This window comes from Pleuronectes platessa, chromosome 7 (assembly GCF_947347685.1).
Source record: "Pleuronectes platessa chromosome 7, fPlePla1.1, whole genome shotgun sequence".
Classification (NCBI taxonomy): domain Eukaryota; kingdom Metazoa; phylum Chordata; class Actinopteri; order Pleuronectiformes; family Pleuronectidae; genus Pleuronectes; species Pleuronectes platessa.
Window position 1 is genome coordinate 7,714,170 of NC_070632.1, and position 118,612 is coordinate 7,832,781.

Below are 118,612 nucleotides of genomic sequence, written 5' to 3' on the forward strand. Positions count from 1 at the left end.
TTGATGAACTGAAGCGATGAGGTCATAGAGAGAGAGGGAGAGAGAGGGAGGGAGGGAGAGAGAGAGAGAGAGGGGTTGACGTCACCTTCAGCCAATCAGCGCACACGGCTCAGGGGCTTGATGACGTCAGCGCTCTGATCCTGCAGATTAAAGGGACAGTTTTTTTTTTAAAGGAGACGCACTCGGAATTGAAAATGGCCCAGATAACTCTTCTGATGTAATATTATATATTGTTATTATACAACCTATCTATCTATCTATCTATCTATCTATCTATCGATCTATCTATCTATCTATCTACCTATCTATCTATCTATAGATCTATCTATCTGCTTTGGATTTTACCCGTTTCACAAAGATTGCTTCAAAGATATCAGAAGTCATATTTTCTCACCAATATTGCAACAAAGCCTTTGCAGTCCAGCAACTTGGTGATTTAAATCAAATGAAATGTTCAGTGTGTAAGATTTAGTGACATCTAGTGGTGATATTTTACGTTGCAGCTGAATATCCCCTCACTTCGGTTCATTCTAGAGTAAAGAACACAATATCTTACAATTTAGATGATCACAAACTAGTGAAAACATTTAGGATTATTTTATATTTAATCTCTGCCAGTAGATCTCTTTCGCCTAAATCTTACACAATGAACTTTTAGGTTATGCGTCTTTTATTTGAATGACATTTATTTATTATTTAAATTTTCAGTATGTTATATATGAAAATCTATTATGTTTTGTACCCAAAATCACCATATGGCTAAATAAAAATCATACTTGTCAAAAGTAGCAACATTCCATATTGTGATTGCAGCTGCTGCACAGTTTAAATACAAAAGGTAAGAAAGAAATAATAAATAAAATCAATAATATCAAAACGAGACCCACTGATTGTTTCAGACTGTGAATTTGCAAGCTGGGGCAGACATGCTGAAATGATTGATATTTGTGATAATTATTATTATTAATTAGAGGCTCTGCATGCCCACACAGTATTTTCAGTTAGCCTGGCTAATTTTGGATAAAATTGGGGAAAGCCGTGACCGAAGAAGAAAGACAAATACATATAATTTCAAACAACAGAACCAGCAGGGGGGAAAGAAAGATGCGAGTCAAGCCTCGACTGTGCAGCTCACACAGTCCTGAGAAGAAAACATAAGTGAAAACACCGTGTGAGGCTGGACTACAGAGGTTTCAAAAGAAATAGATGTTTCAAGACATACAATGGAAAACATTGATTCATCACTATCCCATTCTTACTACCCACTGGATAATAAAAGCTGTAGTAAGTTGGTGTTTGACTTCAGTGTCATCAGTTGTCTTTTGTTTGATTGGAAGCCTTTGTTCTGCTGCTGTGCATCAGTGTGAAAGTGTGTGTGGGGAGATGAATGCAGGGTGATGGAGCTGTGTGTGATAAGGTCGTATATACTGACATCTAGTGGGACAGGTGTTGAACTGCACTCTGTTCTGCAATTGGGATTTGTTTTTAGAGCAGAGTGACTGTGGGGTAGATGTCATTCATACTAATCATGTGTGGGTGTTCATAGATGGCTAATGGCTGTATTTGGACACTTTAACCGTATTATTCACCACTCTAAGTGCTTTATTGTACGAGTCATATTCACCCATTCACACTCCCATTGGTGCTACTCCACACCATTCACTCTGCTGGCAATTTGGGGTTCAGTATCTTGCCAGAAGGCAGGGAATCGAACCACTGACCCACAGGATAATGGGTGAACAGCCTCCTCAGAGTAAGTTGAGACAACAACACAGATTTCATGAAAATCTACCTTTATTTGGATGCAAAAACTCACAACGTAAAGCAATACTGTAGCAGAGGAGAGGAATACTGATTGCTGGTTGGTTGTATGTCTGCCTGTTTGTCGTGTGTCGTCGCCCCTAGTTCGAGTGTGCGAGATGGACCAGGTAAGCACTGAGAACAAGCACTCAAAGTAAAAGCTTCACAGTCAAAGTACACTGGACATTATCAGAGGATTGCGTCAAATATCTGACAATAGTTTTCAGCTTTTCGTCTTGATCTCAGTCCTGGAGAAGGTCATTTTGGCAGTTTAATTTGCTTGTGGATTTGATGTTTGTAAATTGGTCCGAGCCAACACAGTCAATTCCATCCTCTGATAATGTCCACAACTGTTGTATCTGATGCATTTTAAAGTCCAAGATAGAAGTTGTTCGATTTGTGTTACATAGAAAACCGTTTTCACTGTTTTAGCTGCCTTACACATAGCAATTATTTCTTGTGTCGTCAACTGAGAGTGGCCTACAGTCACAGGTGGACTCGAGTTGGGACCGCGTAGGAACTCAGTCTGAGGTAAAATTCTCCAAGAAAAACGATAAAAACATACACAGAAAGCAAAGCATATTAAAGCAAAGCCTGACGGCGAAAAATAAATAATACTGAGGACTGAACGTAACCTACTTATTCTCCGTACTGTAAGGTAACTTAGGTAGTCGTCACATTTTGTTCTGTCAAATGTTGCAATAGAAACCAATGGTTTGATCCACAGTATGAGCTACATTCCATCATGGTGTAAACGGAAATATACACAAGGCATCTACTCGAAAGGATTGTATCAAAATGTTCTAAAAATATCTCTGGTTGGTTTCACAAAAGCAAACTGTATCAAAAGCATTGGCCGAGAGCAAGCAATAATAATAATATTAGGCAATTAAACCCTTTTACACGACGAAAAGCAGGACAACCAATCACGTCGCTTTGATTGTGGATCTATGGAGTCCCATACAGCACATGCATTTCCATTAAAACTCAACACAACCGAAAACACGACACAGGTAAAAATAACTTTTACAGCTGAACATCAGAGAGACAACCTTAGTTGGTCTATTGTGCTTCATCCAGAGGAGGCCTGGCCCGTCTATACAACAATCATGGGCTTCGTACGTCACGGATGGGTTCAAGCTACTGTTGGAAGCAGAGGGGTCACAGAGCGTGGTTACTTAGAGGATGGGAAGCGTCTTGATAGTCATGGAAAATCTACAAGAAAGTTAAATTGTACAGGAAAATCCATTTGTTGTGCCTATTTCTAATGCACCGTTTCGCTGTTTGTGTGGGTGTGTGCATGTGTGAGAGTCTCCAGAGGTCGGCATTGATTTTTCTGATGGCCTGATTCTATTCCTGGCCTCTGCCCCCCCCCCCCCCCCTCGATGTCGCCGGCTCTGTGACGCCTCTGGATGTACATCTATGTGGCCGTAATGCAGGAGTTGACGACTGTAAACATCATGGGCCGTGAGGACTGCACAGGCAGAATGGGAAAAAAACTGTAATATCTTAGATTGCACAGATATCCTGATGAGTTAATCAATAACCTAATTGTTATACATTCCTATGTTCCATTACATTGCACATGCCTTTAATGAACACTTAGCACCATGCAACCTTAAGATGAGGCGGCTCCTGAATGCATCAAAAGTTCAAACGGGCCTTGTGTAATGATTTTTTTACATTAAAATTCAATGAGTTGTGAAGAGAAAGCCGGATGTCACATAACCTATCTAAAATTAACTTTTGAATCTATATAGAGATAAATATAGGGCTGGCATTTGATAATTTCCCTATATTTAGTTTATGCTGGCACTCGTACAGTGAAGGGCCCTTTTCACCGACATAACTTCGGGTGACTGAAACTTGATTTTACGCCGCTGCAGGTGATCTTCAGCTCCAGTTGAACCAGTTGATGTCTGTACACACAGTGTGTGAGGGGCTAAATCACACAAAGTACTAAACAAGGCCTTGATGTCTGAGACTCATGTACAGTGATATGATAAAAAAAAACTCAGCAGTACAGATGAAATGATGTCATGAGCGCAGGCTTGGATTATGGGCCTGACTGCTGTGACTCTCCAGGACTGCGTGGATCAATAACACTGAAGTGTGTGATTAGAAATGTTTGGAGGGCCGTCTGAAATCCCACCTTCCTAATGTCCGTCCTGATCAAAGAAACACAACAAGATTTCCTGTCAGCCTTTCAGTCCTGCGTGGGGGTGAAGAGATTACCATGGTTTGGACCTGTTAAAGGGTGAGATTGAGATGACGCTATAGGTACAGTGGTGCATACCACCAGAGGCGGTACAGTGTACAGTGGTGTGTCTCGGTCTGGCTGTAGCGCTCACTCCTCTACTCCTCAGCAGTGTGAGGCAGCTGCTTCTCGTACAGGCTGAGGACATGATGCACAAACTGGTACTGCTCACACGTCTGGATCATCCCGCCCCTGTGACAGAAAGACAAATTCAATCATTGAGATAGAAAGAGAGTCCACCAATTTAGTCCAGGCTGTACCAATACATTTTGCAAAGACATTCATGTCCCCCCCCCAAGAAAGAATTAACCTTTATGATCCTCTGACTTTTCCTTTAAAGTGATCCTGGGGCTGATGTGGAAACATTTGGATGGATTTCAAATTAAAGGTCAATTAAGGTCGCAGATCCTGGATTTATTTATCATTATTTTAACCTTCACAATCCGCATTTCTTTTTGTGCAATTTGGTGCATCTTTAAGGAAGGTACTGAGCCATTGTCTTTGTAACAAGCTGCCTATACAATTTGAGTTTAAACTGCACTAATGCATCATGCACTGAATGTGCTCTAAAAATATTTTGTACCTACATAGAAATAAAACGGGGTCACCAGCTGCAGAGAAGAATAAAATGTTTATCACATGTTCTCAAACAGGTCATGCAACACAATAGATGTTGTGACTCAGCAAACACGCGCGTTACGAACATTGGTAATGGCCGCTCTCCACGCAGAAGTGCACATGTCAGGGGAAAGTTACTGTGCATGATGACCCAGTGGAGTAACATCCTGACATTATGCTATTGAGGTGAACCTCTGCCTTTTTTAATTTGGAAGAAAATAATCTCAAATATCGTCACTTGGGCTGTAGACGTCAGAATGGAAACGGGCTGTCAATATCTCACCTGTCCAGACGGAGCTGGCAGGTGGTTCTCAGGATGTCGACCACACCCTCGGTCCTCAGCTGCTTGCACAGGATGGAGGTGGCGATGAAGCAGCCAGTTCGACCAATTCCAGCACTGTTGTGGGGGGAGGGGGGGGGGGGGGTGTGTGGAGGGGTGACGGGATGGAGGAGGGCGGAGTAAAGAAGAAGAAAATGGATGGATCAGTGTATTGATTAGCACCAATAGCACCAATCAGATTGGTGCCAAATCCTCCCTGGGGAAATCAGACAGCGGAGGATTGGAAGTGAGCAAATGCTTTGCTTGCAGAAAGAATGCCAAGTGAATTTCTCTCGTGAAAAAAGCAGCAATTTCCCCTTATGCACTCAGATTATCAACAAAGGTTTATTAGAGTCCTTTTGACTCAAGCCACATATTAAATGTATTTAACAAGAACTATTGCACCTTATATCACATTATGAGCCATTTTCATACCTGCAGTGGACAATTATAGGGCCGCTGGAGGGCGGGGCTTCCTCTCTGGCCCTTTCCACCTCTTGTACCAGCTCCAGCAGCGGTGGAGCCTTGTCCGGGGTCTTCTGATCAGGCCACGACGTGTACCAGTACTGCTGCAGGCTGCGCTCCTCCCCGTCACACTGGTGCAAACACACAGGCAGGCGTGAGACACAGACGACATCATGTTGTGCACACATGACACAAACAGACAGAGGGTGCGTTTTGATCATCAGCCCGTTGCTCTGCGTTTACATCTAAATCTAAATCCATCATCTGCCTCCGTTCCCCGAGAGTCCCTCTGACAATAATCATTAATGCCACCGATAAACAACATAAACCAGTGGAGTTGAATAAACAACAAGCTTTTAACTCACAGTAATGTAATGATCCCCTGGTGCTTAGTAATCAGTCGCAGGCTGCATTTACTGAATTATCATGTTTGGCTCGCTGAGTGCCAATGTCTCCATGACCCCGAATTAAATATGAAGCAGCCATCATGAACACATGAATGGAACTGGAAAGTGGAGCCGGATAAGAACATTGAGTCAACATCACGGTGAGTCTGTCAATGCGCCTCGACAGCCTGATGAAAAAGTCTCGTAAAAAACATTTACTTTGGCGATAAAAACCCAGTTGTGTTTACTTTGTATCTTGAGAACCTAAGATCACAATCTTGTGTGATGGCAGACAAATCTTCCCGTCATGTTTTCTTTATTTGGTTTCATATTTGTGTGGAGCTCAGTTGTGTGGACGATGTTGTGAACAGATAGACTGCAGATGACAGCATCTGATCCAATGTGTGTTAAAGGTTTGGTTCACACACGTTCTGGAGAGGTGTGAAGGGTTTTCACATATTTCATTGTCAAAGTTTTGAGATATCTGGTTCCTTTGATCGACACTTTCAACCAAATACAATGGAAGTTGATTGACTTTAATTTCCCTGGCCTCCAGCATTAAAAATTGAAGAAATATTTAGATAGGACTATTGCATAAACTATATTTATATATAAAATGACTGTTTATCTCATGTCTTTCTCTCCATCACCAACTGTAGGTTCATGTTTGTGGTTTTGAGAAAAATGTCTGAACACTTATTGAGTGGATTCACATGAACTTTGGTGACACATGCCACTTCCTGTCAGAACTTTTCATCGAGCGCCATCACCAGGTCACATTTATATATTTATTTGTGCAGTGCTTTGACTTATGACCAAAACAACTGACAGTTCTTTGAACAAATGTCCTTTCTGTTTAGGGCAGTATGATAAAATACACCTGTAAATCTCAACAAGATAAATATTAAACCTGCTAGATATCAAAATATTGCCAAATGTTGATTTTGTCTTTAACTTATTGATTTGAGCAATAAATAAACAATCATTGTGTGACACACTAACTGATTTCATGTTTTACCTTCAGCGTGAACACCCTCAGACTGTAGTCATCCTCCTGGGTAACCGTGAGGACAGTGATCTCGATGCCCTCATGGCTCACGGTGTCCTCGGGCCAGTACTCAGCACATTTCTGCAAGACAATGGACACACAAGTCGATGTTTATACTCAAACCATTATCTTTATTAATATGTACATTTATTCAATAATGCATCATCATCATCATCATCATCTCATCTTAACTGATTTTCAACACACTGACCTCATTCTTCTCCTCCAGGTTGGTGATCATCACAATGATCGGGGTTCTCTCTTGCCACACCATCCGCCAGAAATCCCCAACTGTGTTCACGGTGGGACCCTGGGTGGCGATGTATGCACGCTCCTCACCCCCATATCCCTGCACACACACACACACACACACACACACACACACACACACACACACACACACACACACACAACCACCCATGAGCTTATGATATACAGTTATGCAGGAGAAACTGCGAACATGAGAATCAGAATCAGAATTCTTTTATTTGCCATGTATATTTGCACATACAGGAAATTGCCTTGGTGTGGTTGGTGCACTGTACATAAAACAACAATATAAAAACAACAATATAGAACAACAATATATACAGTAAGAGTGTTATTGGCACGTGCGGTTCTAAGGTGCAGAGATTGGTGATAGTGCCAATAATATATAGTTATAAATTATGTGTGAGAGGTCAGAGCCATTGAGAACAAAGAGAGTGATAGCAGCTGCAGAGCTGGGGCAAGATACACATGGTTTCACTTACGTTGAGATAATTAGCATTTATGTAGGTTGTGAGGAAATCCTCTTCATCCAGTGAATTCAGTTTCACTCTGCTGTGTGTATCTGCAGATGGAGAGTACGAGATTACCATGAGAAATGGAGATGGATTGTAATTTTATAAGGATAATGGAATAATTATTATTGTATCACAGCTTCGTTTTATAACAAAGTTGATTTGTGTACTTTTGCGTGAATGTCAATAATCTGGTGTACACACACCGACCATTCCCAAACACATCTGGGATAAATAGAAGATGAGTGTGTGAAATTATTAAATAGTAGCAGCCTTAACAATCATCATCGTGATCTCTTTTTAGTGGTTGGTGGTGGCGGTGCTGCAGCTTTACTCACTGGGTAAGATGGTTTTGTAGCGATTCTTTCTCACCAGCCCTGGGTAGTTGTACTCCTTTGGGTCCACAAAGTTCATGGGAGTTTCCTGCCGATGGACACAGAACAATGGGTGCAACAACAATAAGTCCTTGCAGAAATGGAGGGGAACTCCTCGCCAAGGCAAGGGGACATTATGAAATTATATCCAAAGACATGAAGTCACTGCTGCCCTTCACTCTAAACAGCAGACAGTGGTATTCTCTGTAGGTTTATGTATGCATATACGCCTGCACCTTTCCTTCCTTCGCCCACTGACATGCAGGCTTAAAGGATTGTGCAGAGTTCTACTGGGTGTTTTGTGTGCCTGTGCAGTTGTGGCCGTGTCTATGTGTGTCAGAGTTTATCTTCTCTGGTGAGTGGGCGTGAAGTAACGTTTGTTGCTGCGCTCACATAAAACTCCGCCTGCAGGTTCTCGTCATCCATGGCCCGTGTGTGTAGCATGGCGGGGGTCAGGCTGTGCGTTCCCTGTCGCAGATACTCCTTGGCCGTTTGGTCTCTCGGGGACAGCTGGGCTCCGTAGCCGTAGGGCTCGGTGCAGCCCGGCGTACACATGTCCAAGGTCAGGGAGACGTTGGAGCCCCTCCTGTGTGATACATGCAGAATCAGACAAGATGGAAATATGGATTTAAAATGGATGAATATGGAAAAACCTGGAGATACGGAAGTAAAATGTGAATGTTAAGATGTTCTCTTTTCTTACCTCTCTTGAAGCCCGACAGGTGTGACAGTGAGGGTAGCGGCATCCCCCTCCATCCTGGTGTCAGTGCCGAATTCAAAGACCGGCGTCTGGGGGCTAAGGTCGAGGTCCAGCAGATCCTCCTGAGCGTCCGTCCACTCAGAAAGGGTGAAGGAGGGCTGGCGGCTCACCGACTGGCGTCGATCACCAATGTCCCTCGATACCGTACTCGATGACCACAAGCCGGTGCCATAACGCCACTTACACACCATGTGGATGACCTGAGGAGATGAGCAGACATCAAATCAAGTAAATAAACAAGCAAGTAGCCAATCTGCAAGTTAAGATTTGAATGATCCAGACTGAGAGACTTCAATCCGACTTTAACATAAGAAAGAGGTTTACCATGATAACACAGATGGCCACACCGACGGCGCTAGTGCCCTGGATGATCCAGTTGTTCTGTTGGGTGTTCACCACCTCACTCACCAGCACCATGGACTGGCCACAGGGAGAGAGGAAAAGGTAAATAGACGGAGACAACACCAGATGCATTACATCTTCAGTGTTCTTTTCTTTGGGGTCATCCTTTGAAAACTAACTTAAACGTCTCCAGTAGTGACACTTACATCCATCCCAAAGATCGGGTGAAAGGGCAAGATGAAGCCAAGGTAGAAGTCAATGACCTGCAGGGCTTTGAAGATGGAGGAGAACGGCCCGTTTCCCTCAAGCACAAAAAACACCAAGTACCCCTGGGAGGAGAGAGGAAGGCAGATTGTCACAGACGGTCAACCGGTCATTTCTGCAATGGTAATCAGGCGGCGCTGCGGCTGCTCTCAGGTGAAAAGCAAACAGGAGACGAAGAAAGAAAAAGATGGCCTACTGCGCTCGCATAGAAAGATATGTAAATTGGCCAAACGCAGTCTGTTGTCATAATCATGGCTGCATTTACGGCGCTGTATTATCTTTTACATATGGTAATACTGCACCTGTTCCTTTTCTCTAGAATGAATCATACATGTAGTCAACAGAGACTGCGAAGAAAAGAGCTTCTGAATTCTAATGATGTGCACATTAAAAAAGATTAGCTATGTAAGAATAATGGAGATGGTGGCCTAAAAATCTAAAACTGTCTTTTGAATGGCTAATGTTGCACTGTGTATTTTTTGTTATAGTCATCATGCTGAGACAAAGCAGGTGCAAGGCAAAAAAAACAAAAAAAACAAACATAGTCTCATTTAAAGGTTCAGTGTGAAGAATTCAAGGACTTCTAGTGGTGAAGTTGCACATTGCAGCTGAACACCCCTCACCTCACCCTCCCCTTCCAAACATGAAAGAGAACCTGTGGTACCCTCAGTTGTCATAAAAACTCAAAAGGTGTTTAGTTTGTCCAGTTTGGGCTACTGTAAAAAAAACAAGGTGGCCTCCGTATAGAGGACTGGTTCCATATGTAAATATTAAGTAGTTAAATATTAAGGGCTCATTCTAGGGTAGAGAAAACAACTGTTCGTACAATTTAAATTAAACACACAAATGAAAACAGATCCCCTTTCACCAAAATCTAATACACTGAACCTTTAAAGCAAATTTCCACAAATGAGATAAGAGTTTTCACTTCACACTTTAGTTTACGTCCATTCACATACCGTGACTTGGGAGACCGCAAACAGTGCAGCCCAGCAGTGGATCTCGATCAAGAGTGCGTACACCTTGTGCATGAACACCTCCTGTCCCTGTGGGCTTTGGCCCCCCGCAGGTCCATCCCTGCGCCCTGGGAGTCTGTCTCTTTTTGGAGCGCGGTCGCCTATTTTCTCAGTCTTGGTGGGCTCATCCAGCCATACCGGGTCCTCGTCGGGCCTCAGGAAGATGGAGTCCTCGGTGTGGGAACGGGTGGAGCTGCTCAGCCGGCGGGTCATGATCCCCTGTTAAACAAGACTCCTTTTTAACAAAGGTAATTCACATGTCGTCTCTTTGTCATCACAAGGTTTTCACAGCTATTTCTGATCCTGCTTTGACATAATTGTACATTTGCCATTAGGGATAGTTTGAGGTGGTCTTGCTCAAGGACACTTTACCGTGTGGAATGGAGGAGCCGGGATAGAACCAGCAACCTTCTGGGCTAGGGGACAAACCGCTCGGTCTTCTGAGCCACAGCCGCCCTCACGACCATATTGATCGACAGTTCATGATGTGCTAGTTGTGTTTGACAGAGGGTTATGTTTATTCCTGAAGGTCTGTTCAGATGTATAGCTGAGCGGCTTGAAGTGGCCCTCATCTCCGGATACTCAGATTGGAGTCTGTTGTGTGAATGCATGCGTGTGTGTGTGTGTTTGAAAGAGTGCAAGAGAGAGAGAGAGAGAGAGAGAGAGAGAGAGAGAGAGAGAGACAGAGAGGCTCTATTGTGAGGAGATGAGTCAGGGGTAGCTTGTTTACAGCCCTGTCCGTCGCCTTGGCAACAGAGTGGCTCTCATCCCTCTCATCCGTCCTGAGCATTATCATCTAACAACACACACACACACACACACACACACACTCACACACGCACACCCTCTCTGTATCAGTCAGCAGTGTATTCAAAGCCCTTTTCCTCCCCGCTCTTTTGTCCTTCAACCATTAATAAAGGTGTTTTGTACATTGGCTGATTAGGGCCACATGGTTTGTGCGGATGTGTGAATGCGGGGGTCTTATGTGTGTGGTGCTGTGCTGTTTGTGCACATATCTCGTTTTGTCTGAATGTGTTTTGACGATTGCAAAAATTGTGGCAGGTGACTTTGGCTTGAGTTTTCCTCAATGACTTCCAACCAATACGGCACAAGGGAGTGATTTCCCAGTTGGCTTACTGGTATGTCAAAAAGGACCATACATCGGATCACATGACTCACCTATGATAGATGGCAGGGAGCTGTGGGACACAGTCAGATCACATGATCAAGTTAAATCCTACATCGTGTGGCAACCAGCCGTTTTCAGCCATTGTGCCGCAGAGTTCGAATCTGAAGGACAAGAAACAAACACATCTTGTTTGTTCAGGAGTAAAACCAGGAGCTGCAGGTAATTCAAACACCAAGTCGGTCCCCAAATGCTCCATCAGTGACACCTTGTGACCAAAATTCAACTGGTCACGCTAGACAACGTTAGTAAACCAGCGTCATCTAATGATGGATCAGAGTAGCACCCTAGTCAGCTCCCAGCTGTGCTCACATGAGAGGAGGATGGTGATTTGAGGTGAAATAGTAAACTGTCAATATTTTCTCCCCCCTCTCTCTCCGTCCCTCGGAGGCAGAGGATGATTCGAGCCAGACTAAGCAGACACCCTCAGAAATACATTCAGATTGCCTCAGTCGAATCAGTATGCATGAAGTCAAGCGTTAGCTGCTCTCTTCTCCCTCGCGTCTCCTCTCGTCTCCTCTCCTCCTCTTCCAGTGGACCCTGTTGAACGAGTGGGCTGAGCTCTGAGGAATATGAGACCACACCAGTAGCCTGTGTGTGTGTGTTTGTGTGTGTGTGTGTGTGTGTGTGTGTGTGTGTGTGTGTGTGTGTGTGTGTGTGTGTGTGTGTGTGTGTGAGTGCAGGTGTCGAACAGAGGGGAGCTGCTTTGACTCCTTTTCTATCTGTCTTTGCTCGCTGCGAAGGTGGTTTTGAAGTGATGACGCCAGTTAGCCTGGCCCATAGCCATGGCAACGTGCATACATACAATGTACACACACATAGACACACACACACACACACACACACACACACACACACACACACACACACACACACACACTGTTGTATAAGACAAAACAGAGAAAGTTCAACGTACTTCCTCTTTTTCAGTGTTGGATGGACATGCAGGTAGAGGAGTGGATGGAGGGATGAATGGGAGGAAAAGCAACTATTTTTTATGTGAAGGTCTGAAGCAATGACGCAGTAAGGTCGGCGTTTTGGTTACTGTGGCAACGACATACTGTAGTGTGCGCAGACACACAAACACATACACACACACACACACACAAACAGCAGGCAAAAGGAAAAACACAAATATACATCTGCACTGGGAGAGCAGTGACAATATTCACCTTTGTCTAAAAAAAATCTGCCCCTCTTTGCTTTTATTCTTTGAAGCAAATAAGTTTGTTTGTGAGTCGCTTCCCTCTGCAGCTTAGTGCTTGTTGGGAAACTCTGTCACATTTACCCAGGGCTAAAGCTCAGGTTAAAAAAAATATTAAGGTCATGTGTCCTGACAGATTCAGGAAATACTGACCATACACAAGAAATACAGATTTTTCCAACTGTAAATCCTTCAGTTTTCAGTCGAACTCCCACAAATTCTAGTGGGGGAATATGCTAAATAATTTTAGATTTATTAATAATATTTGTCAGGCCTAAAGGTCGCACAGGTTATAAATAAGGGATAAAAGATAACACTTAAATCAGAATATAAAATACAACATACCCATTGACATCCAAAATGGGCAGAAAAATATTGAGGACATGACCTTGGTGTCCTTAGTTGTGACGGCAGTTTTCCCCTTTGATGACTGAGATTGTTAACATTTTATTATGTAACCCCTTCACTGTGTTACAGATTCATATTTATTCAGTCTGAGCTCCTCATTAAAGCTTTATGATGTTAACGTTGTCAAAAATTAAACCACCACTTTCCTTTTCGTGGACATGCAGTTCCATTTAATTAAATATCTTTGTCTGTTTAGCGCATTATTATAAAAAATCTCCCATAACATTTGTATGAAAGCTGAATGCTAATGGTTGGAATGATGGAATACATAGGAAGTGGTGAAAAGCTGCCCATACACAATGCACAATTAGAATGATTGACAAGAACGTAAGAAAATCAATGATCAATAGCGGTTCTGATTTGAACACGGTGTTTTCAGAAGCAGGTCTGATGGTGAATCAGTCCAACCTGACAGCTGATTCAGCCAGATTCCACACTGAAGGTCTATTGTACTGTCTTTGGTCCTATACAGCACCGCCCCCTCAGTCTTCAAATGGAGTACGTGTGTATCGTTTACATTGATCTGCGTCCATTCAAAGCATCCGACGTCCAGCTGAGTTCAAACAGCCGACAAACCTGTGGCCTCCGTCCCAGGACCAGGAGCAGCTGTTATCACTGATAGTTGTGGAAAAGCTCTCAGTTATAGGGACTAGGGCGAATTAACGTGTTTAGTTCTTTTTTGGACCAGCTGGCTCACGAGTTAATGGATATTCCTAATGTCTCCACTATCCAGTCTGGAGAGATAATGTGTCCAAATCTGCTTTTCCATACTCGGACTCTACATTCTCGGCATTTGCTTTTGCATTTCCTGTTTCCAGGTGGACAGAAGTGCACGAGGAGTGAGGTATCGAGCGTGCTGCCACTGCAAGGGCTCATGTGGCAGGGAGACGAGGAAAGAGGAAGCTCTTACTGAAAGTGATGATGGGACGGTAACGTGAGATAAAGTCACGGGGGCCGGGACCTGCCTCATCAGCCCTTCCTCTCCAACACACACACACAGATGAGATAAAACCTTGACATTAATACACACACAGACTCAAAATGACCTTAAAATCAAACACCCAGCGAGCCTGCAGCTTCCTCCAGTATATCACACAGACGGATAATCAATCAGCTCCATTGTTTACATACACTCCTACAATCTCTAGCAGCAGCTCCAGGGCCATTTCAGAGAGAAAATCTCATTAACACACGTATAAACCTACAATTCAGCCTAAGTTGTGCTGTGTAAATAATTGAGATATGCTGCAGAGCGAATTGATTTACAGGCTGCTGGAGATAAATCTGGATTCCCCGTGACAAAGGCTTGTGTTACACGATTGCACTGCATCAAAAACACCAGTGCAGGAATGGCACTCTCTGGCAGTCATTCATGCTATAAGACAAAACACCATTCATATCACGTACATGGCTACGGTGAGCTAGAGGGACCACACAGCGCAGAGCTGGATGGATTAGTAATGAATCACCCGGGGAGGTGGACTGTTGCATCTCTCTCTGGTGACTCCCACACTGTCACACAGGCATGATTACAACGCTGAGGAAATCAGGCTTGGAATAATAATAGATGAAAGTGTTATTACCAGCATCAAAGAACCAACCTGTTGGAAAATGATCTGTTTTCATATTCTGAGGGAAAAACCGAACACACACACATACACACATATACACATATACACACATACAGAGCCTACATCACACATCCCTACCTTTTTACAGCCAGAGAAGCGCAGCAGCCATATGAACCGTGGGTGCTTTGCTGAGGAATTGGTATTCACCTCATGTCGCACAGCCGAGGAGGGGAGAGACGAGGGAGAGACATGAGGGAGGAGAGGGAGGCTGGAACAGTCACTCGCCCATGAGCCTTAAGTCTGGTTAGGATAAGTCCTCTTACCTGGCTGAGCCCGTCTTCACGCCGCCATCTGCCGCTCTGCACCCTCGGAGCCAAAAACCCAGGAGCCAAGAGCCAAGCACCACGCCAATCCCTTTACTGCTCCGGTGTCTGGGAGCGTGTGTGCATGGGCGAACGAGGCAGACTGACAGTGAGGGACAACGACGAGCAAAAGGATGGTGCGAGGTTTGGAAAGGCAGGATCTACAAATGTGTGTGTGTGTGTTTTAAAATGTGTGTGTGTTTGGAAGAGAGGTAAAGGCATACAAGTCTGATGTTTTTTTTTCTTTTGTTAGTATCCTGGAGGAGAGAGAGAGCGAGATCCACAGGCGGCAGCTTCGTCTATATATGCAGCAAGAGGCTGTGCGGTAGCCTTGGCAACAGAGCCAGGATGAGGGAGAGCGAGCAAGGGACCTGGAGAGAGAGAGAGGGAGAGAGAGAGAGAGCGAGAGAGAGAGAGAGAGAGAGAGAGAGAGAGAGAGAGAGAGAGAGAGAGAGAGAGAGAGAATCTGCGTGTGTATTAATCACATTGTGGAGACTCAGCTCCAAAAGATGCTTTTCACAATGTAAAACATTATGTTTTAAGGATTTAAGGCTAAAGATGGTGATATTCTATTTTGTAATAATTGACAAGAAACTAAAATGCGAAAAAACAGCAACAAATGTATCACTGAACAATTACTGTGCCGCCAATAGGTTAATATAGCAAATTCAAAGATGTGCCCAAAAGCTAATAAAAACACCAATGAATCACATTGAATTCCTTATCACAGTCAAAACAGGCACTTTGTTTTCAGTCAATCCCTCAGATAGGCTCCTGTCCTGCAGCCATGAACACTCATCACTGTGTATTCATCCAAACATACAACTACACAATTTACTCCTGTGTGTGACACATTTGCTTGAAGGTGTTTTTTCAAAATCAAAACACTGTTTTTAAAAGATTGATTTGTGCACCATAAACCAATGTGTGTTGGCCCAAGGTCTCGGTAGAGATATCGAAAAGTACGGATGTATTATGAAAAAATACAGAATAGAACATTTCCAACTTTGTGAGTCTCCAAGTAAGAAATACGAGTCAAAGCAGTGTCCTCCTAAGTGACACAAATATGTGTGTGTGTGTGTGTGTGTGTGTGTGTGTGTGTGTTTGTGGAGTTCGGATCATAACACATCACTGAGCAGTCACCTCCTCTGCCTCTCAGCCCTCATTCTCAATCGCCCCCCCCCCCCCCCCCCCCCCCCCCCCTCGACCGCCCTCGTAACTCATCATCCCCCAGGTCTACACTCCTGTTTCCGTTCTGGATTGTTTTTGTCATCCCCATGTTCTCACTGGTCCAGATTATTCTCACGCGTTTCTCCCTCTCACGTCTACGTTCTCTTACCTCCCACTCTCTCTCTCTCTCTCTCTCTCTCTCTCTCTCTCTCTCTCTCTTACAACCACCCCCTCATTTCTTGTCTCTCTCCCCTTTAGTGTGTCCCGCTCTCTCTCTCTCTCCCTCCTTCCTGTCTTGCCATATGGTAGCCTTTCCCTGTCAGCTCTCTGAACTGACCAGCAGAACACAGCCCAATCTGATCAACACAAATACTGGGAGGCGGGTGTTGGGAATGTCAAATTCATATTTTCATGGTAATGCAGCATTGCTGAAGCAGATTGCGCAAGCTTCATAATGGAGCTTCACTATAATAGTTCTGATGGTAAAAAAAAGGGGGAAATGAATGGAATGCACAGTACTACACAAAACCCGTTGTTAGCCACTTGGGGGCAGCAGAAACAACCCGCAAACACCACAAACACACGTCATGACTTTTTATGTTAAACTGCCTGGTTGTTTAGCCACAATTTACTTATTTACACCTCCTGCAGACACAAAGCAAACTAATCAATCATCGGAGGAATATTTTTGTGTCCACCTGAAGAGAGTCAGCCACATATTCTGCCTCCTTTTACCTCTGGGTTTGGCCCCACCAACAGCTGATGGAAATATCAGACTCAGCAGCTGAACGTTAGAGGTCCAAGAAGCAAGATGTTTCTATCATCCAGTCTTTGTGCTCAGTTGTGCTTGAGTCTGTGCTAGCTTCCTATTTAACACCAATTTTCAAGAGATCACACCAGTCGATACCACGTGTTGATGCTCACATTCATGAGTACTCACTAGTCATTACTATATTATTAGCTCTCAATAGTCATTATTACATGATTACTCTGTAGTCATTCCTACATTATTACATGAGTACTCAGTAGTTATTACTACTTTATTAAAATACCACTTTGTCGTTATCGGTTTACACATCCATCTTTTAATCTCCGCTACATCTGTGACATGTTTTGACTTCATCCTGCACATTTTAAGCCATCATGGTGATAAAGTTTGTCCAGACACAGAAACATAAGCTCCGGTAAACCTACATGTAAAACTGTACATGCCCACACCTATCTGAATATAACTGGAAAAAAAATACTCGCTGAGCACGTCGCTGGGTTTAGTACATTTCCATAAAAGAAAATGGACAAACTACGCCTTGTCTAACTGTTCACTCGTTTTCTCTCTCCCTCTCTCTCCCATCTTTCTTCACTATTTACGACCCACTTCAGAGTCCGATCCTCTCTGCTTATTTATCTCTCCCACACATCCTCGCCTTCCCCACCGCACTCCAATCAACTAAATGAACTCCCCTGTACTTCCTTATCTTCTCCTCCTCGTCCCTTTTAAAAATGATCTCACCTCTGTGCGCGCACACACACACACACTCACACACACAAGGTCATTGTCACTCAGTATAAACGGTGAGAGTGAAAGCATCATGTAACCAAATTAATGATACAAGCCAGTGGCCTTGAGCTGTCTGTTTCTCTGACAGCTACACTGGGAACCGACTGTTACATCACTTCCTCATACTCTGCGAGACTCACTCACAGCCCAATTTTCCCCAAAACATTTCGCTCTGATGTGATATTGGAATTTGAATGTTCATTAAGTATGGGCCTGTAAAATTAATAGAAGTGTAATAGCAAGTTCTTTTCTTTTCCAACAGAACCAACATTCCTCTGGTAACAAATGGAGGCCTCTAGTGGTACTGGTAGCTCACTGCGGGTCAACATTATGAATGATTATCTCACGATTGAGTCTGTCTCATTGATGCACACTTATGGATGCACACCCGTGAAGTGATATTTAGAGCAGTGACCTCTAACGCGAAGCCTTCCTGTCCGATGCCGATCTCAGATTTGACTGTGACTCACCTCGTCACATCCAGATGCCGGCGGCAGCTTCGTTCCATGCCCGGCTATCAGGATCCATGACACACAGTCTAACACAGATAGGCAGCTGATCCTGCTGAGCACCGGGGCGGGGGGGGGCAGTCAGCTGATTTCCATGTGATGCTATATAGCATTAGGTCTGAAGAGGGAGACTATCTCCTGGAATGATAAATGAAACAAGCGTTCAGGTGACAGGAATCAAAATGAAAAGGAGAATGATAACATGGCCCTGACACCATGGTAACCTGTTATGTGTAAGCAACTTAGGAATTAGAGTTAAAGAGGAACTCTACAACTGATTAACACATAACACACAGAGGGAACTTAACGTGTGTTTCTGTCAGGGAGCGAGTGCAGAGGGAAGGTCTGGATTTTTAAAGATTGATCCGCGCTATAGGGACTAATTTACATAATGTCTAGTATAAATCTATCTTGTGTGACCCCCTCTGACCTCATGTTGGCGATATGCTGAATTGCTGGAGTAGGCTTCTCTTAATGAATAGCTGACAAGCCCTTCTTGAATACCTAATGATGCATCTCATTCAAAGGAGTGGCTGCTGTTTAGTTTGGTTGAATAATAACCTCCACTTTACTCGAGCAGACAGAAAACATCAAGTAATATGTGATATGATCCTGATTATTATGAATTGATTATAAGCCGTGTTAAAGTGACAGTTTCATTTGTACATTATCAAGACATCAGCTGTTAAACTCATCACTATCTAAAAGTCGACTGTATGCAGGAATTGATTCAGTTATTTAGTAACTCTGGTGCTTGTTGGGTATTCATTACCTTCTGATTAACTGTCTCTAGCCACTCAGACGTCTGTGTCCCTGATGTTAAAATCTTATCAATAAAACCAGATTAGATGTCGCATGTGAACCAGACATGTGGCTGTGGTGGGAAACAGTCATTTATTAACCTGCTGTATTATGTGATTTGTGGGGACCTCAGGGATGAAACAAAGCTGCTCTCTTTACTGTACACAAGTGTTTTTTGTGTAGCCTACTTTTATGGGTACTTCTAAAAAAAAAAACTCTATACAGAGTAAAAGCAAAAGTCACACATTGAAGTAAAATCGCAACAAATGAAAAGAGGAAAGTGTGCAGCTACAGAAGAGAAGATGCTGCAGGTGGATTGCTTTTATTTTGCATATTTTAATTAAATGACATTAACTAGCAGGTCTGTGTAGAAAGATGGATGACATGAAAGCTCCCCTAAAGTGAATCCAAAATGTCTTGATTGCCCCCTGGTGGCTGCCGTGTAGTACAGGTCATAAGCCATGCCTTCCCATGCTAGTGGATGGGACACGAGCCAAAACAAAAGGTCAAAACATGTGAAATCAATTCTTCTCATAGATGGTTTCTGTCATTTAGGGTTAGGTTTGTTCAAGTTTCTATAAGTTTGGTTTGAATTATTTCTTCATGCGTAAAAAAAAAGAGATTGGTCAAGAGTGTGTATCAGCAGGACCTCAATACCACGACTCCATCTACTGATGGCCGCATTAGTATCCAGGATATTTTTGGCTCGATTTCTGCACAGCGGGAGGAAGTGGAGACTTAGCATCAATCTTTATATTCAGACTATGGTTTAAACTGTTTAAACTGTGGAGTGAATGTACGCTTGTGTGAGACAGCTCGGCCAGACCAATGACACTACGTGGGCCAGATTTAGACTCTGTCACAATCTGATCTGTTAGGCATAAAATTCTGGGGAATCAGATGTTTTATAAAAGAGTTTGTGAAGGAGTGTGCAAAGATAACGTCTCTCCATTGCATTTCCGCCCCTCGCTGCAGGGCTCTGTCACAGCGACCTCGCCACGCCAGCGCTGTTACTAACCTCTTCTCAGCCTTGTACAATCCCCGCGAGGGACTTCGGACTGGACAGTTTCAAATGCTAGATTAGAAATCCCTGTTTACTCCAGTGTCCAACTCTAAACAAGAAGCTCTGACAGTGAAGATGTATCAACATGTTCATGGGTCACAGCGGCGATTATGGCCATTTACCCAGAATAAACAACGAAATGAGAGTCACGACGATGAAGAGATGAGAGCAGAGTTACAGAGGGAGGATCCTGATCTGATAAGTGGCTGTGACCATCATTTGTTGTTTTTTTGGCTCAAACGTTATCAGAAACTTTCTGTTCGGACCAAACGTACACAGACATGTAAAGGGGGACATCCCAGTTCACACAGACAAACTGAGAGTGTGGTTCGTGCTCCTGTGATGTGTAAAGGCTCTGCATGTTCTCCAGAGTTAATAGTCGGAGTGAGCGTGTTTCGCTTGTGGAAGCAACGGGAAGGAGAGAGAATTAAAGCGTGAGAGAGGATGATGGTGGAGGGGGAAGTGCAAAAGGAGGCCTACAGCTGTAAGAGGCGGGGGGTCACTGGTGGGGCAATATGGACAGGTCTCTACATCAGCTCTTACCAAGCTTTTCTTTTTTAAAGAGCAATATAATGTTTATATTCAAGCCCCAACGAAGAGATTTTACCTGGTTTTGAAACAGTCTGATTTTAATATTGCTCCCTCATTATGACCTACAGCAGCAGGTCAGAGGAAAGATTTACTGCAGTCTTTTTTCTTCTAAGGGAATTCTTATAAAAACAGCCTTTTTGGAAGTATTCCCCACAAGCTGAGGCTCAGGCGCAATTGAAAATCTGCATGACGTCAACAAACGGCTGACGATAATCATGGCAGGGGAATTTAATCATGCAGATCTCAAATGGTGGAAACATGCTTTTGTCCACAGTGGCGCCAAAATCAACCAAAATGAAAAGTTCCTTGTAGGAGCTTTAAATTGATCTAATGTTTAAGTAAACTTCCCCCAACCAGTTAGCTAGCTATCGGAACTTTAAATATTTATCTTTGGCATTATTCTCATATTGTATCTATTAATTTGAACAAGTGTATACAAGTGATTTATTATTTTTCATCACTCGTAGTTGATTGATTCCCATCAGTTATTTATTACTTTTCACTGCTCAGATGACATGATTAATTGTGTTAATAAAACAGGTGTTTCCTGCACAAAGGGAATAACACAAAGCTTTTTATTTGGAGCATTCTGCACCCAGCGACTGAATCTCCATGGAAGCTCCATCACAGCTCTCCATAAACTCCCAGCGTGAATCCCGTCAGACTGTCGCTCATGATTCGTGATAAATTTATAATCAGAGTGACGCTCCCTCCTCCCACACTGGGTGCTGCTTAGAGCCAGTCGGGGCTGAGAGGTGGTTGAATATACGCGTATATGTCATGGTCAACCACAGCCTAGAGCAGAAAAAGAACAATACAGATTAACATACATGCATTTTACATACTAAACATAACCCTGTTCACTAGGGGTCTCTCATTCAAAACAACAGCAAAACACAGTTTGTATGTAAAGCAGTGTGGAATCATTGGAGCCGTTGTCTTCACCATCATTGAACATCATGCAAATCTACCTGACGTGACTCTGTCACATATCATGCTCATGGATGAAGTATTGTGTTGAAGTTTTACTCCCATTGTGCAGAACTGAATCATTGTTATCCATTACGAGTGAGTAATACAAACTGAAAATGGACCATATGCAGTTTGCCCCAGAAGGTTACAGCTGAGACGGTTAAAATGAATATGACGCAATTAAAAGTTGAAAGATCCTCCAATTAGGTTTATTAAATTAATTATTTGACACTTCCATCAACTGAAATCTCAGACAAACACCTACAGTTTGTGGCTGCTGGCCAATATTAATAAATTTTATCCTGATTATAGGAAACTTCTCCATTGTCTTCACGATTCGGTCTGGAACTTGCTTCTAACTTCTTTCAGGCAGAACAAACACAGAGAGGAACATCTTTTCAGATTGATGTTTGAACTTGAACCGGGTCTATTTGTGTCTGCTTGCTCTCGTCTTTGAAGCCGGGTCCAGCTACACAGAGAAGATATGTAATCACATAACACAGTCAATCATCACAGGGACAGGACACCGTTTTATTTCCCTTTTCTCTTTCCATTCCCTCTGTTTGTTCTTCAAATATAACATATTCTAATGTGGCAAATCTTCAGATGGGGAAAAAACCGACACTGTTCACCATAACGTGACTGGCTGTGACTTTATGTCTCCTGCACTTTACCATTAAACCGGGTATTAGTCTCTTTGTAGAATCGAATGCCTCTGTGACTGATTTCCATCGTAACTTGCTTGACAGGTGAAAAAGTTTGCATTCAGGCCTCCATCAGACTCAGGCACGGGAAAAACGATTAAATCAGTCGTTTGCATTTGATTTGAATTGCCTGAGAGTAAACAACATTCCTTCTATGTTCGTGTTAGCACCGCTAATATGAGGGCTTTAGGCAAATGAAATACATCCCTTACATCCATGACACAAGCTTTCAAATCATCCTTATAAAACCTTTATATCTTTACGATGAACGATTAAATGACACTTCAGCATGGTAAGAAAAATATACAGATTTTCTTGCTTTGGTGAAGTGGAGCTAGGCTAACGGCTACATCTGTTCTTTGGCCAAAATGCCACAGTTCACAGGTTGATTTACGACACTTTATAGAACAATATAATATAAACCAGCTGCGTGTGAGTGGCACATGTATTACAGCACCTTTAACTTGACTTTAGTCAGGCTTCGAGGTTTAGGTCTCATGTTGAAATGATGTGTAGATGTTTATGACTTCATGCAGATAAGATAAAATCCCCTCTGCCTGCACACTATCAGCCTCATCTCCATTCACTCTTGAGCCGGACTGCACCCGACAAACATTAGCGGTAGATATACTTGTCTAAATAGATATAAACTGTGTACAGCAACAAAAGCACTAATGTACAGAGCAGGCCTTGGGGGAAAAAAAGGGACAAACACGCTGCACATTCCCAGAGAGGATTATGTAACATTTCCTGGGGAATGGTTAGTCATAGTGACCAGTTCAAATCATCTCTATCTCCATTAGCCATCATCAGCAGGCCTCTGTTAACAGCCATTATGAAACTGTCCGTCACAAAGCCGTGGCAGCTTCGGCGTCCTGTGCTCTATTTAAAGGTCGAGGAATCAGCCGCTGAACACAGCACATCTTCAGCAAAGCAACACGAGTGTTCAGAGGTGTTGGTGCTGCGTGAGCACACCGGCACCATTCACAGATGAGAATCCATGTTGTACTGAAGAACTGGTTTGTGAAAAACCAAAAGAACATGGGTGGAATTCTCCCTTTGAGACCAGAAAGGAGATTGTTTGTGTTAACTGATGTATAACGGAGGCTTAACTCAGCATAAGTGAGAAAAACTTACTACAGCGAATCCAATTCTCTTATTTGTTAATCTTAGCATTTTGAGTTTTTACAATCATCAGTACGAACACGAGGAAGCCCAACCTGTTACCACATATGGATTTGGGCTGATTGTTTTAAGACAGGATTGAACTCATCCTTTAAGATCTATATATTTCATTCAGAGACAAAGACTGTATGTAAAGACAGATGACTGCTCCCCCAAAATGAAACATTGAGGGCTCAATCGCCCCCTGGTGGCTGGCTGCAATACAAGTCATAAACCCTGCCTCCTCCAGATTAGTGGATGCGACATAGGCCCGAAATAAAAAGTCAAAATAATTGTCTTTAAAAGATGATTTATCTCATTTGAGGTTATTCTTATCACACGGATGTAAGTTGTGATATGGACACATTTAAAGCTTCAACATGGATTCATACAGTGTTTTAAACAAATAAACAAATAAACAAAAAACCTGAAGGTATCAAGGCAAACAGGAATAAAACATGGGAGATAAAGGGAAGGAGAGAAATTTGGTGCCTCAGTTTAGAAATATCTGCACATATTTATTATTATTTTAAGACATCATACCACGATTCCCTGTTTTCACAGCCATCCATCCACATTGCTGCTTCCTGAACAGCGCTCTGTGACAAAACTGATAAGTTTGTTTCTATATATACACTTTAAATGACTAGCAGTTGTCATGCACTCTCCCATATTGTAGTGTTTTTCCTGATTCAGCCATTTAACGACACTGAAATGTCCTTTGATATGTTTTGTGGACTCGATCATTAGTCCCTCTTGACATGTTTGTCAACAGACTCTACTGTGTCCTTGACCTTATACCTTTATTTGGATTTGCATACCACAAACATGGGTCTTTTTATATCACTTTTATTTGAATATGTTGGCCTGGGGGGGGAAACATGTGACGACCATTTTGCCATTGAAGCAACTAGTGGAGTGCTCGTTCTAATCCTGCCTGTTTGGAATGGGTTTGTTTGTCCTGTGGTGATGCGGACAGACAGACAGACAGACAGACAGATAGAAATACATATGGACAGAAGGACAACAGACAGACAGACAGAGAGACACACACAAACACACGCACACACACACACGCACACACACACACACACACACACGCACACACACACACACACACACGGTCGGACAGACATACAAATGGACAGACAGATAGACACACAAATTTCTGGAATAGAGACAAACCTATAAATGGAAGAAGTGATCATGAATCACTAAATGATGAAAATACTCATCAGCCAAACTCAGCCACTGAACTTTACGGAAGTTTCCTAAAACACATGACAACTTATTAGCTGCTCGTCTTTGCGGGGAGTTGCTTCACATACAGATGAATTCCTTCACCCTGATTGGCCAAGTTATGTCAAGAATGTGGGATGACTCCTTTCTCTTTTTTAATTTCTGCTTGACCGGACAGCCCTCTCCTCCTCCTCATAGTCTCCCCCCTGATCGGACTGGGTCCCTCGGGCTGAAGCTGGGACTCCTCGGGTGGTGATAACTGCAACAGGGCTGCTGGGCTGAGGAGGAGGAGGAGGAGTGGCACACTTCACCAAAACTTCCCCGAACTTGCCGCCGCTCCTCCCCGTTACCCGCGCGTAAAACTCAACGTTCTCAACTTTCTCCCCCCACTGAGTTCTCGCGAAGTAGCGACAGTTTACCACAGAAGTGAGACTTTTCGCATTTCGTTTAAAGCAGGAACTAAGTTTGGACAATGACAGGACTCAGCGGATAGAACACAACGCGCTTCCAGTCGTGTCCCTGACCGCGCGTCATGATGCAGCCACTGCGGCGCTCCGGCGTCTCTCTGTGGACTCTGCTGCTCCTCTGCGCGCTCCCCGAGGTGAGAACGACCTCCATTCACACGCACTGTGATCAGACTTTAAACCAGGTGTTGCTGAGGCTTCTTTCGGGGCGAACAAGCCGCTTTGCTTGGATGGTGATGGTCCGTGTGGGACTGCACCTGTTGCGCAGGTTGCTGCAGCTGAAGCCTGCAAAGTGAACAACCTCTGTGAAGTCTGGGAGATAGAGGTGGCCTTTGCTTCTTATACAATTAATACAATTAAATGTTTGTCAGCAACAATTTGAAACAATAATTTCCTTTTTCTTTACAATCGTGGCCTATTTAGAGGAAGATGTTGGAATTAAAATGTACCTACTGTTGCACATTGTCCTACCAAAAGGAAATAGTCAGTGGAGATTCTTAACATTTCAAATTGGTTTATTGGTTATTTATTATATCTGGATTGTACGGCTCAGTGTCAAGTGTGTGAAGAGAGTGCGCTGCTCATCCATCAGAGCAACAGGTAACATACAGTCACAGAAACTCTGAGCCACCTGACCTTGTCCCACTGGTCTTTCTCGTCTGTCTTAAGAGAGAGGGATAGATAGATAGATAGATAGATAGATTGATAGAGAGAGAGAGAGAGAGAGAGAGAGAGAGAGAGAGAGAGAGAGAGAGAGAGAGAGAGAGAGAGGCTGAGGGAGGTTGAGAATGGCATGTGAGGATGTGTGTGGCCAACACAAAGGGGTCAGGAATGGAATGAGGTGCAGCCCAGTGTCCCTGTCCGTCCTGCAGCCACAAGGGACGACCTCAAACACAGGGACTTGGTTGTACCTTAGAGGGGTTAGTTTGTCATGTGCAGGTTCTTTGGTCCAGATAGATTGACTGGTGGTACGGAACTTTAGGACACAACCTTCACCACTCAACAGATACAAATTCAATGGGCCTCTTGCTCTCTAAAGCAAAGGCAGAGGTGCTTTGACGTTTTTGTACCTTGAAGTCTGTAAATTGCACGTCTCGGTGGATATTAGTAGTATTTATTAAATGAAATGAGGACACATTCATTCTACATTAGGGAACATGTTCGAATATCTTTCTTAATGATTCATGTACAGGCTGCTCACTTCTAACCTGGTACCTACAACCTTTCAGATATCAGATTATAATCCACTTAAAATGCCATAAAGTTGTTATAACTCAAATTAAATCATCTGCATCGCTAATACTCAGATATTGAGTACATTTTGTAGATGGGAGTGGATTTTAATTTACTTTAATTTACAAATTGGTACAGATGATCAAAAGCACGTTCTCTTCTGATGATCCTATGTTGGTTTGTCCTGTCGAAATGAAACGGTGAATGCTGATAACTGTGACGCTCTTATTTATCAAGTAGGGAAGTTCATGCTTGACCTTGAAGAGTAGGATAAACAGTGGAGTGCTCCGTGAAGTGAGCTGAGAGTCGGCATTTAACTGATCAACATGTGCAAATGTGAGTCGGCCAACATCTTCCCTGGTTTCAATACCGTGGAGGGCGGCATGTTCACAGACTGACGAGAACTCACATCACAAACTGCCTATTATTGAATGACTTGTTCTCGAAGATTAAAATTGTGTTGAACACATTTTTGAGGCAAAAATGAAAGATCTAATTTTCCTTTAAATTTGAGATGATTGGATTTAGACTTTTGATTAGAAGAGAAGTCAGACGAGACAGTCAGATACAGATCTCAGGACTTTCTTGTTCCAAACCTGCTGCCCGATCAAGCGTCTTGTGATGGAGTGAGAGATTAGACATGTAATTGATGAATCATGTTTAAGGGAACTTTTTTTAATGAAGTGGTAGAAAACAAGTGCATGTATTCACACCTTTGAAACGGTTTATTTTAACACGTGTGTGAGCTGTAACAGGACAACAGAATACACCCTGAATAAGAGGAACGAAACAGAGTTGTGATTTTTCTTTATTTCTTCTTTCTTTCTTCTTCTTTTTTTCTTTTCCTCTCCTTTCGAGCAGAGTCATTGACGTTGTTTGAGGCCACATCAGATATTACTAGTTTTCATCTGAAACTGAAATGATCTCTATCCATACTAACACACCTGAAAACATATATCATCTGACCACACACATACACTGGACATGTTTTCAGGTGTGTGAGTATGGACAGAGATTCTTTTAGTTTCAGGTGAAAAATAGCTTGTCTCAAACATGTTTTTCACTGGTAGCCGAAGCTACCGCCCGTTGTTTTCTTCTGGAAAGGGGCCGATAGGAGCCTGAGGAATCAGTGAAGGCCCAAAAAGAGACCCAATCAGCAAGCAGTTGTGCCTACGTCTTCCAACCATCCCTGTCTCTGTTAGTCCAGACTGAAACACTATCCCTAAACTAAAGTAGAATCACCTTCAACCTTAAACTCCGGAGAAGAGTGGACGCCATGTGTATCCGGAGGAGGGTTGATGTGTTTTGAAAATGAAACATAGTAGTACGGATGTAGCGTTACTGTATGAACCATTTCTCTTTCTCATCACTCTCCCTTTTCCTCGCAGCTGTCATTTTACACGCGTCAATGAGTCTGGGCGTCTTTCGCACATTAACAGGAAGCTGATGAGGCCCAGGCGTCACACCTTTATTCTCCTCTCTACTGATGGAAACAAGTCAGAGAGTTGCATATTAAAAATGTGTCAATAAATTACAGAAATTTAGGATCTTTCTTTTCCTTCAGGACCAGTACTTAGATCAGGGTCGTCATATGGATTTGAGTCTTCAGGGTACATCAGATATAAATGCTTTACTTCCAACGTTGAGATTTTCAAAGAAAAAACACGGTTCGACTGAAATCACAAAGGAAGTTAAAGTAGATAAGGGGAAATACTTCACTTCCCTGAAAGGAACCTTTTTCACAGGTACTATTTCTCATGTTTTCCCTTAATTAGACACCAGGGTCAGGGTGTTAACTGCTGGTCTCTATAGTGCTTATATCTAGTAAAGGCGCTCTGTTTTATTCTATTCAAATTTCAGTTCCTCTTTAAAAGGGCTGTGGCTGATCAGGCCGACTGCACAATGGAGAACAGTGAGAAACAGAACCGCTTACATAACCACACTGATGCTTTCCACATGATCAGGATCGATGCACCTCTGATCAGGTTGTATCGAGTGGATCAGTGAGGGAATAACGTGACGTCATCAAACCCAATAAACCACCAGGAACTCTGAAAAGGTCTCGGACAAACTATTTTAATCACCAGTAAGTTATAGTAAGTTAAGTTAAGTAATTTAGATGTGCCCTGCAGCACATCAGAGAACCAGAGTTATTAATTAGATTGAATGGACTTCCTGTTTCAGTTAAATTGTCTGGAACCAGTTTGATTACATAGAAATTATCGTTCCATATATATATATATATCGACTACCTGTGGGGACCATTAAAGTCTGATATGAAAGTTTTTTTTGTCTTAATAAACATATAACACAAATTAAACATAGCTGTCTTAACTATAGATCCATTCAGTGGTTTTTAATTTGATTAATAGTTGTTTTAGTGTGTATTTTGTTACAAAATGTTGCAAATAACTTGGGATTGCAATGAGTAGCAAGTTCAGAAGGAGTGCATGCAAAGTTACGGCAGCACTGTCCTTTATTAATGAACAAGGAACCGTACAACACTTTGCATGTGTTTATCATTCTATGCAGTCTTTCTCTCTCTCCATTCATCCGTACATTTCTCTGTCTGTGTGTGTGAAATGAGAGCGTGGTGACGTGGCTATCAGTGGGAAACATCTCGGAACAAGGAAATGTGACGTTTTATAAGAAATGGCTCGTCTGTGGCTGCGGAACAGTAACTTTTCGACTAGCTGCCGTTTTTTAATGCCCGACGCTGGTTTAAAATGTGGATGACGTGCGATACTCGTCAGAACACAAGTGCCTCTCTCAAAAATGTATTCGTCTCACACTGTATTCACATTTGAAAGCATAAGACTCCTTGTTTTGCATCCCATTATTGGGGCAAAAGCCGCAAATCAAGTCCTCCTTTGTGGAAGACTGCACCTTCCACCCACTAGCAATCCCCCCCCATTCAACCATATCAAGACAGTCCACTTTCAAATTAACATCCCCAAACACGCTGCCCTCAGCCAGGGCTGCAGCTGGAAGTTCGGCGTGTACAAGCTGAATCACAAAGAGTCACAGTTCCCCAGTCCATGTAAATGAGACACAGGCTCCTCTCTCAGCCTCAAAGGCCTTATTGTCAGCAGACAGCTATCGTTTTATCAGTGGCCTCTGAGCAAATCATGGCCAGGCAAGGCTTTAGAGGGGATGAGAGTTCTTAATTTTTCTCTTACTTGTCTCTCTATCGCTCGCTCTTACAGCCTTTCCTAATGGAGTGCTGGAATTTTTCTTTTAAATAGCCCATCGGTACAAAATGACCATAATATACAGACGGGTATTAGTGGTGGTTTCACAGGGTTGTTGTTGGTCAGTGAGCTGCTGAAAGCCAGGTGCTGAGGTATTTGGTTTGAAAAAAACTCACCGGCCCAGATGTACTCGGTTTTTAGCCACTCGTTCGATGAGGCGTATCTGAAAATTCCTCAGATCCGGCCCTGTCATCTTTTATTTAATGTCATTTGGAGACAGAGTTAACACAATTGTGATCATGGAGTGGAGAGGCAGTATCAAGGTCACTTTGATACATGCACTTGACCAGTCACGAGTCAATGTCAGCGCTCAATCATGGCTAAAACCAAATTTATCTGAAATCTGACGTACAAACAGATGGATGACGAAAACCTTTGAGAAAAAAGTACTTAAATGGTACTTTGACTTCTTAGTTTGACCCATGTCCAATCTACTAACATGGATGTGAGGTGCATATTGCAGTCAACCTCCAGGTAATTTGGCTTCACTTTTAACAGCAGTCAAGTCTATGGACACAACACGTAATGCTGGTCCAGGCTGAAATAATAATTCAATGTGATATTGAGACCTAACGTGTTTAAAACATAATTACTAATAAATAGGTTTCATGCTTGATGTTGTTGATTTATAGAGTGATGATTTAATATCTCGTTAAGGACTAAATCTATGCCGACAATACATCCGTTTATATGTTTGCATTGTAAATATGAGAGAGGCACAGATTATGAACCGCTGCAGGCGAGGACACACAAATATAACCTTACAAATAAAAGGTAGGGATTGTTAAAAGGCCTACAATATATTTACTGTCAGATTTCGCAGACGAGCACACGTCACAGCCCACGCTCCACTTCGACACACATATCAAGAGGAAGCTCTAATGGCAAGTGTGATGCGTATCAGCAGCAGTGGATACTGCGTCACTCATTTCCATAGCCTCAGATGTGGCCCACGATAGCAGCAGCAGGACTGTGGTGTGGGAGGCTGATACCTGGAGACAAACCGCTGAAGCCGTCATCCGCAGCTTTTGGAGCCAGTGGATATTTTTAGATGTGGCTTTTGGCATTGATTTATGATTCATGTTCCATATAGCGTTCAACAGAAGGACTCTCGTGGAGAGATGTGCCATTTGTATTCCCACATGCTATGGCCTTCAAAAGCTGTATAACTCCTGTATGGAATATAAATATATAAACACAATAAATAACACTAATATTTAGTGTATTTATTGACTTGAAATCATGTAGTAAATCTATAGTTATATATTGAGTAGTAATCACTTAATAGAGTTATATAAAAACTGTGTAGGCTCATTAGGGTATCATTTAATAGTGCAAGAAATTAATAACGTCACAATAAAAATCTGGTCACAGAGAAGTATTTTATTTAAGTACTTTAGTATCATTTTCTCAAGTAATGTGATCAGACACTTTACGATAAATCCTGCATACACTGCGGCCTCTCTTAAAGGGATAGTTCACCGGAAAATAAATGAATCACTCATGATCTATTCACTAATAAGTGGATGGAGGTGGTGGGTGAAGTGTTTGAGTCCACAAAACAAAACAAAAAAATGTGAGCGTTCCTTGGCAGAATCCCTCTCTCACATATCATAAGATACAGTTAGAAACAAACTTCAATACATCACCAGTTGTAGTTTGGTTTGGTGAAGTTCACATCACATATGCACGGCTCCAAATATCAACAAGAAAAGATAGAGGAACAGAAGAACCTGGTGGCCTAAGGTAGAGTAACGTCCATAGACGAAGGCAGAGAAGAGGACTGCTTTGTGTTTTTAATGGCTATTAGCTGCTAGCTGCTGAGCTAGTGCTACGTCGCTGGTTTAGAAGTCATGCACGAGGATTGACGAGGACCTCTCATTCACACTGGTGTTAAACACGGTCACAATGCTTCCCCCGACATCGGTCCCTGACCAGCTCCAGGGGGTGGCTCGGCCGGTTACATCACAATCCAAAGTACAGGTGTAAATACATCATCTACACCTTTAGGTTTATGTGTTCAAATGGCTTCCTATAACAATCTGATCCCCTGAGAGTCTAAGGTTAAATGGGGAACAAGTGTACCTGAGCCTGGCCCTGTCGTGCGGCTCCTGCTTCCTGAGTGAAGTTTAACAAATGAGCCGCAGCGAGTGAACTTAAAAGTCCTTTATGTTTTTCTGACGTGTTATCAGGGGTCTGTGGGTGGGCTCAGCAAGAGCCAGGAAGTTATGTTAGAGCAGAAACAATGAGCAGGTCGCCCATGAGAAACCCCTGAAGTAATGACCTTTAAATAAAGAACATGCTGTTGATTTATCAGAGGCTTCGAGGAGACAGTGAGAGTTACAACCCTGACAAATCTCATCACACAGAACATCCATGTTATAATGTTCTTTTGTGAAAGAGTAATTAAACATGATTGATCACACACGATTGTCACACACAGACACACACCGCACACACTCATTGGGGATAGATATTATTGGGCAACTAAATAGGCTAATAGGAAAAATACAATTTTATTAAAGTATTATCCCATTGCTCAGTATTAGGACCTTGTTTTGTCATTTGTTTTCATACACACATTTTAAAGTCTTTGTTTTTATTAAGAAGGGTTTTCTCAGCCACAGCACGGTAACAAAATGGACTACAAACCTGTAACCACCAGCGATAAGATAATAATATTATTAAAATCATATTAAAATGAACATACCAAGATATCACTGTCACTAATATCAATGTCATATTCTAGCTCACTGATATTTGTAGGCAACGGGTGTAAAAAAAAAGTTTTTTTACGCCGTTAGGACCAGGAGATGTTAACACACAAAATGATAACAAGTAGGAAAAAGTAAATACATGAAGAATAAAGAAAAGAGAGTCATCAGTACTGAAAAACTTGATGACTGGAAGAAAGCTGCAAAAAAAGAAGTGCAGGAAAAATCAATAAATGAAAGGTGACAACTGGCAACAGTAACACACACACACACACACACACACACACACAAACACACTGGTTTGAGTCAGATAACTCAGTTTTTGCAGACTTTACAGCTGCAGAGGAATCCACTTTCTCCACTCAGCAAAGTCAACGCGGTCACCAGCACAAGCCCCTCAACCCTTGTGCGGCTTTGCGTAATTCAAGGAGCAGAAATGCTTTATTGTGCAACTTTCTTCCTCCTGTTTTTGTTCCAAGTTTATCAGATTTTCAGACGCTGGGAGGTTAAGTACTCTGATCCATGGGCGAGCGGCTTTTAAGGTGATTTTTTTTTTTTTTGATTGTCTTTGGGTTGGAGTGTTATTATTGAGGAAGGAACTGGGTGCGTTATCAGGTGATGAGGGAATGAGGTGGAATCATTGAGTGGCAGGCGGCCGGCCTTTAGAGTTGATGTAATGTTTATGTAGCGGTCAGAACACCCATTTCCTCCTCCGCCTGCAGACAGGCTCAGTCGAAGGGCACAGATACAGTTCACAGGGCATGAAGGTCATCGGCTGAATCACAGCTCCTAGTATATTAAAGAAAACGTAACTAGTGCTGCTCCTGCTGAAAGTATAATGGCTGTATTTTCAGATTTTTTGCTGAAAACAGCAACAAAAATTGTTTATCTTTTTCTTTCAGTGGCTTATTATAATAATATATAATGTCCCTGCTGAGATATATTAAGCCCCAACCCAAAAGCAGATCTAAGACAAGAGATCCACAGCCAGAGTAGAGCCAGTGGAGCACCCGGCGGAGCCGGACTGCTGGAGAGAGTTCGGATATCGGCTCAGAACGAGGCGATGAGACTGGAATACAGCCGGGATTGACAAACCTGTGGCTCTGTGAATAGGAATAGGAAGCGCAATAAGCTGGAGTAGGAATTTAGGGATGAAAGCAGGGAGGAAGGACGTTAAGATGGATTGAGCAGATTAATCAGCAAAAAATCCTGTCTTTTATTTGTATTTCTGGAGCAGTATTTCCCAGATGGGACTTTGGGACTTTGGGTTGCTGCTGCTCTCTGAGGCCGTGCCAAAGCATAATGGCTCGAGATGTTGTTTTGTTTATTTAGTCAAGAAGAAATAAGGGATTCTTAGGACGATGGCCAACGGAAATAAAACATTTGGGAGTCATGGCTCAGAGAAGTCGTATCCCCAGAGGTCAGTTCAACATTTTTGTCAATTTGTATGAAAACATGAGGTTTGTCATAGTCAAGAGGCGGCTTTCACATACTGGTATTTGACCTTTAGCATATTTTTTTCTTTGAGCTGGGAAATATTGATTGATTATGAATCTATCCGGACACAGGCAGTTTAGTTTTATGAAAGATTCTAAATTAAGAACATCTTCTTTTGTGGTTCAAAGATCATTGTTGTGCTTTGTAACACCAGTTGAGAAACAGTCTCACCACAGGGTCCATTTAGTATCTGACATGAACTTCATCAGCATCATGCATCTTTTCAGATTTCAAATTTTCTTTCCTTGAAAATTAAGGACTTATTCTCGTCTGTGTTGCCACCCGGGTTCAAAGGTGAAGGTGTCTGTGGTTGTGTAGTGACAAAAGAAAAACTTCTCTGCTGTTTTAACTAAATCCAGTTAATCTCACCCACTGAATCAGTATTTCAGGACACCCTCATGTGAACCATTCACTTTAATGAATAGTGAAAAATAGTAACTGTTTAGAATACTAAAAAAAACAATAAAAAAAGTGCCTTTTTAGCATTGCACATTTACAAAGCATTGACTTTAAACCCCTTTAAACTAACTTAAAAATTACTTTCAACAAGTGACAAAAGTTACAGATGTACATTTATTTTCTGGAACTAATTCTTAATAAAGCTTTTGATTCGGATCGATTTGTTGTACTAGTATTTTGACTAGTAATAACTTATTAAAGTGACCAGACCCTGAGAGCGTAGATCATTACCACTGCTCTGTCATCGCCTAAAAAACATTTACTATTTGGGGAAAAGTGTCTGAATAAATTACAGATATAGTGAGAAAGTCTCAAGCAGCAATTCACACTGGCTCTGTTAGGGTGTTAGTGTGAATCGAGCTTTGCCAACGTGTTGCACAACCGGCAGAAGACTAGTCATCCAGATGTACACTTCCTCACACGAGCTGTTCCTCCTGTTAAGGTCAGAAAATGAAATCCACCTACGACAGGAGAGGAGGTCTGTTTCTACCAGTGACAATTCATAAGAGATAATGTACAAGCCTTTAAGAAATGTAAAAGATACATATATTCAATTATTTTTCACAATATGACTCTTAAAAATGCTTTTTAACGGAGATATATAATGCTTTATCAGTTTTCCCCTTTCCTCCAGAGTGTTAAAGGTTTTTTGTGTAAGTAACACTGACGGGCAACATTACTCCTCCTCACAAGTAAAGCCAAAGCCACTTGATCACACCCTGGTGGCCATCTGCAGTGTAGGTCACAAACCCTGACTCCTCCTTTTAGGTATAGTTCTAATCACACTCATGTTATTTTGCTTGTTGTTTTTTTTTTCTGGTAACTTTGGTTTTAATTCGATGCTCCGATCAAATCAGAGTGGGCTGCAGCAATGGACAGTCTGAGGAATGTGACCTGTTTTCTGAAAATTAGAGCACGTAAACCTTTTCAAGTTTTAACACAAAGTAAAATTATGAACCAGAAAATGAGCAGAAATGTCCCATTTAACACACAGTATATACTGTACCGACATTTCATACACTTTGTATACATTGTCCAAAGGAAGAAACCTTTTTTGCCTCAGAAAGAAGAAAGGACCCTCAGAGGATTTGGAGGAAGGGCAGGGTCCCTGCTCTGAATAGAAAAGATAAAATTATCTTTTCTATTCTCCAGGGATAAGTGGGTGTGTGGGGCAGCGTAATATACAGAATGGACGAACCCTGGTCTCACGATTTCTTAGTTGTGAGGTCTGTGTCTTTTCTGCTCTATTTCATATCAAATTACAAACTAAAACAATATTACTATTGACACAAATAAGTACAGTTTTGCAAAAGCATGTTGGACAATCCCTGAGATTTTAAGAATTAGAGCAGAATATCTATTGCGCAATAATCAATGACTGTGAAGTCTGGTTTGTCTTTGTTGGGACTTAATGGCTGGCCGTGTGTGTGATCTTTGTGTGAGAGGGAACATTTTGCAGGTTTAAGCAATGATGTCATGTATTTAATGTTTAGCTTGTGTGGTAAGCAGAGTGAAAGCCGACATGTCAGCCAGGGGCTCTGGGCTGTTTAAGTTTGGGCTAATAAGTAATGTGGAGCTGTGTGTTTAGTCCTGAAACCAGAACACCAGTAAACCTCAGGAGTACGTCGATTTAGTTTGAGTCAAAGGGACGTGAGGTTGTGTGTTAAGTGCATGCGTGTGTGATATGGTTGTTTTGCTTTGATCAGGATTTTTTGATAAGTGAGATATTCAGGATGCAGTTATATTCCCAACATCCCAGTTTAGGTCACACAATGATTACCCACAGGAGGGAATTACCAGTTTCTACTTCCTACTCTGTAACTGTCACACAAAAAAGGTCTTTTCTTCAGGTGAATTAGGATTTTTATTGAGCTTTTGTATTTGTATTTGCACAATTGACAAAGATTTGTTTTAATGAAAGACAAAAAAACTTTCTCAGAAAAGTTTTCCTCTCTGAAGTTGTGGGTTTAGAAACATGGTGTTTTTTTCTATTAGAAGTGTTAAGCAGACTTCAACTGTCGGTTGAGATGCTTCAAACTCAACAATGGACCAATAAAAAAGGTTTGGATATCTGTGCCTATAAGAACTGAAAAATACACTAAACTATTCAGTACATCGATGTTAAACTAAATGTAATCAAGGATTTTAAACTCAGTTTACAACAGGTTAGTTTTGTTAATATTCGAACAGTGACAGAATAAATTAAAACTTCTGACCAAAGTCTTTTTCAAATCTAGCTTAATGATCCTGCATTATTACAACAGATCTTAATACATTGACGTTCAGTGACAGTAAACCTGTATCGGATACTTTAGTGCTGTTCACAACTTACTGCTGACCTCTGCTGGTGAAAAAATTATATATTTTGCTTTTCTCTGTCTTCCTCTCCTCAGAACTCGAGTACAGGATGTGATGGTGAGTATGGACTTACTGTGTCTTTAACGTTCTCACATGATCCTAATTTAATTTAATATAAACCGATGTAATTGTACAAAGTTAGCTAAAAGGCTAATGTTCATTCGTGTTGATGTTGTTAGGCATCCAGTAATGATAACAGTAATGCAATGTGTACTATAGCCAAAACACACTGTTGTGATAAAACTATGGCATGCAGTAGTCTGGTAATATACAGCTGTACAGTGGATATAAAGATGTACCACTTTTGACATTGTTGTGACTCAATAAGCAGTTTCTTATAAAAAATAAAGTAGCTTTTTAATTGTCACATTTGTCTGTTAACATATTTATTCGAAATAGTAACACAAGTAACATAATAAATCGGTTTTCTTCCCATCAATTTAGATTTTTTTTAAATCTATTTGAGCTCATGTTTGTTCTTTTATTTTGTTGTTCTTGTTATTCTGTGTCTTAGAGCCAGCATGTGTTGATAATGGAATAGGAACATTTACAATATCAACAACAACAGTCAGCCTTGTATCGAGACCAAACTGTACTTTATCCACTGTGGATAATATCCATGGAAACGGTTCACTGACTGGTCTGACTTCTGGAGTTGTCTATCCGATCCTCATCAATTGTTCCAACTGCTGTAAAAACATCACAACAAGTAAGTCTGTTAACTTGGTTGAATCTGAATTTTTACTTTTATTCTGCACATGAACAGCTTTGCTGTAGATGATCGGTTGTTTGACGGTTTGACGGTTGTTTTCATGACTGTGGATAAGTGTGCTTGGTATTAATACACCACAGATACAGTATCTAACACAAAGACACATTGTGTTATACTGATGACGACTAACAATAGTCTAAATCCTGAATTCTTCCCCTCTGCTCATTCACTAACAGAGCCTGAAGTAATCAGAAACCTCACAGTCATGAACGTCACCACGTCCACGGTGTCTCTGAGCTGGATTGAACCAGTGGGAAACAGCTCCCTCTACAGAGTACACTGGACTGATGGACGTTTAAGTGGGACTTTAAATGTGACTGAAACATATGTTCACATTACTAACCTGACTGCTGGAGTCAAGAATGAAATAAGTGTCACTGCAGTGGCAGATGACGGCCACACTGGTGGACAGAGCTTCACCGTTGTCCGATACACAAGTAAGTAGCGTTTATGAGCTGTTTGCTAAGGACACCTGGTGGAGAAGACTTTGCAGTGATCACAAGCAGGATTAAAGGGATAGTTAACCCGAAAATGAAAATTCACTCATTATCCAATCCCCAATATGCAGACGGAGGGCTGGTTGAAGTATTTGAGTGCATAAAACTTTTTGGGAGTTTCAGGGGTAGACATTCTTGCAGACAAATCAAATACAATTGAAGTAAATGGTGACCACTTCTTCAAATGGAAAAAAACAGAGAAAAGCACAACACATATCCATACTGTTCCTGTGGTGTCATCCAAGTGTCCTTAAGCCCAGACATTTAAATTTGACTGAATTCGGGTTTTTGCTGCAACGCTGTTTACCTCTGAGACTCCAAAACTGGTTTGTGGACTCAAACTCTTCACCCTGCCCTCCATCTGCATCGTGGTGAGTGGATAATGAATGAGATTTTGTTTTTCTGTGAACTTTGCCTTTAAATTCAAACGCTGATATGTTTACTTTGTTGAATCTGTATTTTTACTTTTATTCTGCACTTGAACGGAACATCTACAGCAATGACTTTAGACAGCATAACACCTACAGCTTTGCTAGAGATCCAGCATGTCTCACGGTTGTTTTTATGACTCTGGATGAGTGTGCTTGGTATTAATACACCGCAGATACAGTATCTAACACAAAGTCACATTGTGTTATACTGATGACGACTTACAATAGTCTAAATCCTGAATTCTTCCCCTCTGCTCATTCACTAACAGAGCCTGAAGTAATCAGAAACCTCACTGCCATGAACGTCACCACGTCCACGGTGTCTCTGACCTGGATTGAACCAGTGGGAAACAGCTCCCTCTACAGAGTACACTGGACAGATGGACGTTTAAGTGGGACTTTAAATGTGACTGAAACATATGTTCACATTACTAACCTGACTGCTGGAGTCAAGAATGAAATAAGTGTCACTGCAGTGGCAGATGACGGCCATACTGGTGGACAGAGCTTCACCTTTGTCCGATACACAAGTAAGTAGCGTTTATGAGCTGTTTGCTAAGGACACCTGGTGGAGAAGACTTTGCAGTGATCACAAGCAGGATTAAAGGGATAGTTAACCCGAAAATGAAAATTCACTCATTATCCAATCCCCACTATGCAGACGGAGGGCTGGTTGAAGTATTTGAGTGCATAAAACTTTTTGGGAGTTTCAGGGGTAGACATTCTTGCAGACAAATCAAATACAATTGAAGTAAATGGTGACCACTTCTTCAAATGGAAAAAAACAGAGAAAAGCACAACACATATCCATACTGTTCCTGTGGTGTCATCCAAGTGTCCTTAAGCCCAGACATTTAAATTTGACTGAATTCGGGTTTTTGCTGCAACGCTGTTTACCTCTGAGACTCCAAAACTGGTTTGTGGACTCAAACTCTTCACCCTGCCCTCCATCTGCATAGTGGTGAGTGGATAATGAATGAGATTTTGTTTTTCTGTGAACTTTGCCTTTAAATTCAAACGCTGATATGTTTACTTTGTTGAATCTGTATTTTTACTTTTATTCTGCACTTGAACGGAACATCTACAGCAATGACTTTAGACAGCATAACACCTACAGCTTTGCTAGAGATCCAGCATGTCTCACGGTTGTTTTTATGACTCTGGATGAGTTTGCTTGGTATTAATACACCGCAGATACAGTATCTAACACAAAGTCACATTGTGTTATACTGATGACGAGTAACGATAGTCTTAATCCTGAATTCTTCCCCCTAACACTGCTCATTCACTAACAGAGCCTGAAGTAATCAGAAACCTCACAGTCATGAACGTCACCACGTCCACGGTGTCTCTGACCTGGATTGAACCAGTGGGAAACAGCTCCCTCTACAGAGTACACTGGACTGATGGACGTTTAAGTGGGACTTTAAATGTGACTGAAACATATGTTCACATTACTAACCTGACTGCTGGAGTCAAGAATGAAATAAGTGTCACTGCAGTGGCAGATGACGGCCACACTGGTGGACAGAGCTTCACTGTTGTCCGATACACAAGTAAGTAGCGTTTATGAGCCATTGGCTGAGGACACGTGGTGGAGAAGACTTTGCAGGGATCACAAGCAGGATTAAAGGGATAGTTCACACAAAAATAAAAATTCACTCATTCTCAAATCCCCACTCTGCAGACGGAGGGCTGGTTGAACTATTTGAGTCCATAAAACCCCTATGGAGTTTCAGGGGTAGTCAGTTTTGCAGACAAATCAAATACAATTGGGGTAAATGGTGACCACGTCTTCAAATGGAAAAAAACTGAGAAAAGCACAACACATATCCATACTGTTCCTGTGGTGTCATTCAAGTGTCCTTAAGCCCCGACCTTTAAATTTGACTGAATTCGGTTTTTGCTGCAACGCTGTTTACCTCTGAGACTCCAAAAGTTTTTTATGGACTCAAACTCTTCACCCTGCCCTCCATCTGCATAGTGGTGAGTGGATAATGAATGTCATTTTGTATTTCTGTGAACTTTTCTTTTAAATTCAGAGGGTGATATGTTCACCTGGTTGAATCTGAATTTTTACTTTTATTCTGCACTTGAACGGAACATCTACAGCAATGACTTTAGACGGCATAACACCTACAGCTTTGCTAGAGATCCAGCATGTCTGACAGTGGTTTTTATGACTCTGGATGAGTATGCTTGGTATTAATACACCACAGATACAGTATCTAACACAAAGTCACATTGTGTTATACTGATGACGAGTAACGATAGTCTAAATCCTGAATTCTTCCCCCTAACACTGCTCATTCACTAACAGAGAGTGAAGTAATCAGAAACCTCACAGTCATGAACGTCACCACGTCCACGGTGTCTCTGACCTGGATTGAACCAGTGGGAAACAGCTCCCTCTACAGAGTACACTGGACAGATGGACGTTTAAGTGGGACTTTAAATGTGACTGAAACATATGTTCACATTACTAACCTGACTGCTGGAGTCAAGAATGAAATAAGTGTCACTGCAGTGGCAGATGACAGCCACACTGGTGGACAGAGCTTCACTGTTGTCCGATACACAAGTAAGTAGCGTTTATGAGCTGAGGACACCTGGTGGAGAAGACTTTGCAGTGATGACAAGCAGGATTAAAGGGATAGTTCACATAAAAATAAAAATTCACTCATTATCCTCTCACCACTATGTCGATGGAGGGGTGGGTGATGAGTTTGAGTCCAAAAACTTCTTTTAGAGTTTCAGGTGAAAACAGCTTTGCAGCCTAATCCAATACAATTGAAGTTAATGGTGACCACAACTTCAAATGGAGATAAACAGAAAGAAAATCACAATGTGCCTCCATACTGCTCCTATGGTGTCATCCAAGTGTCCGTAAGTTCCGAAATTCAAATTGGACTGAAACATCGTCATTTACACAGAATTATGATCCTAAAACTCCTCCGGTATCCTCCATTGCAACCTTGTTCACGTTCACACGCACACACTGGAAACACACATGCCCAAGGGCAAGCAAGGGGTGCACATTAGCATCGCTACATCAGCTAGCATTGCAACTTCCGCTAGCGGACTTTTAGGCTTAAAACACGGTGTAAGTGACTTCTTTAAAGTCGGGGCTGTCAGACACTTGGGATGTTAGGATTATTCCTACGTCCTGGAACTCTCACCTTCACAAATGCTGATCAGTATGGAGGCAGGTTATGTTTTTTTATTTTTTTTATTACTTCTGAAGAAGGGTTCACCAGCTGCTTTAATTAATTTGGTTCTGGCTGCTACGCTGTTTACCTCTGAGACTCCAAAACTGGTTTGTGGATTCAAACACTTCACCCTGCCCTCCATCTGAATAGTGGTGAGTAGATAAATAATGACATTTTGTTTTTCTCTGAATTTTGCCTTTAAATTCAAGCTGATATGTTTACTTGGTTGAATATGAATTTGTACTTTTATTCTGCACTTGAACGGAACATCTACAGCAATGACTTTAGACGGCATAACACCTACAGCTTTGCTAGAGATCCAGCATGTCTCACGGTTGTTTTCATGACTGTGGATAAGTGTGCTTGGTATTAATACACCGCAGATACAGCATCTAACACAAAGTCACATTGTGTTATACTGATGACGAGTAACGATAGTCTAAATCCTGAATTCTTCCCCCTAACACTGCTCATTCACTAACAGAGCCTGAAGTAATCAGAAACCTCACAGTCATGAACGTCACCACGTCCACGGTGTCTCTGACCTGGATTGAACCAGTGGGAAACAGCTCCCTCTACAGAGTACACTGGACTGATGGACGTTTAAGTGGGACTTTAAATGTGACTGAAACATATGTTCACATTACTAACCTGACTGCTGGAGTCAAGAATGAAATAAGTGTCACTGCAGTGGCAGGTGACGGCCACACTGGTGGACAGAGCTTCACCTTTGTCCGATACACAAGTAAGTAGCGTTTATGAGCTGTTTGCTAAGGACACCTGGTGGAGAAGACTTTGCAGTGATCACAAGCAGGATTAAAGGGATAGTTAACCCGAAAATGAAAATTAACTCATTCTCAAATCCCCACTCTGCAGACGGAGGGCTGGTTGAAGTATTTGAGTCCATAAAACCCCTATGGAGTTTCAGGGGTAGTCAGTTTTGCAGACAAATCAAATACAATTGGGGTAAATGGTGACCACTTCTTCAAATGGAAAAAAACTGAGAAAAGCACAACACATATCCATACTGTTCCTGTGGTGTCATTCAAGTGTCCTTAAGCCCCGACCTTTAAATTTGACTGAATTCGTTTTTTGCTGCAACGCTGTTTACCTCTGAGACTCCAAAAGTGTTTTATGGACTCAAACTCTTCACCCTGCCCTCCATCTGCATCGTGGTGAGTGGATAATGAATGAGATTTTGTTTTTCTGTGAACTTTGCCTTTAAATTCAAACACTGATATGTTTACTTTGTTGAATCTGTATTTTTACTTTTATTCTGCACTTGAACGGAACATCTACAGCAATGACTTTAGACGGCATAACACCTACAGCTTTGGTAGAGATCCAGCATGTCTCACGGTTGTTTTTATGACTCTGGATGAGTGTGCTTGGTATTAATACACCGCAGATACAGTATCTAACACAAAGTCACATTGTGTTATACTGATGACGACTTACAATAGTCTAAATCCTGAATTCTTCCCCTCTGCTCATTCACTAACAGAGCCTGAAGTAATCAGAAACCTCACAGTCATGAACGTCACCACGTCCACGGTGTCTCTGACCTGGATTGAACCAGTGGGAAACAGCTCCCTCTACAGAGTACACTGGACAGATGGACGTTTAAGTGGGACTTTAAATGTGACTGAAACATATGTTCACATTACTAACCTGACTGCTGGAGTCAAGAATGAAATAAGTGTCACTGCAGTGGCAGATGACGGCCACACTGGTGGACAGAGCTTCACTGTTGTCCGATACACAAGTAAGTAGCGTTTATGAGCCATTGGCTGAGGACACGTGGTGGAGAAGACTTTGCAGGGATCACAAGCAGGATTAAAGGGATAGTTCACACAAAAATAAAAATTCACTCATTCTCAAATCCCCACTCTGCAGACGGAGGGCTGGTTGAAGTATTTGAGTCCATAAAACCCCTATGGAGTTTCAGGGGTAGTCAGTTTTGCAGACAAATCAAATACAATTGGGGTAAATGGTGACCACTTCTTCAAATGGAAAAAAAATGAGAAAAGCACAACACATATCCATACTGTTCCTGTGGTGTCATTCAAGTGTCCTTAAGCCCAGACATTTAAATTTGACTGAATTCGGTTTTTGCTGCAACGCTGTTTACCTCTGAGACTCCAAAAGTTTTTTATGGACTCAAACTCTTCACCCTGCCCTCCATCTGCATAGTGGTGAGTGGATAATGAATGTCATTTTGTATTTCTGTGAACTTTTCTTTTAAATTCAGAGGCTGATATGTTCACCTGGTTGAATCTGAATTTTTACTTTTATTCTGCACTTGAACGGAACATCTACAGCAATGACTTTAGACGGCATAACACCTACAGCTTTGCTAGAGATCCAGCATGTCTGACAGTGGTTTTTATGACTCTGGATGAGTATGCTTGGTATTAATACACCACAGATACAGTATCTAACACAAAGTCACATTGTGTTATACTGATGACGAGTAACGATAGTCTAAATCCTGAATTCTTCCCCTCTGCTCATTCACTAAAAGAGCCTGAAGTAATCAGAAACTTCACAGTCATGAACGTCACCACGTCCACGGTGTCTCTGACCTGGATTGAACCAGTGGGAAACAGCTCCCTCTACAGAGTACACTGGACAGATGGACGTTTAAGTGGGACTTTAAATGTGACTGAAACATATGTTCACATTACTAACCTGACTGCTGGAGTCAAGAATGAAATAAGTGTCACTGCAGTGGCAGATGACGGCCACACTGGTGGACAGAGCTTCACTGTTGTCCGATACACAAGTAAGTAGCGTTTATGAGCTGAGGACACCTGGTGGAGAAGACTTTGCAGTGATGACAAGCAGGATTAAAGGGATAGTTCACATAAAAATAAAAATTCACTCATTATCCTCTCACCACTATGTCGATGGAGGGGTGGGTGATGAGTTTGAGTCCAAAAACTTCTTTTAGAGTTTCAGGTGAAAATAGCTTTGCAGCCTAATCCAATACAATTGAAGTTAATGGTGACCACAACTTCAAATGGAGATAAACAGAAAGAAAATCACAATGTGCCTCCATACTGCTCCTATGGTGTCATCCAAGTGTCCGTAAGTTCCGAAATTCAAATTGGACTGAAACATCGTCATTTACACAGAATTATGATCCTAAAACTCCTCCGGTATCCTCCATTGCAACCTTGTTCACGTTCACATGCACACACTGGAAACACACATGCCCAAGGGCAAGCAAGGGGTGCACGTTAGCATCGCTACATCAGCTAGCATTGCAACTTCCGCTAGCGGACTTTTAGGCTTAAAACACGGTGTAAGCGACATCTTTCAAGTCGGGGCTGTCAGACACTTGGGATGTTAGGATTATTCCTACGTCCTGGAACTCTCACCTTCACAAATGCTGATCAGTATGGAGGCAGGTTATGTTTTTTTCTGTTGTTTTATTACTTCTGAAGAAGGGTTCACCAGCTACTTTAATTAATTTGGTTCTGGCTGCTACGCTGTTTACCTCTGAGACTCCAAAACTGGTTTGTGGATTCAAACACTTCACCCTGCCCTCCATCTGAATAGTGGTGAGTAGATAAATAATGACATTTTGTTTTTCTGTGAACTTTGCCTTTAAATTCAAGCTGATATGTTCCCTTGGTTGAATATGAATTTGTACTTTTATTCTGCACTTGAACGGAACATCTACAGCAATGACTTAAGACGGCATAACACCTACAGCTTTGCTAGAGATCCAGCATGTCTCACGGTTGTTTTTATTACTGAGGAAAAGGGTGCTTGATATTAATACACCACAGATACACTATCTAACACAAAGTCACATTGTGTTACACTGATGACGACTAACGATAGTCTAAATCCTGAATTCTTCCCCCTAACACTGCTCATTCACTAACAGAGCCTGAAGTAATCAGAAACCTCACAGTCATGAACGTCACCACGTCCACGGTGTCTCTGACCTGGATTGAACCAGTGGGAAACAGCTCCCTCTACAGAGTACACTGGACTGATGGACGTTTAAGTGGGACTTTAAATGTGACTGAAACATATGTTCACATTACTAACCTGACTGCTGGAGTCAAGAATGAAATAAGTGTCACTGCAGTGGCAGATGACGGCCACACTGGTGGACAGAGCTTCACTGTTGTCCGATTCACAAGTAAGTAGCGTTTATGAGCCATTGGCTGAGGACACGTGGTGGAGAAGACTTTGTAGTGATCACAAGCAGGATTGAAGGGATAGTTCACACAAAAATAAAAATTGACTCATTATCCTCTCACCACTATGTCGATGGAGGGGTGGGTGAAGAGTTTGAGTCCAAAAACCAAGTCTGAAGTTTCAGCGTAAACAGCTTTGCAGCCAAATCAAATACAATTGAAGTAAATGGTGACCACTTCTACAAATGGAGAAAAACAAGAAAAACCACAACATGTTTCTCCATACTGCTCCTGTGGTGTCATCCAAGTGTCCTTATGCCCCGACATCCAAATTTGACCAAAATTTCACAATTTAAATGTTTTAATACTCGTCCGATATTCTCCAATGTAACCGTGTTCACGTTCACTCACACAAATTGAACACACACAAGGGCACGCCCAATGGCTTGCAATGGGGTGCGTGTTAGCATCGCTACATCAGCTAGCTTCGCTACATCCGCTAGCATTGCAACATCAGCTAGTATCACCGATTGCGATAGAGGACTTTTAGGCTACAATACGCGTAAATAACATTGTTTCAAGTCGGGGCTGTCAGGAACTTGGGATGTTAGGATTATTCCTACGTCTTGTATATCTCACCTCTCACAAATACTGATCAGTATGGAGGTATGTTATGTTTTTTTCTGTTGTTTTATTACGTCTGTAGAAGTGGTCACCAGCTACTTTAATTAATTTGGTTCTGGCTGCAACGCTGTTTACCTCTGAGACTCCAAAACTGGTTTGTGGACTCAAACTCTTCACCCTGCCCTCCATCTGCATAGTGGTGAGTGGATAAAGAATGTCATTTTGTTTTTCTGTGAACTTTTCCTTTAAATTCAGAGGCTGATATGTTCACCTGGTTGAATCTGAATTTTTACTTTTATTCTGCACTTGAACGGAACATCTACAGCAAAGACTTTAGACGGCATAACACCTACAGCTTTGCTAGAGATCCAGCATGTCTGACGGTTGTTTTTATGACTCTGGATGAGTGTGCTTGGTATTAATACACGCAGATACAGTATCTAACACAAAGTCACATTGTGTTATACTGATGACGACTAACAATAGTCTAAATCCTGAATTCTTCCCCCTAACACTGCTCATTCACTAACAGAGCCTGAAGTAATCAGAAACCTCACAGTCATGAACGTCACCACGTCCACGGTGTCTCTGACCTGGATTGAACCAGTGGGAAACAGCTCCCTCTACAGAGTACACTGGACAGATGGACGTTTAAGTGGGACTTTAAATGTGACTGAAACATATGTTCACATTACTAACCTGACTGCTGGAGTCAAGAATGAAATAAGTGTCACTGCAGTGGCAGATGACGGCCACACTGGTGGACAGAGCTTCACTGTTGTCCGATACACAAGTAAGTAGCGTTTATGAGCCATTGGCTGAGGACAAGTGGTGGAGAAGACTTTGCAGTGATCACAAGCAGGATTAAAGGGCTGGTTCACCCAAAAATGAAAATTCACTCATAATCTGCTCACCCTTAAGCGGAAGGGGGGGCGAAGAGTTTCAAGTCCACATAACACTATTAAAGTTTTCGGGGTCATTTACACCCAATTTATATCCTAAAATTCCTCTGATATCCTCCACTGCTGCCGTTTTCAAGCTTGCATGCACACACAGGAAACACACACACACAAATGCACGCCCAATGGCAAGCAAGGGGTGCGCATTAGCATCACTACATCCGCTAATATTGCTACATCCGCTAGCGTCACGACCTCTGCTGGCGGACTTTGTAAATGTGTAAATGACATTGTTTCGAGTCGGGTTTACTGACAATAGGGATGTAGATATTTTTCCACGTCCTGGATATTTCACCTCTAACAAATGCAGGGGGTCAGCATTTCCAACAAAAATTGCACAAGGAAAGCAGTTTGACGTTAAAATTGATTGCAACATATGTCTTGTTTGCACTGCTCCTATCATTTCATTTTACACAGGTTCAGTGTGTACAATTTCGCTGAAAGGGATCTGTTGGCTGAAATTGAATACAACATAATCCTAGTTATTTTTTCACTAATGTGTGATCATCTAAACTGAAAACGATCACAGGTTCTCTTTCAACTTCAACTTCACTTCTTGATGTGGTTGAATTCTACACACTTGAACCTTTAATAGATTTTTAATCTATCTATCTTCAATTTAAAATTGTTTCCTGCCTCTCCTCTACTCTCCTTGCCTCTCCTCAACTAGAGCCAGGTATAATCGGGCCGCCTACTGTGTCCTCAAACACCTCCTCCATCTCTCTAAGGTGGCCTGCGCCTCCTGGTCAGGTGTTCTTGTACAGGTTGGAGTTGCACGATGGTAGAAGGCTGTTGACGACCAATGTCACAAACACCTTTGCTGTGTTGTCAGAGCTGACCTCTGGTACTAACCACAACATAACCGTCGTTGCTGTAGCTGGAGACAATAAGACCCAAGGAGACCCTTACACTTTCACTTCATTCACAAGTAAGCTCCATTTCCTGTCGTCAACATCTGCCGATTAAACATACACAGTTGCGGTTTCCTGATTCATTTTGATAAAACTCGTGTTTGTAACAGTTAAAGTTATTCCAGCAAAAAAAAAAGTGAATCATTGTCAACATCTAAAACTAAAAAGATGCTGAATCTATCAGCAGTACATGTAAATATAGTTTTTAACGCACCTAAATGTAAGAATGAAGACATTTTTAAGAGGTTATGAATGTAAAGTACTTTTCTGGTATTTTAATGTTAGTTAATTTATCTTTATTTTCAATTAATTATCCGTGTATAGAGACCACTCTCCAGTTATTGTTGCCCTGTTTAATACTAATTCATATCAATAAACCTCTAAATGTCCTTACAATATATATAAACCTTTTGTTAATTGTTTATGCAATTGTTTATGCATCTGACCATTACTACTGTCAAACATTAGTCACCATATTATCTGCCCTACCTGAGGATAGTGAAGTACAATAAAAAAATCCTCAGGTCCCTCGAAACAGGGCGCCACAAAAGGATAGACGTCTCTTTCTCTTGATGTGATTTACTTGATTTTGTACTGTAATAGTATTTTTCATAACGTATTACTTATGCTAAGCACCGACAAAAACTGCATATCATACTGTGGCATTTCTTTTATTACATAACCCTTTGCTGTATTTGCCGCAGTGCCCAAAGCAGTGACTAACCTCACGGTGAGCGATGTGAACACAACCGCGATCCGACTTACGTGGCTCAGACAAAGTGATTATAAGCCTTCCTACTCCTACGTGGTCATGGCGCTCCAGAATGCCACAGAGGTTCAGAAGAATCGAACAGGGACGGAGTCTTACACCTTCTCCGATCTGAGGCCTGGAAATCTGTACACCTTTTATGTGTTTACATATGTGGAAGAGGTGAAGTCTTCAGGGGAAAACACATCAAATTATACAAGTATGTCTTCAAAGTTTCTGATATGTGTATACATACAGTATGTGAATGCATTTGCTCTTCCATAGTGTTATGAAAAAAGCTAAAAATCCAAAGGCAGCCGATGGATTTGAATCTCCAAAAACATAGGATCCTACAATTTTCTACAAAGATGGATGAGGCCTTTCTATTTCCAACTGCTATACAAATATTAAGCCTAAATATCCTTATCATATATGTCTTATCATATCAAATCAAAGTTATGAAGTACAAAGTCACATTTTGAGCACAAAACAAATATTGACAGCATATTGACACCCTGTGTTCTTATTTGTTTTCCCCTTATGTGTGGAAGGTGTCATTCAGACAATTTCACATGAAAACAGACTTATTTTGCATATCGTCAGTGTCTCATCTGGTTTATTTTCTCAGGACCGGACTCTGTGACCAGGCTGAGACAGGCAGGAATCACCACAAATGCAGTGACCTTGGTGTGGGAGCAGCCGAACAGCAAAACTGGCCAATCATATGTGGTGCTTGTGACCCAAAACTCCTCCTCTTTTCCTGAAGTTCAAGTTTTCAACACAACATTCACAAGCACCGGACTTTCATCAGGGAGCAACACCAGCTTCACTGTCACGACTCAGACAACTGATGGCACTCCAGCAGCTCCTGTGACAGTTTACTACTTCACACGTGTGTACTGGGTATTAGTACTCTCTCACAGATACTGTCTATGACTGTAAATGTACATAAATCTGCCTAGGAAGGAAAATAAGAAAATTTCAATAAATTTAAACTTATTTAGATTAACATTATTCCTTTCCTTTAGCGGGCACAAAAATGAGCACAGCTAATTTCAGAGTCTTAGAGGTGATATAAGTTACTGTTTTCAAATGCTTTCTTTCTATTTTTAGGGCCTTATAGCATTACTGGGTTGAAGGTTGGAACCTTAAACACGACCACTGGACGTCTGGTTTGGAGTGAACCTCAGAATTACAAGAGTGAATATAAGTATCGTGTTGAGACGACAGGCTGCAGATCCCAAAACCAAACCGTTCCAGAAGAAGCTGCTGTGATCTCAGAGCTCACACCTGGGACAAACTGCACCTTCTGTGTTTTCGTCATTGCAGCGGATGGCACTGAAGGAGAGGAAAACTGCACCTCACAGTACACTGGTAAGAATCCCACCTGTCACTTCTCGTTCTTTATTTCACATTGACAAAGTGTTTGGTTATCTTTAATCTCTCCTTCTCTATATATGAACAGAACCTGAGACAGTACAAGTCAGTCTCTCCAGTCAAGGCTCCAATAGTTCAGTCCTGGTGTCGTGGACCAAACCTCCTGGGAAGGTGGAACATTTTAAGGTTCATCTAAACAGCACGTCTTCAACTTTCAAAGAAGAAGTGCTGAACTCTACCAGCAACTCCTCTCTGTTTGAGGGCCTGCATGCAGGGACACTTTACAGTGCCAGAGTCTTCACATGTAGTGGACCCTTCAATGCATCATCTGAATACATCCATAATGCAACTTGTGAGTATGATATATATATATATATATATGTATATTTAAGATTTGACCATGCAAAGCGCTTTTTTGTACAGGTTTGCCTTCACCCATTCACACTTTAGTATTAGGAATGGGGGACACACTGGGTTCGAACAACGGTCCCACTGTTAAGTGGACAAGCCTCTATCTCCTGAGCCACAGCTGCCTCATTTACTTCACAGTAGGAATGACAGAGACATATTCTTGGACTTTTGTTATTCGTCACTTTTACATGTGTGATATAAACGTGTCATCTCGTAGCAACACATGATGACACAAGTATTGATGGTGCTTTTAAGGACATGATGCACAATGACATGTGTCTCTTCTCTAGCATAACACAGGCTCTACCGCGTGACAGTACTTGTGTTTGGAAGGACAATAATATTAAATATGTTTCAGTTTGGTGAATGAGAACATGACTCTCCGTGTTGAAGTTAACATGCTTCACCTCCACCCCCACAGTCCCAAACCCCCCCGGGTCAGTCGAGGTCCTGACAAGAACAACCAGCTCCCTTGAAGTCAGGTGGGGGGAAGCTCCTCTGATGAAAGCTCCATCGTTCTTCTACAAACTGACTCACACTCCATCTCACGGAGGAGGATACAACACCTCCAACACCTCCAACACCAGCCACACTCTTGACTTCCTTCTTTCTGGGACGTCCTACAACATCTCCATCGCCACCGTGGGACCCATGGATTTTGAGAGTGAGAAGGTTCACATCTACATGGTTACTACAAGTAAGGATTTTATTTCTTTACCCAAGCACTGTCAACTTTCACCTTTACTATCGGGAGTAAAGTTTACATCTCTCCAGTTCTTTCAAACAATCAGGACCCAGAACTAAAACCCAATATGTAAAACAACCAAAAACCTTTTACATAAGGCAGCACAGCTAATTTGACAGGATATGAAATAGAAGTTGCTATAATGTTTTTTAATGAACTCTCCATTTTTATGTTTTTAGGGCCTCACAGCATTACTGGGTTGAAGGTTGAAACCTTAAACACGACCACTAGACGTCTGGTTTGGAGTGGACCTCAGAATTACAAGAGTGAATATAAGTATCGTGTTCAGACGACAGGCTGCAGCTCCCAAAACCAAACCGTTCAAGAAAAAGCTGCTGTGATCTCAGAGCTCACACCTGGGACAAACTGCACCTTCTGTGTTTTCGTCATTGCAGCGGATGGCACTGAAGGAGAGGAAAACTGCACCTCACAGTACACTGGTAAGAATCCCACCTGTCACTTCTCGTTCTTTATTTCACATTGTCAAAGTGTTTGGTTATCTTTAATCTCTCCTTCTCTGTTTATGATCAGAACCTGAGACAGTACAAGTCAGTCTCTCCAGTCAAGGCTCCAATCGTTCAGTCCTGGTGACGTGGACCAAACCTCCTGGGAAGGTGGAACATTTTAAGGTTCATCTCAATAGCACGTCTTCAACTTTAGAGGAAAAAGAGCTGAACTCTACCAGCAACTCCTCTCTGTTTGAGGGCCTGCATGCAGGGACACTTTACAGTGCCAGAGTCTTCACATGTAGTGGACCCTTCAATGCATCATCTGAATACATCCATAATGCAACTTGTGAGTATGATATATATATATATATATATATGTATATTTAAGATTTGACCATGCAAAGCGCTTTTTTGTACAGGTTTACCTTCACCCATTCACACTTTAGTATTAGGAATGGGGGACACACTGGGTTCGAACAACGGTCCCACTGTTAAGTGGACAAGCCTCTATCTCCTGAGCCACAGCTGCCTCATTTACTTCACAGTAGGAATGACAGAGACATATTCTTGGACTTTTGTTATTCGTCACTTTTACATGTGTGATATAAACGTGTCATCTCGTAGCAACACATGATGACACAAGTATTGATGGTGCTTTTAAGGACATGATGCACAATGACATGTGTCTCTTCTCTAGCATAACACAGGCTCTACCGCATGACAGTACTTGTGTTTGGAAGGACAATAATATTAAATATGTTTCAGTTTGGTGAATGAGAACATGACTCTCCGTGTTGAAGTTAACATGCTTCACCTCCACCCCCACAGTCCCAAACCCCCCCGGGTCAGTCGAGATCCTGAGAAGAACAACCAGCTCCATTGAAGTCAGGTGGGGGGAAGCTCCTCTGATGACAGCTCCATCGTTCTTCTACAAACTGACTCACACTCCATCTCACGGAGGAGGATACAACACCTCCAACACCTCCAACACCAGCCACACTCTTGACTCCCTTCTTTCTGGGACGTCCTACAACATCTCCATCGCCACCGTGGGACCCATGGATTTTGAGAGTGAGAAGGTTCACATCTACATGGTTACTACAAGTAAGGATTTTATTTCTATACCCAAGCACTGTCAACTTTCACCTTTACTATCGGGAGTCAAGTTTACATCTCTCCAGTTCTTTCAAACAATCAGGACCCAGAACTAAAACCCAATATGTAAAACAACCAAAAACCTTTTACATAAGGCAGCACAGCTAATTTGACAGGATATGAAATAAAAGTTGCTCTAATGTTTTTTAATGAACTCTCCATTTTTATGTTTTTAGGGCCTCACACCATTACTGGGTTGAAGGTTGAAACCTTAAACACGACCACTGTAGGTCTGGTTTGGAGTGAACCTCAGAATTACAAGAGTGAATATAAGTATCGTGTTCAGACGACAGGCTGCAGCTCCCAAAACCAAACCGTTCAAGAAAAAGCTGCTGTGATCTCAGAGCTCACACCTGGGACAAACTGCACCTTCTGTGTTTTCGTCATTGCAGCGAATGGCACTGAAGGAGAGGAAAACTGCACCTCACAGTACACTGGTAAGAATCCCACCTGTAACTTCTCGTTCTTTATTTCACATTGTCAAAGTGTTTGGTTATCTTTAATCTCTCCTTCTCTGTTTATGATCAGAACCTGAGACAGTACAAGTCAGTCTCTCCAGTCAAGGCTCCAATCGTTCAGTCCTGGTGACGTGGACCAAACCTCCTGGGAAGGTGGAACATTTTAAGGTTCATCTCAACAGCACGTCTTCAACTTTCAAAGAAGAAGTGCTGAACTCTACCAGCAACTCCTCTCTGTTTGAGGGCCTGTCTGCAGGGACACTTTACAGTGCCAGAGTCTTCACATGTAGTGGACCCTTCAATGCATCATCTGAATACATCCATAATGCAACTTGTGAGTATGATATATATATATATATATATGTATATTTAAGATTTGACCATGCAAAGCGCTTTTTTGTACAGGTTTACCTTCACCCATTCACACTTTAGTATTAGGAATGGGGGACACACTGGGTTCGAACAACGGTCCCACTGTTAAGTGGACAAGCCTCTATCTCCTGAGCCACAGCTGCCTCATTTACTTCACAGTAGGAATGACAGAGACATATTCTTGGACTTTTGTTATTCGTCACTTTTACATGTGTGATATAAACGTGTGATCTCGTAGCAACACATGATGACACAAGTATTGATGGTGCTTTTAAGGACATGATGCACAATGACATGTGTCTCTTCTCTAGCATAACACAGGCTCTACCGCATGACAGTACTTGTGTTTGGAAGGACAATAATATTAAATATGTTTCAGTTTGGTGAATGAGAACATGACTCTCCGTGTTGAAGTTAACATGCTTCACCTCCACCCCCACAGTCCCAAACCCCCCCGGGTTAGTCGTGGTCCTGAGAAGAACAACCAGCTCCATTGAAGTCAGGTGGGGGGAAGCTCCTCTGATGAAAGCTCCATCGTTCTTCTACAAACTGACTCACACTCCATCTCACGGAGGAGGATACAACACCTCCAACACCTCCAACACCAGCCACACTCTTGACTTCCTTCTTTCTGGGACGTCCTACAACATCTCCATCGCCACCGTGGGACCCATGGATTTTGAGAGTGAGAAGGTTCACATCTACATGGTTACTACAAGTAAGGATTTTATTTCTATACCCAAGCACTGTCAACTTTCACCTTTACTATCGGGAGTAAAGTTTACATCTCTCCAGTTCTTTCAAACAATCAGGACCCAGAACTAAAACCCAATATTCAAAACAACCAAAAACCTTTTACATAAGGCAGCACAGCTAATTTGACAGGATATGAAATAAAAGTTGCTCTAAAGTTGCTGTTTTTCTCTCCATTTTTCTGTTTTTAGGGCCTCACAGCATTACTGGGTTGAAGGTTGAAACCTTAAACACGACCACTCGACGTCTGGTTTGGAGTGAACCTCTGAAGTACAAGAGTGAATATAAGTATCGTGTTCAGACGACAGGCTGCAGATCCCAAAACCAAACCGTTCAAGAAAAAGCTGCTGTGATCTCAGAGCTCACACCTGGGACAAACTGCACCTTCTGTGTTTTCGTCATTGCAGCGGATGGCACTGAAGGAGAGGAAAACTGCACCTCACAGTACACTGGTAAGAATCCCACCTGTAACTTCTCGTTCTTTATTTCACATTGTCAAAGTGTTTGGTTATCTTTAATCTCTCCTTCTCTGTTTATGATCAGAACCTGAGACAGTACAAGTCAGTCTCTCCAGTCAAGGCTCCAATCGTTCAGTCCTGGTGACGTGGACCAAACCTCCTGGGAAGGTGGAACATTTTAAGGTTCATCTCAACAGCACGTCTTCAACTTTCAAAGAAGAAGAGCTGAACTCTACCAGCAACTCCTTTCTGTTTGAGGGCCTGTCTGCAGGGACACTTTACAGTGCCAGAGTCTTCACATGTAGTGGACCCTTCAATGCATCATCTGAATACATCCATAATGCAACTTGTGAGTATGATATATACATATATTTAAGATTTTACCTTGTAAAGCGCTTTATTGTACAGGTTTGCTTTGTCCCATTCACACTTTAGTATTAGGAATGGGGGAAACTGGGTTCGAACCTCGGTCCCACTGTTAAGTGGACAAGCCTCTATCTCCTGAGCCACAGCTGCCTCATTTACTTCACAGTAGGAACGACAGAGACATATTCTTGGACTTTTGTTATTCGTCACTTTTACATGTGTGATATAAACGTGTCATCTTGCAGCAACACATGATGACACAAGTATTGATGGTGCATTTAAGGACATGATGCACAATGACATGTGTCACTTCTCAAGCATAACAGATTCTACCGCGTGACAGCACTTGTGTTTGGAAGGACAATAATATTAGACATGTTTCAGTTTGGTGAATGCGAACATGACTCTCCGTGTTGAAGTTAACATGCTTCACCTCCACCCCCACAGTCCCAAACCCCCCCGGGTTAGTCGTGGTCCTGAGAAGAACAACCAGCTCCATTGAAGTCAGGTGGGGGGAAGCTCCTCTGATGACAGCTCCATCGTTCTTCTACAAACTGACTCACACTCCATCTCACGGAGGAGGATACAACACCTCCAACACCTCCAACACCAGCCACACTCTTGACTTCCTTCTTTCTGGGACGTCCTACAACATCTCCATCGCCACCGTGGGACCCATGGATTTTGAGAGTGAGAAGGTTCACATCTACATGGTTACTACAAGTAAGGATTTTATTTCTTTACCCAAGCACTGTCAACTTTCACCTTTACTATCGGGAGTAAAGTTTACATCTCTCACATATTTTTCAAACAATCAGGACCCCAAACTAAAAGTCAATATGCAAACAACCAACACCTTTGACGTAAGAGAGGCACATCTAATTTGACAGGATATGAAATAAAAGTTGCTCTAATGTTTTTTAATGAACTCTCCATTTTTCTGTTTTTAGGGCCTCACAGCATTACTGGGTTGAAGGTTGAAACCTTAAACACGACCACTGTAGGTCTGGTTTGGAGTGAACCTCAGAATTACAAGAGTGAATATAAGTATCGTGTTCAGACGACAGGCTGCAGCTGCCAAAACCAAACCGTTCAAGAAAAAGCTGCTGTGATCTCAGAGCTCACACCTGGGACAAACTGCACCTTCTGTGTTTTCGTCATTGCAGCGGATGGCACTGAAGGAGAGGAAAACTGCACCTCACAGTACACTGGTAAGAATCCCACCTGTAACTTCTCGTTCTTTATTTCACATTGTCAAAGTGTTTGGTTATCTTTAATCTCTCCTTCTCTGTTTATGATCAGAACCTGAGACAGTACAAGTCAGTCTCTCCAGTCAAGGCTCCAATCGTTCAGTCCTGGTGTCGTGGACCAAACCTCCTGGGAAGGTGGAACATTTTAAGGTTCATCTCAACAGCACGTCTTCAACTTTAGAGGAAAAAGAGCTGAACTCTACCAGCAACTCCTTTCTGTTTGAGAGCCTGTCTGCAGGGACACTTTACAGTGCCAGAGTCTTCACATGTAGTGGACCCTTCAATGCATCATCTGAATACATCCATAATGCAACTTGTGAGTATGATATTTAGATGCACTATTTGTCGACAGTAATGTGATGCCTCCAAGGAAGGTTTTGTGTTATTCCCCTATCAATTGAATTTACACAAATCATGTTAATGTTGATGTTTTTGAAAAAATGCTGTTTTAGTTTTCAGCTTTTTGTTAGTTTAAATATACTAGCTCAAAATCTTGATGGTGCATTTATGGACAGGATGCACAATGGCTTGATGATGTGCACAAGTACTCATGTGGAGAGGCAATATAAAACATGTTTCAGTTTGATGAATTAGAACATGATTCATCGAACACCTCCACCTCCACAGTCCCAAACCCCCCCGGGTCAGTCGAGGTCCTGAGAAGAACAACCAGCTCCATTGAAGTCAGGTGGGGGGAAGCTCCTCTGATGACAGCTCCATCGTTCTTCTACAAACTGACTCACACTCCATCTCACGGAGGAGGATACAACACCTCCAACACCACCAGCCACACATTTGACTCCCTGCTTCCTGGGACGTCCTACAACATCTCCATCACCACCGTCGGAGTCATGGGTTTTGAGAGCAAGAAGATTCACATCTACATGGTTACTACAAGTAAGTGTTATTTCTGTACCCAAATACTGTCACCTTTCACCTTTACTGTCTGGAGTACATCTAACAAATATCTTTTACACCATCAGCCGAGTTGCGTGTGGAGTCTGTCGTGGCTTGTATGACTCAAGAGGACCACATCACAGTTGCATGGGATCCTGTTAAATACACAGGAAGCTTTTATTATCGTTTCAAGTGGACAAACCGCCATGGGCTCCAAAATATCACAACGCAGAATACCACGTATACGATATACGACCTGGATCCTGGCAGCCGACATAACTTTAGTGTCACCCCGGAGATCTCTGACGGGAATCCGGGCATCACAACAATGAATTCCAGCTGCACAAGTACGGTCATAACTGCTTTTTTAAATTAACGTTTTTTTAAAGTTTTAAATAATTGTGTATTTCATCAGTGCATGTATGAAAAACTGAGTGTTGTCGGTTTGTTTTAGGTGTGATGATGGTTAGAAAGTGTTTCATTCTATTTTGAAGCTTACGTTGCTGACAGTGATCTCATCAGAATAATATATTTTAATGTAATTGTCTGTTTAACTAAGGCATTATTGGTGCTACACTAAAATACACACATTTCTGTTTGACGCTGCAGATGCAAGCCGGGTGAACAACTTAAAATGTGAAGGTCCAAACGAACCCGAGGCAAAAATCATCCTTTCCTGGAACAAACCCAGGGGCCAGCACTCCGGCTTACGGGTCACTACCAATGACAGCAACTTCGTAATCTTGACAAACACCTCATATAATTATACTGTGCTCTACCTTCATCACAATACTAAATGCAGGCAGACTGTGGAGACACTGAGCTGTGGACTGCCCAGCCCTCCTGTGTCTTGTGAGAGCTTAACAGGCATTACAGGTAGGACGTTATGCATTATGAGAGCACAGCTTTAGAATACAAATGCTAATGCAAGGTTTTTTAAGAATTTGTGACACATACAACAAATGTTTTTAAAGCCCTGCGCCTCTGTGACAGCCATTGTTAACACGTTGGCTCAAGAACTCCAAGGGCGAATTTCTTCAAATTTGGTACAAACATTCAGTCTGGCTCAAAGATGAACTGATTAGATTTCAGTATCCAAAGGTCAAGTTCACTTTAACCTCACAGTGCACATGGTTTGCCTTGTGAATGCAACATCTCAGAAACACCCCAGGGGAAATCTCACACATTTTGTTCAAACATTCACATTGATCTCACACATGAGCTTGACCTGATTTTGGCGGTCAAAGGTCAAGGTCACTGTGACCTTGTGAGCGCAAGTTTTTAGCAATATTCCAAGTGAATTTCTTCAGATTTGTTAAAAAACGTTCACTTGAACTCGAACATGAACTGATTTGATTCGAGGTGATAGAACCCAATTTCTTCCTTGTGAACGCGTTATCTTAAGAACGCCTCAAATGTTCACTTAGACTCACAGATCAACTGATAAGCTTTATGTGGTGAAAGTTGCCTTCCACATTAGCCTAACAGAACATGCGTTGGGCCTCTCGAACGTGATGTCTCAAGTCTGTCTTCAGGGAATCTCTTAAAACTATGACCAGTTGTCAATGGTCTCAAATTTCGCTCAGTAGATTTCAGAGGTTAAAGGTCAAAGATCACAGTGACCTCATATGAGTCTGGACAAAATGTAGGTAGACTGACAATAAAATGATATGGTTAGCGTATCATTTGTTTTTTATTTGCTGTATTCTCTTTGCAGCTTTTCTTTAATATTTTTATGTGATATTTTCTCTTTTGTAATTTTCAAAAGATCCTCCAATCCCACCCAACTATGAGGAACTGTTGGAGTTGACTGGGAAGACACACAACCAGTTCTCCCTTCAGATCAACAGAGAACTGCTGGATAACACCAAAGGGCCAGTCACACATGTTGGCGTGCTGGTGACAAATCACCCTGCTGGTGGGTTTCTCTTTTTTTTCTTTAATGTCAGGATATCAAATTTGAATGGCTTCTGATTTGTATCCTGGAGATCAATTTGTTAGGTCCTAAGTGTTTCTCACTGTTATCTTTATTCTTTTCACATATTTAAGACAAAAACTTTCAAAAGCCAGTTAGTGTATTTGCTCATTTCATAATTTCTGTCCTTTCAGATGTTGACACTTCAAATTTGAATAAGTACATGGGGAACACTTATGATCAGTGGAGGGATGGGGACACTCCAATGTACCTGGCAACAGTCAAAGAGACCAACCCTCAGTCCCGCAGTGGAGGGAACACACTGGATATAGAAGTAGGAGATCAAACTAAATGGAATGGCTACACTAATGGTGCTCTGGAAGCCACTGGACAATACCAGTAAGGACTAAATATGACACTGTGTACATTACCTTAACTTCTTAATTATTGCTGTGAGACTTTTTCATCAAAATGTAAAATTGTAAAATGACAAAGGGCTGAATGAGCAACACATAGATCTATTATTATTATATATTATTATGCATCTGGTGTCTGTGGTGAAACTCCTGCACCGACAAACCAGAAGCAGTGAGTTACCTGAGCTGTAGAGGGAGCAACTGTGTATCGAGATGAAGAACACCACAGCAAGTCGGACCATGGTGAAAAGAATAACTTAGGAAGTGTCAGAGGAAAGTTTGTGATGTTCCAGTCTAAAGCAGCATGGCACTCAGCAGAGCATATACCTCAACCAAGGCCCCTACTTCACAATGCTTCAGAAAGTGACAATACAAATTCCTAGAACTGTCCCTTTGCCCGGCTTGCCAAAAATCATTATCGCGCTTCCCCTGTTAACCATATTTCTGTCCATTACATCAGAAATAGTTTGGAATGCACACACTCATAGATCAGTCACCTAAATAGGTCCGATTTTTGTTCATGAAGATCAGTGTAGTGCCTGCTCAACCAGATGTGCTAGCAAGCAATCCATATAGGGAGTCCAGAGGCCTCCTGCAGTGTGCAGATTCTGTTCCGACATGGCCTGTAGCTTCATTTCCCCCACTCTCTCCTCATGTCCTGGTTAAGCTGTCCTTTCAATAAAGGCAAAAAGAAAAGGCCAATGTAGATTCGGCCTTTTAGAGTCAAAGTGTCAAATCACAGAGTGATAAGATAAATGTTAAAGTTGGATTTTAAATCTCTTATCCTGCAGATATGCCATCGTGTTGTTCACCAATGTGACTCTGACTCAGGGTGAGCTTGTGAACCCTGAAGAGTCTCTGGCCTCAGTAACAAAGCTCTTCACTGTTGTTATACTCCCACAAAACCCAGGTAAAATCATACAACCTTGTTTTCTGTCTTAGTTTTTTATTCTCCATGAAACTGTCTTTTTCTGAAATTTCCGTTGTCTCTCTGATGAACCTTTGATTCCAGCTGTCATTGGCGTTGCTGTCGGAGCAACACTTGGAATTTTTTGCGTTCTTTTCATCATCCTCATCGGCTTCATAATCTACTGGAAAAGGTTGGCAGCTGCCATCCTTGATATAAATGATGTATTATATCAACATTATGTCCGTTTGATTAAAAATCTATTCTAAACTCACCGTTTATGTTTTGTAGGTTTAACAGAAAAGAGCCGTCAGACATCCAGATTCAATCCATGAGGTAAGGGGTTTCATCGTTGCCAGTTTACTTCAAGTTTAAAGTAAATTGACAAGAGTAGTGGTTGTCAGTCAATGTTTCTTTTTCCTCTTTCCTTTTCCAGAGCCAAAGTGTAAGTAAAAAATCCTATAAATAAGAAAAAGTGGTCATATCTATCAAGTGTCACACACAATTCAGAACAGTGTGAACTGTACTGAAGTGGTTCTCAGAACATTTCTCACTTTATCTCTGGTGTCCGTGTGAGCAGGAGTGTGGCTGTGAGGATCGAGGACTACGAGCGGTACTACAAGAAGCAGAGGGCAGACTCCAACTGTGGCTTCGCTGAAGAGTTTGAGGTGAAATATAAATGCAGTCAGCCAGGGCTCCTGATATATGCAGCTATTCAAAGCACACAAACAAATATTTAGTCAGTTAGTAATTCTCTTTTTTTTTTTTTTAACCTCTGTTAATTGATTTTGAACAGTTTTATAGCCTAGCGCCAAAAAAAGCATACACAACAGATACACAATACGGCATCCATCCATCCAATCATTAACCATTCATTTCTCCCGTCCTTTCTTAAGGACCTGAAGGCCGTTGGTACCGGTCAGTCGAGGACGAGCGCTCTGACCATAGAGAACAAGTCCAAGAACCGCTACAACAACGTGCTTCCATGTGAGTCACCTTGACAGCTCCACCTCGGCGGCTCTCAACAGTAACACTGCTTAAATCATCGCCCGACATTGGTGTACCTGCTTCTATAACCCTATTTTTGTTTGGACATTTAATAACTGTTATCATGCATCTTGTAGTTCAGAGTTTATAGGGAAATACGCTGAAATCATTTCTATTGATTTCCATTCATTAACCTCTTTTGTCGCCTCCTAGACGACTTTTCTCGGGTGAAACTCTCTATCATCCATGGAAGTCCATTCGATGACTACATCAATGCTAACTACATGCCGGTGCGTACTGACACTCTCTGCGTCATCGCTTCAGAATTTAACAACATAACTGCTCATTCTTTTGCTTCATGCAGTGATGTTCAAACTATTCCACCTTCGTCCACATTGAATCCAAGAGAAAGCTGAACGGGACGAATGTGTCGTGTTCTGTGATGATGTTTTTTTGTTCGGCAGGGTTACAACTCCAGGAAGGAGTTTATTGCAGCTCAGGGTCCTTTGCCCATCACAATCAGCGATTTCTGGAGGATGATATGGGAGAAGAATGTACTGACCCTGGTGATGCTGACACGCTGCAACGAACAGGGACGAGTGAGTACAGACAAAAACGTATACACCTGTGCAGAGGCCCAACAGTTCCCTTGAATTCAATCACCAAATTGCGAACCCTCATAGATATCAGCTATCAGATCCCTCAATATGCCTGAAAATGCACTATCTCACGATACTAAATAGGCTTAAGAAAAAATCCTAGGTCCGCATCTTTGTCCAGATTCATCCTAAAACTAAAAATGTTGTTTCAAACCGACTAGAATGAGCTCATACCGCCACCAGGGCCGTGGCCAAAGCCCAACAGTCCCCTTACATTAAATGCAGGCACATGAGGGACTGTTTTCTCCTTACAGGTCAAATGTGAGCAGTACTGGGGTTTTGACACCAAGAACTGTGACAACATCACTGTGACAACAACCTCTGACATACCACTGGACGACTGGACCATCAGAGACTTTGACATAAAAAATGTAAGTGGCGACATGTTATACTGTACATATGCAAAGAAAAGCACCTTTTTATCCATCACCTGCCAGTGGTTATTTGGAATCTGTTTTGAGTTGTTGTTGCTCCTCAGGTGAAAACCGCAGAGACACGCTCTGTGCGTCAGTTCCACTTCACGGCCTGGCCGGATCACGGGGTGCCAGAAACCACTGAGCTCCTCATCGACTTCAGACATCTGGTCAGAGAACATATGGACCAGTACTCCAGACACTCTCCTACAGTGGTCCACTGCAGGTCTGACTGAACACACACACTCACACACACACACACACACACACACACACACACACACACACACACACACACACACACACACAAACACACACAAGCATCTGCCTTCAATCCTGTGTAATTTTCTCAGAAACATGAATCTGATGCTCTCCTTCTCTCTCCTGTGTTGTCTACCTTGTCTCCTCTCAGTGCTGGTGTTGGTCGTACAGGGACCTTCATAGCCATTGACCGTCTGATCTTCCAGATTGAAAGGGACGATAGCGTGGACGTTTATGGCATCGTCCATGATCAGCGCATGCACCGGACCCTTATGGTGCAGACCGAGGTAGGACACGCTCTTGTTCACTGTGGTTTGGATTGCATGTGTCTTCTTTTACATGTTTGGAATGATCCGTGCGCCGCAGCTAAGAAAACATTTTGTATTTGTCGCTCCTGCAGGATCAGTATGTATTCCTAAACCAGTGCGCCATGGACATCATCAGGTCAAGAACTGGAACCAATGTCGATCTAATCTACCAAAACGTCGCTGCGCTTTCTGAATACGAGAACATAAAACCCCAAAAAAGATTGTCCTAAAGACGGATACAGGAATGCATAGGCCAGAGAAGCTGCTCAGGTCAGTCTTTATTCTCTTAGCAATGAGCTGAGCAGACATTGGTAAAAGGGAAGGCTTTAAATAGATTGTGCTGTATTTATTTTTATACCCGTGTCGTTCTCGTTGAGGAACTTGTAGCTTTTCTGGATTTAAATGTGTTTCTTCTGATATTTATTTTCTCAAAAATGTGGCGAAGAATGGTCGTTGAGATTTGAGGGTGGAAATAGTCACATAATCCCCACATTTTTTCAGACTGTGTGTAAAACATCTGTCTTGGATTAGTTTGTATAAGTGATTTATTATTTTCTGCTTGCTTACTACTGTATATGACTTACTGTTGATTGCATTTTTAGCTCAGGTTATTTGTTGGATGCTTGTCAAGGCATTTTACATTCATGTTTGAAAAATTCTGAATGAGAAAAAGTTGGACTGTTCATAGGAAACAATGTTTTCTGCATCATATCTGTTGGAAGATTGTCTGATGCTTTTTGCACCTCTTTTACCAATTTAAACAATGTCTTCGAATAAAGTTGTGTTGTTGTTTGTTGTAGAATACGTTGTATTTGTATGTCCTGTAGTAAATGCACTGGATGCATTCGATTTTCTATACTTTCCACATTTTTACGATTGTACGACTTTTTGGTTGTCAGAGTCTTTGATTATATTTATGCCTGTGCTTTGTGAAACTTTTTAGAACATTTTGCTGTTCATCCTGCATCTGACTGAAGCAGATTCATTTTTAAGATTATGGGTGACATCATTAAACAAAAACTCAGGAACTCAAACAATGAAAAAGGACGTTTTATTGGTTAATGTGCTGTTTAGAAAACCCCTACTGCAACAGTGTGTGTTTTGCATTGTTTTGTCCGTCTTTTCTAAATTGTTAATTCCTAATAGAAACAACAGGGTTACATCACTTCCTGCTGCATATCTGCTCTCTGAGGGGAAACTTCCTGTGATGTTGAAACCACCAAAAGAGCAGAAGCTTAATTTTTTTCCTTCTTAAGGGCAGAATTTTCCACAAAGCGGGTTATGTATTTTATCTTCTAAAGATAAATGATGTGTGCAGTTACCCAGCAGATTGTTTTACAAACACCTATAGCAATCTTCCTAAAACGATTGAAACGCAAAAAACAAGAGTAGCATATAGTCGTTAGGATGTTTTTTGAGATGCTTTATGAAATGCTTGCTGGTACAATGCAAAAGTAGAAATGTTTTAGTAAGGTTTAAATATGTTTATACTGTTCAATTTGTGGAATAAAATGGTATGAAAAGATGCTACTATTTTTTTTCCTAAACATATGTTCATGTGTGTGGCTTGAATCTGTGTAAGTTTGGCATCGATCTCCTCTTGATAAGAATTCATTTGCTTCAATATATATGAATTAAATGCAATAATATAATTTCGCCCCTCGTCATTTGTTGTAAGCTGATGTCACAGAATACAGACAGTTGTGGTTCTGGATACAATTGTACACGCAGACGAATTCTCCACCGAGAAGGTTATGTTTTCACCTATGTCCATTTGTTTGTATGATGAAGACTACGCAAAACCTACTAGACAGATTCTCATGAAACTCATCATCACATGTCAATATCAGGAAATCTGTATCAGGAGCAGGGGACAAATCCACTTTCACTGATTGAAAAAAAGCAGGACTGACAAACATAAATGTGCAATTTTATGCAGCTTGTTTAAATCTAAGGAAGCTATTAGTCCTTGGGAGGTGGTGTGCCCTCCACTGAGAGCCACTCTAGATGAACGCCTGTCATAGAAGCTCTGTACCAGCTGTATTTGACATTACACTCTAGGGTGACTCATTAACCCCAACCCCTAACTGAAGAATTCATCTGCAAATAGTTTCTGAGTTGTGTCAGTCAAATGGAAGATATCAGAGGGATTCTGAGCTGCATGCTGCAGAGGAGGATCGAGAGGTGGTGGTGCTGCACCTCTGCATTATTCAGAGCTCCATTAAGTTTGCAGGTAGCTAAGTGCAGCCCCAGAGGATGAATAAATGATGCCATTTCTGTTTTTTATTTCATGAGGAAAACCACAGAGCGTCTTAGGCATATTTCCAAAAGTTCTTGTTCCACAGCTCTTCCCTCCCATCCAACCTACTCTCTGGACAATACGATGGTGTATTCACAGCAATCATTGTCACACCGTTCAGTAGATGATCCCCACAAGGGGGTAATGTGAGATTTGTCAACATATTGTTTTCATTAAAAGCCTGATGTTTCCCACATGCTCCACCCCCCCACTCCTCATCCTTGCTTCATGTCCGTGATCCACAAGTTGAAAATAGATTTGGCATTTGACCGCCTCTGTTTCGTTTCCTAGTAGTACACTGAGAGTTGAGGCCATTATGACGGGGACCTAACCTGCAAGTGGGAAATTGAAATAGGACAGAAGCTGGTGGAATTAAATGTGCCTGTAAATCCACGGTTATGTATTAGCTTCTGATTGAAGTGTTGATTGTTTTTTTTAGGTGTTTCTGGATATTTTATGGGTTTGTGCTCACAGATAGATTTCCTAAGTGTTCTGTAAATGTGGCTGTTTATGTTTGGCCTGTAGCATAATATCAGCATTGGTTGTGTCACTTTATCTCACTTGGCTAAAGAATGTTTAGGTCGGTAAAGCTGAGATGGACATTCAGTTTGCAGGAAGACACGGTGCAGTCACAATGGTCCCGCAATTCAAGGTAAGAAGACATGAACCACAGAGGAATCAGAGAAAAAGCTGTGAAACTTTGGTGTGGATGCAGATCAGATTTTCTCTGTTAGAAATTTTGACAGGAGACAAAAGTCAAAGATCAGCTGCTTGTTTGGAACCAGAGCTGCTACTGGACCAGATGCTGTGCGGCAATCTCTCCACAGTGAGGCGCCATCATGCCTTCTACTCCTCCGTATTTAAAGGCGGTATCATCGATTAAAAAGTGTTAAAAGAAAAGATGCAAGCCTGTGATATTCTTTTTGACAATATTTATTATCCATTTAATTATCCATACCCTCTCGGAGCTGTGGAATACAATGGCTAATGTTCAATGCATCTTTATCTACATCTATCTATCTATCTATCTATCTATCTATCTATCTATCTATCTATCTATCTATCTATCTATCACTGTCTGTCTGTCTGTATATCTATCCACCAATATTTCTAACTATCCACCAATATTTCTATCTATCTATCTATCTATCTATCTATCTATCTATCTATCTATCTAACCCTAAATAGGATTTCAAATGTAATTCAAATAATTTGAGACTTTTTAAATACTTGATGAATCAACTTCATTTTGGCCCATTAACAAACTTCAAGTCATAATTATGAGATACCAAGTCATTATTTTCAGTTCGTCATTAAAATGGATTTGAATTCCTTCTCATCCCAGTGGCGGAAATGGGTTTTCCATGATGTACGTCACACAAACAACTGGATCTCGACCCTCGGTGTCTCCGCCATTCAAGCAGCAGCAGCAGGTGCAGTGCGCTGCTGCGGCCACAGGTGTCGCCAGAATCTCCCGGTGCGGCGGCCACACAGGCGGGCAGCAGCGGGGCAGATGAGCCGCAGCAGCAGCAGCAGCGGGAGGATCCAGTCGGTCCAGCCTCCACACTCTCCATGTTGAAACACCGCAACTTCTCCTTCAGCCGACTCTGAACCGTCCAGCACAGCCACTGCCCCCGCCGGCTAACAGTCCCGTGCTATGCCCGCTGGACTCTGGAGGAAGCCCGGAAACAACCGCAGGAGCGCCGCTGCCGACGCCGAGTGAGTTGGGTGTTGTACCCGCTGCCTTTCCCTCCAGCCGCCGAAAGATAACTTGCTCCTATTCGAGCTACTTCAACTAAAGTCTGCTCTACGTGCTAACTCGCGCTAACTAGCATATATAACACGGTCTTGTCGAAATAGGGAAGGGTGTGTTTTGTGTCGTATTTCAGAGGCTTTGTGGACATTTTAACGACGCGCTGTTCGGAGGAATGTCTCCAGCCGTCGTAGTAACGTTATCTGTGTGTGTGTGTTAGCTGTCTAGCCCGGTTAGTGGCTAGCGGTACTAGCTAGCTGCATAAAGTAAAAAATCCCATCTCCACGTTAGCGGGTCACGCATGCTGCTGCAGCCGGGGCTGGCACTTGTTTTCACTACGAACCTAAACAATGTGTAGGAGACGAGGTTTCACTTTCATTTCCTCGTATTTGGTCCGTTCCTGCCGCGAGAGCACCGGCGGACCGATGTGTACCAGCGGACCGATGTGTGGGGGAGAACGGACCGGGGCTGCCCCTTGAATAACGGCGCATGTGGCGGAGCAGCAATCGCATCGGAATCACCGCCACACACGCATTGCTGTCAGCGGTGCATACAAAACAACCCCCCAATTACTCAAAACACTTAGTTGTTGTGTCACGAAACGCACGACGTGTTGCACATCGTTTGCATGTGTGTAACGTGAAGACACAATGCCGGTGTGAAAGGTGATTTGAAAGGGAGGTGGGCAGACATTTAAAGGTCAAACAGGATATGCGGTGCAGGCCAAGACATCTTGAGGTTCAACTGGTGTTGTTGGTTTGATGCCAAAGCTGCAACCTTTTGTCGTGTTCACCTCCAGTACCAGCGTTATGACTGTCAACAGGCAGACACCTCTCTCTGCAGAGACCTCCCTCCTTAGGACACTGGGTGATGTTGAGCATTGTTATTAATGGATTGTAAGATTATACACGGGATGTTTTTGTCCATAGTTCAGCTTCAAGAATGAACCAGATAGACAAGCTGCCAATATTGGCTTGTAGCTGTGTGTGTGTGTGTGTGTGTGTGTGTGTGTGTGTACATTTTAGCCAGGGAGAAGAAGACATTACAATACATTCATTGCCTAATGAGTGGCAAACAGAAAACGTGCTCTAAATACACATAACACTACCAAATACTCACAGCATGAACAAATACTTGCAAAACGATTAAATACTCGCAACACAACCAAATACTCAAAACACAACCAAAAGCTCACAATACGGTAAAATGCTCAAAACACAACCAAATGCATACAACACTACCAAATACTCAAAACACAAATAAATGCTCACAACACTTCTAAACACTAACAACAGCCCCAATTACTCTCAACACAACAAGTGCCACTTCACCTCATTTACCTCGGACTATTCTCAGTGCAGACAAATATAGAGGAGCTCATCATCTTTAACGGTTTGGCATTGTGTGGCGTTGTGCTTTGCCCGACATGACAGTAACACAGAAGTGCACTATAGTTAATAGTTAAAAAATCCTACTGGAACGTGTCCCTCGAGAGAAGGCAATCCAAGCACAAGAGGAAATGATTACCAGACTGCTGGAAGTGAAGTGTGAGGTGATATCCGGGAAATTGCTGCAGACTGAGAAGACGGTTTAACAGGCCATCTCTGGTTCCTGACTTTCTCTTTTTCTCTCAAAGCTCTGCAATGTCCTAATTGGCTTTTGCTTTAGCCTCTCTGTGACCTGTAGGCACCTTTAGTCGACTCAATCCTTCAGATTAGGTTATACAGAACAATAACGGGATAATATCCAGTATTAGGATTCTCTGTCAGACTCACGTTGGAGGACAAAAATTGATCTGATATTGATTTACCGCAAGTGGTGCCAATAGCACAGATGATAACATGTTAGATATTTGAAGGTCATTGATGCTGAGTGGCAATCGGAAGTGGGTCATAAGATCAATAATGACTGACACTACTTGCATTTGCCTCTGGTTTTGATAAAGTCTGCTTCAAATAGTCAACAGCTAATTATGTGTGTAACATTTTAATAACAACCCTGGTTATATATGACACTAGTGGCCGAAGAGTGAACTGTACTCAGCATCCAGTTGCTGGTGCATGTGCTTGAACTCTGCAAGTGAGCATCCAAACAGTGCTTCAACATACCTGAGACCCAATGTCATTGACCGGTATCGTGTTGATTGATGAGGTAACTAAATATATATACAGTTTTTTGTTATTATAGCTGGCAACTAGTGGTGTGTTAACGGTTTGTCAGCCACTATGTTATGGTACAACTTCTTTCCACGTATTTACAATAGAAAAGCATTCTCGGACACTGTACCTTTAATCCTTTGAAACCAAAACAAATAATCATATACTCATATATATTATTATATACATATTCTTTCTAATGATGGGAGGTTTTCAGTGGTGATGTGTCAACACCCACACATGTCTGGTCATGCCACGTGACAGTCTACCTTGGACTAATCAGGCGGGGATATTTAATGGCATTGGTCCCTAAGCCTATCAACTTGAACTGTGGCTTTGCCCTGCCATGACTGACGAATGGCGAGATAGTGTTTGTCAGTGAAGGGATGAAAGCATGGTGAGAATCTGAAGTGCTGTTTGACTCACATGCTGTGGGTTGTTAGTGCAGTTTCATCCCTGCTTTTTCGAGCAGGGAAGACACAGCAACAGATGTCCCAACTTCCATGCTGTGCTGTGAGGAATTCTCAGAAAATGTCCAACCACATACTGTACGTGTGGCTCTACAGAAGAAAACACTCATGGGGGTCCAGTTAGTGTAGAGGATGAAGACACTAATTGTATAGCAAAGGTCGTTCTCCCCTCTCTCCCTTATTTACATTAAAATCTCTAATATCCATTAAAAGAATACGAGGATAATAAAAGAAAGATTGTGGATGAAAAGTAGCCGCCTTGTGTCAGGATGTCAAAACCGGGGAAGGGGTGTTCTTACTTTTTCTAACTTCAGTCGAGCAGTTTCAGGATTGTTTGTCATTAGAAATGATCAGCTTGATCTTTCTTTTAGCTTTTAGTTGAACCTGTGACACTATGGAAAGACAGGACATGTGAGGGAGAGTTGTCTGTTGTTATTCTGGTCTATTTAAGCTGCATTTTTGCATGTGAAGTGCTTTATTCGACTTGTTGCTTCATGCTGAAAATAGATCTATGCATTGTTGGAAAAATACAAACTCAAATGCATTGGCTGAAGGGTAGACCATGCATTGGAAGGGCCTCATGCAAACTGTACTTAAAAATGAAGGAGAAAACTCTTTGTATTTAAGCAAAGAGGCATGCTGTTCAGATGTGTATGTCTCTTCCTTTGAGACTGCACACAAGGGTTGGTCATCAGGTTCTGTAATTTTCTTGGTTTCAGTTGAATCTGGACAAATTTTTTCGGTGTATCAAAAGTCTTAATTAGTTATTTTCCTGAATTTCTTCGATCTATGACCTGTGAGTTTGGATCTGACTGCTCTTAACAGGGTTAAGTGTTGTACTCCGGGTGGCTAAGCACTGTTCCAGTTCCCCCTGAGATGGGAAAGCTTTCCCCAACATCTAGTGGGGGAATCTAGGTTAATACTGCCCCATATTGAATCTGTCTCTCTGCCCCCAGAGAGCAAATGCACTTTTAGCAGCTTCTATTGTGCCAAGATTCCCCTCCCTTGGTCCTGCAAAATGTTTTCGCCTGAGTTACTTTACAGCTGTAAGTTGACCTTTATGTCTAAAAACAGGCTCCTCTCTCTCAGAATGTCACTATGCCAGTGCCAACAGTTTCATTTTATGAATGTATCAGTAAATGGATAAAAAGGTACTCAACGTGACAAATGCTGTACGCTCCCATATAAAGTATCCAAATGCAAACATTGTTTATAGAGACATCACACTTGACAAGCAACATTACATCACTGTGAATTTTGTCATCCAAACCCACTCTGGACCAAATATAGCTGTTTTAATATGAGCTATTCCTTATGTTAATGGCGGTGCTATAACACCCTGTAATGTATGTAGACAGCCGTCCTTTTGTGACCGTCCCACATTAATGTCGGGAAGCAGCTTCTTCTTTTCTCATTACAGCTTTGAGACAAAGACAAGCAGTTACCCTTTTTAAAGACCTCGGAAACTGGAAACTCTTTTTCTATTATTAGATTTCATGTTGGTTGCAGTGTGACTTTAATGCTACCTTATGTAATGTATCTCGATGATCAGCGACAAGCGATTTCAAGTCTACGTCTGCTACGTAAAGGTCACTAGTTCTATGTGTTTCCTTCAAAAACAGTGGATAACACAACAATAACAATGATGCTGTACCAAAATTACAATATTTTAGGTCAACAGGCGCCTTATCTCAAACTAAGCCCAACAGCCTCCTCAATAGCTGCTGGATCTCAATGGACTAAGGAGCCTTTTTACAACTGCATTATAAAGGTTTTGTTTATACCTTTTCTACCTTTTTTACACTCCAGTGAAGCATCCATAGAGAGCCAGTCAAAACTAGATTTTGTGAATATTAAACATTATTTGGACGCAGAGGTTAGTGACTTTGAGTTCAGGCACATTAAGACATGTTGGTAATAATCATTAACAGATCATTTGAGACAACATTCACCTGCAGCTCCTCGGGTTTAGCCGGTGCTCAGTGTTGCTGTTGCCCTTTAAATTAACAATCATTTCCAGCGGTTCGCCATATCAGCTTTTACTAATTAAAACGTGTCCCCTGTTGGTTGTTTACTCTCTGCACACTGTTGTCAGTGTTCGTCAAAGAGAGTTTGTGAGAGAAGAACTGCCACTCTGTCACCATTGTACAAGCAGGAGGGATTTGAGTGATTCCAACAATTCCAACATTTGATTGAGACATCTTTTTTTATTGAGGATCATATCGTATCACTGTCAGGGATTTCATTCTCCCAACTAAACTTTCATTAATATTTATGATATTTGACTTGCTATATAAACCCATGATGCTGACACATGTTCATATTTGAACTTAAACATAGAATTTTCTGCCACAACCTTTGTTACATCTCTTCTTAAGGTCGATAATATATATATATTGTGTGTTCCTCACCTCATCCTGCCTCTTGCTTACATACCCATGTCACACACACACATTTAGGGTTTGCTATTCACCCCGTGACCCTGTGACGTTTGTTCTTAGTCTGCTGGGTATGGTGCGTGTATTTATAGAGCAGGTTTAACACCATAGATCCACTGCTCTTCTTTTCACAGAGGCAGTTACTGCCGGAGCATTCTCACAGTAGCTAGTGCCTCTGCAATCGATATCCACCTCTCACTCATCTCAAGCTAAATGTATGGAGCTGCGGCTTGTGTGAAACCTTCCAATTTTAAGGTGTGTTTTTACTTTGTTGGTATAGTTTTCTAAACCCCCCCGAAACAGTGATCCAATATTCTACAAATTACCTTTTGCGAGGCCTCAACGCACATGTTGATCTTTATATCCTCATTTGTTTCATATCCTTATCTGCCTGGCCGACCTTGCAGAGCGATTTTGTAATGTACACAGTCCCAGAAAATGATTGGCACTGTGAGGCACACACCACACGTCAAATGCCTATAATCTTCAGTTTCAAGGGATAAGCTGCATTATCTGTGTTGCGTTAACAGCAGGTTTGTTGTAGTTTTATCACATTCTTTTATCAGAGTTTTTATTATGAAAGAGGTGATACTGAGAGGCTTGATTACGTCATGGTTTTAACATCATCCTGTTAAAGCCCTCTTTGGAGGGTCATCTTGTTGCTCTGTGGAGACTGAATCAGCTTGGCTCTAATTTTTGGCATCTGGCTACTGATGGTTTCTTGTCCTGACATTTTATAGGCTTCAAACAAATCAGTTAATCACCATTAATGTATGGACACAATGTTGTTGATTTAGAGAATGAGCACTCAAGTTTCAGCATTGTATTTGTGTGTCTCTCTGTGGAGTATTCAGGTGAGGGGTAGACACTGCGTTAAACGACACGCCAAGGAAACTTGTGCTCAAATGTAGCCATCCTTGCCAAGCAGCTTTAAGAAACCAAGCATCAACTTAACATTTAAGAAAGACCTCGAATTTCACAGCATGGACGGTTTCCATGAAATGGGATCATTGTCTCATTTCAGTTTTAAATTTATACTCTGAAAATCTATAAGGCTCACCGCGTGTATGGGAAAAGCTGGCTTTAAAAGGGCTGCAGTGGCCATAAACAGTTTGAATTATGTTTTTTACAATGATTTTCTAATGGTATCACTCAGATAAAAAAAACCTTCATTGAAACTTCTTCAGCTTTTATCTCTCCACTCTCCATCTCTCTCATATTCGTGTCCTTTCTTCCAGTCATCTGCTTTTGCTCTTTTGTAATCAGGCAGACGCGACCGGGTCTGAACTTACTGTCGAACGCACACAGATAAAATGAATATTGATCCTCTAATCTTTCTCCCAGTATGTGAGCAAACAAGTGTATTTTTCTAAAATGTCAGAAGAATTCCTTTAAATGCCAAGTTATGTTTCTTTTGTGATGCAGCGCTTCCATATCTACAGTGCCTTGCATAGGTATTCACCCCCCTTGGACTTTTTCCCATTATGTACTGTCACTAACTGGAATTCAAATGGACTTAAATAAACTTTTTCCCGTTTGATCAACAAAACATGCATAGTACTTTGGAGGTGCAAAATACATTTTATTGTGACACAAACAATAATGAGAACAAAAAAGTTGACATCTGTTGGGTGCATAAGTATTCACCCCCCTGTGTCAATACTTGGTAGAACCCCCTTTCGCTGCAATTACAGCTGCAAGTCTTTTGGGGTATGTCTCATTTGCACATCTAGAGATGGAAAGGTTTGTCCATTCTTCTTGGCAAAAAAGATGAAGCTCAGTCAGATTGGATGGAGACCGTCTGTGAACCGCAATCTTCAAGTCTTGCCATAGATTCTCTATTGGATTGAGGTCTGGGCTTTGACTGGGCCATTTTAAGACATTAACATTCTTTAATCCAAACCATTCCTTTGTAGCTCTGGCTGTATGTTTAGGGTCATTGTCCTGCTGGAAGATGAACCTCCGCCCCAGTCTCAAGTCTTTTGCAGACTGCATCAGATTTTCTTCAAGGATTTCCCTGTATTTGGCTCCATCCATCTTTCCCTCTATTCTGACCAGTTTCCCTGTACCTGCTGAAGAGAAGCATCCCCACAGCATGATGCTACCACCACCATGTTTCACTGTTGGGATGGTGTGCTCAGGGTGATGGGCAGTGTTGGGTTTTCGCCACACATAGCGTTTTGCATTGAGGCCAAAAAGTTCAATTTTGGTCTCATCTGACCAGAGCACCTTCTTCCACATGTTTGCTGTGTCTCCCACATGGCTTCTGGCAAACTCCAAATGGGATTTTTTATGGATCCCTTTCAACAATGGCTTTCTTCTTGCCACTCTTCCATAAAGGCCAGATTTGTGGAGTAGACGACTAATAGTTGTCCTGTCGACAGATTCTCCCACCTCAGCTGTGGATCTCTGCAACTCCTCCAGAGTAACCATGGGCCTCCTGGTTGCTTCTCTGATTAATGTTCTCCTTGTCCGACTCTTCAGTTTGGGTGGACGGCCTCCTCTTGGTAGGTTTGCGGTTGTGCCATATTCTTTCCATTTTCTTATGATGGATTTTATGGTGCTCAGAGAGATTTTCAAAGCTCTGGATATTTTTTTATAACCTAACCCTGCTTCATATTTCTCCACAACTTTATCCCTGACCTGTTTGGTGAGCTCCTTGGTCTTCATGATGCTGTTTGTTCAGTAATGATCTCCAACAAACTCTGAGTCCGTCACAGAACAGGTGTATTTATACTGAGATTAAATTGCAGACAGGTGGACCCTATTTACTAATTATGTGACTTGCAAATGTGACTTGTGAATGCAATTGGTCGCACCAGATCTTTGTTAGGGTTTTCACAGTAAAGGGGGTGAATACATATGCACTCAACACTTTTCAGATTTTTATTTGTAAATAATTGTGAAATCCATGTAATATTTCCCCCCACTTCCAAATGATGCACTATTTTGTGTTGGTCCATTACATAAACTCACGATGAAATAAATTTTAATCTGTGGTTATAACATGACAAAATGTAGAAAAGTCCAAAGGGGGTGAATACTTATGCAAGGCACTGTACTTCCTCCAGATCGACGCAGTGAAGTGGACTGATGGTCGATCTGATTGGATTCACAGTCTTTTTCCTGTCCTGGGTTGATGTTACTCTGCTTTAGTGAACAGACATCTCTGTCCGGGGGATGGAAACTTAATTGACTGCTATTGATTTTTAAGTCTTCGATTAACTCCCATTGGGGAGTGACAGAGAATAGAGGGTGAGCATAAACGTGAATGGAGCAAACAGAAACTTATGTAATGTTTAGTAGAACCACACCATAGTATTGGCGTTTTAAGACACATTGTTCTCCCTCTCCATGCACCGAAACTCTTATAAAAGCTGCTTTTCTATTATCATTCATTAACATTTGATGATAAACCTGGTGATCACATCCTTATTTAAAAACCTTATCTGCAAACACAAATGTAAATAGTCATTATATTTACAGAAAAATGCTTTTTTTATACTTGAAAATGGCTGAGCCAGTTCTTTAAGAAAAGGCTGCTGATATAATTAGTGTACAGGAGTACAGTACATTATCTAGAGTAAAGGCCAGTGTGACATTTACTCACAGTATGTGGCTCCTCAGGCTGCGCAGGGCAAACTTGTCCCGGTAAATGACATTGTCGTTGTTCACTTGAAGTTAGAGTACAACAATTTTTCTTCCTTTACTTCAACTTGTGACATTAACTTCATAAATATCTGTCATAATGTGTTTTTGTCTATATTACGTGACATTTTCTTGTCTAGAACAAAGTATTGGGATGTCGGGCCTTGCTGTTGTTTACTGTTTGGCTCACTTAGCTGGATCCTGCTCAACAGTTGTTGTTAGTTTTAATGTATTAACTCAGAATTGAACCCTCATTTGAAAGACAACAGGACTGCAGAGTGGGAGGGCATGTAATGTCTGGAAGGCATTTGAGTGTACTTAATAGTTGGTGCCCAAGACCCAGTGGCTTTCCTGTAAAGTCTGTGTCTCAAGCGTCTAATTTTTCTGCATCCATGCAGGGAGAGTGATAGTTTTATGGTCTGCATGTCTTGGATTGGAGTAGGGGTGGGGAGCTTTCCTCTATAAAGGGCCATTTCAATTTATAATGTCTGTTTTGGGGCCATGTTGAATTACTGAACACATATATCACACTCAACTCTGTAATGCTATGGCTGGAGCTGCTGTTCTCTTTGGTGAAGTGTCTGATGTCAGATGGAATGATGAGGCTACTCACGGCTGGTTTCAGCCAAAACAAGGTGCTCCAAAGACCTCCCAGTTTTGGTAGTGCCACGTGAGGCTAACAAATACAGTGATTCAGCCCTAGAATCAAACTCTGTGCTAACTTTGGTCAGTTGGTTGGTATATATGACTTAGATTTTTTTAATGCACACCATAACATTGGACAATGAGATGTGATGAAAATATGTATGTAGCTCGAAACCACAATTACAATATATGCATCCTTACAAAGTACAAGTATATCTGCAACTCATAGCAAGGATCTGTAGCCCAAGATTATTAGTCATTAGTTAGTATCCATTTTGCCTGAGTTTCTCACCACTACAATTGTCTCAGTTGAAGCACATGGCCTTTGTGTTGTTTTCCCTAATTGAGCCGGAGACACAACTGCAAATCGGTGGGAAAGGCTCTGGCCTGGACTCCTGTGAGTCAGTCCTGGCTCTCTGCAGGGAAAGTTGGCGAGCTGATGGTTCTCTGATGTAAATGTGACTTGGTTGTATGTTTGGAGAGAAGCTCGCAGAGCACTGGTTATGCAATATGCATGTGGCAGTGTTTCACCCGGTATAGATTTCAATTTGCAGAGCCAGTGTGGCTAATTGTTCCCGTTCGGAGTTTAATCTGGCTCCTTTGCTAAAAGCTACAAGAAAAAATGTGAAAGTCAAAAAACAGCGCCACAGGTCTCTAAACCAAATTATAGTTTTGAAAACTGACTCTCTGGAGCCAATGCTGTGCACTTTTCCTCCAGTTTTTGGTCCTGTATTGAATGAAAGGTTTCTACGTGGCATGTGGTTCATCCCTTATGAACAGTTACTTAAACATCTGGTCTCAGTGAGGAAATGTAGGGCAGTGTGTGTATGATTTTTGGACGAAGTTAATTCATCCAAATCAGGCCACACCCTGGGTCATCGTGTCTTCCATCAGTTTTCTCCTTTTTTTCCTGCACCAATTGTACATTTTGTCATTCTTGTATGTGTGTCATGTCATACAAATCTGTCTTCTCTTATTTTGATAATGCCATGCCCTCTGGGACCATCCTCACCTCCCCTATCCCCCTCTCTTCTCCATGTCCTTATATTTTCCTTTCGTTGCTGTCTCCGTTTGGCTCCGTCTCCTCAGCACCGTCTCTCCTCAGCACCGCCTCTCCTCTTTGTATTTGTCCCTGAAATGCCGTCAGCTCTGGGATTCTCTCTCAACTCACTTCTGATTTAGGTTAGACATACTCAAGTGTTATGGCTTCCTCCTTTTCTTAGCGATAGGATTTAAAGGCAAAGGTTCCTCCATGATACCCAACCCATTTAACACTTGTTGGCCTCCTGTTGGGGAAGCTGAGGGATTTGCCACAGAGATACAAGTTTTCTTTTACTTATTATAATTCACTTAATATTGGTACATGACCCAAATAAAGTTACGGCATCCGTTGTGACTATTTAATGTGTATGTTGTGTATTAGGGGTATATGTGATTGTGTGCATACTGTTGTATGATTTGATGTGCTTTTTGTTTTTGGATTTGTTGATTATCTCACACCCCAGCTGTTGGAGAATGACTTATTCTCTCTCTCTCTCTCTCTCTCTCTCTCTCTCTCTTAAGAGGCATTTTAAGGAAAAACAAAAGGCCACAATGGGATGTTGAATTCACAATTATTAAATATTACAATATATGTCAAGTATCGATTAGAACGAGAGACCACATATAAATGAACAATTATGATCTTTTAATATGAAAAGTATACTGTCATGCAGGAGTCAGATACCTCCAGTCACTCTGGATACATATCGCACCGAGGTGTGTATTTGTTTAGTGTTAGCCGTTGCAGTAATCTTGTGTAAATGTGTCTGTCTTAGTTTCTCATTGTTTAGATATGGTTATTTGTAACCGTTGGTGTGTTCCTGTTGACTTAATAAATACACAATGAATAGAATCCTGTTTCTTACCACGTAATATCCTTTCACATGCTACCAGCTAATCGATTTTTTCTTCTTCATTTATTTGGATCCATGATTGGCCAAGTCATTCTTTTGGCCCAAATCTCCAGTAGCTGGTGACTAGCTGCTACTATCTGAGGGTGGTGTGTGTGTGCAGGTGGCAAACAGATTATGCACTTGGCCCAGGGTGACGTCAGCGGCTCCCTTAGGACTGGGAATGGGTGGGGTCCTGCTCTCCTTAGCATAGTGGTGTGAACAGGAGGAGCATGGGAAGTGGAGACACTGGGAGTAAGGCGGTTTGTACTGTGTCAGTTAGAGTGAAACCTTTCTCCTACTTGTGTACCTCTGCAGGTGAGACAGGCTGCACCCACAAAGGATCCTGGATGCGGTGTCTCCTGCGGATCAGGTGAAAGGTAAGCTGAGCTTTCACCTGTTGGCCCCCTCTTTAATGTCTTAATACATGTGCATAATTAAATGGGTTAGCTGTCTGCAAGCTTCAATTAATTCAAAGGCTTGTGTCACTCATATGCTAGAGTTAGAGGTTAAGATTAGATTTGTAGAACTGTTTTCTTTCACGTGTCAGTCTAATTTCAAACTGACATGAATAAGAGCGCATTTTCACCTAGGGCTGCCAGGAGGCATAACTCACTTTCTGAGCAGAAGAGAGAATTAGAGCATGTCTCTTAAGGTGTGGAATAGATGTATTTTGTGTTTATGCCAGGTTTGATAACATTTTAACATAGGTGCTTAGAGCTGTTTGATTAAGTGCTGCACTGCAAGGCTGTTTTAGTGTCTTTTGGGTGTCCGTGTGAGCAGTTGTGTGCTGATGTTCAGAGTACAGTGCAGCATTAAAAGGAGGGGAGCGGTCCGACAGACCTCTGCAGCTTACAGGGTGTGTCAGGTTCATTTGGGTTAGAAGGGAGTAAATGTTTGCGGTTGCACAAGGACAGTTGGCTACAGAATTATACTTCAGAGAGATCCTCAAAGCTGCATACCCGGCAGTTTGCCTGGACTACGTGTTGATCTTTTATACAGTGGCAGAAAAAGGGTAATGACTAGTTGCTGTTCCTTTTTTCAGCCGACCATCCTTATTACACTGTGCGTTTTTGGTCTCTGCTGGAAGGATAAATGGACCAGTCTTTTTTTGTATGTCGGCCAGTACTAGACAGTCAGCTGCTAAGCACATCTGTCCACTGGGCATGAAGATGGAAACTTGGTCAGATGGATTTATCCTTCTTACTGTTGGTAAGGAGGAATCAGAGTTACATAGTTATCAAACAGTCTGTTCTTTAGGTATAACCTTGTGCTAACGTCAGTACTTCACTATTCCAACCCTGAGATGGTAGCAGGCTGTACTGTGGCAGTTGTGAAAAAGAGAACCACTTGCCTGCTTATATCAGTCAGGAAGCGTTTGAAAACCGCCTTGCTCAAGCTGTTTATCTTGGCATGTGGGCGTAGGAATAGAGGTATTAGGTTTAACAGCAAATTACTCATTAACCAGGTTATACGTCTCAACCTGCAGTGAGTAGCATTAACCCAGGCTACTCTCATCAGGTTATTCAAACTATTTGATTTACTACGATAGTAAAATAATGGACATAAATACCTGACAGTTTATCGCCTTGTCGACTGGTTACATAGCTCCCTTATCTTTTTTTACATTCCATGAATAAGCCTCCACATTGTCCACACACTGTTGTGTCCAGTCACTAGGAATAGAATTTTAAAAAAAAGTATATCCTCTGGCACAGCATGGGTCTTATATTCTCTCGTGTCCACTCTCCCACATCAGCAGTGAATCACTCTGGCTGTGCTTTGTTTGTGTCAGCTATTCAACCCTAAGTTTTGCTGCTAGGTACACACACACACACACACACACACACACCAACCATCACCTGCATGTCTGTTCCTTTGTCTTGTACTTCTGTTTGACTTTAGCCGTTTTCCCTAGTTTTTCTTCTACACAGTAAACATCAGGAAATATGAAATAGCAACACTGTAAACACGAGGAGTTATAAAAATAGTAATTAAATATATAATACATTACTCAATATAAGATGGAACAATGAGATCTATGGGTCATACCCTAAATTAGCTGAGGTCCATATGGTCTTACATAATGTTAGCCTCAAGCCACTTGATGAAATAGTATTCATACATTCAGAGCCTGAACAGTAATTCAAATTGGTTGTCAGGCAGAATGCATTGTGGGGAATGCCACAGATTTCCCTTTTTCTGCTGTTAAAAACTCATCCTATGCTTGTTTTTGACTTCTGTAAAACAAATATGTCCTTATGAATTGTTATAATCTATGGTAACAATTTGAAATATATTATTCTTTTATATTAATATTATATTATATTCCTTATAGAAAAAAGATTTAATATATGAATTCAAATCTGCTTCAAAGTGCTAACAGACTCCTGGTGATGAGAGGCAATACAACTTAACCCTCATACAACTAATTCCATTAAATAGTTCTTCTCTCTGCATTTTTATTTATGGTATAAATGGTGGCTGTTTGTTTTAATGAAGATAAAACGCTGGAGGAACAATGAGAACAGTTCAGTCATTAGATCTTCAGAAGATGTCTAGCCACATTACATTAGGTTAATTTAGCTACTTTAGCAGGCTTGTGACAGGACTATCAAGTGGCTGCTGGGACAAAGAGCAGAACTTGCACTCCTAGCAGGTTGACCCAATTACTTTCCATTAAATGCTTTACACATCGAGTCTCGCTGTGGCAGTATCAATTCATGCCGGGTATGAGAGCACCCAGCAGTCCGCTGCACAGCCAACTTTTAGTTTTTAAAGAGTTTCTTTACCAGGATAAGTGAGGCCGGGCAGGCAGTGGAGCTGGTGTGAAGCTAAATCTGTTCCCTCTTTCACCATCCCTCACTGGTAAGGAGACCCATGCTGACATCGCAGGTGGGACGAGGTTGTCAACTTGTGGATGACACCAGTTTTCTCGAGGTGATTCTAGTCTATGCAGTTAAAAGTTTGGGTAAATTGCATCTGTCTGCTCGTGTTGCATTGACAAGGTGCAATCTCTTTTGCTGTATTTTTCTTAATAATGGCATGCATTTCTTTCCATTGAACATGGGTCTGACTGTAAGCTTTAAGGTTTTTTGTTCAGGGGGGACATGTTTTAAGTGTTTTGCCTGTTACAGGGACTTGAAAGGGGAAAAAAACATTAACTTTTAGTAATTTATTTTAAATTAACACCTTTTCTTATGCTATCCAAATTTATTTTCTATAACCTCAACTGAAAATGCAGCGGAAAATATACAGTAGATGTTATCTTTATCTAGCCACCAACTTTCACCAACCTTGTGTGAAAATTCCTCTGTTTGTATAATGAATCAGACTTACAAGGAACTCTAGTATTTTGCTTATTTTCCTCTTGATCTTGTTTTTTCCATAGATTGTTTATTCATAAGGTTGTATAGCATCAGTGCAGGCCACGTTGTTTGCTGAGGATTAATACCTCTTATAGATAAAGGGCCGCAGGATTTCTATTCCAATTTGAACGGTGTGCAGGATGAATGACAGACAGGATATTGATCATAGAAGTCATAATTTGTAAATATCTGGCAGCTGGTCATTGATTAAATGGGATATCACAGCCTGAAGAGTCTGTAATGAGCATCAACCCCGTGTCTCCCACTTGGCTGCTCTTTGCTTTAGCATCATTAATTAAAATAATTTATCCGACACCTTGTCATCTATTATCCTTTGCTTAATGACCCTCCGTCTGTCCAGTGAGGACAGGCAGCCTCTCGGCCTCTGCTGGCAGACATCTTCCTCACAGCGCCTGTCTCATAGCAGACAGAGGAGCCCCTGCCCTGTCCTCACTCAGTACCCCAAGGACCACATTTTATCCATTCTCTAACCTGTGTTGGTGTAATCAGACAAAAGCTCATTTTCTCTTCCTTTCTTCTACATCTGTTGCTCTTCCTCTGCAAACACTGCAGCTTATTATTTCCCCCTCTGCCAAAGAGATTTTCAGCTCTATAAAAAGGCCATGTCAGGGTGGAACAGGGCCTTTAAATCACTGCTGCTACTTGAAGTGGAGCAGAGAATCCAATTTGCATAGCCCTTATGTTTAATTCAAAGTGCAATATGATGAGTAGAATTGGCTGATACGTTGCTTTTTTGTCCGGACTTGTTCAGCTTTGGGAGTGGACATGCAGTGGTGGCATTTAGAGATGACGGTGAGGTAGACGAGGCACTGGGCACTGCTCGAGCATTAAATATCTTAGATTAGTAAGTTCTACTGTTTCAGCAACATACTGCCATGTTCTCAAACATACACAGATAATGAGAACTGACAGTAAATCGCTGTTGACCCTGTAGGGTTGGGCAGTGTGCCGAGTTAACATGTGACGATGTGGACAGTGAAACATCACAATTGACCATGACGGTTGGGATTGCTATGGTGGGGTTACTTTTTAATAAAAATGTGATACTTATAATCTTAAGCAAATATAATTAACATTGTTGGTCTAAGCGGACACAAGCTCATTTTTTTCTCTTCCTGTCTTCCATTAATTAGCATTAGTAAAGCAGTGTAGAAAGTATTCAGCCGCAGCCTCACATTTTTATCTGGTCTTCAGCATCGTCTGGTGAAATAACAAACAGGCTAGTTTGTTGTTTCAGCTATAACTAATTAACTCGATGGTGCGTCTGAATCAAACATGACTCGTCAGTTTGTGGCCTCTCTGCTTGCCGTTGTTCATAAAAATGTTTTTTAGAAAATAACTGCAGCTGTACAACAACAAGTAAACAGAGCGTGTTTGCAATGAACTGTCAGTCATTTCAAAAAACCTTCAGACTTGTTATTTGTGTGAGTTTACCTAGTCTATGACCTTAATGTTAATTTGTTAAATGTATGTGCTTTTTTTAATTGCATCGCAGTCCATGAATGTGTTGTACTTGGAAATCACTGTGAAGATGCTGACATTCGTACATCAAGAGCTTTAAGATGTCTTTCTGTTCAGGTTCACTCCACTGACACTGAGAGTATCCTTAAGTGTGATAAAGTGGTGCCTGTGTGCTTGATGCTCTATGAGGAGAAACAAGATGAAAAAAAGAAACCAGGAGAGAGGATGTGTCAGTGCAAGTGAAAGTCATGGCTACAGCCTCTCAAAGTACAGAACTGAGGTCCTCTGATGTTTAGTTATCTTCTCCCTCTGTGTGTATATATAAATGTGTCAGTGTGTCCTTGTTCGTTGTTACATTTGGATGTAAACAAAGAGGGCATGCTTGGCACCACTTCTCGGCCAATAGCTCAGCCTAGCTCGGCTTGCCTAAGGCTGGTTCTCACACATAGCTACCCCTGGCCTGGATCCAGCCATATAGACAGCCAGCTGGCTTGATCTGTCAGGTCAAACTCCACTCCAGTTTGTGGCTGGGGACTTACTCTCTAATTCAAAGGTTTTCTTTGAAAGCAAATGTGAACAAATCATTCATGAGGTTTATAATCACAAATCTGAAGTCTGTCAAAAGAAATAAGAGCTACATTCGTGATTTTTAAGACTTTGCTTTAGATAGTTTGGCTGCTTTTGCAGAGTGTTTTTTTTCTTGAGTTATTTTCCAACGAAAAGAAGGTCCATGTATAAAAGAGGCAGAGAGAATAAGCTGCCTCAATGGGTGGTCATTTTTTATTGAAAGGGTGACATGTCTGCTTCATCAAAACAGTAATGAAGACATCTGAACTTGGTGGTTTTTTGTCTGACTAGCTTGATTCTTCATCAGGGATTTGTCTCTGGTTTTATGAGGATTAGATATGAAAACAGATATAGATGGATAGAAAGAATATACAAATTATACTGTTACATTTGAAATGGAAACTGCTGTGATTTGAGCAGTGAGTTTGATGTATTTTGTATTTATGCACAGATTATAGCATTTGTGCATGGTCAAGGGTTAGGGTTAGGGTTATTTATTTGTATCAGAAAGCTAAGGCCGTAATGTAGGAACGTGACCAGGTCACATGGACACATGCACTAGAGGCTAAGGTTGACAGTGAGAGATCCAAGAAGGGAATCCTGTTTGGTATTTGCATAATAACATACATAAGCTGCTTTCAAACATGCACTGGACCCTGCAGTTCCTTCTTGTTTTTGCACGTGTGAACGCAAACATCCAAGTGAGATGCTCCATCGTTTCTGCAGACTTAATCCGCCTGACCTCCTAGTGTAAAGTCCGTAGAAATCCGGTCAATGTGAGAGCACAGAAGGGAATCCCCTGCTGTGCTCGAGCGAGTGGGGGGTTGATGGCGCTTCTAATACGCGATAGGCACAAAAAGAAACAAAACAAATGCAGTATCTTCTGGTGAAAAAGCGGTGTAACCCACATCGAAGACACTGATGAGCATGTCAAGAGAGTTTGTGATGATAAGAGCCGACAGCGGTGTTCGGGTGCTGTAAACACACGATCACGTGATTTCTGCAGTGGAGTTATTAATACGTCACGTCCTTCTGACGCACCCAGCTCCTCCACCTCTCGCCTGAATAATGCAGAGGATTTTATGCTGTTTCGAGCCCTTGTAGGGAACCCAATGTCTCATTTAAAGCAATTGTTTACATTGCTCCTTCCAGAAGCCTCTGTGTACAGAGGGAGGTTGTGTCTCCTCAAGCTCAAAGTATAGTGAAGGCACTCGTCTGAATTGAAAAAGCTCTGGCCCATCATGCTCGGGTTGCAGTTGGGCAAGAACTTGGGATAACCTCTTAAAATGTTTGTGGACTACTTAGAAGCTGAAGTGCTCCACTGGGTGAGTAAAAACTTGAGGGCAGGAACTAAATATGTACATGTAATAGAAGCATGCAGGGCAGTTGCATGAATTACTCCAGCCTTATGCAGGGGCACTCTAGTTGTAACAGGGTGGATGTTGACCACCACAGCTCCCACAGAACAAAGGTGTTTCCTATTTAAAGGAAGATCAAATGGGATGTCTGGCTGGAAGGCATTTTCTCCATCTAAGGTCCTTAAAATACACATGCACCCCTCCACATGACTCAGAATAGAACTAAACCACACGTCCTCCCACAGAGTCACAGAATTAGACCACGTGTCTCATTTTTTAAAACAGTAACAGCAGACCTAGTTCTGTCTTCTGCATGTCCTCACGCTAGTTTTGGTCTTTTCATTTGTTTCTTTGAAGGTTTATAGATCTTATCGATATCAAACATCTTCGAAATAGTAGTCAGTAACAGTTTTCAAGGCTACCTCTCCCATTTTTTTTGTAACACATGTGGATATGTGACCGTTGTGATTTTTTTTTATTGCTTCAGATAGTCAAAGTAGTTGTGTATATATTTGCTGGAACTGACCTTTGGCCAGTGTTATAAAAGTTTTATGATCTAAAGTGAGGTGAATGAACACACTTGCCCTGGGTGACTGTGCCAATGTGTTGACCCATATTCTTAATGTAATGCTTCTATCGTACGCACAGTGCTGGATTGTGCTATACGTACGTTTTTCTCTGCTGCTAAACATGGTTTAATGCTGGAGAGGTTGATGGTGGCGGTCGCAGACCAAGAGCTTTAGACATTGTTGAGTCTACAAAGCAAGAAGTTATACATTCACTGAACAGGGCTGCTTGGAATGTGATGTGATAGGTCGCCGGGGCTAGCGGGTTATCGCTGCAGACAGTTCTTGGCAAAAAGGATTCAACTTTGATGCTGAAGCCACAAGGTTTCTGGCTGGATTGATAAATTAACAATCGTTTAGTCTAATGTTGGCTCTGTAGCAAAAGCAAAAATGCATATAGCCTCTATAAACATTACACATACAATGGCAACCCCAGGGTCAACTTGTGTTAAAGGAGCAAATTTCAATGCATTTTCAGAGTGTTTTTTATACTTTGGCATAATTGATTTGGCACCAAAATTTATAATTTTCTTTCTCACTTTTCTTTGATGATTAATTTGCACAAAACCATAATTTTCAACTACCTTGTGTGGAATTCTTATCTTAAAGGGAAATTGTACCAGCAAACAGAAGAGGGGAACATTGTGATGATAAAAACATTGTCTGGAAATAACCTGCCACAGCAGCAGCGTAGGCAGAGTTTGAAATGCACTGGACTTGAGCGAATGGAAGAATAAATATCTTGTTTTCATGCAGATACTCACTGTCCCCATTGAACTGTTTTTTTTCAGTAGTCTTCTCGCTACAGCAGGTTGCTTCCTTCATCACTGATTTACACACTGTACATGGCAACAGCCTATTGGTGTAAATCTAGGTCATATGGCAGTCCATTAGTCCTGTCGTCACTGGAGACAGGGGGCTAACAGGGTTGGGGGTGCTGAAGGGAGGATAGAGGGAGCGATGGAAAGATAGAGAGAGTGTCTGGACTTAATCTGTGTCATCATATTAGCAACAGCTGGCTTGATGCTGCAAGGCTCTTACACTCTCACACATAAGCCAAACACATACTGCTGCATGTACAGGAAGATAAACACGTACACACGTCGGGGAGGTTCTTTGAGTCGAAGCCACATTCACGCCCAGCTGTCACTTAATGTATTTGTCAGGCGTGTGTTTGAGTGTCAGAGCGGCATTTTCTGTTCTTTCTCTTCTTGTTATATTTGGTTCAGCTCGAGGGAACTGCTCAGTCACAAGTTAGAATGAAAAAAGTGAGGTGGGGTAAAGAATGTTAATTTTCTAATTTTAATCAGGTGCCTTCACATCAATTTTAAAGCTAAATATCCAGATTTGACTCAAATAGATCCATGGCCTGGAAGATAACAGGAAACCATGAGCTCTGAGAGGTCGTCCACATTCTTTACATACAAAAAATAGGGTTTGGTCTTTTATTTTTCTTTCTTTCTTTTTTTAAAGAAAGTTTTTCACTATGATGTCACTAATGCAGAATACCACACTAATTAAACAGACGCTGAACATGAGAGACCGGTAAAGCAACATAGTCTCTATAATTAGACTTGACGTTGTGTTGACTGAAAAAGCTGCACTGATGTTAGTGTAAGTTTTATGAGGAGAAAAGTTTGTCCACACCAGGTCAATCTGAAGGATCCTGTTTTCCTCTCTGGGGCTGTGTCGGTGCAGAAACGGGGTCATGGAGTTAAGGGCTACTGCCAAAACCAGATCTCCCCAAGGCTCCAGTGTCACATGTATGTGTACTCAATCAATTAAGTAAACTGTGTCCCAGCCAGAGTCTCATACAGTGGTTGACTGTTTGTGGAAATGTTTATGTGAAGCCAATCCTTGTATCCCAGAGAGACTTGATCAAGTTAGATCAGTCAAGCATGTCACCAATGTACAGGTTAGAACATGTTTATTTCCAGACACGTCATCTGTTTTCCCTTCCTCTTCCTCCCGTCTTTTAGAGAATACTAAGAAACAAGTGTGTGCCTTGTGACAGCAGGTCTCATGGTGTTATTGTTGTTGTTTTATCCGTCCTTCCTTCGGCAGATCAAGGTTAATGTTTGACACAGGAATGCGTGTTGTTGACCGCTCTGATGCTGCTACCTCACTGTTATCTTTTCCACAAGATGTTCCTATCACAGGGTAAATATTAGCCTAGCACCTGTGTAGCACGGATGAAGTTAATGTTGGCGTAGCTGGGCAAACTTGATGTGCTGTGAGCACGTAGGTCTGAAAGTTGAGGTGGAGAACTATTGCCTGCTGTGTTTCCATGTTGGAATAAGGTCGAGCAAGGTTAATGACTTTAAACAAAATCATGCTTTATTTCTCCTAAGATTCCCATTCTCACATGTTCTTCTTGATTTAAAATGTGTCTCTACAAACCTTATCTTCTTACTCACAGAGAAAAGAACAGAGGTTCCTTTTATTTCAGTTTTCCTCCCAAACGCATCACAAAAAGTTATTCTATTATTTCCATTTTATTATTTGAACTCAGTATAATTCATTCAATTTATTGCGGTTTCGGGGTTGAACATTCCGGATTGCCACAGCTATGCAATGGAGAAAAACACAAAGTCACAGATCTCTTCCCTGAAAACATTTCAGTGGGTGACAATGAAACCGGGGCAAGAAAAATTTGAATATGATAGTCCACCACAGTCTAGATAATTAATGGGAACCACAGGTACTTATTAGGGCCACACTAATAAGGTTCCCACTCATCTATCTCTGTGGAATTTTGCTGTTGATATCAAAGATATGTTTCCATTCCCACTGATTCCTTCCAGATTAAACACACTGCATCTCTGACTTCACAGCAGCCAAAGATGGATCTCTGGACATGGAAAACCACTCAGTGTGTCCTCATTTAATTTTGATCATGCCGTGTTAATATTTTAACTGTTGATCTCCTGTAAGAAGAACATCGTGTTCATGCACCCAGCATATATTTAGCATCACAAACAGATTATTTTATTGCAGATTGTTACTTGAATGAATGACTTGAAAAGAGTGTTGCTGTGGCTGTTGCTGAGTGTGGGAATTACACAGCACTGAACACTTTTCAGTCGGGCAGTGCTTTGCAGTGAGAGGCAGACTGTTACGCATACATTTACACACCCACAGATGTGAATGAATGTGATGCTTTCTCTCTCACACACTTAACTATTTTGGTGCGGTCTCTAATTCAAGCACAACTTCTAGTGTGTGTGTGTGTGTGTGTGTGTGTGTGTGTGTGTGTGTGTGTGTGTGTGTGTGTGTGTGTGTGTGTGTGTGTGTGTGTGTGTGTGTGTGTGTGTGTGTGTGTGTGTGTGTGTGTGTGTGTGTGTGTGTGTGTGTGTGTGTGTGTGTGTGTGAGATGCGCACTGAATGCAGCCTGCTCCACCGCTGCTGCAGGGATTGGCTATTTGGAGAGAAGCATATTTTTCTCTCCTCCTTGACGCTACATCATGTGCATGTGTAATCCTCCTGGTTTGCAGCAACACGGCAGATAATGCAGTGTTTGGGTGTGTATGTATTCTGTATGCACAGAGCACACACACACCCAAACACTACTGGCATGTCCTTTATATCCTTAACTAACAGGCCCACACACAACACAAGTCGGCAATGGATGCCACACCCGGGCTCAGTCTAGACTGCGTAATGTGCTCATCCCATACACAGTCTTTCTCCCTGCAGCTGTGAGAACCAGCTGTGGTTGGTTTGTCCTGTCAGGTTGTGTGTCTGCCCGCATTTTGACCAGCCTGTATTGTAGCTGATATATGGATTTTGTGTGTACGTGTGCGTCCGTCTGTACAGTTTGGCGGTCCATTGTGCGCACTGATGTGTAATGCTAATGCCTCCAGCAATTTTCCATGCAGCCTGCAACCCACTCAGGGTTCAGCCCTGTACTACACATACACGCATGCACTGCAGCAATAGAAGGCTATTTATAGACCTGCCCCTCAAGGACAAATAAGGCTCCTTTTTTCGAAGAGAAATAAATGTACCTTTTCAGACTCATATCTTGGTTTTCCATTGCTGTAGCTCTTTGAAAGGACAAAAGAGCAGAGGGCAAGAAGAATAAATGCACAGAGGAGATTGCAAGATCAGAAAAGAGAGGAGAGTGTGGCGGTTGAGAGAATGAGTCACAGAGGGAAGCAGGGAGTGGTGTGACGCGTACACGGATGTGAGTGTTCCGGTGTATTTTTAATACGAACATGTACATACTTCTAGAGGGAGGGTACCACTTTCTAACCACTGCAGCTCCTGCAGCACCACATGCGGTTTCCAATTTCGGTTTCAGGTCATTGTCAACCCACATGTTTCATCTCTATCACTTACTGGCATAAACACTGCACTTGCACCTTTGTAATCACAGCTGAAAAATGTGGGAGAGTTAAAAAGATGAATCAGTCTGTGAACACTCCTCCTATGAATGAATTTTATGTAACACACTGTTCCCTGATGTTGTAATTGAGGACTTGTAGGCAAGACTGGTCTGTAGGCTGTGAGTCAGAGGGTCTCCACTGCTGTGTGTGTTTGTTTGTGCACTGAGAGAAAATGAACAGGATTATATTGATCAGAGCAGAGCACATTGTGTGCGTCCAGACAGTCCCAGGTGTTAACAGCTACGCTCCATTAAACTCTGTGTTTGGCCGTCAGCTCTGATTTTCAATGATCAGCTCACCACCTGTTTGAAGAAGTATAATCATCAGTCTGCAAAAAAGCTGTGATGCAGTTGTATGGATAGTTCAAAAGTTGTTAGTAGGTAAAAACTGGAACATAGGGGCGAAGTGTGCCTCATGCAAAAAAAACATGTTAACAACACATCCTCACAGAAGACTTGTACAGCTCTGTCTGTGCGTGCAGTCTCATGTAAAGTACGTGTTTTCCTGCTTGGTTTCTGTGTTTACACAGCTGAAAAGAGGGAGTGATCTAAGCTGCACTATGATGGTCAAAAGGGCAAAGGTCATTTGCAGCTGGACAAACGCTTGACCTTTTGTGGAAGCTTTTGATTCATCTACGTGATGATTTCCTGTGAAGTTTTTCTCAGTTTGTAGATCAGTTGTGATGATGTAAATTTACTCTCTGTTGCCTGATGTTGAAGACATTTAGACTGGTCTGCAGGCTGCAAGTCAGAGGGTCTTATCTGTCTGTCTGTCTGTCTGTCTCTCTCTCTGTGTGTGTGTGTGTGTGTGTTTGTGTGTGTTTGTGTTGTGTGTGTGTGTGTGTGTGTGTGTGTGTGTGTGTGTGTGTGTGTGTGTGTGTGTGTGTGTGTGTGTGTGTGTGTGTGTGTGTGTGTGTGTGTGTGTGTGTGTGTGTGTGTGTGTGTGTGTGTGTGTGTGTCCACTTGATGTGGGCATGGTGACCTTAAAATATGACTCATCCACTCACCTCTGCAAATTGACCACAGCACGGTGGAAGCTGCAGAGCCACAGCTTCATCATGCACACGTCTGCAGTGGCTGCGTTTCCCCCTTTTGTCAAGTGCTTTATTTGTGGACTGGCTCCTTGTCGAGTGAAGACGAACATTATTTGTCTTTTGAGTGAAGTAATTTTGCAGAGGATGTGGAGGATGGACGAGTAGTGGTAAAGTCGGTGGGTGTCGATCTTGGACAGTGAGTCTCTGTGGACACTGGGACTTGGTGGGGCCTCTGTCTGTCATATACTCTAACAATGTGCAGTCTGAACCGCCTGTCACTGCCACGCACAGCACCATTATGTTGACAGGCTGACATGTCCTCATACAGTGGGGGTCTTTGTTAGTGTAGGAGTGAAGAGAGAAGGTGGGGGTCCAGATACACAGATCTAGGATGGCATTTGAGAGCTCAGAGTCTGAGATAGAAAACCACAACAATCAGATTCAGGATAAAAAACACGATTAGAGGATGAATTACATCATTGAAATGTTGGTAAACTCTAATACTTGAACATATCAGAATAATATTTGAAATCTTTTGGATTTTAATCAGAATTTTCTTCTTCCCTCCTCTCTTCCCCTTGTGCTTCTCCCGCTGCAGAGGACGAGCAGGTTGTCAGGATGAAGGAGGAGAATTTGTTCCATCGGAGGTTTTCTCTGTGCCCCAACGCCACCTCCCCACCCAAAATTGACCCCCGCACCCTCACCCGGAACTTGTCTTATGGAGGAGACAACGATCTTTATGACCTCAGCCCAGGTAAACGACTCAAGAGGCCAAAGCAGACATGTGGGATGTGAAGAGGAAAAAATCTGATATTTCAATGACATATGCTGGTGGATCCCAGCAGACTTTGTTGCACTGTACTGATTCGTATGAAAATCCACCAACCTCAGCTGCTGCTTATTCGGTGCTTCTGGGGCTGCCATGCTTTAACTGTCTGTCAGCAGGTTGATTCACTGACTTCATTTGTATGTGATGTGTGTTGTGGGTTCCCACCAGGCAGTGAGACAGACAGGAACGGCCTCTCCATGCTGAGTAATGAACTTAGTCCTGCCCAATCACCAGGCAGCACGGTAAGAACACAGTACGTGGTTGGTTGGCTCCTTAACACTTCTCTGTAGCACGGAGCCTTCACCTTTGTATTCTGTGATCATTCCTTTTCTTCTCATCGACCAGAGTATGAACAACCTAAAACACAAACGGGACTTTTAAGTGGACTGACCTAAAATTGTTGATGCATTGTTTTTAGAGGAAGTCCTTTAACATCAGGGCAACATATTTCTTTGTTCTGGTAAAAATAAAACTCTTACGAAAATAGGAGTAACTAACATTTTTAAGTTATGACACAACAACACATTGTTGTGTATGAGGGCCATGGTGGGAGCTGTGTCTGTAGCACCACAAGCCATTTATTTGGCAGCTCAGGCATTTATTGTCCCAGCGCTGCCTATCATGCTTATGCTGTGTGTGTCCTAACAATATATTTCCAGTCTTTAGTCATACTAATTACGACTGGTCAATAAAGGTTTCCACTGGCCACCTGTGTAATCTCATTTTGTCTCGTCTCTTCTCCTCTCGTCACTTTGTCTGGCTCCATCTCGCAGGATTGCCTATTTATACGTGGAAAAATTCCAAATAATTCACATGTGCAGCTGCATCCGTGGCCTTTTGCCCTATTTTCCATCATGGAAGCCCTAATAGGAAAAAAGGAGACTGAGATCGTAGTGTTTACTATGTTTAAGAAATTACATCTATTAACACAAACAGATCAGCCTAAGTGCCTATGTGGGCTCACCAAATAATATTGAGTCATTTTGTTTATGGGCACACAGAAAAGGTGGTTATGTAAATTCATATTAGACAGTGAAAACACATAACGAGTGAGATTCTGATCTGTGATCAGTGGAGACCCTAAAACAGTCATTTCACTTTGCTGTCTAACCAAGGAAGTCAGTGGGTTTGTGGTCACAACAGCAGAACTGACTTCCAGCTAAGTGGCTTTACTGAGGGCCCGCCCACCTGCTTCACTCGAAGCACAAATGTGCTCTGTGACAAAGGGATCAATTAAATAATGTGCTACCTATAATGCAAGCAAATCAAACAAGTTAAGTCTTATTGCAGGACACTTCATTTATCATAATCATCATTAAACTACTTTTAAATCAGATTTATACAGCAAATGTTTCTTTGTTTTATATCCTATCTCCCTCCTCTTCATCCCCTCTGATCGTCTTCTCTGCTCTCTCCTGAAGTCTGAGTCCAGGATGTTTAATGGTGTTGAGAAGGAGTGCCCCTCCCCCACAGAGAAGCTGGCTCGGAAGGAGTCTCTCAAGGTACATGACATGTCCCCTCCTCGCTTGGTATGACTGTGAGAAATGTTGAGCATCAACGTGTGTTTAGTTTAGCTCACTCTGCGCTCAGTGGGTCAAATGTACACAAGCCATTTGGGATCTTTTATTAAAACATGTCCATGAATAATATTTTTACTGTGTACCCCTTTATACAGCATAAAATAATGAATCATGTTACTGAAAACCAGAGGCAACAGGATGTCTGTATGAATGCAAGTGTTGTGTTTGACTCTGCCTCCACCTAGTGGCCCTTTCACACCAGTCCTCTGACCACTGAGACTGATGACTCATTCATGTGTGTCTTTTGTCTCTCAGGTCCAAAAGCAGAATTACAGGACAGAGAAGAAACGGGCAGCTAAAGAACTGTTCACTGCACTAAAGGACCCCAGTGTTGTCATCATGGCAAACTGGCTTAAGGTGCGTGGATTTAGTTTCAGTTTTACACAGACAAACAAACTGTGATGACTTTTGTCTATCATCTGTCATTTAGAGATTTTATTTGTTACAAATACTTCTGCAACACTTGAACAGTTCTGCTGCTTAGAAGATTTTTGTATTCAATTTACATTTAATTCCCATTGTGTTTTGTAAGATGCATCATATTTGTTGGGTTACCTTCGTGTTACTATCCTAAAATGATCTCTTCTCATCCCTCATCGTTCTTTAGATCCGAGGCTCTTTAAAGAGTTGGACCAAGTTGTGGTGTGCCCTGAAGCCTGGAGTTCTTTTGATTTATAAGACCCCCAAAACAGACCACTGGGTGGGCACCATCCTCCTCAGTGCATGCAAGCTGATCGAGAGACCTTCAAAGAAGGACGGTTTCTGTTTCAAGCTCTACCATCCGCTGGACAAATCTGTCTGGGCTATTAAGGTCAGACATGGCTGTAGGCTCACTGACCTACTGTGAACACAGTGGTGAAAAATGATCCAGAGAAACATATTACTAAGACGACATACTGAGACAGACTAAGATATCAATTAAATTGATTCTACAATGTTTAGATGTTAGTATCAATCAAACCAGTTTTTGTTATTCTTATACTAATGCCTCTACAACCCGAGATTGGGGAAATTCTTGAGTGCCTCCTAATGGGAGTATCAAAAAGAGACATGGCTGATATGATATGTAGCTAAGAAATGAATGTACTGTTACTAATAAGGAATTAATAGCTGCTCATGAAATTGTTCTGCACTGAAGCTATAAAAAAATATTTTTATGACTGGAGCTTTTAGTTAAAATATTCTAAAGTAATACAAAAGCATTGAATGATGAAAACGAGCAATTGTGTTTTCTTCCGTTTTGTTTGCAGTTTTTTTTAACTCCCATTTTTCATTTCTAGGTAATAATTCTCCAGTTCAGTTCTCTACAAGTGATATTCCCCATCCTGTCCTATTTTCTATTACATTCTGAAATATGGCCCTTAAGAGAGGCATTTAGTTCTGTTGGTAAAACAAAGCTGAAGCAATGTGACGCGTGAGTCACCATTTTATCCATATGCTCAGGGTCCCAAAGGAGAGACCGTTGGCTCCATCACGCAGCCTCTACCCAGCAACTACCTAATCTTCAGAGCTGCCTCAGAGTCGGATGGTGAGTCTAGTGTGGTGTTGTTGTTTTGGTTGGACGCGTTCACTCATGCATTATTGGAGGTACTCCTTCCCCTCTCTAAAATATGTCCGTCTCTCCAGGCCGATGCTGGATGGATGCCCTGGAGCTGGCTCTCAGCTGCTCCAGTCTCTACAAGCTGACAGCCAAAGCAGGGAGAGAAGGAGATATCAGCACGTCTTCAGAGTCCTCCCATATACTTCAGCTACTGCAGTCTACTGCACTCACTGAGACAGAGTTGCTACAGTGAGTAAAATATACTCAGATACACCTGTGTACTCAAAACCTGTCTAATACAATTTAAAAACAATTTAAAATGTATTGCGTGTTATTGGAGGATCTATATTTCCTGTAATCACTATCAGGTTGTTTTGTTTGTCAATTCATGCACTTGACTGTTGGCATTGCTGCCAAACATATAAATGGTGTCCAGATGGTCCCCAATTCAGCAGACAACATTAGGTGTGTTAGCTTTGTAGATCTACCTGTGTAATTATTGAATTTGGAAGTCGGCGTATCAAACCTAATCTCCGCATTTTTGAAATGGATGTTTTAAACACAGCAACACATTGAATATAGACATTAGACAAACTCTTTTCCAGTTGGTCTTACAACTGAAATTACAACTGCAAATCACGTCTCCATTATTCCATGTCTGGTTCAGTTGAGATTGTAATCATTGAGGCAGGTATGCATATTTTTAAAACATAATTTTAGCATAATTGTCTTCTGTGCTGTGATATCAACAAAGACATGAAGGAAAACAGATCCTCCTGTAATAAGTAGCTGCTCAGTTGCCCCAGGCAACCGGCTCTGGATCATAAGGAGACTATTCATTCAGTCTAATGGTCAATTTTAAAAACCACGTGTCCTGGCTAAATATATTAGTTCTATTCCCTGACTTCACTGTAGAATAGAAAAACAGACCAGTCTAATATTAGATGGTAGAGACTCTGTCCTCATACAACTTGCTGGGATTTCAAAGCCTTCCAGAACTTGTAAGGCCCCTTATATTCAGCTGACATTTATATTGTCTATAACATAATCTGTTTTATTAGCAGACTTTTAAATGTAAATAAATGTATTAGATGAGTAGTATCAGAATGTGGCTGAAATGGAAAGTGAATGAGTGAATCAGTAGTTTTTCCTCATCAACTACTTTAAATGTGGTGGTAAACAAGGCCATCAACCCCCATGATGTAGCTGAACTGACCTGTGAAAGAGAAATTAACTATTTGTTGTTTTTCAAAAAGCACCAAATTTAAAACACAATGTACAACCTGCCCACGTTGTGTATGGAGTTTCTCTAACTGGCCCTGTTGATAGAAAGTCATATCCTGTTTGCTTTTGTGGTGATTGCATTATTTGTCTGGGATACAGTTTACGATTGTCAGTTTTTTTAAGTGATTTCAGTCGTTTCATGAGCAATGTCAGCATTGCCGTCATACATTACACGTCCATTTCCTCCTCCTCCTTTTATTCCCTCCTCCATGGCTCAACCGCCCTCTGGCCATATATTGTAGCTCTCCCTCCTCTCCTGCTCCTCTCTCAGCCAATCACAGCAGCCTGTACGATCACATGACTGACAGAGGAGCAGGAAGATGGAGTAGAATGTGAAACATACACCACCCAGAAAGGGAGGGCAGAAACACAGCCGTTGCCAGCATTAATCGACAGACACACACGCGCGCGCACGCACACACACTCACACACACTCACACAGATAGAAAACTGCACACGCACATTCAGGAAGCAGGTGTGCCGGTGTCGAGGAAGCGACACAGCACCGTTTTAGTCTGTAGATTAAAAAACCTTTCCAGCGGAAAGCAGAGGAGATAAGGAGCGGCTTCGTCTGTGTTTGGATTTACTGCTGACATCACTGGTGGTGTTTTGATTCCTGGGAAAGAGTTTGTCCGTGTGCTCTATGTCTCTGAGGTAAGGAAAGCTGTTACTGTTCAAAGGCGTGCTTGAGTTAATAAATAACGTTACTGGTCGGTTGGTAATTCACACCGCGTGCAGGAATGTGACTCTTCAGGTCCGTCGAGCCCTCGGGCATTTTGACAAATTAACACTCTGCCATTTGTTGTTTGGATAAACAGGCTGATTCTTGTGGGGTTTTGCACACATTTGAAACACACTACATGTCCTAAACTGTCATAATGTTTGACTGTTTTCATTTGGACTGAAACTGTGGAGCATTTGTGAAATATTTAAGTTAAAACCATTGAGTAAAACATATGACGAAGACCTGTTTTTCCTTTCTTCTTGTTTGCCCTTCTCTGAATGTCCCTGAGTGCGTTTTGTGATGTGCGCTGTGCACCCAGGTGTCCATTTTCTGGCCTTGTATAATGGCTGTAGGATTTGAATAATCATGTTCCCTTTTAGCAATCACATCCCTCTTCCTGTCTTCCTCTCCCCTCTCATTTTCACTTCTCTTTTCTTTGACCATTCAGAATCGGTTTTTATCTCTATTTCTCTTTTTGTAAACTTTGTTCTCTTTGTCAAATCGCTGACACGTCTGTGGTCTGGGTTTGTGTTTGTGTGCATGATTTGAAAATGATAACTTATGTGTTTGACACAAATCTATGAAAGAATGCATGTGAGGGTGTTTGTGTATGTGAGCAAAATAAAATACTGCAAATCCTGCCTGTGTATCAGCCTCATTCAGACCAGGTAAGTGGGAGATGTGGAAGGAGGGAGAAAGAGGTTGTAGGCTTGTGCTGGAAACCAGTCAGGTCATATTTATCACATTCAGACCCTCCTGATCAACCAGGTATTTTTTGTAGATGGTGTCTAATGCAGTGAACTTGCTCATCACGAGGAGGCGGATACAAGATAACATCACAGATTCAATATCAGGATTGCTTGACACTGCTCTAACCTTTCTGTTCACCTGTCCTCTCTCACTATTAGGTTGAATGACGGCGTGCTGCTGGGCAATCACCACATGGAGCATGACGGCTTTTCAGACAAATCAGAGCGCGAGGCTCACGACGACTGGGACACCACGCCCAATGAGAACGGTGGTCGGCTGACAGAGGAGAGTGACATGGACCAATCAGATGAGCTGTCCCCCGGGCCACAGGCCACAGCCTATGTAGAGCAGAGCGCAGAGGAGATGGCTGAGGTGAGGCACCAGGTTTACTGTGACAGTACATACGTTGAGAGCTCTCCCTTAGTTTGAGTTGTAAGTCTTTAGTTCTGTAGATCAGCACCCTTACCCCAGTAGGCATATATTAGTATTAAATATAATTGCTTGAACCCTGGTCTCTGAGCAGAGAACCAGCCATGCGACCACGAGGCGTTTATGCAACCCTCCCTCCATTTGTCACCTCAGGCTGGGGAGGCGTCCCAGGTTGAAACTGTATCCGAGGAGAACAAGGGCCTGATCTGGACCCTGCTGAAGCAGCTGCGGCCGGGAATGGACCTGTCCAAGGTGGTGCTGCCCACCTTCATCCTGGAGCCACGTTCCTTCCTGGACAAGCTGTCTGACTACTACTTCCACGCTGATCTGCTCTCACAGTCAGTAACTGTATACTGTGTGTGTGCGCGTGTGTCTTTGTGTCTGTGTGTGTGTGTGCACATTGAGTTTTTTCAAACAAAGACAGATGGAAGAATCTTTTTTTATAATCGTGTCTGACATCTCATCACCACAGAGCTGCGCTGGAGGAGAGTGCTTATGGTCGGATCAAGCAGGTTTTGAGATGGTACTTGTCTGGTTTCTACAAGAAGCCTAAGGTAAGGTTCGTTCACACCGACTTGGCTTGTTAGTTTAATCATAATGGATTTTAAATATGCCAACCCTGTTCACAGGATGAGCCCTCATTTTGCAACAGCTGTTTTGGGGATAATGATGATGAACAAGTCGGCCATCTTTATAGTATTTAAAATCTTCTAGCTGCTTCCCATTACTGCTCGATCTGACAGAAAGGTTACTCTGATAACTACAGTTTGTAGAAAGAAACAAATCAATGTCCTGTACACAGCTTAACAGCATTTAGCTTCTTTCAAATGTTTCCCATACGTTGATTTATCTCGAGTGGTCCGTCACAGTATCAACATTGATCGCCGCATATTGGTTAAATCTCACCTCATTATTGAGCTGTGTGCAGCATAGTGATTCGCTCAGCTCCACCTGTTTGCCCATGAGAGCATGCTGCGTGCGTGTGGGCTCACCGGCCAATCACAGTACGCCTTCAACCCCCACAGCAAAACATCCCACATGTACCTATGACAACTAATGATGTTGTCTGACTACTGCTAACAGACTCACTGCAGAGGGATGGGTAGAATATTGATAACCTCTCATTAGAGCAACATTTATCAATACTGTAGTTTACCTGCTGAATTATTGAGTCCAATGAAGGAGTCATTATTTCCATTGTGACGCTTATTTGATTTAACTGTTAAAGTGTCATCAGTGAAGCCTCTTTGGTCCGGTGATTACCTGCAGGGTAATTGGTCCTCAGCTCAACTTGAGACAGAAAACAGTTTGTGGCAGATGATTCTCACATCTGTCTGTGTTTTGGATTTTCCAGGGTTTGAAGAAACCTTACAACCCAATCCTGGGGGAGACCTTCCGCTGCTGCTGGCTTCACCCTGACACGGACAGCTGCACTTTCTATATAGCTGAACAGGTGAAACCACATTCTTAGCTAGAAAGAATGTAAATACACCTAACAAGACTCTTCCCTTGTGTGAAATATTTTGCTCAATTTGGCAAACCCACACCTATTAAATGCAGCAAGTGTAAAATGTAGTACATGCCAGGGGGTATGTGACACCGCTCTCTCCCTTTTCTCTGCCAGGTGTCCCACCATCCGCCCATCTCTGCTTTTTACATCTGCAATAGGAAAGATGGTTTTTCTATTAGTGGAAGCATCCTGGCAAAGTCCAAGTTCTATGGTACGTAGCTAATAAAAGATCCAAGCGTTCCTTCAGAGGAACAGTAACTGTCTGTCAGTGGAAGCTTTTTAAGGAGGCTCTTTTCTTGAACTGTGATTTTCTCTGTCGCTCTTCTGTAGGAAACTCTCTGTCTGCTATTCTCGATGGAAAAGCAAAGCTGCTGTTCTTCAGCAGAGATGAGGAGTATGTCATCACAATGCCCTATGCTCACTGCAAAGGTAATAGAGATTGTCATTCATATTTACTGATCTGTTTATGTTCTTGTTGCTGAACCACAGGGCTTCAGTGTCCCTGAGTAAACATGATCTCCTTCATACAGCATCATCTCTTTAGATATAATAATCATATAGAGGTTTGTCTGCCTTAGACATTAAACAATCCTCCATGTCACACGTACATTATCAAACATAGCTTCAGTACAGTGAGTACAGGAGGTCAATCTTCAAACTCATCGACCGCAGATTCAATGAAATCTATCTACTCATCTGTGGGCTGTAATTTTTGCATATGTCTGAGCTCCTGTAAAATCAGACATGTATGATCTGTGGAATCTAAATCAGGTCAAATGTCTTTATTCACCGAGTGTGGACTCTGAGGATGTTTGAAAGTATCTTGTTTTCCCATCCAATCAAACGAACCCGCTCACATATCATCACTGTGGATCTGATGCTGTGATTCTGCCACCTGCAGGTATCCTGTACGGCACCATGACACTGGAGCTGGGAGGGAAGGTCACCATCGAGTGTGAGAAAACCAAATGTTTCACAGAGCTGGAGTTCAAACTAAAGGTACAATTTGTATTCCTTAACCAAAGTTACTTTGACTAGTTGTTTTTCTTGCATCATATTAGTTGATTGACTGTTTAGCAGCTGGTGCCTCACAGTAATTGGAATAAAGGTGTTTGATCACTTTGACCGCAGCCTTTCCTTGGAGGCTCCTGCTCCGTGAATCAGATCAGCGGGAAGATCGTTGTCGGAGAGGAACTGATGGCCACTGTTGATGGACATTGGGTGAGAGCTTTAAACTCTGTTCTAGCCTGCAGCAGCAGAAAGGAGACTCATGAACTACAGGAGCCTCACAGGGAGCCTGTAACCTGTAACATTGATTGGCACGTTTAAGTAGTGATGAGCTGATTTGTGTTACAAGGCTGAGATTCTTTCCGTCTTTGTTATAATCAGGACAGTGAGGTGTTCATTCATGAAAAGCGCTCCGGCCAGCAGGAGTCGCTGTGGAACCCGAGTGCGGACATCCGCAACAGTCGGCTCAAGAGACAAGTGGTACGGATCGACCAGCAGGGAGAGTTCGAGTCTGAAAGGTAAACAACATCATCCATGTATTGAATTAATCCTCAATTTGAACTCAACAGACATGAAAAGAGCGTTAAAGACATTTTCACAGTCAAATATTTTTGACTTGTCATTGCAGGTTAAGCACATTGTATCTACTACCATTAATACTGGCTTTTATGTGTCAGCTTAGACAATACCAGAGTTCTGACGCTCCTAAAAGAAATGCTGTCATTATTGATATTAATTACACATGTGTTTGACAAGGTAAATTAATTCTCTGGTCTATAACAAGTCTAGCCTGAGATTAATAAGTTAATTCCTCTCAAGAAAAACAATTTGTCTTTTTCCATAATATCATGTAAACAGTTACAAATACACCACTGAATTACAACCTTTGGATCTAATGTCACTGTGTGTGTGTTGATAGACTGTGGCAGCATGTGACCAGTGCCATTGGGGATCGGGACCAGATGAGGGCCACCCAGGAAAAGTTTGTGTTGGAGGAGGCTCAGCGGCGAGAGGCCAGGGAGAGAGGAGACAAAGCCTATACCTCAAGACTTTTCAATCAGGACCCCATCACCTCCGACTGGACCTACAGTCACATGGAGTAAGAACACTCACACACTCAAACAAATAAAACACAGGCAATCTCAGAAACGTCGTTAACATTTCAAGTCACCAAAACAAGGGATGTGGAGATAATATAATGTCGTGTTTGGCAGCACGCGGCCGTGGGACCCTGAGCGCTGCCTGTTTCAGTTCGAGAAGGACGGAGTGATTCAGACGCACAAGAAACGCCAGAGGCAACACAGTGAGCTGTCGTACAGCCACAGCTGGACCAGCCAACAGAAGGTCAGACCAATCTCTCACACCTTAGCTGGAGCCGAGCTACTGTATTATTGATCCTGGGTCACAGAACCTTAATCAAAATGAAGGCTGCTTCACTTCCTGTCATACCAAACTGTCCCTGATATTTAGGTGCTCTAAAAATGCAGGAGTAGTTTGAGAAGCCATTTTATTCCTCACTTTCTCATATAGAGTATTTGCTTGATTGATATTCAGAGAGTGTTGAACCAGCAGTTCACTATCAATTTGTCAGCTAGGAAGTTTGAACATGTTAACAATGTTGAGCCTCCTCCTCGTCTCCTCAGGCTGAGGTGAACGGGAAGCACAGGAAGGCGAGCAGCCAACCGTCCAGCTGCAGCCAGAACACAGAGAGCAGCAGCACCACACCTGAACCCACACAGGAGTCCTCAGACAATGAAGGTGGGTCCACACTCACACATTTGTACTGAGAATGCATTCGTTGATATAATGAATCATCTAGCCTTTTAGCTTCAACCTTTAACCATCACACCTGAATGACTAACCTCAACATTACCTCTAACAAAGTCTTAACCCTCAATCAACCGGTTGAAGTTGTGACCACGAACCCAAATATCCCCAAGTTCCCAAAATGTAAGCGACGCACTTTAATTTGCTAAAAAAAAATTCTAACTTCATTTTCCCACACGTCTTGTGTCCAGGATTTTCAAACCAGTGTGCCCGGTGCAGTAAAGACGGAAAGGACATGGCCCTGATGGAAGCCTCCATCACATCCATACAGAAGACGCAGCAGGATATTCAGAGGTGAAAGCAACACACACACATATTGTGTTTTCTACTGGGCAGATTTTGATAGATTTTTTTATTGTGATGATTTTACTGCAGGTTCTAGACTCGTTGCCAATGTTTTTGTTTCAAGATTCTTAAACCATTAAACTGTTAACTTGATACTCTTCATCTCGGGGCACAGCTGTAGATCACTGTAACTGGAAATTTCTCTGAACCTGCCAAAGCTCATAAAATAACTTCATCTTGAGAGTTTAATCCTGGGGCTCCTACAGGATTCCCGTCCCCCAGGTTGTGAACACTTGAGTCTGACCCTTCTCTCTCTCTCTCCCTGCAGGAATCTGGTGGTCCTGAGTCGTCAGCTGGCTCGTCAGAGGGAGACAGAGGACGGCGTGTCGTTAACAGGCCGCCACTGTCTCATCCTCTGTGTTCTGCTCCTCTCTCAGCTCCTCCTCAACTACGTCTTCACCTGAGCCTGCTCCTCAGGGAGGGAGTTTCCTTCCAGCACTGATTTGACAAGAGATCCTTCCAGAAAGCACAGACTCTAATCAGCAGTGGGGGGAAGACCTCAGATCAGTGTCAGGAGGGCAACTTTGTCCCGTTTGTTTCCTCCACGAAGGGAGGAGCACAGACATTATAGCAATAAACACAGCCACCGCCTGTCAGTCATCTGCTGAGAGAAACGGCACCCCCTAGTGTAGCCAGACTGAAACAGCACCGGCACCCACGCACTTTGGACAGGAAAGGAGGGATGAGAGACAAGCACGGCTGAAAAGATTTAGAATATGAAGATGAAATGTATGATGAAGAATGATTTCACAAAAAGAAATGACAGAGAGGATGTTTCACCATTCCTTAGTGTCTTTTTATATCGCCCTGTAATACTGTGTATCTGTGAGTGTGCTTGTATGTGTGTTGTACGTGTCCACAGTAGGGCCCTATGGGCGCAGGCAGACCACCTCTTGGACTTCTCCTTCTCCCCTTCCACTCCAGATTTTTGGGCCTTAACGCTGAAGCCAAAAAAGAAGAAGACGAAGAAGAGGAAGAAAAGACGCAACTATATAAACGAAGAAGGAAAATCTTCCAACAGTGCAATTCTTTGTGTTTTGTATCGATATGCACTCAAATACACTCTGTCTCGTCTTTTAATGATGATGATGATTTTACCAAAACAGTATTTATAATCTGACAGAACAAAGAGTACTTGTTTACAGGGAGCACTGTGTGCGTTCGTTGCGAGAAGGAAGGATCATGGGAACGAGGCGGGGCATAGAGCCAAACAGTGTCTTTGAATTTGTGTGCCTGTAGAGCCGTAGCTGAAGGGAGGATAGTAAAGCAAAAGGCTTTGGTCCAGACCACGACACTCGTGTGTACAATCAGTTATGTAAAGAAGCAGAATGTGGCTGAAGAAAGGGCGAGAACGAGTGGAGCCAAATAAATTGGATACTTGGGCCCAATAGAAGGAGATTGTGTGTGTGCATCTCGGTCCACTCCATGTTCATGTTCACTGTTTTATGATGTAAACACTTAGTAATGAGTTACTTTTATCTTTTAATCACTTTGTATATATTTGTCAAGCGGTCTGTGTTTAAAAAAAAGAAGAGATTTCAGAATGTATTTATTGGGTGATTAACCTAGACTTTCCTAATCTAATTCAGTTTGGAGGACTGAGACCAGGGGTGACAATCGCTCTCCCATGGATGGATGTGTATGTCAGTGTGTGTATGTCAGTGTGAGGGAGCACATGTGTGCGAGTAAGCCATTATAAGTTGTGCTAAAAGAGGCCAGGTCTGTGCGCTTGCTTCTCTAAGGTTGAATTGCCAGTAGAATCAGAGAGCACATGAAGAATCTCGACTCTTTGAATGCTTTTATTTACACCTTTTATTTGTATATTCTTGTTTTTTTTCTTTCATTTCCCTGTTTTCTACTCTACTGCCATGCCGTGGGGATTCTACCTGCCAGATACTTTTGTTATATGGAATGAAACTACAGAGAACATGACGTCGCCCGATGTTTTCATGCATACCTGTTGCGTACTGTAGCACTACAGTAAAAATACTTAAAGCCTGACACTGACCGGACTCTTTAATGTCTTTTAATAAAGAAAATCTGCTGGTGTTCAAAACATCGAGAAATCTTTCAGTTTACAGATGAAATGTATTGTCATTCACCACTAGAGGGAGACGCTACTGTGGTTAATTTAAGGTCTTTATACTGGGACTGTCAACCAAGGTATGTTATCTTACAACTAGATAACGTACCACCATCAAGGTCCAACAGTCTCCTTCAATTCAATCAAGCTGCACCCAATTTCCCTTCCTTATAGATATTACAACCCTAAAAATACCAGATGTCTTTTATCAAGTTCCAAGAATTATTCTCTTGAGAAATAAAGGAACTTTTTGAAAAATGCTCTCAATATTATAGAGTGAAAGAAATCCAGGATCTGCCCCATGAGCCTGATCCTCTGCACCTTAAAGTTAATGGGTTCAATTCTAACCAATACCACATTGTTGTAACAAGTTTCAATCCATCGAGCTGTTTTTGTTTAATCTTGCTAACAAACAAACTCAGCAGTGTGTGAACCTCTGCCAAGGCTCAACCGCCCTCTTAGGTTTAATCAAGCTGCTCATCAGTTTCCTAAATCTATCAGATTTTCTTTATCAAGATCCATGAATTATTCTTTGGGAAAACTTTGAAAATGTTGATATGATTCAAATCCGCACAAATATTGAATGGCTCCCTCCTTGACCCACAACACATCCTTCCAAGATTCATGGAAATCTGCTCATTTATTTTAGTATTATTCTAATAATTCACGACATGGAAGAAATGTTGGATTAGACTAAACTAGAAAGCTCCTGAGTCTGTAGAAGCAGCAAAGATTAAGACAGCAGCTGAGACTCGATGTCGTGAACAACTACATGAAAACTGCGATGAGTGTTTGTATAACATGGAAACTGTGTGGAGCCCCGAGCCCTGCAGGGTTAAACCTGAGCAGGTGAAAATCTCTCGGTAGACACGGGGATCAACATATCTGCCACACACAGTTTAATCCCCAGTGTAGTGTTCCGGAGCCCCCCCCCATAGTGTCGGGGGCCTGCATACTGTCAACAAACAACTTACTCTAATAAGTTGTGGCTTAGAAAAGAGCAACAATCAAATTAAAGTCAGTAGCTGGACATTGTACAAAACTTAATACTGGATTTAACTGGAAACAGCTGCCGGGTTTATGATGCTTAATGGGAAGCTGACAACACATTTGGAAATGTGTCTCTATGAGTAAAGTGAACTTATAAATTTGAAAGATTATCGATGCAGGTTTGTGAATATTGATATGGCAGCAAATTACTGTTTTCTATGTAAAGTTATAGTGGATAAAAAACGAGTGCTTTGGACCAAGCATGCATGTTAGTGTATGTGCATCCCAACCTGTGAAACCAATGTTCCCACCCATGTTTATAAAACCATCCAGAAATCTAGAGCTCACAAACACTGCAAACACACCAGTCTCCTGCCCAACACATTGAAACCAACAGGAACTTCACCTACACTTGGATGACACCACAGGAGCAGTCTGGAGGAAAAGAAGGACTCACCAGTTACTTCAATTGTTTTGGATTTGGCTGCAACACTGTTCACCCCTGAGACTCCAAAAGTGTTTTACGGACTTATTCAGTACCAATTACACAGATTAAGCAGAGTCACACACACGCAACTGCTGTCACGCACCAGTATCTTATTTGTCAGTTGAGCAAAGCAAGTTTTGTTTTCATTGCTGTTTGATTGATAATTTGCACGATCACTCAAAAACGTCAAACTCTTTGACATGGTGAAAGAGGGTGTTGGTATTTTTATCACAAATTAAAATGAGACCTGTTTGGCTTCACTTAGAGGTTTTGGATCCGATGTGTGTCATGTGTGTCATCAAGGCATATTTCTCACTTCCTCTTGCTGCTTGTGGGGATTTGATGGTGATAACAGACATTGATGGAGTTCTTTTTTGTCTTTGAAGTGGGATCAGGTTAATACCTGGCATGTCAAAGTGTCAGGTCGATCCAAACAGAGATTAATGTGCTGCAGACGGACGGGTTTGTGGTTTAGTATCAACACTGTGGCTGCATGAATCCTGTGGTGTGATGTCGTGTGGCTCGGCCTGATCTGAATTCCCCTTTTGTCACTTTACACAGTTAAGGGTTAGAAGTTGCTCACGCTGCATTAAAGGATTTAGTGATAGTTCAGATATTCAGCCTGTAGCGATGCCGCTGATTCATAGAACCCTTGTAGATTCTTAGTTTTTTCTTTCTCCACTTTGATTGAAAGGTCTATGGAGGCAACAGACATAACGACAGGTGACATGACAGCTCCCAGATAAGTGAAGCCAGCTGCAGTATACCTCTTAAATCCCTGTCTCCTTCATGTTGACGGATGGGACATGGACCAAACTAAAAAGTCAAAGCACACACGTCAAATAGATTTTTCTCAAACATGGTTTCTGTCATTTAAGGTAGTTTTGATTGCATGTCAGTTATTTGAGGCTATAAAACCGTTGCTAAATGTCATGTTTGATAACTGAGACTGACTTCTGATTGGTCGAGCCTATGCTGCAGCTCCATCCCCTGATTGCTTCAGCTCACACTCTGGCTCCAAAGGAACAAGATGTTCATATCCAGAGAATTTTGGCTTCATTTCTGGATAGTGGGAGGAATTGGAGACGTGTCGTCTATTTTTATTTACAGTCCATGGTCTTTTTACTAAACCACTGAGCCAACACTGGTCAGATTCAACTTGGCACCAATGTTTCTACCTCAAGCCACGTTTTGGCATCTTTTCTGAAACCTTGGAGCTTGTGGTGAGAAGACGAGGGGCTAAACAGCCGATTGGGCAGATTTAGTAGCAGGGTAGAGGTCAAGAGGGGGATCTCCTCCTCCATAGCTTGGTTCTACTCTCTGGAGTTAGCTGGATGTTTGGAGTGGGTGCACACTGGACCATTGTGTTGTCCCACAGTGTGTTCGGGGCTGACGGAAGGAGTGACACTCCAAATTAGGTCAGTGGAGAATGTGTGTGTTTATTTTCCAGGGAGTAAGTAACTGAATCAAAGGAGGCTCCTTTCAGCTTGTGTGTGACATCTTGAGTTTGTAACACTTTCCTTGCCCTTTGTGTGTGTGTGTGTGTGTGTTTGTGTGTGTTGGAATCTGTTTACGTCTCCTGGCACTGGATGAACGAAGGGTGTAAACTACTCTCTGGCAAAATGCACCATCCCACTCACAGCCGGCATCAACGGACACAGTGAAGGGAACATACAGACGTCATTAAGTCAGATGGAAATAGAGGAATAAAGGACCTCTGCCTACATGCATTTCTTTCTTTCATTCTTTCTGTTACATGTGGACGGAGCTGGTCATGACCTCCCTGGACCCTTGTCCCATGCACGACCCATTTATCTCATGTTTAACGGGTTGTTTGGTTATTTTACTGTGTTCTTAGCAGGGACTGACTGTCAGGAAACCCGGTGAGACTCCAGGGAGATACTGCCCCTAGCCAGGAAGTAGACAGGGTAGACACCAAAGCCTCACCTAAAACCACAAAATGACTAAAGTTAAATAGAAAAACATGATGTAATACATATATAATAGTGAATGTATTTATAGAGCACTTTACCGCCGTCAGAGGCAATTTGCTCGGGCATGTGAAATGTGGAATACTGGGATCGAACCACTGACCTTCTGGCAAGTGGGCGACCCGCTCTATCTCCTGAGCCACATCAATTCTTTGCAGGAGTATTTCAATTGTTGGGCTAATGCAGTGAATTTGAAACAAACCCGATACGCCATGTACTTTAATTTATTGGACAAAGATGTCTTACACATGTTTTTTTTATATTATTAGACTTCTTTTTTTTTTAGCTCTTAATCCTTCGTCTTTGTTTTCACTCAGCCACACTTTGACCCGTCCACCTCTGTAGTTTCTCCACAGGTAAACGTCCAGCTGCTCCTGGGTGTGTCCTGCTTGTTTTGGCTGAGCAGCAGCAGCAGTAGCAGCAGTAGGAGGGAGGTTGGGTGTTTCCTCTGTGGTGTCGCTGCCCTGCTGCAGCTCAGGCCTGTGAGGGGCAGGAGGGAGACAGACACAGAGAGAGAACGTGTCTGGACCTGTCTTCCTGAGGACAGACGAGAGGAGGCAGAGGGAGGGTGTGTGTGTCTGTGTGTGTCTGTGTGTGTCTGTGTGTGTGTGTCTCGTGTCTGTTTGTTTGTCTCTGCTGCGCATGGTGCTGAGTTAGTCCTGTGATGTGAGGGAACAAGTTTATTTGGTTCATGGTAACTTTAAAGTGCAGTAACTAAATGAAGAATTGGAATGTTCAGTTACTTTACTTGACCAAAACATCTGGTTGTCATCAGATGAAGTTTGATCCGTTGCCATGGAAAAACAGATGTTCAAACTTAACACTATTTAGAGGAAGTTGACTCAAAAGTTAAAGTTCAAACTTCCAGCCAAAATCTCTCCACTCACTTTCTATGGTTGGATCTGGTTCTGGAGCTTTGGACAGTGACGATGATGATGATGATGATGATGATGATGATGATGATGATGATGATGATGATGATGAAGACTGTGATGATGCTGTTTTAACATTATTCTAATGCATCAACTTCGACCAAAATCCAATAAATATTTCTCCCATGGGAGACAATAACGGAACCTCACCCATTATTTTCCAGAACAATATTTCTTCATATGGGATTAAAAAATGTCAATCAATGCTCAGGCTAAATATTGAAGTAATCACACTGTGGTTATTCAGTCTTCCTGAGGGTATAAAGATTTGTAATCCAGTTTATAGCTTTAAAGCTCAAATAAAATAAATGTGGTCCATTAACCATTTTATTTACCACTACTACATTTTTGAGTTTGTGTTATTCTTGCAAAGTCTGTTTAAACGTATTCGATTATTAAGTGTAACCACAACTAGGCCATTGATGTAACTACCAGGTAACTACAGAGTATTAGTTAAGAGTTTGTAAAGAACGGCCTCCAGGTGAGAGAGCTTTTGTGATGGATCATTTCAGAAAGGGATTTTTTCTTTTTACCAAATCGTTCTCTAACGACTCATTTGGGTCACGGTGATCTGAGCCTATTGGATTGACCCTGATGTTGGATCATGTGATTCTGAGTATTTACTCACCAGCTCGGTTTCCTTGGAGGAGATAACGAAACCAAAATGTGTCTCCACGTAAATGGACTCATTGAAATTGACTATAAATCATTCGGAGGATGAATCACTACATCTCAATTTTAAAGTGAAACTCAGGCGAGTACTGATTTGTTGGGATGTCTGCAGCCATGCCCTTCTGTTGCCGTGCCACGTGAAGTACGTGAGGTAGTTTCGAGGAAAGAGGTTCGGACTGATCCTCTTGTGCCGGCAGGTTCACATGACCTGCTTTCGTTTCCATAGTAGAAACTGTTTGTTTCACCGTGGAGGAGACAACAATCAAACATATTGAGTTGTTATAAATGTCAGTCTCTCACTAAGTTATAATGTCGGTAAATCAATCATTGCACAACTCGCACATAAAGCTATTACCAGTGTCATTCTTTGGTTTGTTTCCACGGTAGAGGAGCTGCCTTCCTGGGAGGCTTCCGTGTCGAACTGCTGCTCTTGTTGAGTCTTGTCCCTGAGCACTCAACCCGCCCGCCCGCTCGCCCGCTCGCCCGCCCGCCCTCCCTCTCCGCCCACCCGCCTGCTCGCCCACCCGCCCCACAGTTTAACGAGACAGCAGGGATTTATCACCACAACCTCATTCCCCCTTCGGAAATATGTAGGCCATCAGGTTCTGTCTGTTCTAACTCAAAATGATATGACACATATATCATATATATACTCAAAGTATATATCATATATATATTCAAAGTGGAAAAGGTAATAGTACATTTTTTATCATGTCTCATATTTTTGTTAGAAACATCACCAGTGTCACCATGAAGTGTGACCTTTGACCTCTACAGCGTGCATGAGGTACTGCAGCCGCACAAGGTGTAATGATGTCTAAAAAAAAGGTCTCCTCTCCTCTGCACTTTTCTCCTCTCGGCTGTGGCTCAGGAGGTAGAGCGGGTCATCCGCTTGTCAGAAAAGTATCGGTTCGATCCTATTCTTTAAAGAGCTTTGAGTGGTCATCTAGGCAAGATATAAAAATACCCATTTCTCTCATCTTCTTCCTCCCTTCTTCTTCCTCCCTTCTCATTTCCGTCTGTCAGTCAAACAGTTGCTTGAGATCTAATAAGCATGGGAGTGAAAGCTTTGACATGAGGTCACAGCTGGTGCATTTGTGTGTGTGTGTGTGTGTGTGTGTGTGTGTGTGTGTGTGTCTGCGTGTGTGTTTGAAATCCTATACAGTCGTCACACTTGCTACCGGGCTCATCGTCAGCATTAACACAAAGATGTGACACATGGGAGTTTGTTGCCAGCAGGTTGTTGTTGTTTTTTCGCACAAACACACTCGTGTCTCTGGGTCAAATTTGAAGACCATTACATGACAGGGTGTGAGTGTGAGTGTGTGTGTGTGTGTGTGTGTGTGTGTGGGTGTGTGTGTGTGTGTGTGTGTGTGTGTGTGTGTGTGCGCGCACAGGATGTAAATGAATTAAGCCAAAGAAAATTACATTAACAAATTACAGCTGCACAAAAACTCCAAGTATCTTACGTCTTTTCGTCCGTCCACACACACACACAGTCGCACATTGTGTACACCAGCTCACTATGGAAAGATAATAAATTGCATTGCACTTACACTTGGTACAGACAGCCTCACACTGTACATGCGCCCCTCTCATTCTCTACAGTAGGAGCCTTTGTTGCAGAGGCCGCATCCTCTGTGGCGAGATTCTGACCCTAGTTAGAGACAAGGAGTGTGTGTGTGTGTGTGTGTGTGTGTGTGTGTGTGTGTGTGTGTGTGTGAGTGAGAGAGAGTGTGTGTGTGTGTGCATGCTGCTGTCATCCTGGTGTGTGTGCACTGTAGCTGGCCTGCCCACTCAGCTCTTCCACACTCAGGGCCCAGATTCCAGCGGACCTCCCTGCTCGGGTGTTGGAGGGCGGGTGGTGCCGGGGGTTTGGGAGAGCTGAGGCTTTGAAGGAGGCTCCAGTGACTCATTACCCAATAATCCACCCACCCTCCGAGTCCTCTGCACCCCCCAAACATCTCCATCCTCGTCCCTGCCCCTTGTCCTCTGGCTCGGATAGCTGACACACAGCCATAACCCCCCCCCCCCCCCACCCCCCACACACATGAACACACAGTCGGTGGTAACAGAGTGAAGAAAAGAGATTCTGTTTCAGTGGAACGGGGATTGTGTGGATCAAACTGCTGTGAAAGAGTCTCTCTGTGTGTGTGTGTGTGTGTGTGTGTGTGTGTGTGTGTGTGTGTGTATAGATGTGGTACTGCATGTCTCACACATGCACAGCCACTGCACTCGGTCATCCCATATTTCTCAGCATGTGGAGCCAGTTTTTTTTGCCAGGATATCATCTTTCATATTTAATGGTCCAACATTTCATGTAAAAACCTGAATTTCTGGCTCTGGAGTCATTTCTCCACGTTTCCTTGGGGGTTGTGTAAACCTACACCTCCTTCTCCTGTTCCCACAGCTCACATGGGTCCCACACTCATCTTTAACTGGTGTGAGCTCAAATCTGTGCACCTCATGGGGACAGGACGAGACATCTGCGCCCCGTGTTTTAACAATCGGTCCGGGGGTTGTGTGTGTTTTTGACATACACGGCCAGGTGTCGGTCTCCGGTGTGTTCACTGAATAAGACATCCATGGGAGATGACATCATTAAGAACTCTGTCTGGAGCACTGGGAGCAAAATTACATTTTCAAACACAAACTGACTCACACACCATTAGAAGCGTTTGTCTCTGCCGTCATGGGAAAGTTTTTCCATTAAACTCGAATGGATTTTGAAATGAGTATGAGGAGCAACACATAGGTTGCAGCCTGTGCCCAGTCTACACACAGATCCGATGTGAAATGTGAAACAGGGTGGAGAAGCGGAGGAGGCTGCTGGCACAGAGAGGGGAACGGCCTGGAAACAGCGTCACTGGGACTCGCAGGACTTTGAGACTCTACAGAATGTTTTTCCTCCATGAATACTATCACTACAGCTCATAATTATAATAACAATAAAATAAATGATGAGATATAAATACACTTTATCGAAAAATCACAGGATTAAACACATCCCACTATTCTGGATACATTTTGTGATGTCCCATATTTAGCATTTGAATCTTTCCCTTACGAAACTGCATTTAAACTGAGATTTCTATTTGGATCTGCACAAAATGACTCATATTCATAAATATCAGTCTTTGTAACAAGCCTGATATTTTTCATCAAGACCTACGGAAGTTGAAAATATATTCCTGGATCCATGGCCTGATCCAGATCTCCAAAAACTCCTATAGAAATCAGATGTTTTCTAATGACAAACAAACAAACAAACAAACAAACAAAGAAGAACACATAACCTCCTCTGCAGAAGTAATATCCATCATCATAGACTTCCCATAGGTGTAAAATGTAAGTTTACATTAGTGAAGTGTGATTGTGCTGCATTTTAAATGTGCTGTCCCATTTGATTAATGTTAACCTCCACTACAGCCGCAGTCCATTTGGCTAAAGGTTGCCACTGTGCTCCCTCGGAGGCCCGGTCCAGACAGAGGGGAGCATTGTGAAACCCCCCTGCTTCTCGGGAAAGACCCTTGAGCCATGACAAACAGGATTTCCTCTTATTTTACGCCTCGGCCTTCACATACCCGTCTTCTATAGGGGATTTACACAAGCAGCCAGTCTCCGCTTTGTAATGTCAGTGACATCCAGCCTCAGGTCGGTTTGATGAGGCCTCAGTGTCAACGTATCATGTGATTAACCAGACTGAGCTTTTATTAGAAATGTCATAAAACGTTCTAGGTTTTTTTAAATGTAACAGACCCAGAATGAAATGGTTCCACCTCAAAATATCCTGCTGTGATGTACATCATGAAATAGGTTGTTTCATTTATTGAATCCCATTTATTTGATTCTATTTGTTTATTTGTTATCCTTGTTCTATTTCTGCACGGGGAGAATCATCACCGAAAGCTCTATGGACTGTTTTACCATCTTTCAGCAGATTGCTCTCCCAGTTTTCCCTTTAGAGTGATTTTTAGCTTGATGTCAAAAAACCACCGGGTTTGAGTGCAGCCTGGGTTTGGTGAGCCATGTCCCTCTGGTGCTCTTGAAGGAGCCTGAGGCACTCGAGAAGGTGGTAAGTGAAATATCTCAATGATTCATATCAACTGTGACAAACAGGGCCGGAGAATCTTCTGTTTGGATCAACCTGTCCTTCAAGGAAGACAAATATTTCTTGTTCCCCAGATGTTGACTTTTAGATTTAAAGTTTAAACATTAAATATCTTTGGATGTCTAATTTGGGTTCGGACTACATTCCTGGTTTGACACCATTCTTAGTTTGAAACTGTATTTTCTAATCATTTTCTTGCATTTTCAGATTTCTGTTTTTGCACAGTTTTCTTTCCACAGAATTAAAAATAATTGGAAAAACACAACTGAAACTTCTGTGTCTTCCTGTCTGCTTCCTGCGTGTCAGACAAGAGCCTCCTTCCCTCCATCCCTCCCTCCATCCATCCCCCGTCCATCCATCCATCCGTCTACAGATCCACCCACAGAGCAGGCATCCTGGGTGGCTGCTGAGAGGTCCCCGCCCCACACAGCAGAGGTATGCAGACACGGAAACACAAGCCTACACCCTGATCAGCGCTGATTAAAGTCCCTCCGCTGTGTCTTTGAACAATACACCTCCGCTCTGCTCTGCTGTGATTGATGGAGACATTTGTTGCCGGGTCAATACCACACTGCTGAAGTGATCAGGGAGCTGGAGCCAAGCGCTGAAACAATATGTCCGACCTGGGACGACAGGAATGCATTGTGTGAGAACCTGTCCTCTTATAAAGGGACTTTCCAGCCTGCACTCTGTCATTCTACCATGTTAAGAGACGTCTGCAGAGGAGCAGCTTTCATTTCCCTGTTGCACAGCACTAAATATCATGTAAAATATAATTGTGTTTTTATTCATGTGTGTTTCAAATGTTACTGTCACTAAACAAACCTGCTCTGGAATCAATTACTATATTGTGTAACCAGGATTACACAAAAACTACTTAACTGATTCCCAGGAAGGTGGGGCATGACCAAAATCATTTGAACTTCATTTTCTTTAACGTTGCATGAAATGGGCCTTTTTCCAAATTTCCGCTGATTTCTCAGAATAAGAATGACGCTCAGTGGAGCTGCATAAAACCTCCCACACACATTGATGTCACTTGTCTGAATGTGCCTGATTTCTTTCATCAAGATCCATGAATTTTTCCCGGGGAAATTCAGTTAAAATAAAACAAAAATAAAAAACAGCCTCTCTCCCAATGTTAAAGAAAGTGAAAACAAAAAAAAATCCCAGATGACTCAGATCCACACTGGGATCAAATGGATCCTTTCCTGATTCACGTCCTTTCACCAAGTTTTGTGTTAATCTGTCCAGTACGTTTTTGCGTAATCAGACAAATAAACAAACTCACAAACAAACAGATCGGGGTGAAAACATAACCTCCGGGATGAAGGTAACAATTTCACGGATCTTGATGAAAAAATCTGTTTTGTTTAGAGGACTGATATCATGTCATAAAAACTCAAAAGGTGTTAGTTTGTCCAGTTTGGGCTACTGTAAAAAAAACATGGAGTCCTCCGTAAAGAGGACCTGCAACCGATGTAAATATAAAGTATTTAAATAGGGTAAAGAAAACAATAAAGTAGAGTTTTGATGAAACACACTAGAGAAAACATCACTAGGATTAATATATATTCAATTTCTGCCAATAGATCCCTTTCACCTGAATCGTACGCACTGAACCTTTAAATGCAAATGGAGGGTTCATCTTTTCACCATTGTAGGCGTCATGTTTGCTCACGTCAAACCATTTCCTAAAAGTGAAAAGATGGAGAGAGAGACTGATAGAAAAGCCTCCAGCAGCCTGTTTGTGCAGGGCGTTGTGTAGCTCGGACCTGGTGTGTTGTTGGCTTTGGTGCGGCACCGGGGAATTCCTGCAGCCATTTATTTCCCTCTTGGCAAATCACGTGGTTACATGTAATATTCTCTTTGCTGAAAATCCCCCCACCCCCCTCTCTCTCTCTCTCTTTATGTGCTCGTTTATCTTTCTTTCTATCGCAATCTCGTTCCTCTTGTGTAATATCGGCGCTGAGCTAATTCCTCAGCTCTGGACCCAGGGTCATGATTACAGGTTATTACAGGCATTCATTCCACCTTCAGTTTCACGTCAGGCTGCGGCTGCTCACGTGGCTGCACCGGCAGCCGGGTGCAACTTACTGCAACTCACGTGGGTGACGATCGGCTGCAGGTATTTAGTGGCACCTTAAAGAATGCACGGCGTCACCTGAACTTCGCCCTCAGGCCACGAGTTGACCGTCACTTCTGACTTTCATTTCTGTTCGAGTCCCTGCTCCACTTTCCTCTTCTGCTCGTTTTTCGCTGCTCATGAATTCTCCCCGTTCATCACCTCCTCCAAGGACCTGGGACTTTCACTGTCGTTCGTGCGGATGACTCAAAAATAACTACATCACTCTGTATTACATTGTGTGGAGGGGTGGGTTGTGATCAAAGGCAGAACCCATTACATTTTGGAGCAGATCTTTTTCTTCACATTCTTTAATAAAGGGTGAGATTGGCCCGTTTAGCCATTAGCAGAGGCCTGCGCCCTCTCAATACTCTGAGCTGCAGTTATTGTTTTTTCACACCACAGAGAGATGTGTTATTAACCACCTCAAAAGAGTTAAACATATTACATTAGGTTCCAAAATCGTAATAAAGACTTCATATTCTCTTATGGGGAGCGTGTCTGCTGGAGGCTCTGAAGGCGGCCGGCTTTTGATTAACAGTTTTCACACCAGGCCAAGTGAATGGCTCTGTCTGAAGAAAGCTAATTTTTACCAAATTAATTGAGATTTATTATCAATTCACATGCCTCTTGTAAAACCGCTGCAGCGATCCGGGTTCAAACCCGATTCCCTTTGCTGCGTGGGACCCCCCCCCCCCCCCCCCCCCGCCCCCCCCTCTCTCTCTGTGCCCCTAAAGGCCTAAAAAAAAGCCCCAAAATATACAAAGAAAAAGGGTTGGAAGCTTAATGCATGAATATACAATCAAGTTCTGTGAGTAAAATGTGACTTGTGATGAATAAAGATGTGAGTAATTTTCTCACAGGTTTTTTCCTTCTTGTTCTATCACTTCATCTTTCATTCGGATTGTTTTATTTAAAGTATAAACATATTGTCTCCGTCTCGTCCTGTGATTTGGGTTCATCAGCCGTTTCCTAACATAACAATGTTTTGACTGAAGAATGTCTCACATGAGACTTCCTGGGAAATGTAATGTTATTCTGATCTGTTCATGCTCATCTCCTCACACACCCACTCAGGCAGGTGCTGGAAACTGAAGCTCCCCCTCTGGAGCCCAGTTAGAACCAGGACCGGACTCCTGAACCCCAGCTGCTCCGCTCCGCCGCTCACAGGACCCGTTAAAGGAGCAGTCCCATTAACATCACTTACATCTGGTTGTATCCAGCTGCACTGATAGTTTAACAAGACAAGACCCCATAGACTGTAAATAAAGATGGACGACGCATCTCCACTTACTTTCCAGAATGAAGCCAGCATATCCTGGAAGTAAGGTGTTTGAGGTGTATATAGTTTGGTCCATGTCCCATCCATTAACATGAAGGAGGATTTATGACCTACATTGCAGCCAGCCACCAGGGGGCAACCAAGATGCTTTGGCTTAACCTTTTGGAAAGCTGTCATGTCGTCCATCTTTATGCACAGTTAATGGAGATTAGAATTTCAGATGAAACATTTCGTACT

General features: G+C 42.2%; 3 protein-coding genes across 11 annotated transcripts; 2 read left to right on the plus strand and 1 right to left on the minus strand.

Annotated features, from left to right (window-relative positions):
* Positions 1-3,209: 3,209 nt before the first annotated feature.
* Positions 3,210-20,464, minus strand: ptpn5 (protein tyrosine phosphatase non-receptor type 5). Its single transcript, XM_053427948.1, has 16 exons — positions 20,219-20,464; positions 18,361-18,537; positions 14,939-15,533; positions 11,611-11,721; positions 10,375-10,650; positions 9,358-9,480; positions 9,134-9,229; positions 8,753-9,009; positions 8,443-8,635; positions 8,014-8,098; positions 7,646-7,725; positions 7,105-7,242; positions 6,864-6,974; positions 5,430-5,590; positions 4,959-5,072; positions 3,210-4,249 (listed from the first exon to the last, which is right to left on the minus strand). Exons 5-16 carry the CDS (start codon positions 10,642-10,644, stop codon positions 4,156-4,158), a joined length of 1,722 nt encoding a protein of 573 aa, XP_053283923.1. The 5' UTR covers positions 10,645-10,650; positions 11,611-11,721; positions 14,939-15,533; positions 18,361-18,537; positions 20,219-20,464; the 3' UTR covers positions 3,210-4,155.
* Positions 20,465-25,192: 4,728 nt separating this feature from the next.
* LOC128445110 (receptor-type tyrosine-protein phosphatase eta) lies at positions 25,193-65,300 on the plus strand. 8 transcript variants are annotated; one of them, XM_053427887.1, is made up of 46 exons: positions 25,193-25,534; positions 36,945-36,966; positions 37,424-37,618; positions 37,858-38,118; positions 38,879-39,139; positions 39,905-40,165; positions 40,930-41,190; positions 42,303-42,563; positions 43,323-43,583; positions 44,343-44,603; positions 45,717-45,977; positions 47,132-47,392; positions 48,229-48,486; positions 49,174-49,437; positions 49,846-50,109; positions 50,331-50,591; positions 50,683-50,946; positions 51,427-51,702; positions 51,930-52,190; positions 52,282-52,545; positions 53,028-53,303; positions 53,531-53,791; positions 53,883-54,146; positions 54,627-54,902; positions 55,129-55,389; positions 55,481-55,744; positions 56,209-56,484; positions 56,712-56,972; positions 57,064-57,327; positions 57,639-57,908; positions 57,995-58,255; positions 58,518-58,784; positions 59,677-59,826; positions 60,018-60,222; positions 61,031-61,149; positions 61,252-61,339; positions 61,438-61,482; positions 61,583-61,591; positions 61,727-61,814; positions 62,043-62,133; positions 62,347-62,423; positions 62,598-62,732; positions 63,047-63,163; positions 63,271-63,431; positions 63,618-63,753; positions 63,867-65,300. In XM_053427887.1, exons 1-46 carry the CDS (start codon positions 25,466-25,468, stop codon positions 64,002-64,004), a joined length of 9,507 nt encoding a protein of 3,168 aa, XP_053283862.1. In that variant the 5' UTR covers positions 25,193-25,465; the 3' UTR covers positions 64,005-65,300. The 8 variants fall into 8 exon arrangements, with proteins under 8 accessions (XP_053283862.1, XP_053283863.1, XP_053283864.1 ...); XM_053427888.1 differs by lacking the exon at positions 61,583-61,591; XM_053427889.1 differs by lacking the exon at positions 48,229-48,486 and having other exon boundaries at positions 25,194-25,534.
* Positions 65,301-67,578: 2,278 nt separating this feature from the next.
* osbpl5 (oxysterol binding protein-like 5) lies at positions 67,579-105,703 on the plus strand. 2 transcript variants are annotated; one of them, XM_053426874.1, is made up of 23 exons: positions 67,579-67,792; positions 79,433-79,494; positions 92,475-92,630; positions 92,874-92,947; positions 94,127-94,207; positions 94,541-94,642; positions 94,893-95,096; positions 95,729-95,813; positions 95,912-96,074; positions 98,742-98,955; positions 99,166-99,350; positions 99,485-99,566; positions 100,367-100,465; positions 100,637-100,733; positions 100,853-100,951; positions 101,424-101,521; positions 101,654-101,743; positions 101,912-102,048; positions 102,450-102,629; positions 102,745-102,874; positions 103,174-103,288; positions 103,549-103,651; positions 103,971-105,703. In XM_053426874.1, exons 3-23 carry the CDS (start codon positions 92,495-92,497, stop codon positions 104,104-104,106), a joined length of 2,610 nt encoding a protein of 869 aa, XP_053282849.1. In that variant the 5' UTR covers positions 67,579-67,792; positions 79,433-79,494; positions 92,475-92,494; the 3' UTR covers positions 104,107-105,703. The 2 variants fall into 2 exon arrangements, with proteins under 2 accessions (XP_053282849.1, XP_053282850.1); XM_053426875.1 differs by lacking the exon at positions 67,579-67,792 and having other exon boundaries at positions 79,338-79,494.
* The last annotated feature ends 12,909 nt before the right edge of the window (positions 105,704-118,612 follow it).

Coding starts and splice junctions, on each gene's coding strand:
- ptpn5 (XM_053427948.1), bottom strand. CDS start 10,644: ATGACCCGCCGGCTGAGCAGCTCCACCCGTTCCCACACCGAGGACTCC. Junction 8,636..8,752: donor CCTGTCGGGCTTCAAGAGAG/GTAAGAAAAGAG, acceptor TGTATCACACAG/GAGGGGCTCCAACGTCTCCC. Junction 5,591..6,863: donor TGAGGGTGTTCACGCTGAAG/GTAAAACATGAA, acceptor TGTTTGCACCAG/TGTGACGGGGAGGAGCGCAG.
- LOC128445110 (XM_053427887.1), top strand. CDS start 25,466: ATGATGCAGCCACTGCGGCGCTCCGGCGTCTCTCTGTGGACTCTGCTG. Junction 47,393..48,228: donor CACTGTTGTCCGATACACAA/GTAAGTAGCGTT, acceptor CTCCTCAACTAG/AGCCAGGTATAATCGGGCCG. Junction 59,827..60,017: donor GGTGACAAATCACCCTGCTG/GTGGGTTTCTCT, acceptor CTGTCCTTTCAG/ATGTTGACACTTCAAATTTG.
- osbpl5 (XM_053426874.1), top strand. CDS start 92,495: ATGAAGGAGGAGAATTTGTTCCATCGGAGGTTTTCTCTGTGCCCCAAC. Junction 98,956..99,165: donor GCGCAGAGGAGATGGCTGAG/GTGAGGCACCAG, acceptor TTGTCACCTCAG/GCTGGGGAGGCGTCCCAGGT. Junction 102,049..102,449: donor GGAGAGTTCGAGTCTGAAAG/GTAAACAACATC, acceptor GTGTGTTGATAG/ACTGTGGCAGCATGTGACCA.